Genomic DNA, 135,941 nt, shown 5'->3' with positions numbered 1-135,941 from the left:
AATCTGCCAGGTCACCAAACGCAAAGGGGCTAGGACAGAACCAAGCAGTCCCCAGAGTGGACAGTGAGAAAGAACCAGTCATCAGCAGAAGCCGAACCTCTGAGAAGCATGTGCGAGAGTCGGTCCATGGCGACGGCTGCTCTGGGAACAGGGACATTCCTGCGCGGGGATGCCTAAGGCCTAGGCTACACAAAGGGCGTCTGAGGGACATTCCTGATGGACATTTTACAAAATTTGGCTCTTAGAATAACTGAGAAATAGCCTGAAAAGATCTTCCCTGAAACCGTAATAAAGAAAGTGTCTTATCTAACTGGTAAAACTGACAGTTCAGTGAGCTATTTTTGCTGTCATCCTACCATAAGAAAAAAGCAGAAATACATTCGTCTCAGCAATCTGTGAAAAGCAGGGAACCGCATCGTAAAAGCGTAGAAAGAGTCTGTAAATGGGAGAGTCCCAGAAAAAGCTCTCTCCAAAATGTCCACAAGGATACACATGCCCGTTAGAAGAAAAAGTAAGAATATACACATCATCAATCACATCCGAGAATAAAAAAGTTAGGATTGACATATTTAGATCGAATGACTACTCTAAAGTAGGGCAGCTTATTTGCATCATTTCTCAGATTCCTTGGGCAAGTCATGTGCATTCCGAAGGGATCAGCACCTGCAAATTCCTTGCCCTGGATCATGGGTTCCGCTCCCAGAGGAGAGAAGAACAAGCCTGGCCTGTGAGGCCTTTACTTTCTAACAGAAAAAACAACCAGACCAGACCCGCCAGGTCATCTTGCTACAGGTGCGCCTGGTTAGCCTTCCCCTTGATTAACACGGAAACACACACATCCCTGCCCCAAGGGCTGAGTCTTTCCTCCTAAAAGACATTCCTACCATACATCATATTTGCAAAGCAGTTTAAACACACTGCCTGCTATCAGCACTGTTTGTTTGTTTGTTTTTAATAAAAGGGATGCATATCTGCGTGTAAGAACTGAAAGATTCTCCCCAGAGTTTAAAGCAGCGGTTCTCAACCTGTGGGTTGTGACCCCTTTGGGGGTCGAAGGACCCTTTCACAGGGGTCGCCTAAGACCATCGGAAAACACATAGATAATTACATATTTGTGATTAATCACTATGCTTTAATTATGTTCAGTTTGTAATAATGAAAATACATCCTGCAGATCAGACATTTACATGACGATTCATAACAGTAGCAAAATTACAGTTATGAAGTAGCAAGGAATATAATTTTATGGTTGGAGGGTCACCTCAACATGAGGAACTGTATTAAAGGGTCGCAGCATTAGGAAGGTTGAGAACCACTGGTTTAAAGGATTAATAAGATGCTGGTTCAAGTTCTTGAAGATGGAAATGGAAGGCAAATGGCGTCCTCAGAGGCTGGGAACTGGTTACAAACAGCAGGGTGTCCCCTGAGCTGGGCGGCGGCTGAGCACCACCCCTGCCCATGTGAAAGCGCCTTGCAGCGCTGGTCCTGAGTCCTAACAGGGCTTTACTTTAGATCGCCGATCACTGCCCGTTTTCCTTGTATTTTACTATCAAGAAGTTCGGCCACTCAGCTTAAAAAAAAAAAAAAAAAAAAAAGAAGTCCAAACTGTTTCCATTCTGAGGCCAAATTATGATGTGATGCTAATTTACATAAAGCGTTTGCCTCTCCATGGGTCCTGCTGAAATCTAGGGTCCATCCCCAGGAAAAACCTCATACATCTGTCTAATTGCAGCAGAAGCGGGCGAGTGTGGCTCTGAATGACCATTTTCAAAAGGGAGGACAGCAAATGAAAATTTACTGTACTTCCTAAATTAGACTTTGGAGAAAGAAGCACGAAACCTACTTGTCTGAGCAAGGCTAACCTTTACAACTACGTTTGAATTATTCTGTAACATCAGAATCTTTTGAATTCAAAAGAAGCTACAGAACGCATCCAAAGTTGAGTGGTGTTATTCTTTACTCCAGGATTTAGTGTCTTGGCTGAATACAAACATTCAGTGATTACTCAATAGGTCCCAAAGCTCAGGAGTTGAGAGAGATGGGGCTCAGCTTTTGCTGAAACACAATTTGATCTCAACTACTGTTACAAGTGAGAGAAGAAGGTTATATTATTATAATTGTGAACTTGCTGTTTTTTAACTAAAGTAGACGTTACTAATAACTTAATTAGCAAAAAGATGGCACATTTTAAAAATGACGTTTTAAAGCTAATTATCTTTTTCAGGCTGAAAATACAATTAAAGGTGAATATACTAATACTGTCAGGGAGCATCTCCTAAACCGTGTTCTGGAGAATCAGCCCTCCTATTCCAGACACTGAGAATGTACCTTGGACAACCCCATGGGAGCCAGGAAGCTGGACAGAATATGCATTCTCTCTCTTAAATAAGCTTAGAGTTTTCATCTTAGGGTGTTTTTAAGGTTCATCTCCCATGGCAGGCTATGGGGAAACTAATAAATACTTTTTATCATCATAACACTGTTCATGGTTGTTTAAGTATAAACCTGTCTATGGCTATGTTTCCAAAAATTACTTCTTTCACTTTTTTCTTTTGTTATATATCTCCTATATATTAGAGAGGAATATGCAAATTGACTGTCACCACCACAGAGATGACTGCAGCCACAATGGAAGCCGAGTTCCCTTAAAGAGCCTTAACGAGCAATCAGCAGGGACCTGAGGCTGCGAACCCCGCCCGCCTGCCCCGGTGGAACTTGGCAGGGGACCTCAAGGCATGCCCCCTGCTCCAGCCTGGGCTGGGGAACCTCAGGCTTCACCCCTCGCCCCGGTGCCAGGCAGGGTACCTGAGGCTGCACCCTCTGCCCAGCAGGGCTTGACCAGGGTGGGACTGGCAGGGTCTGGACCAAGCCCAATGTGGGGGGGGGTGGGGGGCGGGCAGCCGGGTCTGGATCTCACACAATTTTGAGGTGCACGTGGGTGGGTAGGGACTTGACTCTGGGTCCCGTGGTGTGCCCCTGACTCTGACAGGAGGAAGATTTTCATATACATTTTAATAATTTTCTTTCATCTCTGACACTTCTATTATAGAGAAAGGGCAAATAGCAATATTAAAATATTTCCTCTAATTAATCTCCATTTAATGTGCACGAATTTCGTGCACCAGGCTACAAGATGCAGTGTCTTGAAGATGTATTTATATATATGTATACATATATAATTAAATTTCATATATCTATTAAATTAAAACTTCAGTTGAAGAAATTTTACCTACAAAGGAATTAGCTTGAAAAGTTGTTCCTTAAAGACTGATGTGATACATCCCACTTTGGGGGTAGGAAGGAAAAGTAAATTTTAATACAGACATAGTGTAGAAAAATGTATGATGGGAAAATCTGACAAAATCCAATTAACTTGTAATGCAGGCACACTCTGGTGCCAGTGGGGGAGAAGCTATTCCTTCTTGCAAGAATAGCTTCCAAAGTGCTGTGCACTGTTTTAGGCCTATGTCCCATAAAGAAATACATTTTAATAGAAACACCCAATAAAAAGCACTTCTCCTTTCCATTATGGTAAAAAAATGCCTTAAAAACAGAAAAAAATACACGATATTTTGGGGGGATTTCATATATTTGCTAATGGGTTTTCCCTTCTTGCATCCACTCTACTGGTTACATGGAAATTGAAATTTCATATTTAGGCCCTTGAAATGAATAAATAATAGACACCAGTTTCTTAACCTGGTTACTGAGAAGGACCACAAAGTGGCTGAAACTATGGATCAGTAGGATGCTCTCAGCAGAAGGGGGTCTGTCACTCAGCCTGCGGCCACCTAGTGGTACTCACGACTGGATGGTGGTTTTAAAGTCCGGCTGCCTGATGGTATCGTCAGAGGGAAACACTGTGGGACACGACCCATATCCTTTAGTGAGGCGCCCTGGACATTCCTGACGTAGAGGGAAAGAGAGGCAAATGTCACCGTGCGTCTGCTGAACCTATGAAAGTGTCTGTTCTTTCTCTTGGTTAAAATGTCAAACAATTAAGCATTAAGGGTTTTCTTACAGCCCATGAACTGCTTGAGTGTGAGATCATGTGCGGCTCTATGTAAACCCAACAGATAATCTAACTTCTACAGACGAGATTTGAGGAATGGCTTATAAAGTATTCCCTCTTATAAGTACCTGTCATCAAACCTGCCCAACCCCTATTAAAAACGCCCTTTATAATAGTGTAAAACGTTTAGAATTAGACTTCAGTGTTTTTCTTCCTTAAGAGAGCAAACCTAGCTAAGGTTTCCTATTTCTCTTGTTCATTTATTGCACTTAAATGCAATGCATTAAATAATAAAAATTCACGACCATTTTATTACAGTAAATGAAAGCCAACAATGAATATTAATTCAAAGAGACAAACAAACATGTTTGGTCAGAGGTGTGTGTGTGTGTCAGGGCTGCCCATTTGCTAACAAGCTGGGGGCCACAGGTCTCTCTGAGCCTCACTTTCCCCAAAACCAGATAAAACAACTTTCAGAATTCAACTCTCACTTCATGTTTAAGGAAGACTATCATTACATTTCTCAAGCGAGAACCCCAGAGAATGGTTTCCATTCATTTCTAAATGTTGTTCATTCTGTTCTCTTGGCCATCTGACACTCCCCCCCATCCTGCCTCTCAGGCTGCTCTCTCTGCTTCCAAGGAGGCCTCTTCTTCCTTGTCCAGCAGCTCCACTCCTCCCCACCTACCTCCAGGACACCCTCCCCAGCAGCACACCACCCAGCTTCTCTCCTGCACACGCCCACATCTGAGTGACCACTTGTCACACGGCATCAACTGCCTCCAGGGTGTCCCCCTCATAGGAACCTACGCTTCTCTAGGGAAGGGAAGACTCTGACTTCTCTCCTGCCTCCAGTTGCTGAGCATAGAACCTGGACAGATTAGCAGTTCAAGTACTTGACAAGTTTTTTTTTTTAAATATTTTTTATTTATTTCAGAGAGGAAAATAGAGGAATAGAGAGATAGAAATACCAATAATGAGTGAGAATCTTTGATTGGCTGCCTCCTGCAAACCCCTCACTGGGATTGAGCCTGCAACCCTAGCATGTGCCCTTGGCCGGAATCAAACCTGGGACCCCTCAGTCTGCAGGCTGATGCTGTATCCACTGAGCCAAACCAGCTAGGGCAACAAGTTCTTTAAATCATTTACATCTGGGAGATAAATCTTACTGCAGATACAATTTAGAATTTATCTGCAGTGGTACTGGAGAGGTGACAATAAAATGTTTGAGAACCTTTAGAGAAAACACTATCCTTAACACACTTTAGCAGTACCCATTGATTTGACAAGTATCCATTGATTTGCAGAGCCCAACAATTCAGCAATAATCAAATACTGACATAGCCTAAACTATGTTTTGACAATTCTCTTCCTTAAAATAAGGCCAATAACTAAGCATTGTAAATAGTTGAGAATAACAGTAGCATTTTTGAATATCAGGAAATACTAATAACTTTAATATGCTTGGTTTTGTTGTTTTTAAAAACTAATGCAGATGAGCCATCCTTCCTCATTTCATAGAAAATAGCTTTCTTCATGCTGTCATACTTTCCCATCAGCATCCCCCACAAATGCACAAGAGATCGGGCAGGGCAATAATCTACTTGATGCCTTTTAAAACACAGAGCATTTTAACAATGCCAGTAGCCTATAATCAGAAAGATCCATAGATTGTATAAAACACCATTTTGCTTGTTTTAATGGTTTCACTGCAAAGCCACTTTTTCCTTATCAATCAGAAGTTCCAGACCATATATTTCTTGAAAAGTATCACTATTTGAAGGAATAAATTATCCTTCAATCTAGAATAATTAGGAAAATAGAGGAGCTTGAGAACACCTACAAATGAGGTCCATGCTATTGGTATTGGTCCATTATAGTTGTTAGGAATCACAGCAGACAACTTTTATATCAAACTATTAATTTCTTACTTAACTCTTCAACTGTTTACTTACATCATTGTTCTTCCTCTTGTCTTGCTCTAAGAAAAAACAAATGAACTGATCAATTCTGATACAAATGCCATTCAAAATAATAGTGGCTGATTATCTGAGAAACTACCACATACAAAATGAGACAAAATTTTCTTCCATTTTAAATACTTTACAACAAAATTTATAATTTGGAATACCTGGAAAGATGAGCACCCCAAAGTAAAATCTAAAAACTTAACGTTACTTTTTGACCTAACGTATCACCTATATTAGGCACAAATGAAAGGCTCTCCATGTACAGAAGAAAAGGGCAAATCAATTCCGACCAGGTGAGAAACGAAGCTGATGAAGAAGTTTACCTGTAGCAGATCTGAACCTCTACCCAGTAGTGGCGCCTGATTGTACATTTATACCCAACTCACTTGAATCACCAGGATCTAAGAGTTGACGCTCTGAGAACCAGTTTCTGGCCAGGCACCAGTCTCCAGGCTCATGAACTTCCCTGGAAATGTCCAGAACCACTTATTGGCAATCAACTAAAATACCTCACTAAAAACCAATGGGTCTTTACTCAATTAGAAAGTAACCTGTTTAAATGTACATTTTAAAATGAGTGCTGCCTTAGTAGCCCTGGCTGGTGTGGCACAGTTTGTTGGGCATCGTCCCCTGCACCAAAAGGTCGCCAGTTTCATTCGTGGTCAAGGGGACATGCCTGTGTTTTGGGCTCAGTCCCTGCTGGGGGGGGGCGGGGGGGCGGGCAGGACGCAGCAGATCGATGCTACTCTCTCACATCAATGTTTTCTCTCTCTCCCTCTCCCTCTCTCTCCCAAAATCAATAAACTATTTTTTTTCTTTCTTTTTTTAAATCCTCACCCGAGGATATTTTCCCCATTGCTTTTTAGGGAGAGTGGGAGAGAGGGAAAGACAGAGAGAAACATCAATGTGAGGGAAACACATCAAATGGTTGTCTCCTGCACAAGCCCTGACCAGGGCCCAGGCTGGGGGAAGCCTGCAACCGAGGGATGTGCCCTTGACTGGAATTGGACCCAGGACCCTTAAGTGCAGGCCAATGCTCTATCCACTGAGCCAAACCAGTTAGGTTTTAATAAACTATTTTTAAAAATATTTTTAGAACGAAAATGAGCATGGTAACCTTCATTGCACATGGCTACAGCACCCAGCGTCATTTTGCTCTCACAAAGGCCAGGAGAAGACTGAAAGCTCTGAATAGGGTCTTGGCTGTGCTGTTTCCCACACTGCCTCCTATGGTGTGGGATGGGCACCACAGAAACAGTCCCTTCTGAGTGAAGAGAGGGCCAGGGCGTAGCTTTTCCTTTACTGTCTCCACTCTACTGTGAGGCACCCATGGCTCTGGAAGGAACTGACAAACACAGCCATCCTAACCAAAAGCGATTAGTTTAAAACAAGAAAAACACACACACAGGACACCCCATGCTTTATTGGGCGGCATTACTTCAAATACAATGGAACCCTCATTCCTTGTACTTCTGTCCTAATCAACTGAAACACCTGGTCACGTGTGCCTTTCCAGCAGGAAAACTCAATTGAACAAAGCATTGAGGAAGGTCAGCCGGCAAGCAGGAGGGTCAAAATCCGACCTTGCTGCTCAGGTAGTAAAGAGGGAAACACATCCGGCCGCAAGGGGGAAAGCAGCAGAGGTGCGGACCAGGTGCCCATCCCTAGGAAAGCTGGCTCCAGCTGGAAGGAGCCCCAGGCAGTGAGTCCCTCCCAGGGGACTCTGGGGGCAGCGGAGGACAGAGGTACCCCAAAGAGCAGAAGGGAATTGCTGCTTCTTACCTTGAGGCGTCACCGGGGCGCTGCTGTTCTTCAGGTGGTGGCGCTTGAGGGCTCCGCAAGTTGACTCAGACTTCGGGGCAGCAGGCACTGTTTCTACTGCCCCTGTGTCCCTAGCAGCCGCCTCATGAGCCTCAGACTCACGCTTTGACTTAACGCGCCTGGAGCCCCCACCCAGCTTGGGGCTGGCACTGGGACTGGGACTGGCTTTCAGGCAGCAACTCTTGGAGTTGCCCATGGTTCACCTCCTCTCCTCCCTGGTGTTGCTGATTCGCTCACACCCCGCTCCCCGCCTCCCCCCACCCACAGCCCTCAGCAGTCCCTCCCCCCAAGGAAGGCTAGGCCTGCAGGCAGCCCCAAGGCTTCACCTCACAAGCAGGTAGGGCTCACCCACTGTTTGCTTGGCCTCTGGGCTGCCTGGCCCTAGGTGGGGCTCAGGGCCCAGCCACCCCCCGAAACTGCACCTCTCTGGATGACTCGTTTGTGAGGACAGCAACCAACACGACTTGTTGAAAATGGATCGGGATCCGACAAGCGCTGAGAGCTACAACCACAGTGGGAAGAGAGCACAGCCAAAGCTGCTTCTCCTGCCACAGTTGCTTCTCAACTGAAGTCTGTTGTCCTGGCTGCTGCCAGCCAATCAGAACAAGTTCCGCAGTTACCTGGTTACAAGGGACCAATCACACCCAGAGTTCCAGCATGGTAAATGCTGGAACCCACAAAGAAGTCAGGGATTTACAATCCTTCCTCTTGACTTGGGTTTCCATTCATTGCATGCATCCTGGACCTCTCCACTCCTGAGGGAAGTGCAAGCAGGCCAGAGTCATTAGCTCCTGGGTTTCACCAGGTCTGACAGCCGATTCATTGATGCATTGCTCTTTGGACTTATTTACACCTTCATCGTTGACCATTTTTGTAACGAAATTCTCCTTCTCTATCTACATGTTAGCTTTTGCCTGCACCTTGCCCTGGTCCTCCTCTCCGTAAAGAGCTATGACTGTGTGTCTTAAATGGGACTCAAGGAAACATCACCCCTCTCCTTCCTCATAAGTAAAATAGGAGCCAATTCATCCATCCCAGCTCAGCAACACAGGGCTTCACCAGTTTGCTTTCCTACCTCTGGCTTTCCCTCTCATGGCAGGAGTTTCCTGATTGCCCCCCCCTCACCCCCCCCTCGCCCCAATAACAATGGTTAAAACTCAACTGTCACATACACAATTGAGAACCACAAAGAGGGGTTCCACAATCCTAATTTGATGAAGATGATGGTAATGATAGTTAACATTTGCCCAACCCCATTTCAAGAGAGGTATTCATTTTAATGTCCAAACACAATCCTCAGTTTACAGATTTTACCAAAGAAATTGAGACACAGCAATAAAGCCACACTTTCAAGTTCACACAATTATTCAAGGACAAGGCCAGGATTTAATCCCACATCCCGTGGATCCCCAAAGACACTTCCTCATGTTTATCAGAAAATAATGGCAGAAGTACAACATGGGAGGTAGTGACCTTATATCAGGAAATTGGTAAGGAAGAACAATTATTTTGTTGTTGTGAATTTTAAATATATTTTCCTTCATTCAACATTAAGTCTCCTCAATGTGCCAGACACTATGTGTGAAACTCATCTGCCCTCACTGAGGCCGGAGGGAAGACACGTTTTTCATGGACAGAAAGAGAGAACAATTCCACAGGAATTGTCCTGTGCAGTTGGATATTAGCTCCCTTCTAGGAGAACTTTCTTGAACTTAAAAGCTAACCCAACCTGGCAGGGGCTGAGTGGCGTGAGTGAGCTCCCTGTGTCTCAAGGAAACCAAGTAGATCTGAGACTGTCATTGGTCAAGGAGGCTGCAGAGGCTGATGGGGTGTTGGGGCTGAGTCCGTCTGGGCTGTCTCTGAGGAAGACCGATTTTCTGTGTCCTCATCCCCTGCAGGCTGTTTCACAAGGATGTTTGCCTCCATCTCACCTTGGTCCACTGGAGTTTCCTCTGTGGGCACAGGAAGGTTCAGCCCAGCCCTCGCTATGTCTTCTCTAAAGAAACTTGAGCAGCATAACTAGCTACTTCGCCATCTGCCCCTGGGTTCCTGTGGATGCATGGGGTTTAGTGGTTAGGAGGAGCTCAGTCCAAGCCACAGGGAGGAGGGACCCGGCAGGGACACTCACCCTGTCCCTTCTCTATGTGACGTGACCTTCAGACCATACACTGTATTATTCCTGGTGCATTTTCTGATTTTGACTTGGGCTTGGAGGACTCCTGTGCTAAGTTCCCTGCATTTACAGTCCAGCTGGCCCCGGTTCAGTCATCTCTAGGCTGGGTCACAGTGGGTTTCCCTGGGCCTGGGGTAAAAAAAGAGCAGAAGACGGCCTGAACCAAGAGACATATGAAAACATGCTCAACGTCACTAATTATCTGAGAGATGCAAATCAAAGCAACAATGTGGTACCACCTCACACCTGTCAGAATGGCTACCATCAACAAATCAACAAACGACAAATGCTGGTGAGGATGCGGAGAAAAAGGAACCCCCATGCACTGCTGGTGGGAATGCAGACTGGTGCAGCCACTGTGCAAACAGTATGGAGTTTCCTCAAAAAACTAAAAATGGAACTCCCATTTGACCCAGTGATCCCACTTCTAGGAATATATCCCAAGAAAACAGAAACACCAATCAGAAAGGATATATGCACCCCTATGTTCATAGCAGCACAATTTACAATAGCTAAGATTTGGAAACAGCCTAAGAACCCATCAGCAGATGAGTGGATTAAAAAACAGTGGTACATCCACACAATGGAATACTTCTCTGCAGTAAAAAAAAAGAAATTCTTACCATTTGCAACAGCATGGATGGAACTGGAGACCATTATGCTAAGTGAAATAAGCCAGTCAGGGAAAGATAAATATCACATGATCTCACTCATTTATGGAATATAATGAACAACATAACGTAATGAAAAAAACAGATCCAGAGACAGAGAAGCATAGATCAGACCAACGAAACTCAGAGGGAAGGTAGGGGAGGGAAGGGGTAAGTGGGAGATATCAACCAAAGAACTTGTATGCATGCATATAAGCCTAACCAATGGACACTGACAACAGGGGGTGAGGGCATGAGCAGGGGGGTCAGGAGGGCAATGGGGGGATAAGGACACATATGTAATACTTTAATCAAAAAAGAAATTAAAAATAAAAAGACGGCCTGAAATATGAACTCCAGAATCCAGGGAGGCCCCTGTGGCCCCAGTCTGTAGCTGAGCTGAGGTGCTGGGGCCAAGGTGGAGGCCTCACTGTGGAAGAAAGGGCCCTGTAGTTGTCTGTATCCGACCCCAGCCCCATTCTAGACCAAACAACCGAGCTAACTATTCACCCCAGGCCTTCAGCACTCACTGAGTTTCCTGCTGGGTGAGAACCAAATCATCTTATTCCCAAGCATCCCTCCTAGTCGCCTGACTTCTGTTGCACAAATCTGAGAGGCATTTCCATGTAATATAGGACACAAGGATTAGCCCAGAGAGGGAGACTCCCACCTTGGCCTGATTCAGAAGTAACTTGTTGGGAGTGGGTCAAGAAATGGTGGTCTGGACCCCTCCAGGGTCAGTTCCAGGTCTTGGAGGAGAGCCCAGGAGTTAACTAAGGGGGCAGGACCTTTAGTTTCTTAGCTATGCAGTGCTTTCCAGAGCAGGCATCAGAGGCTGAGCTAAACTTGGCCTGGAACGTGCTTGGAGCCAGACACTGAGTTGAATGCCTCACAGCTCAGGGCCAAGCTTAGGGAGCACAGAGCGTCACATAGAGGGATAGATGGAGAACCTTGCCAAGTCAGCGCTTGTGTCCTGTTGCTGGCCTTTCTCATGTTCCAGCTCTTAGTCTGCAGTGGGGCTCCACAGCGCCCGAGTGCCTGGGCAGGGGAACTGGGCCAGCTGTGCCTCTGCACCTCTGGGCACACAGAGCTCCCAGTGCAGACCTCCTCTCCACAGACCTCGCTTCCACAAGCTGGCATGGGGTTGGGGCCTGGCCAAGCAAAGGGCCCTCTCATCTTGAAATGCATTGACTGGAGAGTACACACTGGGGCTCTGTGCCGTGCCAGCACAGCCAAGGGTAAACTTGAAGAAGGGCAGTGAAGGATTTAGAAAAGACAGACAAAGAGAAAGAATACAGCTGGGGCTCAGTGGATCTTCCATGCCTGGATGAGGACACAGAAAAATGATGCCTGTAAGCTTAGCCTTTATTTTATAGTCAGAGACAAACAAGGTTGTGGTCAACATAGTTACAATGTTCTTTTGAGTTTTACTTGTTTTGTCAGCACTTGCTGCACCTCCCACAGCCCCTTAGCTACCTAGGAACGATCTAGGGAGTGTCATGAGGTCAAGCTTAATTATGCTAACAGAGCTCTGCCCTCTTAGCTGGGACTTGTTTGTGGCTCTGTCACAGGTCAATCTGAGGCTTAACCCTATAGCCGCTCCCTACAGGGCTCAGTGTGTTTTTACACCTTAATTCCTTGGGCACCCTGGAGTTAGGGACTCCCTTATTTGCTGCCCACATGCTTCCTACAGCACTGCAGGCCCAGCTCTTCTTGTACTTCCTAACATGGCCCTTTCCCAAATGGGTTCCCCTGATTCTTGGGTCTGCTGCTGCACCTCCTGCCTGCTGGACACGTTGGGAATTGGCAGTTCTGGGGCCCAATGGCCCTGCTGTCTTGCAGGGTTTAGTGTGTGCTGTGTGAAATTGAGCCATGATTATTGTTGGCAGGTCAGGAGATGGGACTGACCCTCAGGCTGACTGGTTGTGAGGACTGGCTGTGACTACAGTGGATGGGCTGTTGTGGGAGGGCTAACACCAAGGAGTGGGATTCACCTTAGTGGGGCTCTGGTGCCAGCCTAGTCCACCCTTGTATGTGTCACTGTGGTGCTAAATGGCTGGTGCTCTGGAGTGCTCTACGCTGGCCACCAGGTGTGTTGGTATTTGGGCCTCTTGGGAAGGCCTCTGGTGAAAGCCAAGGTCAGCGGATTCCTGTACTGGCCTGGGGCTACATGGTGGGAGCTAAAAAGTAATCTACAGTTGATAGCTGCCTGTGCTGCGGTTTGATTTGCCTGGGCGAGGCTCTGGTGCAAATCGATGCCAGCTGCCACTTGTGCCCCAAGCTTGGGACCACTTAGCAGCACATACAGTGCACTCTGAGGCCAGCAGCTGCTTGTTTGGGCTTTATGACCTTTCAGAGGTTTTAGGAAAGCCCACAGCACAGGCAGAGGCCAGCTGTGTGTGAGGAAGAGCTGGTGAAGAAGGTTCTGGTCTGTGTGAGTAGCATGGAGCCCAGTCTCATGGAATCACCAGGTGAGGCAAGTGGTGTGACCAGGTTGATGGAGACTCAGACTTGGCACTGCCTGTGCCTGCAGGCAGGGTGGGGAGAGAGCTCAACAAAGAAACCATGGCCTCGACCAGCACTTCTGTCCCAGACAGAGCCGTCTGTCCAGCTCTCACTCTGAAGCCAGACAATTCAGTTCCTCCGTGTTTGTCTCAGATGCTCTTTTCAATCTACTGTCTCCTTGCTGCTGCTTAGGGTAGGGGTTGGGAGCCAGTGAGACTGTGCTCTGGCCCTTTAAGAGGACACCTGAGTCTCTAGCAGCCTCCACCTCATCCACACAGAATCTCCATTGATTTTCACAGCAGGAGGTTGTGGGGGCTCCTCTTCCTGGCACTGGTGCTCCAGGATGGGAAACCTATTGTGGGGCTGGGACCCCTCAACAGGAAAGACCTCCAAAGCAGATTCCCCAGCACCACATGTGGTTGTGGGACCAGCCTGGTTCATGTCCCTGCCCCTCCTACCAGTCTCCACATGGCTTCTTCTGCATTTCCTTAGTTACAGGACTTCTGTTTAGGAAGCCTTCAGGATCTTTCAAGGGTGGTTGTTCCATAATATAGGTGTAATTTTGATGTTATGGGAGGAGGCAAGCACAATGCATACTCTGCCATCTTGTACACAAATCTCCTTACCTACTATTCTCTGACAGGTTTGTCAGTTTCTGAGAGTGATGTGTTACACAATAACTGAGTGCCTATGGCATTTCTCTATTCCCTAACATTAGGTACTTTTCATTGAACCTTTCTCCTCTTTGTTTCATCTAACTAACCATCTTGAATTTTGGTAGAATGTGTATTTAATATCTTTTTTTTCAAATGAATACTAATTTTCATATACTTTGTTTTTATCCTTCTCATGACCACTATTATGATTTTCTGGGTTCACATTTCTTATTCCTGGTGCACATTCTTTATTGGTTCTCTCAATAAAGGCCTAATGGAGGTCAACTTTGAGACTGTCTATATGTTAGAAAATGTCTTTATCTCTTTCTTTGATGGGTAGCTTGGGTAGGTGTTTAGTTTCTTAGCAATTATTTTTCCTTCCTTACTTTTTAATAATTCTTAGCCTCCATATATTTATGGGAACAACATGGAATTAAAGCCCCACGGATGGTAGTATAACTGAGACAATGCATAATGAACTTGTCAATCATGTTGCTTAGCAGATATGAAGTTGTCAATAATGGTAGCTCTTATTATCATTATTATAATCTATGGAAGTACATTCTCAGAGGATGACTGCTATAAGACTGAGGAGCAGAAGTTCACACCAAAACATACATACATACGTACACACATACATACATACATAAATGGAATGGTTGGCATTAGTTGGACATTAATTTTTAGCCCGTTGGTATCTTCAGCTGCGGTCATCTGCAAAAGGTGTAGAGATCACACAATCTGTTTCTACAAATGCAGAACAGGACGACACAGGTGGCCCCATGCCTGCATTGCTTTGAGCTGCTTATTGGGGGCAGGGTGGGGGTGGGGTGGGAGAGGCTCCTGCTATATCTGTCTTGTTGAATTCTGTGCAGAGAAATATGAAAAAGACTCATTCTCTCATATTTTCCCCCCTGAGTTTTATTCACCTGTACATCCAAAGTAGACACCATCTTTCTACTACTAGAGTGTTACTCTAAATTCAGTCTTCCTAGAAATCTCGTCATCTCAGGTTCCAATTCCCAGGGCTGAATGCAGAGTCATGTCTAGGCCATTCCTTCCATCTGGCTTATTTTCCATCTTGGAGAACCATGAGGAAAGGGGTTCCAGAGAGGCAGGTTGATCTGTAAGTCCTGGTGAGTCTGAACTTCAGAGAATGAAGTGGAGCAAAGGGCACTTGAGATGCCTGGGCTTTGGGGGTGGGAAAATGGAGGCACAGAGATAAGTGTGGTTGCTGACACAGGTCAGGGGAGGTGTGCTGCAAAGTTTCCTAAGAATGGAAACCTCGCGCTGAAGAGCATGCAGTTTTATACTGTGGAAATTTCTGCTCCAGTTTAGCCAACTCTGGAGTTCCTTAGGGATAAAGGATTAGGAAACCACAAGATAAGCCGGAACTAGCAGTTGCCTTCAGGACTTAATGAAGGGGAAGAATTTTATCTTAGTTTCCTGTGAACCAGACAGGGGCCATGTTAAGAAGGGCCCAGAGAATGTGACAGATCAGTGTGGCTGATTTCTGGTCCAGCCAAGCTCCTTTGGGCCCTGGATGGGAACCGGGGCCTCAGGCAGATCTAGTCATTGCAGCTTCCTCAGGTCCAGGTGTGGCAGGTACTGGGCATCACTGCTGAATCTCAAAATCTCCCTCCTTCCGCAGGCACACGGTGACCTGTGAAGGTGAGGATGGGGACTCAGAATGGACTGTCTGGCTGTCCAAGTATGAGAGAATAGTAGGGAAGAAGATGGCCACAGCTACAGAGAGCAGATGTGTTCCTCTGCTTTAAACTTTTTTTAAAAAATTGATTTCAGGGAGAGGGAGAGAGAGCCAGTGATAGAAACATCAATGATGAGAGAGCATCATTGATCTGCTGCCTCATGCACAACCCCTACCGGGAACCGAGCGTGCAACTGAGGCATGTGCCCTGATAGGATTCAAACCATGACCTCCTGGTTCATAGGTTGAAGCTCACCCATTAAGCCACACCAGCCAGGCTTCTTCTCCTTTTTAAATTTAATTTTCTCCATCAGCCTTTTTTCCCTTTCCCTTTCTCCTCTTTTAACTCTTCTCTCTTTCTCTCCCCCTTTTAACTCTCATTTGTTCTACCATTTCCCCCTAGTATCCATTTATAATCCTCCTCCTTCCCTTTCTCCTTCTCCCAACACTGTAGCTTAATTGTTATAATTGATATACAATAAGCTGCATACATTTAATGTGAATGATTTGATAATTTTAAATTATAACTTATTGAATTGTCACTACAATCAAGATAAGGAATGCCCATCACCCCCAAAGTGTCCTCAGGCTCCTGTGTAATTCCTCCTTACCTGCCATTTGCAGACACATTCTTATTCCCAGGCAACTGATGACCTGATTTCTGTCCCTATAGAATAGCTAGTATTTCTAAAGGTTGTTTATAAATGGGACCATGCAGTCTGTTCTTTACCTAACTGCCTTCACTCAGCATAGTTTGAGATTTACATGTCATTGCGTGTATTATTAATTCTTTCCTTCTTATTGCCGAGGAAGATCACATTGTGGGATGTGTCACGGTTTGCGTATCCTTCACCCGTTGGTGGACATCTTGGTCGTTTTCCATTTGGGGACTAGTACATACAAATCTCTAATGGGCATCTGTGTACAAGGCTCTTTGCCTAGATGTATGTTTTATTTCCCTTGGATAAATTGCTAGGAGTGGAATGGCTGTAGGTGTATGTAACTTACAGAAGCAACAGCACTAAGCTACTTTTTATAAGCACTACATGAGAGTTCCAGCTGCTGCACATACTCACCACCACTTGCTACAGCCAGTCTATATAATATTTTAGCCAGTCTCACATGTAGTGGTAACTCTACCACCATGATAAACTCAAGACTTTCAGTTCCATTTTCCTAAGGACTGCTGTTGTTAAGAAAAGAAATAGGCAAGCCACACACAGACTGGGAAAAATATTTGCATAATGTGTGTCTATGAGAGGACTTGTATTTCTCATATAGTCATACAGCAAGTAACACAAGGGTATGGCCTGAGAAAGGTGCCCATAGGGGATTGCCCGTACAGCATGTTACTGTATAAAACAACACACAATGAAATCAAGCACAAGCAAAATGATGAAATCAAGAGATGTAGTAAACGTGAGATGTATGAGGCTGCTGCCGGTGTAACACACCATACTGCTTTACAGCCAACATTTTTATAAGTAGAAAAGTTCACTCTAAAATAGTAATAAATCCCTGGCTGGTTTGGCTCAGTGGATAGAGCATCAGCCTGTGGACTGAAGGGTCCCAGGTTAGATTCCAGTCAAGGCCATGTACGTTGGTAGCAGGCACATCCCCAATAGGGGGTGTGCAGGAGGCAGCTGATCAATGTTTCTCTCTCATGGATGTTTCTAACTCTCTATCCCTCTCCCTTCCTCGCTGTAAAAAAAAAAATCAATAAAATATATTAAAAAATAAAAATAAAATAGTAATAAAAAGTATGGTATAGTAAATACCTGACCAGTAACATAGTCCTTTATCATCATTATCAAGTATTATGGCCTATAAACAATTTATACTTTGATACAATTGGAAATGCAGTAGGTGTGTTTGCCTTAAACACTTGAGTAATGTGTTTTGCCAGAACCTTATTAAGGCTATGATGTCACTAGGTGGTAGGAATTTTTCAGCTTAATTACAATCTTATGGAACCACCATCATATATGGGGCCCATCCTTGACCAAAATGTTGCTATGTGATGCATGACTGTATATAAAACACGCTTACAACCCAATAGCAAGAAGACAAGCATCATTTCCTCGCTTACCAGGAAACAGCAGATCAGGCACGTGGTGATTACCAAGAGTCCCGCCAAGCAGAAGAGGCTGATGGCCCAAAAAGGGAAATCTGGGGGGACAAGTGCTGGGCTGAGCCGCCTTCTCTCATTCCCCAGGGATCTTGCTTTCTCCCCCCTGTGCCTCAAAGTCCGTGACATGGGTTGGCCAACTGTCGTTATCATACAAGCTCCTGTGTGCAGGTTTCTCTGGGATGAGGCACAGCATCAAGACATTCCCTCCCCGCCTGGGGCTGCCTTGACGCTTAAAGAATTCCCAGTCAGGGTCTCAGGTCCACTTGGAGAATAGCCTGGAAGGGAACTGGGGTTGAATGGGGCTGGTAAGTCCTGGGTTTCCAAGGCCCAAGAACCAGGAGCTCTGAAGTCTGAAAGCAAGAGAAAGGAATGTCCCAGCTCAAGAAGAGAGAGCCAAGTACTTGCCCTCCCTCTTCCTTTGTATTCTATTCAGATTCTCAATGGATTGGAGGATGCCCACCCACATTTCTGGGGGAGGGCCTTCTTCACTTATTTTATCAAATTAAAGCTAATATTTTTCTGAGACACCCTCACAGACACGGCTAGAAATAATGTTTTACCAGCCACCTGGTTATCCCTTGACATAGGCAAGTTGACATATAAAATTAACCATCACATGATCCATTTGAGGAATTCATAGCCATCTGTCAGTCATTAAAAGTAAACTACTTTTTTTTGTTTGAAGATTGCCTCAGTATAGAGATTTTTAAAGGTTCAAATGCCAGGAGAAACACCATTTGAAGGGTGTTCAGTGTCTTCTCTCTTGATCTCATCATCATTTTCAACTTTTTTTTTAATGCTTCTCATCTCTCTACACTGTCTACTCAAAATTGTTATGAGGTTTCTGAATAAGAAACAATTAGCCCCAAACTCTAAATTTCCTACTTTTTATCACAACAATCAATGTCCTGCCTCAATCAATGCTTTTATTTTAAAAGAGATGGGGTGGCGGATTTAAAACAGTTTTATTACAGTTGTTAAGTGCTGCAAATCAATTAACAATCCCACTCACAATTAATTTTTCTGCCAAGTGCAGTTGTTCTCCCCTTGAGTCTATCCCAGATCATCTCTACCAGCTTTACATGCCAGCCTCTCCTCGGTGGTATGACCCTGGAGAGGTCTAGTTTCATGTTCTCTTTGGACTGATGTGGTACCACTGTTTGTGTGCTGGGGTGTGGGGTGGAGTCAAAGTCTAATCCTCTCTGCTCTGGCCACCCTGTTGCTGCCACAAGTACTTTCCTCTTTGTGTCATAGCCTTTTGCTCACGCCTGTCCCCTTAGCTTTCATCTCCTTGCTGTTCCCTGCTCTTCACACACAGAAGTGTGATCCTGGACAGAGCCTTCTCTTTGGGCTGGAGAAATAGGAAGACACCTTGTTGCTGTTAATTACCCAGCTAACCTTTTGACTTATCCATGTAACTTTATAGAGTTACGGGGCAAAATCAAAACTCAAGCAAAGTTTTGACCTAAAATACTAACAAAATTAGGACATCTAATTTAGGAAGCAGCTCGATGTCCAAATTTTTTAAATGTACTCTCAAACAACTCTGAGGATCCACTGAAGTGCCATGGCTCTAGGGTACGTTTGTGATCAAATAAACCACAACTCCAAATCCGCCAGTCAGAGCAGAGCATGCCCTTTCCAGTTGTTACAGACATAGGAAGCAGGAAATGACAGGGACTAACATGCAGTAAAGCTGCTTTAGACTGTGAGAAAAGCCCCACATGTTAGTGGTTATATTATAGCTATTCCAATGTAATAATTTCAGATGCCTTTTATATGTTACTTTCCCATCACAACTGATATACCAAGTCTTGTTTGTCTTTCTAAAGATTTGTCACAGTCTGCATGCATCACACTGGTTTATCTGTTATGACTTAAAAGATAGTGGCCACAACACAAGCCAACACAAGCCAAAGTAATAAATGTGCGGTTGGCTCATGTGAAACCCAGGTAGACTCATTTTGTGAATTACAAGGAGAAGATTTATGGTAATAATGTAACTGAAAGTCACCTGCAGCTGCCTGCCACCTTGAAAGCCATACTCGTCAGACAGATATTGATGAAAAAGAAAAGTGGTTTATTCAAGTGCCAGACACTTGAGAAGATGGGGGACTCTTGTTGCAAAGCCCATCTTAACATCTCAGTGCAGGCAGGGATTTTTATAAGGAGGGAGAAGGCAAACAGGACAAAGGTATCAAAGTGAGGGGGTTGAAAAGTTCTCTATGTGCAGGCCATTCCGATAAGGATCTTGAAACTGGTCAAGTGATGAGCTGGTATGTGTCATCCTGGTCTTGGTCATCTTGGTTCAACATCATCCTGTTCTATGGTTGAAGACCAACAAATCTCCTGGAACTGGGATGACTGAAGGTCATGGTCTGTATCTTCTGAAGTTAGCTCCTAGGATTCTCACACAAACATGCTGTTTATCTAAAAACTACATATTAGTCAGAGTCAGCATTTATAGAAACAATGTCAAAAGAATGGTGGGATGAATTACAATTCACCACTTATAAATTTTCTTTCATTTCCATGGATGTTAGAGTGTTGTATCCAAAATATTTCAGAACACCAGAAAAATGTAGGATCTAGTCTAGGTTTTAAGCAAAAAAATAATGTTTTACTGACAATTAACTGAATTAGAGTCTAATATCTATAATTGTGTATTATAGATTTTTTTAAAAATATATTTTATTGATTTTTTACAGAAAGGAAGGGAGAGGGATAGAAAGTTAGAAACATCAATGAGAGAGAAACATCGATCAGCTGCCTCCTGCACACTCCCCACTGGGGATGTGCCTGCAACCAAGGTACATGCCCTTGACTGGGATCGAACCTGGGACCCCTGAGTCTGCAGGCTGACACTCTATCCACTGAGCCAAACCGGTTAGGGCAATGTGTTATAGATTTTATTGAAACTTATTTTTTAAACAATTCTTTTTTTTTACTTTTAATTTCTTTATTGATTAAGGTATTACATAGGTGTCCTTATCCCATTACCCCCCACTCCCCACCCATGTCCTCACCCCCCTGGTGTCAGTGTCCATTGGTTAGGCTTATATGCATGCATACAAGTCCTTTGGTTGATCTCTCCCCCTTACCCCCACCCTCCCCTACCTTCCCTCTGAGGTTTGACATTCTGATCGATGATTCTATGTCTCTGGATCTGTTTTTGTTCATCAGTTTATGTTATTTTCATTAAACAGTCAAATTAAAACCAATTCATTTAGTGTATTAAGTCCTGTTTCAATTTACCCTTATTATCTGCATAAACGCAATAGGAAGAGCAATTTATTATTTAGGCTTTTAAAAATCTGTTTTGCTAGAATTTTACAAGAAATTTTCAGATTGAATTTTAAATAGCCCCTCAGGGCAAAAAGCCAAGCCACACAGTTACCATCAGGCTTTGCCTATGGATTACTTACAGGTTTGCATAAACTCATGTTTTTAAGTTCACCAAACTGTCTTTAGGTTCTTTCCTTGTCATTTCCCAGTAAAGTTACCAGGACATTTTTCCAAGTGACTTTTCTTGGCTTTAAAGTAAGTCTTTACTCTTTTTTTTTTTATGTTTCACAGGTATTTATCTTTTTTTTATTGCTTAAAGTATTAGAAAGAGTATTACATATGTCTCCTTTTTTTTCTCTCCCCTTGGCCTTCCCCTGGCCTCCCCTAACCACCAGTGTCTTGTGTCCTTTGGTTATGCTTATATGCATGCATATAAGTCCTTTGGTTGATCTCTTACCCCCGACCCCGCCAACCCTCCCTGGACTTTCGCTGTAGTTTGACAGTCTGTTCGATGTTGCTTTGCCTCTGTATTTATTTTTGTTCATCAGTTTATAGTGGTCTTTATTATCCAGAAATGAGTGAGATCATGTGGTATTTTTCTTTCATTGACTGGCTTATTTCACTTAGCATAATGCTCTCCAGTTACATCCATGCTGTTGCAAATGGTAAGAATTCCTTTTTTACAGCAGCATAGTATTCCATTGTGTAGATGTACCACAGTTTTCTAATCCATTCATCTACTGATGGGCACTTAGGCTGTTTCCAGATCTTAGCTATGATAAATTGTGCTGCTATGAACATAGGGGTGCATATATCCTTTCTGATTGGTGTTTCTGTTTTCTTGGGATATATTTCTAGAAGTGGATCACTGGGTCAAATAGGAGTTCCATTTTTAACTTTTTGAGGAATCTCCATACTGTCTTCTATAGTGGCTGCACCAGTCTGCATTCCCATCAGCAGTGCATGAGGGTTCTTTTTTCTCTGCATCCTCTCCAGCACTTGTCATTTGTTGATGATAGCCACTCTGACAGGTGTGAGATGGTACCTCATTGTTGTTTTGATTTGCATTTCTCGGATGATTAGTGACTTAGAGCATGTTTTCATATGTCTCTTGGCTTTCTGAATGTCCTCCTTTGAAAAGTGTCTATTTAGGTCCTTTGCCCATTTTTTGATTGGATTGTTTATCTTCCTTTTGTTAAGTTGTATGAGTTCCCTATAAATGTTGGAGATTAAACTCTTATCAGTGATAACATTGGCAAATATGTTCTCCCATGTAGTGGGCTTTCTTGTTGTTTTGTTGATTTTTTTTTTTTTTTTTTTTTTTTTTTTGCTGTGCAGCAGCTTTTTATTTTGACGTAGTCCCATTTGTTTATTTTCTCTTTAGTTTCCAATGCCCTTCGAGCTATATCGGTGAAGAAATTGCTTCGGCATATGTCTGAGATTTTGTTGCCTTTGGATTCCTCTAGTATTTTTATGGTTTCCCATCTTACATTTAAGTCCTTTATCTATTTTGAGTTTATTTTTGTGTATGGTATAAGTTGGTGGTCTAGTTTCATTTTTTTGCATGTATCTGTCCAATTTTCCAAACACCATTTATTGAAGAGACTGTCTTGACTCCATTGTATGTTCTTGCCTCCTTTGTTGAATATTACTTGAGCATAGTGGTTCAGGTCGATTTCTGGGTTTCCTATTCTATTCCATTGATCTATATGTCTGTTCTGCCAGTACCAGGCAGTTTTGAAAACAGTGGCTTTATAATACAGCTTGATATCTGGTATTGAGCTATTGCGATTAGACAAGAAGAAGAAATAAAAGGCATCCAAATTGGAAAAGAAGAAGTAAAACTGTCCTTATTTGCAGATGACATGATATTATACTTAAAAAACCCTAAAGACTCCATCAATAAACTATTAGACTTAATAAAAGAATTCGGCAATGTAGCAGGATACAAAATTAACGCCATGAAATCTATGGCATTTCTATACACCAATAGTGAATGTGCAGAAAGAGAGACTAAAAAAGCAATCCCATTTACCATCGCACCAAAAACATTAAGCTACCTAGGAATAAACTTAACTAAAGAGGTAAAAGACCTCTTCTCAGAAAACTACAGGAAGTTCAAAAAAGAGATAGAGGAAGACATAAACAGATGAACATACCATGTTCATGGATTGGCAGAATCAACATCATTAAAATGTCCATACTACCCAAAGCAATCTATAAATTCAATGCACTCCCCATTAAATACCAATGACATATTTCACAGACCTAGAACGAACTCTCCAAAAATTCATCGGGAATTAAAAAAAAGACCGCAAATAGCTGCAGTGATCCTGAGAAAGTCTTTATTCTTTAAAGTGTTTTGCTGACATTTAGAGTCTAGGCATGACTTTTGCAAACATAAAATTCCAGTCAAAGTATTGGTTAATAAAACTACAATTGTAGTTTATGTGTTCCATGAGATGAAAATGGTTTTAAATCGCTGCTGTATATTTTAATTGAAATTCCAGTTTGGTCCTGGGAAGAGGTGAGTGTAACTTCCACCGACTGGGCCATCACTTTGGATCTCCACTTCAGAGAACTATTTTTAAAAGAGGAGGACATTTCTATAAAAATGCAAGGTACAAAGTCTTAGTACAATTTAAGCTTTGGCTCTTGTAGAAGTATAAATGTTACTGATTTACAAAACATCATTTGAAAGTTTAAATTTCTTTTAAACTTATTTAATTTGATAAATTTTAAATATTAAGCTTTTAATTTTAATTGTTTATTTCAGACCCCTCTTGATGCAAATATTGGCTGAAACAAAATAGTTTACTATTAAAATCTTAATACTTTTTGGTCAATTGTGGCTGAAACAAAACATTTAATACTTAAAACGTGGGGTTTTTGTTTGTTTGTTTGTTTCAGCCATGGAGGGATGAATCATAAAGGTTCAATATGTTTAATATTTAAATATTAAGCTATTTTGTTTCATCCAATGATGGCTGAAACAAATAGAGTGCTTAATATTTAAATATTAAACTTCTTTGTGTAAGCCAGTCTTTGCTATCTTCAAGAGGGGGCTGAAATGGAAAATTAAAAGCTTATTATTTACAACTTACAAAACTAAATAAGTTTAAGAGAAGTGTAATTAAATTTTATTTTTAAAAATCTTTTTTGTTGAGAGTATTACAGATGTCCCCCTCCCCCATTCATGGCCCCTGTCCACCTGATTCCGACCCTGCCCCAGGCCTTCACCACCCTATTGTCAGTGTCCATAGGTCAGCGGTTCTCAACCTGTGGGTCGCGACCCCTTTGGCAGTCGAACGACCCTTTCACAGGGGTCGCCTAAGACCATCCTGCATATCACATATTTACATTATGATTCATAACAGTAGCAACATTACAGTTATGAAGTAGCAACGAAAATAATTTTATGGTTCGGTCACAACATGAGGAACTGTATTTAAAGGGCCAGAAGGTTGAGAACCACTGCCCTAGGTAACGGATATAGGCATGTAAGATCTTTGGTTCATCTCTTCCCACCTCCACGTTCCCCTTGCCTCTGAGATTCTTCAGTGTGTTCCATGTTTCCATTCTTCTGGTTCTATTTTATTCATTGGTTTATTTTGTTCATTGGACTCCTTTTTCTTTTATTTTTACTTTTATATTTAATTGTGGGTAGATATTAAATCTATATTTAAATTATATACAATTTTGATATAATTGTATGAGTCGGCAATTACCCATGTTTTCCTACACAGCCATCTTGGATCTTTCCCATAAAGTTTTCTAATTAAATTTTAAATGGTGTTTTATAAATCTGTAGCATTTATACTTCTGCAGGGGTGCCTTGGATGCCCAAGCACACAATAGCAAAGTTTAAAATTGCTCTAAGATTTGAGGTAAACCTCTTGTTTATTTATGTATTTTTTTCCCTTCTAATCCTCACCCTAGGATATTTTTTTCCAATGATTTATAGAGACAGGGGAAGGGAGGGATAGGAAGAGAGAAGGAGGGCAGAGGGAGGGAGAGAGAGAGAAAAAAACATTTATGTGAGAAAGGCATTAACTGTTGCCTCTTACATGGGCCCCAACTGGGGCCAGGGATCAAACCTGCAGCCCAGTTACACACTCTTGGCTGGGAATCAAACCCAGGACCCTGAGGTGAGTGGGCTGATGCTCTAACTACTGAGGCAAGCTGGCCAGGGACCTCCTTTATCTCTCTCTCTTTTTTTTAAAATTAAATCTTTATTGTTCAGATTATTACATTTGTTCCTCTTTTTCCCCCATAACTCCCCTCCACCCAGTTCCCATACCACCCTCTGCCCTCACTCCCCACCCACTGTCCTCATCCACAGATGCACGATTTTTGTCCAGTCTCTACCCGCATCTCCCACACCTTCCCCCCCCCCCAAGAATAGTCAGTCCATTCCCTTTCTATGCCCCTGATTCTATTATAATCACCAGTTCATTCTGTTCATCAGATTCTTTATTCACTTGATTTGTAGATTCACTTGTTGATAGATGTGTATTTGTTGTTCATAATTTGTATCTTTACCTTTTTCTTCTTCTTCCTCTTCTTAAAGGATACCTTTCAGCATTTCATATAATACTGGTTTGGTGGTGATGAACTCCTTTAGCTTTTTCTTATCTGTGAAGCTCTTTATCTGACCTTCAGTTCTGAATGATAGCTTTGCTGGATAAAGTAATCTTGGTTGTAGGCTCTTGGAATTCATCGTTTTGAATATTTCTTGCCACTCCCTTCTGGCCTGCATGGTTTCTGTTGAGAAATCAGCTGACAGTCGTATGGGTACTCCCTTGTAGGTAACTGCCTTTCTTTCTCTTGCTGCTTTTAAGATTCTCTTTTTGTCTTTTGCTCTTGGCATTTTAATGATGATGTGTCTTGGTGTGGTCCTCTTTGGGTTCTTTTTGTTTGGGGTTCTCTGCGCTTCCTGGACTTGGAAGTCTATTTCTTTCACCAGGTAGGGGAAGTTTTCTGTCATTATTTCTTTAAATAGGTTTTCAATATCTTGCTCGCTCTCTTCTCCTGGCACCCCTATAATTCAGATGTTGGTATGCTTGAAGCTGTCCCAGAGGCTCCTTACACTATCTTCGTATTTTTGGATTCTTTTTTCATTTTGCTTTTCCATTTGGGTGTTCTTTGCTTCTTTGTATTTCAAATCTTTGACTTGATTCTTGCGATCCTCTGGTCTGCTGTTGGGAGTCTGTATAATATCCTCTATTTCAGTCAGTGTATGCTTAATTTCCAGTTGGTCCTTTATCATAATCTCTAGGGTCTGACTAGATTTCTTGAGGATCTCACTACATTTATCGGCGGTCTCACCAGTCTTTTCGAGGGTCTTACTAAATTTATCGGCGGCTTCTAGAAAGTTCTTGAAAAACCTTAATAGTGTGGTTTTGAACTCTATATCCAGTAGTCTGCTTTCCTCCATTTCTGTCATTTGTATCCTGTTCCTTTGTCTCTGCATTTTTTTATGCTTCCCTGTATTGATAAAGTGGTTTTCTGTGCTAAGTGTCCTCTAGGGCCCAGTGGTTCAGCCTCCCCAATTACCTGAGGAGGACACTCTTGGTGCACCCCCTTGTGGTCTTTGTGCACAGTCTTGTTGTAGTTAAGCCTTGATTGTTGTAAGTATCACTGGGAAGAATTGACCTCCAGGCCAATTGGCTGTGAGAATCAGCTGTGTCTGCAGTGGGGGAACTTCTGTGCTAGAGACACCCCTCCAGGGCAAGACTTGCTTCAATGGGGCTTTGGTGCTCACTGAGTCTGCCCCTTGAGTGTGTCCTTTAAGGGTCTGAGGAGGTGCAAACTGGAGGGTCCCACTCTGACCACTGGGCACACTTGCTCCTGGTTCTCTAGGGAGGTGCTAATCTAGCCTTTGCCTGAGGCTACCCAGCAAAAGCCTCTGTGCAGGGCTCGGGTGGGGCAGGTCTCCTGGGATCAACAGGGCGGGGCTAGCAGTTATGGCTGCTCTCAGTCCTGCCCTGAGAGGCTCCACTTCTCAATGTCCCGGTAATCGCTGCAAGCACCTCTGAGAGAAAGCTGCCCTCGAGTTCCGACCAATGCCAGACAGTCCCGCTTCTCCCGTATGAGTCCGGGTCCCCAAAGACTTGCTCAGAACTGGAGCTCAGAGCCTGAGACTCCCTCCGGATTGCAAAAGACAACCACGCCCTCAGCCGCCAGCCCGCTCCGAGTGCGCCTCTGTACCTTAGTATTTTACTTCCGCACCGCTCCTCCTCTGAGTCTCGGTAAGCTTTTCTCTTTCCTTCTGGTTGTAGAATTTCCACTCAGCCAGCCTCCCTGTGGTTCTGGATGATGTCTGTTCCGTCTTTTAGTTGTATTTTTGAAGCTGTTGTGCGAGGCAGCAAACTCTGGTGTTTACCTATGCCGCCATCTTGGTTTCTCCCCTCCTTTATCTCTTTAACTGCTTGTTACCACTGCTTTTGAGTAGGAGAGGTGGCATTTCTGTAGTTTTTGTAGATGAGGGTCTCATGATGTTACAACCCCTCATTTTCTTTAGAGAGCATGGCTTTGGTGCATTGCATGCCAATAACATTGTCAGCGCTAAGAGATCTTTCTATAGCAGCTCTGCCCAGGTCTTTTTTTTGAACACCTCTGGCAATAGCCTAGGAAAGGAAACCAAATACAAAGAAAGCACAATTAAAAAATAAAAGGGTTCCAACCTTTAAAAAAAAGCATCACTGATAGCCACACATTCACACTCCTTTACATAGCACATAGTTCCTGCCCCTTTGGGTAGCTGAGGTCTATGCTGCCAGGTTCTGTGGATGCCTCTTTCTGCAAATTCACTAAAGGAAGTCCCTTGAGGGTTATAATTTGATTGCAAAAGCACAGGAATTTAGAATTATTTAAATGTTGGGTTCTCAATGATGGCAAGGAACAATATCATCTGTTGCCTGAACATTTGTTCCGTAAACATACAAACAGACACTTGGGCACAATCAGTGTTTTGTGAGCTATTCAAATTCTGCCCAATCTTCACTAGTTACTCTCTACTCCAAGCAAACTGTAATGAAGTGGTCATGTGCTGAACTTCACTGGAAGGTAGGGAAGGTCTAATGACTGAAGCATCATAAGGACTGAGTTCACTTGCACGTTAATTATGGTAGAAACACATCTTACTCTAAAGTGCCACCAAGGTACCACAGACAGTGTCCGTGTTAAAAGTGTCCATTTCAATTGTGAATAATTTTGTTGTATTCTCACCAGAATTCATAAGCCACAAATATTGCTTTATCCCATGTACTTTACCATTTCCATTAAAACACCATGTGCTCTCTACAGCCAGTATTTGAAAGACACACTATACATTCTAAATATAGGTCCCTCAGGTTAGTCACTAATATTCTGCCTAATAAACTCATGGGACTGAACTGTGAAATGAATTTGCAAACTAATTTATGAGTGGGAAGTGGATTATGTTTGTCAACATGATTAGTTATACAATTATAAGAAATATGTGGTTAAAAGAAAGGGTAGGATGCTACATGGAAAACCATTAACAGATTAATGTGATTTAAAATATTCTGAATATTCTGAATTAGGGTCACAAAAGAGATGTAGAATTTTTTAATAATGAGGGTTCTGTATAAACCATAAAGCACCAATGATATGATGCAAAAGGGTTCAGAAGCTCTTCTTTAATGTGTTAATTTTAAAAAGCTTTCCATTGTCCTAATCATCGCTTCATAGAATTTATTAACAGATGTTGGCTCAGGGAACAGAGAGAAAACCCCACTTAGTGACTCCACAGCCTTACCTCTGTGCTCTGTGCTCTTTCTTTGCAAAGATTTTTAACTAGAGCAAGTGGGTTGTTTTCATGGATTAAGTATCGAAGGTCAAAGTAATATTTGGCATAGAGACTGGCAGGAACAGTAGTATCATAGTCAATGTAACTTAAAAAATGCATTTCTATCTCATTCCTAGGGGAGGAGGAGGAGACAAAACCAACATAGAACATTTTAGTCATCTGGGCTACCTTCAAAAACATCACTCTAAGCTACGAGGATGACTCTAAATTATGTTTTGAAACAAGTAAAGGTCACCCAGCTGTACTAAGACTCTAACCATCAAACCAGGTGCAGCTCTTTGAGGTCCCTCCTGCATCTCAGCACTTGGGATTGGGAGAAGTGTGAGGAGGTGACCGCCCCCTTTTGCTCTCCTGCTGCTGACTTGGGGGCTCAGAGTCCCTTGAGTGCGGCTGTGGATTCGTGCTCCTGGCTCACTGACCAGGGCCCGCTGTAGTGTTCAGATGAAAGGAGTGATGTAGGCTGCTCCTGGGCCCTAACCAACTTGCAGGCATTTCCACCAGGCCCATCACAGGAAGGGGCTTGTAGAAGTAGAGAGGTACCAACAAACGAAGCGGGCACGTCACCACCGCCGTGAAGGGATCCATGGGAAGCCACCACTACTATCTGAGGGGGCAACACTCTTGAGGCAACCAGGATTCATTGAAAATAAATAAATAAATAAATAAATAGCCTATCTAATAGTAGACAAACATGGTAATTGACCATACCTTTGCTACGCCTCCCATGGGCTAATCAGCATGCTATGCAAATTATCCGGCAACAAAGATGGTGGCTAATTTGCATACTGCAGGCAGATCCCGCTGCCCTGCCCCGCCTGGGGCTGGCGGCAGCACGATCCTGAGCCACCAGCCACCCCAGTGCGAGATCCTTGCCTGCCATGTGGGGGACGGGGCGGGCTGGGTGGGTGGCAGCGTGGGATCCAGGCCTGCCATCTGTGACCGGGGGAGATGAGGCAGACATCGCGGGATTGGGCATGCCATCTGCCACCAGGGGAGCGGGCCTAAGCCAGCAGGTGGTTATCTCCTGAGGGGTGCCAGACTGTGAGAGGGCACAGTTTGGGCTGAGGACCCCCCTCCCCCACCAGTGCACAAATTTTTGTGCACCGGGCTTCTAGTTCTATAATAAAAGCATAATATGCAAATCAACCCATGCGATTGGTGGGGGAAGGGGGACCCACTATCGCTCCACAGAGGGAGGCCCAGGCCACCCACCGGCAGGTCGAGCAATCCAGGGGCTCCATGGTCATTCCAAAGAGGGAGGCCCAGGCCAGCGATCTGTGGGCTGCAGTGGGTGGGTGGGGCCTCCCTCTCCCAGACTGTGAGAGGGCGCAGGCTGGGCTGAGGAACCCACCTCCCGAGTGCACAAATTTTGTGCCCCAGGCCTCTACTAAATAAATAAATAAATAAATCAGTTACATTTTATGGGAAAAGAAATCCCTCCCCTACCCAGTGCATGGGACTAACAGCAGAGGACAAAAGGGAAGCTTCTGTTCACCGTAATCCTACTGACAGGACAGGCCGCACTTTTTAAACTATGAAAAGCCGAAACATGAAAGATAGATGAGCTGGCTGGACTAAGCCCCTTAGGACTTGACCTCTGACGGGCACGGAGTCAGACTCCAACTGTGTTCTCCCACGTGGCGCTGCGTCCTGCCCTGCTCAGCACCCCTGCCCCTGCCCGAGCAGAGGGGAGCCTGCACACAGGGGTGAGCTCAATAAAGTGCAAAAGGAAATTTGGGAGCAGTGCTTTGCTATGTGACAGACTCCTGTCATTTGCTGAATAAATAAATATAAAATTAGAGTAAATGTTCTACTTGCACAGCTCTCCTGTGATAGAGTTAATTCTATAAAAAATGACAAACACCAGAACAATCATGAGAGAGGCTTAAATTCTAACAAACCTGTTTTCTTAGGTTAAAGCTTTAATATGTTACCCACTGGACCGGTCGATGAAAGTGGATGTTCTCCTGTATGGAGAGCGGTCAGAATAGGAGCCGATAGGAGGTTGTTTTATTTGTTGAACTTTAAACCCAACAGAACCTATTTCCAAATTATTTTCCTATTCTTATGGCTATAAGTCTATAGACACATAAATCAGATCATGTTTTGATAATCAGCTAACCAGAACTTATTTCCAACAGAAATAAATAAAATTTACTATCCCTTCTATATTTCCTCCAGTACTATCTTTTAATTGTGTACAAACAGAGCCCCTTCATAGGATTAACAGAGGTCTATTAATAGACCTTTAATCATGGAAGAAGGCATGAGTATAGAACATACACCTTCTGTTTATTTGTATTTATTCATTCATTTAAAAACATATTTTTATTGATTTCTGAGAGGAAGGAAGAGGGAGAGAGATAAACATCAATGACGAGAGAGAATCATTGATCAGCTGCCTCCTGCACGCCCCCCACTGGGGATTGAGCCCACAACCCGGGCATGTGCCCTTGACAGGAATCGAACCTGGGACCCTTCAGTCTGCAGGCTGATGTCCTATCCACTGAGCCAAACCGGCTAACAAGGGACCACTTTGAAGCCAATCAATGATTCTCTCTCATCATTGATGTTTCTATGTCTCTCCCTTCCTCTCTGAAATCAATAAAAAAAAGAAAGAAAGCAAGCTACGAAGACAGTTACTGTACTGTTGTTCTGGTAGTTAGCTTGTAAAATGTTTGTAAAAAAAACACACAAAAAAACAGAGAAACACACTTCAAATTACTATGCACACTTTACAAAAACACATCCAGACCAACTAATTAATGACGAGGAATATGAATTGGTATATGAAAGGTGGACAGAAAGAAGTATGTAATTTTATGCCTATTTCAGCTCTCTGCACAACGTAACCTTTAAAAATATTTCTTAACATGTAAACTTTATGGGGGAATGAGGTATGGGAAAATGGTTAGGAAATTTGCCAAAAGCTTACAAACTCACATGTCCTCGACTGTAATGATGTTATTGATGAGCTGGCAGTAGGGCACATCCCACAGAGCCTGTTTGTCCCACAACTCATAGGCAACAGTAGCAGCTCCCAAAAGCATTCTTTTCCAATTAGTGGGACACACATCAATAGTTACATACTGCCTAACCCTTTCCAGGTAAATCTGCAAAAGTAGATCGCGTAAGTGCCATGATAACAACTGTTGGAAATGACAGATTTCATACTTTTTTGAAATCCCCCCCCTCCCCTTTTTTGTTACTCTTCACCTGAGGATATTTTTCCATTGATTTTTATTTTATTTTTTATTTTTTTCCATTGATTTTTAGAGGGAGTGGAAGGAAGGGAGGGGGGTGGTGGCGGAGAAAGAGAGAGAGGCAGAGGGAGAAAAACATCGGTATGAGAGAGAGACAGTGATTGGTTGGCACCGCCCTTGCCTGTCTGGGACAGGGAATAGAGCCTGCCAGCCAGGTAAGTGCCCTTGACCAGGAATGGAACCTGGGACCTGTGAGTGAGCGGGCTGGTGCTCTAACTCCTGAGCCACATAGGCCAGTGTTAAAGACCTTTTATACTTAGGTTCTACAGACACTGCTTGGCCAGCCAAAGCCAGAGGCCAAGTCATAGTTGTAAACCAGATACTTTTGTTGCCTACTTTGTCCATGTGAACTTTCAGCCCAATTTTTGGTCACAGGAATGAATAGACGTATTAGGAAAGGCCGTCCTGAAGCAATGCATGGGGCCATTATTACCTTTCCTCTTGTAAAGGGAGCATAGAGAGGCCCAGTACCGATTCGTTGTTCAACAAATACTTGAGTGCCTACAGGTGCAGTGCTTCCTGCCTGGCTTGTATTTATACGTGATCTCACATACACTGGAATATGCAAATCCCTGGTGATGCCGGAATTATGTCTATCTCTTCACAGTCACTAGCCCTTTTGGGGTACAAGCTGGAGATAAAAACTGGTGCCCCAGGTTGCCTCCCAGTGGCTGCTGTGGGGGCAGCAGGACAGGCAGTGCAAACAGATGAGCTTCAGGCTGTTCTGTGCACCTGCCCGTGTTCCTGTCTTAGTGTCTCTGTGAGGAACACGTGCAAACCAAGGACAGTCCTCCTCATGCCCCTCATGCTCACATCTCCACGATCATGGTGGGAACCATGTCTCTGTCTCACATAATCTGAGGGGCACTCCATGCTGCTGGTCTCAAGGGGGTGACAGAGCTGCCAGGCTCTGTGTCCCTGGGCTCCTCCAACCCCGCCAGGCAGCTGGGGAGGCTCATGATGCCTTAGACACGCCCTCAATGTCTCCTCTACAAAGAACTGGGCGAGGTAACAGCCCAGTAGGTTATAGAGCTAAGCTGTGATTTCTTGTTACTCAGAGCATGCCTTTCAGAAGAGTGTATGAAACAAAAAGTTCAGTTTTAAAAAGTGTGTTTACTGCCTGAAGATTTTTGACAGCAGAGATTTGCCAAACTCAACTGTGTTTTCAAAAACAAATGCTTATGGAACATGACGTGTTCTGAGGGAAATGCTGCGCCCATTCCTCAAAACTCAACATTCTCAGCTGTCCTAAGAAGGAGCTACCTGCAAGGTTCAATTCTAGTTGATGGGCATCATTAGAGGCCCTTGTTCAACACTGACCGCCTCCCAACTTCCGTCCCCTTTACTGGCAGACGCAGTATGCGCCATTACTCCTTCATTCATCCCACCTGCCCTCCCGCGTCAATGGAATTGGGATTCTCTTCTCGCCGAAGCTGACCTTCTGTCAGTGAAGTCGGTACCAGCCCACTTCTGCAGAACACTGTTCCATACTCACCTCTTCTTGAAGAATCCCCCGTGTCTGCCCAGATTCCCCCAATAGGAATGTGTTTACCTCCTGCCACGCCAAATCCCTAGAATGCTTCCTCTCATCTGGCTCAGGGTAAACGCCCTGATGCTGCTTCTCACCTCCCATTCTCTCCTTCACCCACTTTAGTCTGCCCCTGGCGCTGTCACTCCACTGAAATGGCTATTGCTAAGGGCATCGGAGCCTTCGCAGTACGAACAGAGCTCTTCATCTCACTGCCCACTCCCCAGCCATCCCTAATAGCAGAGGGGGCACGGCCACTTGTCTAGTTGCTGGGACCAAAAACCTCCACTTGAGCCAGCCTGCTCCGGTCTGCTAGCAAGTCTTGCCTCGCCTTCTCCGTGGGAACCTGACCGCTTGCCAGTGCATTGGGCACCTCTCACCTGTATGACTCTTACTGACTGCTGACTTCACTGCCTCCACTCGGACTTCCAACAAGTCTCTTCTCCCCAGGGAACCAGAGTAGCCTCTTTCCTTAAGAGCACTTCACCCCCAACTCAATGTCTGCCGAAGGTTTCCCATCAGGCAAATCTAATGTAACTTCTTCCCATGGCCTGCAAGCCTCCAGGCCCTATGAGATAGGATATTGCCCGTCTCTGACCTCATCTTCTTTCCTCATCCCACACTCTGACCACACGGCCACACCTCACTGTTCCCTGAACACACTAACCCTGTGCCCGTCTCAGAAGTGTGCCTCGGGCCCCCTGCCCACAAGGCCAGAGCTCATCTTCCTCAGCTCAGCCAGGTCACAGTTCCAATGCTTCCTCTTTAAAGAGGCTCTTCTGACCTTTCTGCCTAAAAGAGTAAATCCCTGTGATCACCTTATCTCTTCATCCTGCTTTATCTTCTTGGTGCTCACACCACCTGAAGCATTTATCTCTTTAAAAACACTCATTAAAAAACTACGTATGTCTTCCTCACTAGAATATAAGCTCTTGTCTTCATAAATTTTGTTCTACCTGTTCTCTCTTCTAACCTCAGCGCAGACCTGGAAGGACTGTGAGCACTGAAGGAACAGGTCCCCGGAAGTGGCTAGGGTGATGGGAAGCCAGGAGAGAACAACCAAAGAGAAGCCCAGACAAGGGAGGTTCAAGAGAGTGTGGGCCAACTGCCAAACGCTGCCAAGAGCTTGCTCAGCCCATCAGTATCCACGGGATCCCTGCTCTTTGCCGTTACTCTATCTCCTGCCACCTTTCATTCCCACGCTTTTTCTGCATGTGAACAGCTACTCTTACTTCCCTACCTCCAGCTCAGATTCTTGCTCTAATTCCATTCATTTAAACAATTAAGAGACACTGCCTCTCCGCTGGCTCCCAGGAGCAAAGCTTAACGTGTCCACAAAAAACTGCCCCTCGTCCAACCCCGATGCTGCTCTCCCCGCTGTGTTACTTAGCTCTCCCCACGGAAGCACCGCCCCTGCCTTTCCCCTGCAGGTGCTCAGTTCTCCAGAGGACGGCAGCTCCATGAGAAGGCCTGCGTCTCACCCAGTGCCCACTAAGGGTCTCTATTCAGAAGCACAGCTGCCTCTTCAAAGCTTTCCCTGGATGCTCAAGGGGGAGGCACTGACCTGTGTCTTTTCCCCGACCCTGCAGCTGACGCTCCCCTTCAGGCGTGCTGTGGGAGGAGTAACACATCCCCACCACCGCTCCCTAGAATAGAACCTATTTCCAGTGACAAAATATGAACAGAGGGATTCTGTATGGATGACGCAAAAGTCCTTCCGCAGCTGTAGCTTAGCAGGCAACTAGCAAAGCCTTTTCCAGTGCTACTGGCTCTATTCTCTGGGGCGGCTTCGCAGGCAGGCCCCGGAGGACAGCAGGAATGGAGTAACACCCATCATGGAGGGAACAGAGAACCTAGGGGTCTAGTTCCCAACAGGACACACTTGAGAGCTGCTTGGGGAACACAGCTGGGGACTCAGCTTAGTCCTACACTGAGTCAGTTTGTCCCAAGGCTGGATGGTTTGTTGCTGCCTCCATCCTCCCCGACAGCACACCTTGTGTGTGTGTGAGTGTGTGTGTGAGTGTGTGTGTGTGTGTGTGTGCACTGCATGCGCCTGTGTCTCCTGTGGGTCAGGAGGTGGGGTTGGGTGGGGAGTTAGGGGAAGAAACAGAAATCTCCCCTCATGTCTTTAATAGCAATTGTTTGTGATGGAAACAGCAATGGTAACACTTTCAATCCCAACGATTATTTAGCTCCACTGTGTGTGACTTACTCCCTTTCATAGCTTCTCTTAATAAAGTTCTGAGGATCATGTCAGGAATCTGCTTTGATGTGCAAAGCAGGACCACTACCTGTGCCCAGGACAGAGAAGCAGCCTTTGGAAGAGCTGTCTTACCAAGGTCACAATCGCACATTCAGCGGTGAGGTGTTCAGCACTGAAAAGAGCACAGACAAATCTGTAGACAATCTTCAGGTCAGGGTCATGCAGAAAGTGGTCCTTTGTAATTACTTCATGCTGAAAAGAGAAAAAAGGCAATATACACTGAGTGGCCAGATTATTATGACCACCCCATCAGTACTTTGTTGGGCCACCTTTTGCCTTCCATACTGCGGCGATTCTTCTTGACATTGACTTCACGAGATGTTGAAAGGTGATGCGAGGAATCTGACACCATGCCTGATGAATAGCACTGTCCAGTTCTGTGAGATTTGATGGTTGTGGAACCAGCTGCCTGATGTCTCTTTTAACTTCGTCCCACAAATGCTCAACTGGATTGAGATCTGGTGATTGTGGGGGCCACCTAAGCAAGGTAAAGTCTCCCTCATGTTCTTGAAACCACTCCTGCACAATACGAGCACCGTGGCATGGCGCATTGTCTTGTTGGAAGAAGCCATCTCCATTGGGATACGCCATCAACATGATAGGATGAACCTGATCAGCAACGATACTTAGGTATGTTGTGCTATTCAGACGTTTATAATGAGCTGGCCCTCTAGCAACTTCAGCGGGAAATTATAGCTAATTTGCCTACAAACGTCAGGTGGTCATAATCTGGCCACTCAGTGTAAGTACCCAGTGAAGGAAAATATACATAAGAACTCTCATGCTAGCAGCCTTCTACTTTGCCCACCTGTCCCTAAAATAATTTCAATTAGGTGACATATCTTTTAGTCTTTTTTAAAAATAATGACTTTTTTTTTTATTTCAGAGAGGAAGGGAGAAGGAGAGTGAGATAGAAACATCAATGATGAGAGAGAATCTTTGATCAGCTGCCTCCCGCACACCCCCTACTGGGGATGGGGCCCACAACCCAGGCATGTGCCCTTGACCAGAATTGAACCTGGGACCCTTCAGTCCGCAGGCCAGCGCTCTACCCACTGAGCCAAACCAGCTAGGGCTCTTTTAGTCTTTGAAGTATAAACAATGATCTTAAACAACACTGATTCTATACTCACCAGTTACTGAACAGAGATACAGGTACAACCTGCATACAGTTATGTATGTTTCTCCCTCCCCCCGCCCACAGAAGTCTACCGAAATGTAAACCATGTTTAGGCTCACAGGCATGTTGACCCCCATGTCACTCTTCTCTGCAACCAGCTCTGAAAACACATGTTCATGTTCCTGTGACCCCGAGACTCTGGCTGTGCCGTGCTCCCCAGGAGGCACCAGCTACATGTCGCTGCAGAGCTTCAGAGGAGGGAAGCAGGAAATCCTCTCATTTTAATTGGTTTAAAATTTAAGTAGTTGCCTCAGTTTTTTCAAAGAGTCTTAACATACCTTGTAGGTCTATTTACAGACATTTATATTGTTTGGTGCTCCTGAAATGTTTCTTTAAGAAAGATACACTTACTCATTTGGGGCACATTTACTCACTTTAGCTCCCTGACTATACAAAGCTGTGGCTCAGTTCTTACTGACGTGGCCCTCACACAAGACTCCTTTTGTAAAATCATTAGAGACAACATGCAATGGGGAGAAGACTGAAAAGAAGATGATTTTGACTTCAAGCTGGAGGGAGTCATTTTTTTCTAATAATTCATTTCAAAGCAGACCAGTATGAAATAAACACCACAGTATGGGAGACAAATAGAACGTCAATAAAACTGACACTTACTCTGAAGGGGTGCTTTCTCTCATCGAAAATAGCGGTGGTTTTATTTCCAACTCTATAAAACAAGAAACATTACTCAGGAAATGTTAGTATCTCAGCAACACATCATCTAGGAGTGGAGACAGGGTTCAGGGGGAAGCTTAACTTTCAACAAAGCAGTTTTACAAACTGTTGTCTTGGATTCTCTAAGAGGGTTTCCTGACTTCTTTTTACTCAGTACATCAAATTCTGTGGAATGTTTTCTGCAATGACCAGCGAGAGTTGCTTTCAAAACCACTGACCCTCCCTGACAGGCAATGCTGGTACACCAAATATGGTTCCATCCCTCCAGCTCACACTGGAATACACAAGAACACTTTATAAAGCAGTAGTGCTGGGCTACAATGTGTTTAGAATTTTAATTCATGTGGATATGACATTCATGTTTATTTTTTCCTGTTTTTCCACTTATTATTTTCCTGTATTATATTATTATTGTGCATTTTTTCTTGTATCTGTTAAAAGTTTGAATTAAAAAGGTGCCTTTCTATTTTAAAAGTGACCAGTCTTTTGACTGAAATGTTCTCCACACTAAAACACTCTGCTCATTGGAACAAGTGAGCTCTGCAGGCCACCGGGGTTAGGTTTCCCCCTACACCATTTTTCAGGAGGCCCATGCGGTCAACATTAGTGGAATATTGAGGCATTGCCTGAGTTGACACTGACTTTTGAAATGTTGTATAAAATCAAAGATGATCAAAACTGGTGTGTGAGCATGGATGAAGGCAGTGGTACCACACTGTGCTAGCTGTCAGTGTATTCTTCACTGCCACTTGCAGTTGGAAAACTAATTCTGCCTCACTTCAGGACATCCTTGATAAAAAGGAATAGTATTATGAAACGTGGATCCTGTTTTCACATTCTCAACAGGGGGAGAGTGTGCATTAAGCACTTCTGCACACTGAAATGTGGTTGTGTTAAGGAAAAGCGCTTGTGCCTTAGCTGTGAGCAGAACAAGCCACTTTTTCCTTAGAATTGCATCTTTACCTGAGAATACACCTGCCATTCTGTCAAAAATAAACAGTGAGCCTGTCACTTCAAGGAAAATAAATTGTATTTCTTTTCAATGACACAATTCAAGCCATATAACCTAAAAAAATCAGAATTTGGTAAAATGTGTACTGACTGTCCTTTACATTCTTTCTCTCTTTCTTTTTGTTTGAAATAAAGAAAGAGGGTGAGGAGGGGAGAGAGAGAGAGAGGGAGAGAGAGATCAATTTATTGTTCCACTTATTTTTATACATTCTTTGGTTGTTTCTTCTATGTGCCCTGACCAGGGACTGAACCCATAATTTTGACATAATGGAACAACGCTATAACCAACTGAGCTATTCGAACAGGGCAAAACTGTGTCCTTGGCTTTGTGAGCTTGGCAGCTTTTCAATACTTAAAATTTTTTCTGGGAAGATTGATGATGATACTCATAAAAGGGCGTATTGGACACTGTACAAAGAAAGTGAACCAATACTCTCCAAATGACCAACGCATAATATTATCATAACATAGTGCACAAGTGAAAGATCCATTCAGTGTACAAGATAGATCAATTAGTATTAACAGAGTACTGATGATAAGTTCATGGATATTATTTAAATTTCCATTGTAAATAATTGAAAAAACCAGCACTTATGGACTTTTGGTCCAATATCAATGAATATCCACAACTATCTGAGGCTCTGTAAATACAGCTTTTTCTAGCCAGATAGCTACATGAGGCTGGGTTTTCATACTACTGCTTCAAAGCAAAGGATTAACACGATTGAAGTAATTGCAAATGATTGAAGACAGAATGTACATGAGAATCAGGTGTCTTCTATAAGCTAGACATTAAAGAGATTTGAAAAAATGTGTTAATGACACACTGTCCACTCAAATTTTGGTGTGGAAAATAGTTCTTTTTTTACATTGTCTTGTGCATTATATCCTATCGTGGGCAAGACAATCTGCCACAACAAAGGATTATCTAGCTTAGAATTCCAGTAATGCTATAAAAACTCTTAAACATACAATGGACTTATTTCTTAAATCTCAATTTTAATTTCTAATAGAATAAACAGCAATGTAACCTACATAAAAAAAATACTCTTTGGGATCCTCAATAACTCAACTGTTATGGGTCTTAAGACATAAACAAATAATTCACTTCAATCCTATCTAATAAAGAGGGAATATGCTAATTGACCCTCACACTGTTGCAAAGATGGTGGCGCCCACAGCCAATAAGGAGGGAATATGCTAATTGACTGCCCCTCCCTCAAAGATGGTGGTGCCACAGCCACAAGGTGTTGGTACCCAGTTCCCTCAGTCCTGCTGGGGCAGCAGCCATGTGCCTGCCTCTGGAGTCCCTTAGTCCCCTCAGTCCTTAGCTGCCCAGGGCCACCCGAGGCTCAGGTAACCAGGGCCAGCCGAGGCTTGCGCTGCCAGCAGTGGCAGCAGCAGAGGGGACATTGCCTTCCCCTGATCGCCAGGTCTTCTCCCGTCCCTGAGGGCTCCCGGACTGTGAGAGGGGGTAGGCCGGGCTTAGGGACCCCCCTCCAGTGCATGAATTTTCATGCACCGGCCTCTAGTAATAGAATAAAAAGCACTCTGTAGCTTGCTCCAAAAATGTCTACAGTTACTACGTAACACTCAACTTGCTATGTTATACTAATACATTTATTAGCTAGAATAACAATACAGGTTTTAAAGCTCACCTGTACTTGATGTTGTTATATATGGCCATAGACACGCTGTGGAAGAAAAAACAATTGTAACAATTGATTTTATTATGTTAGGTTTGAGGACAATTTTTAATGGGTTAGGGGGAGTGGGAAGACCATCCCAGCTGCCCAGTGGCCTTGAAATCCTCATTCCCATCAGTATCATATGGGCACTGTGCTCCTTGTTTTAGCTATTTTGCTTTCAGCACAAATAGGCGAACCAAAATGCTAGGTAACATGCTGTTAGGAGACATGTGTCGATTGATGATTATAATACAGGGTGGGCCAAAGCAGGTGTACAGTTGTTTGTATGGAAAATGACATAGTAACTAATAAATAATAATACAAGAATCAACTTTCACATACTCGCAACTGTACACCTACTTTGGCCCCACCTTGTACATGTTAGTACACACTCCCCCATCATCTGCCCTTGTACCCATAGGACCTTTCATCCTGTACATGTTATATGTATTTGTGCACATACTTAAATTTAAGCCATACAGTAGTCTTTGTACTTTTAAAAAAGTTGTTAGGCCCTGCATTTCAGTTGACTTAGTTCACTATCCACCTATACACCCATTTTCCTGAAAGTAAATAAAATGCTCTGTACCAAAAAATTGTTTAATATCACTTTTACATAATTACTAGGAAATTGAGTGGCAAGTGTAAGAGCCCACATCAGTAGGTCTAGCTATCCTGACAAAGCAATGCTAACAATGCAGCATAATGCTTCACAGTGTAATATTAATAACATTTATTTCCTAATTAGATTACATGAAATTTTCATGGTCAGATGTAAGTCTTCAGATTCTGTGTAAGTGAATGGATTTTTAAGTTATTCACAGAAGTGGTGTAATAGGCAACAAAGGGGTCCTCGAAGTTAAGTGATAAGCTTCTTCCCTTTGCCCTCGTTTCTAAAAGGAGCTCAAATCAACTGAGAGAAGGTTAATCTGAATTTCATAACTAGGTCTGTGGAATATGAGTCGCTGTAAAAAGGCCTGTAACACCACGAGCATCCAAGAGGGATACTTCTATTGGGCTTCAAACAGCTTCACCTTCAAATTGATTTTAAAGTCACAGAATTCGAAGTACAGAAGCTGAAAGGACCACTGAACCTTATTTGACATTCAATTCAACAACCTATTTTACAGGTGAGAAAACCAAGGCTGAAACTGACATGCTCAAGGTCCTGCCCACAGCGAGGAGCCCTCTCTCCCCTCCACTCTAACCAGGCAGTGGCTCCTGAGCCTGGCTGTGCCCTGGGATCCCCTGAGGAGCTGGAGAAACTGCCTGTCTCCACCTAGAGACGTGCAGCCTTCACTGGCATTGGGAAGGCATGGGGTTGTTTATAAAGCTCCCAGGTGCTGCAATGTGCCCCAGAGTTGGGAACACGTGACTTAGGGTAAGATCAGAACCTCCCTGGGTGCTTTTGTCCATGTAATCATGCCTCACAGTTTTCCTCAGCTCGTCAAAGGTTGTGACATTGAGACTGTGTTGGGGCAGGGGGTGAAATGCATGTATTTAGAGACATTGTTTGGAAATAAATTGCATAAATGATTCTAGTAAAGACTACACCCCATTGAGAACAATGTACCATGATGAACATTTTTCAAAATCATTCCTAACATTCAATTAGCTCTATGAATTTTCTCAACAAACCCTTATTTCACCATAAGTGCATGTACTGATGATCATTTTGAAAACTTAAGGAGAGGAAATTAAAATTTACTGTACTTCCAAAATTAGATTAATTTGGAGAAAGAAGCATGAAACCTACTTGTCTGAGCAAGGCTAATCTTTAAAACTACTTTTGAATTATTCTGTAACATCAGAAATCTTTTTAATTCAAAAAAAGCTACGGACTGTATCCAAAGTTGAGAGGTGTTGTTCTTTACTCCAGGATTTAGTGTCTTGGCTGAATAAAAACATTCAGTGATTACTCAATAGGTCCCAAAGCTCAGGAGTTGAGAGAGAGAGATGGGGCTCAGTTTTTGCTGAAACACAATTTGATCTCAACTATTGTTATAAATGTGAGAAGAGAGTTATCCTATCTAATAATAGACAAAGATGCAAATTGACCATACCTTCACTATGCCCACCATGGGCTAATCAGAGTGATATGCAAATTAACCACCAACAAAGATGGCAGCTAATTTGCATATACCGGCTGGGAGCGAAGACTGAAGACACTGTAGAAGGAAGCCAAGCAATGGAGCTGAGGTAGTGGAGATGGGCGGGAGAGAAGCGGCAGAGATGGGCGGGATAGGAGGGGCAGAGAAGGGCTGGGTAGGAATGGCAGAGAAGGGCAGGGTAGGAATGGCAGAGACGGGAGCAAAGTCCTATTCTTGCAGGAGTCTTCCTGCAATGGGCCTCTAGTATTATTATAATAAAAGGCATGCAAATCAACAGAATGGCAGAATGACCAGTCGCTATGACGTGCACTGACCACCAGGGGGCAGATGCTCAATGCAGGAGCTGCCCCCTGGTGGTCAGTACACTCCCACAGGGGGAGTGCCACTGAGCCAGAAGCCCTGAGCTGGGCTGACGGCTGGCGAGTGCAGCGGTGGTGGCGGGAGCCTCTCCCGCCTCCACGGCAGCACTATGAATGTCTGACTGATGGCTTAGGCCTGCTCGGGAGCCAGCCTAAGCCGTCAGTTGAACATCCCCTGAGGGCTCCCGGACTGCAAGAGGGCGCAGGCCGGACTGAGGGACCCCCCAAGTGCACAAATTTTGTGCACCAGGCCTCTAGTATTATTATAATTATGAACTTGCTGTTTTAACTAAAGTAGAAGTTACTATTAATTTAATTAGCAAAAAGTTGGTACATTATAAAAATGACATTTTAAAGCTAATTGTGTTTTTCAGGCTGAAAAATACAATTAAAGGTGAATATATTAATACTGTCAGGAAGCATTTCCCAAACCGTGTTCTGGAGAATCAGCGCTCATATTTTAGACACTGAGAATGTACCTTGGACAACCCCATGGGAGCCAGGAAGCTTGACAGAATATGTATTTTCTCTCTTAAATAAGCTTAGAGGTTTCATCTTAGGGTTTTTTAAAGTTCATCTCCCATGGTAGACTATGGGGCAACTAATAAACACTTTTCATCATCATACCACTGTTCATGGTTGCTTAAGTATAAACCTGCCTATGGCTACGTTTCCAAAAATTACCTCTTTCATTTTTTTCTGTGGTGATTTTTATATATATGGAATGATATAGTGACTTGAAGATATATTTGTATATGTATATCTATACATATATAATTAAATTTTATATATCTATTAAATTAAAACTTCAGTTAAACAAATTTTACCCATATAGGAATTATCTTGAAAAGTTGTTCTTTTTTTAAAAAACATATTTTATTGATATTTTTTTTACAAAGAGAAAGGGAGAGGAATAGAGAGTTAGAAACATCGATGAGAGAGAAACAAAAATCTGCTGCCTCCTGCACACCCCCCACTGGGGATGTGCCTGCAACCAAGGTACATGCCCTTGACCAGAATCGAACCTGGGACCCTTCAGTCCGCAGGCTGATGCTCTATCCACTGAGCCAAGACGGTTAGGGCTAAAAAGTTGTCTTTAAGACTGATGTGATACATCCCACTTTGGGGGGTAGGAAAAGTCTATTTCCATACAGAAATAGTGTAGAAAAAATGTACGATGGGAAAAATCTGATAAAAATCCAATTAAATTTTAATGTAGATACACTCTGGTGCCAGTAGGGGACAAGCTGTTCCTTTTTCCAAGAGTAGCTTCCAAAGTGAGGTGCACTGTTCTGTGCCCATGTCTCATAAAGAAATACTTTTTATTTTTATTGTTTTTCCATACAGATTTATATATATATAGACCTTCCAAATCAAGAGGAAAATGGTGCCTCTAGTTTCTCTTCCTACTGCAAGAAATACTCTTTAATAGGAACTCCCAATAAAAAGTAGCTCCCCTTTTCATTATGGTCAACAATGTCTTAAAAACAGAAATGCATCAGGAAATATCAATACTTTGGGGGGAATTTCTTATTTGCTAACTAGCTTTTCCTTCGTCCATTCACTCTAAGAGTAAAGTGGAAATTGAAAGTTCATATTTAGGCCCTTGAAATCAATAGATAATTGACACCAGTTTCTTAACCTGGTCACTGAAAAGGACAATGAAGTGACTGTAATTAGGTATAAATAGGATGCTTCTACCAAAGTGGTCTGTCACTCAGTCCCTGGCATCCTAGTTGTACTCACGCTTGGATGATGGTGCTGAAATTCGGCTGTCTCATAGTGTCATCATAGAGAAACACTGTGGGGCAAGACCCATAGCACTTAGTAAGGCGCCCTGGAAATTCCTACCGAAGAGGGAAAGAGAAGAAAATGTCACAGTATGTACGTTAAATCTATAAAAGTGTGTTTTTTCTCTCGGTTAAAATGTCAAACAATTAAGCATTAAGGTTTTTCTTAGAGTCCATGAACTCCTTGAGTGTGATATCATGTGCGGCTCTATGGTAAACCCAGTAGATAGGTCTAACTTCCACAGTGGAGATTGGAGGAATGAGTTATAAAATGCTGCCTTTCATAAGTACCTAAAATCAAACCTGTCAAACCCCTGTTATAAATCCCCTTTATAATAGTGTAAAATGTTTAGAATTAGACTTCAGGGCTGTTGTTCTTTTTTCCTTAAGAGATGAAAAGCAGCTGAGATTTTTCTATTTCTACTGTTCATTTATTATAAATAAATGCAATGTATTAAATAATAATAAATCAAGACCATTTTATTACAGTAAATGAAAGCCAATAATGAATATTAATTCAGGAGAGAGAGAGACAAACAAGCATGTTTGGTCAGAGGTGTGTGTGTGCCAGGGCTGCCCATTTGCTAACAAGCTGGGGGCCACAGGTCTCTCTGAGCCTCAATTTCCCAAAAACCAGATAAAACAACTTTCAGAATTCAACTCTCACTTCATGTTTAAGGAAGACTATCATTACATTTCTCAAGTGAGAACCCCAGAGAATAGTTTCCATTCATTTCTAAATGTTGTTAATTCTGTTCTCTTGATCATCTGACACTCACCCCCATTCTGCCTCACTCAGGCTGTGCTCTCTGCTTACAAGGAGGCCTCTTCTTCCTTGTCCAGCAGCTCCACTCCTCCCCACCTACCTCCAGGACACCCTCCCCAGCAGCCACACCACCCAGCTTCTCTCCTGCACACGCCCACATCTGAGTCACCACTTGTCACACGGCATCAACTGCCTCCAGGGTGTCCCTCTCATAGGAACCTACGCTTCTCTAGGGGAGGGAGGACTCTGACTTCTCTCCTGCCTCCAGCTGCTGAGCATAGAACCTGGACAGATTAGCAGTTCAAGTACTTGACAAGTTTTTAAAATCATTTACATCTGGGCGGTAAATCCTACTGCAGATACAATTTAGAATTTATCTGCAGTGGTACTGGGAAGGAGACAATAAAAATTTTGAGAATCTTTAGAGAATAAACTATCCTTAACACACTTTAGAAGTATTCATTTATTTGAGAAGTATCCATTGATTTGTAAAGAGCCCAACAATTCAGCAATAACCAAATACTAAACTATGTTTTGACAATTATCTTCCTTAAATTTATGACTATAACTAGTCACTGTAAATAATTTAAAGTAATAGTAGTGTTTTTAAATATAGAAAATACGAATAACTTTAATATGCTTGGTTTTGTTGTTTTTAAAAACTAATGAAGGTGAGCCATCCTTCCTCATTTCATAGAAAATAGCTTTCTTCATGCTGTCTTACTTCCCCATCACCATCCCCCACAAATGCACAAGAGATTGGGAATAATCTACTCAATGCCTTTCAAAATACAGAGCATTTTTACATTGCCAGTAGCCTATAATCAGAAAGATCAATATATTGTATAAAACACCATTTTGCTTGTTTCAATTATTTCACTGCAAAGCCACTTTTTCCTTATTAATCAGAAGTTCCAGAGAAACCAAGATGGCGGCATAGGTTAACGCCGGAGTTTGCTGCCTCGAACAACCACTTCAAAAATACAACTAAAAGACGGAACAGCCATCATCCAGAACGACAGGGAGGCTGGCTGAGTGGAAGTTCTACAACTAAGAGGAAAGAGAATAGCATACCGAGACTCAGAGGAGGCGCAGTGCTGAAGTGAAATACTAAGGTGCAGAGTGCATGCGGAGCGGGCTGGTGGCTGAGGGTGAGGTTGTCTGTTTCAATCAGGAGGGAGTCTCAGACTCTGAGCTCCAGATGCGGGCGAGTCTCTAGGGACCCAGACTCAAACGGGAGAAGTGGGACTGTCTGGCTTCGGTTGGAACTCGAAGGCAGCTTTCTCTCTGAGGTTTGCAGCAGTTGCTGGGACTCTGAGAGGCAGAGCCCCTGGGGAGGGGATGGAGAGCAGCCATAACTGCTTGCTCCACCAGCCCTGTAGATCCCCGGGGACCCTCCCCACCCAATCCCTGCACAGAGGCATTTGCGGGATAGCCTTAGGCAAACACTAGATTAGCACCGCCCTAGAGATCCAACACAGAAGTTCTCCCACTGCAGACACAGCTGATTCCCATAGCCAGTTGGCCTGGAGGTCAAATCACCCCCAGTATTAGCGACAACAATCAAGGCTTAACTACAAGACTGCGCACAAAGACCACAAGGGGTGCACCAAGAAAGCATAAAAAATGCAGAGACAAAGAAACATGACAGAAATGGAGGATATAGAGCTCAAAACTGCACTTTTAAGGTCTTTCAATAATTTTCTAGAAACTGCCGATAAACTTAATGAGATCTACAAGAAATCTAATGAGACCCTCGATGTTGTGATAAAGAACCAACTAGAAATTAAGCATACACTGGATGAAATAAAGAATATTATACAGACACCCAACAGCAGACCAGAGGAGCGTAAGAATTAAGTCAAAGACTTGAAATACAAAGAAGCAAAAAACACCCAACCGGAAAAGCAAAATGAAAAAAGAATCCAAAAATATGAAGATAGTGTAAGGAGCCTCTGGGACAGCTTCAAGCATACCAACATCTGAATTATAGGGGTGCCAGAAGATGAAAGAGACCAAGATATTGAAAACCTATTTGAAGAAATAATTACAGAAAACTTCCCCCACCTGGTGAAAGAAATAGACTTCCAAGTCCAGGAAGCGCAGAGAACCCCAAACAAAAGGAATCCAAAGAGGACCACACCAAGACACATCATCATTAAAATGCCAAGAGCAAAAGACGAAAAGAGAATCTTAAAAGCAGCAAGAGAAAGAAACTCAGTTACCTACAAGGGAGTACCCATACGACTGTCAGCTGATTTCTCAACAGAAACTTTGCAGGCCAGAAGGGAATGGCAAGAAATATTCAAAGTGATGAACACCAAGAACCTACAACCAAGATTACTTTATCCAGCAAAGCTATCATTCAGAATTGAAGGTCAGATAAAGAGCTTCACAGATAAGGAAAAGCTAAAGGAGTTCATCACCACCAAACCAGTATTATATGAAATGCTGAAAGGTATCCTTTAAGAAGAGGAAGAAGAAGAAAAAGGTAAAGATACAAATTATGAACAACAGATACACATCTATCAACAAGTGAATCTAAGAATCAAGTGAATAAATAATCTGATGTATAGTATGAACTGGTGATTATAATAGAATCAGGGACATAGAAAGGGAATGGACTGACTATTCTTGGGGGGGAAAGGGGTGTGGGAGATGCGGGAAGAGACTGGACAAAAATCGTGCACCTATGGATGAGGACAGTGGGTGGGGAGTGAGGGCGGAGGGTGGGGCGGGAAATGGGAGGAGGAGAGTTGGGGGGGGGGGGGGAAAGAGGAACAAATGTAATAATCTGAACAATAAAGATTTAATTTAAAAAAAAGAAGTTCCAGATGGTATATTTTTGAAATGCTTCAGCATTTGGAGGATAAAATTCTTCTTCAAGCTAGAATAATTAGTATTGAGAAAACCGACAAAAAGATGTTCATGCTAATGTTATTGGTCCATTACATTTTTTAGAAATCATGGCAGACAACTTTATATCAAACTATTAATATCTTTCTTAACTTTTCAACTATTTACTTACATCATTGTTCTTCTCGTCTTGTTCTAAGAATAAAAAAAATTAACTGATCAATTCTGATACAAATGCCATAGAAAAATAACAGTAGCTGATTATCTGACAGACTACAACATACAAAATGAAACATTTTATTCCATTTTAAATACTTTACAACAAAATTTACAATTTGAAATACCTGGAAAGATGAGCCCCCTAACGTAAAATCTAAAAACTTAGTTTTCCTTTTTGACCTAACATATCACCTATATTGGGTACAAATGAAAGGCTCTCCATGTAAAGAAGAAAAGGGCAAATCAATTCAGACCAGGTGAGAAACGAAGCTGATGAAAAAGTTGACCTGTAGCATATCTGAACCTCTACCCAGTAGTGGCGTCTGATTGTACATTTATACCCACCTCACTTGAACAACCAGGATCTAAGAGCTGACACTCTGAGAACCAGTTTCTAGCCAGGCACCAGTCCCCAGGCCCATGAGCCTCCCTGGAAATGTCCAGAACCACTTATTGGTAATCAACTAAAATACCTCACTAAAAACCAATGGGTCTTTACTCAATTGAAAAGTAACCTATTTAGCCCTGACCGGTTTGCCTCAGTGGATAGAGCGTCAGCCTGCGGACTGAAGGGTCCCAGGTTCGATTCCCGGTCAAGGGCATGTACCTTGGTTGTGGGCACATCCCCAGTAGGGGGTGTGCAGGAGGCAGCTGATCGATGTTTCTAACTCTCTATCCTTCTCCCTTCCTCTCTGCAAAAAATCAATGAAATGTATTTTTTTTAAAGTTACCTATTTAAATTTATATTTTAAAATGAGTGTGCTGCCCTAGCTGTTTTAATTCAGTGGACAGAGCATCGGCCTGTGTCCTGTGTTTCTCTCACATTGGTGTTTCTCTCTGTCTCCCTGTCTCTTCCACTCTCTCTCTAAAAAAAAAACCAAACAAACAAAAATCAATGAATTAATATCCTCGGGTGAGACTCAACAACAAAAAAAGTGTGCTAACTCTAGCTTGGTCCAGGCTGGTGTTGCTCTGTTTTTTGGGCATCATCCTGTGCACCAAAAGGTTGCCAGTTCCATTTCCCAGTCAAGGGCACATGCCTGTGTTTTGGGCTTGATCCCTGGAAGGAGGAAGTGTGCAGGATGCAGCAGATCAATGTTACTCTCTCACATCAATGTTTCTCTCTTTCTCTCCCTCTCCCTCCACCTCTCTCCAAAAATCAATAAATTATTCTTTAAAAAATATCTAAAAAATAAAATGATTATGCTAACCTAATTGGACATGTCTACAGCACACAACATCATTTTGCTCTCACAAAGGCCAGGAGAAGAATAAAAGCTCTGAATAGGGTCTTCGCTGTACTGATTCCCACACTGCCTCCTATGGTGTGGGATGGGCACCACAGAAACAGTCCCTTCTGAGTGAAGAGAGGGCCAGGGCGTAGCTTTTCCTTTACTGTCTCCACTCTACTGTGAGGCACCCATGGCTCTGGAAGGAACTGAGAAACACAGCCATCCGAACCAAAAGCGATTAGCTTAAAACAAGAAAAACACACACACAGGACACCCCATGCTTTATTGGGCGGCATTACTTCAAATACAATGGAACCCTCATTCCTTGTACTTCTGTCCTAATCAACTGAAACACCTGGTCACGTGTGGCTTTTCCAGCAGGTAAACTCAATTGAACAAAGCATTGAGGAAGGTCAGCAGGCAAGCAGGAGGGTCAAAATCCGACCTTGCTGCTCAGGTAGTAAAGAGGGAAACACATCCGGCCTCAAGGGGGAAAGCAGCAGGGGTGGGGGACCAGGTGCCCATCCCTAGGAAAGCTGGCTCCAGCTGGAAGGAGCCCCAGGCAGTGAGTCCCTCCCAGGGGACGGTGGGGGCAGCGGAGGATGGAGGTACGCCAAAGAGAAGGCATTTGCTGTTTCTTACCTTGGGCCATCGCTGGGGCGCTGATATTCTTCCGGTGGTAGCCCTTGAGGGCTAAGGAATTCAACCTCTTAGACTTCGGGGCAGCAGGCACTGTTTCTACTGTCCCTGTGTCCTCGGCAGCCTCTTCATGAGCCTCAGACTTACACTTTGACTTAAAGCGCCTGGAGCCCCCATCCAGCTCGGAGCTGGGTGCGGGGGTGGGTATGGGTCCTGGAGCCCCATCCAGCTCAGAGCTTGGTGCGGGGGTAGGTCTGGGTCCTGGGGGAACCCCATCCAGCTCGGAGCTGGATACGGGGGTGGGTCTGGGTCCGGGTATGGGGATAGGGCTGAGGCTGGAACTGAGGCTGTCGCTGTCGCTGTCACTGGGCTTCAGACAGCAAGTGCGCCAGTTGCCCATGGTTCACCTCCTCTCCTCCCTGGTGTTGCTGATTCGCTTACACCCCGCTCCCCGCCTCCCCCCACCCACAACCCTCAGCAGTCCCTCCCCCCAAGGAAGGCTAGGCCTGCAGGCAGCCCCAAGGCTTCACCGCACAAGCAGGTAGGGCTCACCCACTGTTTGCTTGGCCTCTGGGCTGCCTGGCCCTAGGTGGGGCTCAGGGCCCAGCCACCCCCCGAAACTGCACCTCTCTGGATGACTCGTTTGTGAGGACAGCAACCAACACGACTTGTTGAAAACGGATCAGGATCCGACAAGCGCTGAGAGCTACAACCACAGTGGGAAGAGAGCACAGCCAAAGCTCCTTCTCCTGCCACAGTTGCTTCTTAACTGAAGTTTGTTGTCCTGGCCGCTGCCAGCCAATCAGAACAGGTTCCGCCGTTACCTGGTTACAAGGGACCAATCACACCCAGAGTTCCAGCATGGTAAATGCTGGAACCCATAAAGAAGTCAGGGATTTACAACCCCTCCCCTAGACTTGGGTTTCCATTCATTGCATGCATCCTGGACCTCTCCACTCCTGAGGGAAGTGCAAGCAGGCCAGAGTCATTAGCTCCTGGGTTTCACCAGGTCTGACAGCCGATTCATTGATGTATTGCTCTCCGGACTTAGTTACACCTTCATTGTTGACCATTTTTGTAACGAAATTCTCCTTCTCTATCTACATGTTAGCTTTTCCCTGCACCTTGCCCTGGTCCTCCTCTCCGTAAAGAGCTATGACTGTGTGTCTTAAATGGGACTCAAGGAAACATCACCCCTCTCCTTCCTCATAAGTAAAATAGGAACCAATTCATCCATCCCAGCTCAGCAACACAGGGCTTCTCCAGTTTGCTTTCCTACCTCTGGTTTTCCCTCTCATGGCAGGAGTTTCCAGATTTTCCTTTTCCCCAACAACAATGCTTAAAGCACAACTGTCACATATACAATTGAGAGCCACAAAGAAGGGTACCACAATCCTAGTTTGGTGAAGATGATGGTAATGATAGCTAACATTTGACAAGCACTTACGATATGCCCAACCCCTTTTCAAGGGAGATATGTATTCATTCAAATGTCCAAAAACAATCCTCAGTTTACAGATTTTATAGAAGAAATTGAGATACAGCAATAAAGCCACACTTTCAAGTAAACATGATTAGTCAAAGACAAGGCCAGGATTTAATCCCACATCCCGTGGATCCCTGCAGACACTTCCTCATGTTTATCAGAAAATAATGACAGAAGTAAAACATGGGAGGTAGTGACATTATGTCAGGAAATTGTTAAGGAAGAACAATTTTTGTTGTTGTGGATTTTTAATATATTTTCCTTCATTCAATATTAAGTCTCTTCACTATGCCAGGCTCTGTATGTATGAAATACTCATGCCCTCACTGAGGCCGGAGGGAGGATACGTTTTTCATGGACACAAAGAGAGAACCAATTCCACAGGAATTGTCCTGTGCAGTTGGATATTAGCTCCCTTCCAGGAGAACTTTCTTGACCTTAAAAGCTCACCCAACCTTGCAGGGGCTGACTGGCATGAGTGAGCTCCCTGTGACTCAAGGGAACCCAGCAGAGCTGAGATTGTCATTGGTCAAGGAGACTGCAGAGGCTGATGGGGGTGTTGGGGCTGAGTCCATCTGGACTGTCTCTGAGGAAGACCGATTTTCTGTGTCCTCATCCCCTGCTGACTGTTTCACAAGGATTTTTGCCCCCATCTCACCTTGGAGCTTCCTCTGTGGGCACAGGAAGGTTCAGCCCAGACCTCTCTATGTCTTCTCTAAAGAAACTCGAGCAGCAGAACCTGCATCACCTGCTCCTAGGTTCCTATGGATGCATGGGGAGTAGTGGTTAGGAGGAACTCAGGCCAAGCCACAGAGAGGAGGGACCTGGGCAGGGACACTCAGCCTGTCCCTTCTCTCTCTGACCTTCAGACCACATTTGGTATTATTCCTGGTGCATTTTCTGATTTTCTCTTGGACTTGAAGGACTCTTGGGCTGAGTTCCTTGCATTACAGCTCAGAGGGCCCCTGGTTCAGTCATCTCTAGGCTGGGTCACAGTGGGTTTTCCTAGGCCTGGGGTAAAAAGAGAGCAAAAGACGGCCTGAAATATGAACTCCAGAATCCAGGGAGGCTCCTGTAGCCCTAATCTGTAGCTGAGGTGAGGTGTTGGGCCAAGGTGGAGGCCTCACTGTGGAAGAAAGGGCCTTGTAAGTGGTCTGTACCCAACCCCAGCCCCATTCTAGACCAAACACTTGAGCTAACTATTTACCCCAGGCCTTCAGCGCTCACTGAGTTTCCTGCTGCATGGGAACCGAATCACCTTGTTCCCAAGCATCCCTCCTGGTCACCTGATTTCTGTTGCTCAAATCTGAGAGGCATTTCCATGTAATATAGGACACAAGGATGAGCCCAGAGAGGGAGAACCCTGTGTTGGCCTGACTCAGAAGCAACTTGTTGGGAGTGGGTTAAGAATGGTGGTCTGGACCCCTCCAGGGTCAGTTCCAGGTCTTGGAGGAGAGCCCAGGAGTAAACTAAGGGGGCAGGACTTTTAGTTTCTTAGCTATGTAGTGCTTTCCCGAGCAGGCATCAGAGGCTGAGCTAAACTTGGCCTGGAACGTGCTTGAGCCAGACACTGAGTGAATGCCTCACAGCACAGTGCCTAGCTTAGGGAGCACAGAGAGGCACATAGAGGGATAGATGGAGACCCTGGCCAGGTCAGCGCTTGTGTCCTATAGCTGCTGGCCTTTTCCACGTTCCAGCTCTTGGTCTGCAGTGGGGCTACACGGGGCCCGAGGGCCTGGGCAGGGGAACTGGGCCAGCTGTGCCTCTGCACCTCTGGGCACACAGAGCTCCCAGTGCAGACCTCCTCTCCAGAGACCTAGCTTCCACAAGCTGGCATGGGGTTGGGGCCTGGCCAAGCAAAGGGCTCTTTCATCTTGAAATGCATAGACTGGAGAGTACACACTGGGGCTCAATGTGGTTTTACACCTCAATCCCATGGGAGCCCTGGAGTTAGGGACCCCTTACTTGTTGCCCACCACCATGCTTCCTACAGTACTGCAGGCCCAGGTGTGTTGGTATTTGGGCCTCTTGGGAAGGCCTCTGGTGAAAGCCAAGGTCAGTGGATTCCTGTACCGGGCCTGGGGCTACACTGTGGGAGCTAAAAAGCAATCTACAGTTGGTAGCTGCCTGTGCTGGGCTCGGAGTTGCCTGGGCAAGGCTCTGCTGCAAATAGAGCGCAGCTGCCACTTGTGCCCCAAGCTTGAGACCACTTAGCAGGACATACAGTGCACTCTGAGGCCAGCAGCTGCTTGTTTGGGCTTTATGACCTTTCAGAGGTTTTAGGAAAGCCCACAGCACAGGCAGGGGCCAGCTGCGTGTGAGGAAGAGCTGGCGAAGGAGGTTCTGGCCTGTGTGAGTTGCATGGAGCCCAGTCTCATGGAATCACCAGGTGAGGCAAGTGGTGTTACCAGGTTGATGGAGACTCAGACTTGGCACTGCCTGTGCCTGCAGGCAGGGTGGGGAGAGAGCTCAACAAGGAAACCATGGCCTCCATCAGCACTCTTTCCCCGGCAGAGCCGTCCCTCCAGCTCTCACTCTGAAGCCAGACAATTCAGTTCCTCCCTGTTTGTCCCTGATGCTCTTTTCAATCTACTGTCCCCTTGATGCTGTTTAGGGCTTGGGGTGGGAGCTAGTGAGACTGTGCTCTGGCCCTAGGAGGACACCTGAATCTCTATCAGCCTCCACCTCATCCACACAGAATCCCTGCTGATTTTCACAGCAGGATGTTGTGGGGACTCCTCTTTCTGGCACTGGTGCTCCAGGATGGGGAGCCTATTGTGGAGAATTGAACCACGACCTCCTGGTTCATAGGTCAATGCTCAACCACTGAGCCAGACAGGCCAGGCAACAACTTGGGAGATTTTAAAAAGAAACCTTCTCAACCTGATAAACAACATCTAAAAAACAACTACCCCCCCCCCCCCCCCCCCCCCCCGCCCCAGCAGATATTACAATGGTAGTCAGTGGTAAAAGTCAGAAAAATTTCTCTAAAACCAAGGACAAGATAATGATGTTTGCTCTCATCTCATATGCTAATTGTACTAGGGGTTCTAATGAGAGCATTAGGCAAGAAAAAGAAATAAAAGGCAGCTAGATTGGAAAAGAAGATGTAAAGCTATTTATTTTTGTAGATGACGTGAACCTGTATATGGAAAATTCCGAGAAACAAATTCACTTAATAGTATGTGAATGATATCTCAATAGGTGTATAAAATGTTAACTGCCACATGGGGTTACTGGCCACTCTACTGGACAACACGATTAGACAGCTGGATTTTAAGTCATCTTATGATAGTCCCTGTCTTGTGTGGATTGTGGATTCAGGAACTGGCTGCTTAAGACATGTTTTCTACTACCCATATCTCATGGACTCCAGAACCAGTCATCTCCATCTCTACTGAGGCTATTTTTCTTTAAAGTAATAGTTCTATATTCCTAGGGCTCTCTTTTGTAACGGCACATTAATTGGTTGCCTCCTGAACTCACCCCCACTGGGGTGGGGATGGAACCTACAACCCAGGTACATGCCCTTGACCAGGAATCAAACCCATGACCCTTTGGTGGGCAGGCTGATGCTCTAACCACTGAGTCACACCAACCAGGGGCAATAAGATATTTTGAGAGAGAGAAATACCACATTCACATAACTTATTATAGTATACTAGAGGCCTGGTGCACAAAATTCATGCACGGGTAGGGTCCCTAGGCCTGACGGGTGACCAGGGCTGATCTGTGGGGTGACCAGTGGGGTGATTGGGGCCCCCCGCTGGCACCCGCCTTGGCCAGCCTGGTGCCGCCTGCTCGCCAGCCCCACCCCCTGCCAACACTGCTGGTCGCCTCCCTGTGTGGGGTGACCGGCGGGGCCACCGCTGGCACCCACCTTGGCTGGCCTGGGGCCTGAGGGCTCAGGACAGATGCTCCTGGCATCGACCTATGAACCAGGAGGTTGGGGTTCAAGTCCCCACAATAGGCTCCCCATCCTGGAGCACCAGTGCCAGAAAGAGGAGTCCCCATAACCTCCTGATGTGAAAATGAGCAGGAATTCTGTGTGGTCAGTGCACATCCATAAAGGTCCATAAAACACTGTGTGGTCAGTGTGCGTCATAGCAACCAGTTGTTCTGCTGTTCGGTCGATTTGCATATTAGGCTTTTATTATATAGGATTGTTATAATTATTTTATTTTATTATAAGTTAACTAGAGGCCTGGTGCACAAATTTGTGCATGGGTCGGGTCCGGCTGGCTCACTCCAATGGGGGCCGGTTGGGGGCAGGGCTTGCTGTGGGCAGTTGGCCGTGATCTGGCCTGGCCAGGGTGGCTGGGGGGAGGGGCTGCCCCCCAATTGGGATGGTTGGCCAGCTGCAGTGCATGTCATAGTGACTGGTCTGATGGTCACTTGGCATATATATATATATATATATATATATATATATATATATATATATATTGTGGTTAATCTCTTACTGTGCCTAATTTATAAATTACACTTTATTATGGCATATATATATATAAAATAGTATATATAGGGTTTGGTGCTATTCATAGTTACAGGCATCTATTGCAGGTCTCGGAACATATCCCCTGTGGATTAGGGGGGAACCACTATATTCCATCGTATAGCTATAGCACAGTGTATTATCCAGTCACTGATGATGAATATTTGTTTTTAAATATACACCTTTTCTTTTTGGTTAAAAATAAACCTGATGTGGAAAATGATACATGCTTGCAAAGATGTTGAACATTACAAAGAGTGAACCTCTTTCTAATCCCAGGCCCCAGAGGGAGTCATTGTGGAAAGTTTGGTGTACAATCTAGAACTTTGTCTACTATTGAAACTTGGGAGAAAATCAGTGACATATCTTAATTTCCCTCCCAAGTTTAAGACCAGTCACAGGAATCACAGATGATTTAATCAGCTTTATGACTGATAAAAGCAGGAACAGAGCATGTGACTTCAACATGAGGCTCCAGAGGGCTTTCTGATGATTTTACTCCTGAATTTGCTAAACCTGCTTGGGCATGGCACAGCTGGTCAGCCACAGGCTCCTCGGGGTGATGACTGCCTGGCCTCAGCTGATCAAAATACCCTCTCTCTGGGCTCCAACAGACTCCCAAAGGGAGAGGAAAAGGGTGTGAACCAAAGAAGCTCCTTTCCTTTTTTCAAGCCCACTAGTCAGATAAAGTATGTGGTTGTGTATGTGCAGAGCGCTCAGGACTGTCACTTCAGTTGAAATTCCCAATACTTGGATGCAGGAAGCCAGAGAAATGGCGTTTCCTCCCTAACTCAGGCTAAAGCAGATTGCAGCCCTGTTTTGTGTAGTTTTCAGCCTACTGATAGTGATGTTGTTGGCTACAACCACTTAGGATACTCCCGTGGCCCCCTACAACTTGTGGTGAGATCCCCCAGACATTCCCCTTGACCAAAAGCCAATATTGTGCCTCCACCTGCCGTTGTAGTTCCTATTATGATTGCAAGAAACACCCTAGCAACAACTGTCAGTGAACTTTGAAAAGGCAAGGTTTATTACTCACAGGTCCTGGAGCAGCGGTTCTCAACCTGTGGGTCGCGACCCCTTTGGCAGTCGAATGACCCTTTCACAGGGGTCGCCTAAGACCATCCTGCATATCAGATATTTACATTATGATTCATAACAATAGCAACATTACAGTTATGAAGTAGCAACGAAAATAATTTTAAGGTTGGGTCACAACAGGAGGAACTGTATTTAAAGGGCCAGAAGGTTTTGGGGTCAAGGGTGCGGGCCTAGGGTTTCGAGGGTTGACTCTTTGTTGGTGAATTTAGCTAGTAAGTGATTCATGCAGTGGCAATATGTTTATTTAAGATGGGTGTCTTTGAAATGGATGCCTCAGCGATCAAAAGCTTAATGTCAGGCACCCACACTGCACCTGCTTAAACACAGACATTCACTGAGCTTTGCTTACTCCTCTCTACAAAAGAATTTTTTCCTGCCTGCCTTTTTAGATGCATGCAGAATCTTATGGTCTCCTCACTGCAGTAGGCTTTTCTTCCTGTTGCAATAATCTTTTAAATGAAGTCTCTCTTTATTAATGTCCAGAATCATTTTTGACAGTGGAAAACAATCAATCCTTGGAGTCATTCTTGATTCCTTGCCTCAAACTACACATCAAAGTCATCAGCAGATACCCATCTGCTCTGCCTTAATAACCCCAGTCCCATTCCTTCCATTTTCCCCTCCACCCTCGTCCAGCCACCTCCATCTTTCCTCCTTGATTTGATCTTTACCTCCTTAGAGACCCACAAAAGACAAAGATATCTTTAAAACATATATATCATATATATATATATCTCCTATATAATAAAAGGATAATATGCAGCCAGATGCTGCCATATTTGTGATGGTGTGATGGTCAATTTGCATATTCAGTCTTTATTTTAAAAATATATATAGATATATTTTCAGCATTATCCTATATAATAAAAGGGTAATATGCAATAATATATATTCAGATAATGCTGTTTCTGGAGTTCAAAACCCTTCATGGGCTCCCCATTTCACTCAGAGACAAACCCCAAATTCTTATAATTGTCCAGGCGGCCACTATAATTTGATTGTTACTTTTTTTTACTTCATTTACTTCTAGTCTCCATCCTACCCAACTCACTTCAACCATTTCAGACACCAGGCTTCTGCTATTGGTTAAAGAGGCCAAACACTCAGGGCCTTTGCACTTGCTGCTCACTCTCTCCCCAGAAATCTGCAGACATTCCCTAAATTCCTTCAGCCTAGTTGCTGGGGATGAAGTGTGAGAAATTCTGTGTCCAGATGACGCTGGGCCTCAGTTCTTTCATCTGTCAAATTGTCACTCCTCTCCTACCACCGCTCCTTTCCGCCCAGGCCAAACACTAGGCAAATGTTATAACCCAAAGGTATAGTGGGACTGTAAGGTGCTTTATTTAATTTTTAAATTTTATTTTTGAAAAACGCTTTTAAAAAATAGGACCTTTCCAATAAGGAAGGAAAGTGGACTGGTTTCAAGAACAGCTGCTTGAGATAGCATGTAATACCCGTAATTGCCAGAAGAGGGCAGCTCTTTACTAGATTTGCATGTAAGTTATGTTTTCATAACACAGGAATTGAGAAATTTCTAACATTTGTAGACCTTTTCACCCTTCAGACGCGGGACAGCATCTGCTGTATCAGCTGGATGCTCTGATTTATATTTGTGATTTAAGTCAGAGCATGGCCCTCATCTCTCAGAACTCCCCAACAATGATAAAATGGGAAATGAAACGAAAAACTAAATATACATAAATATATATGTATATATAGGGTCTAGGAGTTAACCTAGCTGAAAGATACAATCTACTGAAGAAAATGAAAACTTTCTTCAAAGAGCCTAAAGAAGGAATGGGATGAATGGAGAGGCGACCCACTCTGTGGGCTGGCTGATACCTTTGTAGGCCTGGTGCTCTCCTGTACAGTCTCGGGATGTAGAGAAGAAGAGCAAGAACAGCCCTTCTGGGCATCCCGGGGGCTGGGCAACTAGAAGCGAGGTCCCGCCCAAGCCCCGCCCTCGCACCGGCCCCGCCCCCGGGTCCCGCCCTCTGATCGCTGAGCCGCTGTAGCCCCACCCCCGGGTAAGGTAGTTTGCTTCTTCCTTTCCAACCTCTGGGGCACCGCCCTTTCTGCACTCAAAACCGGAAGTGGGCGTGTACCTCAGCCGGAAGACAGCCGAGGGCGGTGTCCCCCTCAGTGGGCCCCGCCCAGCTACAGTGTACACAGAAATATGCATCCATCTCAGAGTGTTCAGTGAAATAAACTAAATTAAAAAAAACCCTGCATGAGTCCATAAAACTCAAAAAGAGACGAAATTACGCTGCGGTGTTAGGAATGAACACTCAGGTGGTAAAACATAAAGTAATTACCACAAAAGGCAGGATATTGCTCCTTTTCCGGCGGGGAGCGGGGTTTGTGATACAGAAGGGACACAGGATGGATAAGGCCGTGGATTTTAAAAGTATTCGTCGCACTACAAATCCGTTTCCTGTCCTCTGTGGGCGTTCTAGTTTTTTTTTTTTGTTTTTTTTTAATATATTTTATTGAACCTTTACAGAGAGGAAGGGAGAGAGACAGAGAGCTAGAAACATCGATGAGAGAGAAGCATCGATCAGCTGCCTCCCGCACATCTCCCACTGGGGACGTGCCCGCAACCCAGGCACATGCCCCTGACCGGAATCGAACCCGGGACCCCTCAGTCCGCAGGCCGACGCTCCATCCACTGAGCCAAACCGGCTCTGGCTGCGTTCTAGTTTTTGAAAAGGCTTTAAAGAGAAATGATTGAATCCTCACAGAATGAAGCTCGGAAATGGACTAGAAATAATCGGATGTGGCATTGCACGGCGTTTTCTTGAGTATTTCCCCCACCACCTGTCCTCTTCCCGATTGAAATAAAAGTTCTGTGAAGGCAAGGTTCAAGGATTTGTTGAACGAATAAAAGGAAAAGCATGAAATCCTTTTACTTTTTATTTTCTCTAAAGAGGGATTGGAAGGGAGAGAGAGGAACATTGACGTGAGAAATGTCCACTGGTTGCCTCCGGTGTCCGGGGACCAAGCCCACACCCGGGCCTGTGCCCGAGCCCTCGGCCCGGGCGCCAAGGCAGGTGGAGCGGAGCTCCCTCTATCCGGCGGGTCCGCATCCCAGCCCGTCCTCTCCCCGGTTCTGCCCTCAAGGTCCCTAGAGGAGCCTGCAGGCCCGGCGCTGCCCCGCACTCGCGGGGGGGGGGGGGGGGGGAATGGGCGGGTGCGGGGGGGGGGCTCTGGGATGCGCCGGAGTTAAGGCCCCACCGGTCTCCCCGCTGCCCCCCCCCCCCAACAGCCCCACCGGCCGCGGTTCCCCCTGTAACGGCCCCACTGGCCTTCGTTCCCCGTGTAACGACCCCACCGGGCGCCACCCAGCCCCCCTGTAACGGCGCCACCGGCCGCAGTCCCCCCTGTAACGGCGCCACCGGCCGCAGTCCCCCCTGTAACGGCGCCACCGGCCGCAGTCCCCCCTGTAACGGCCCCACCGGCCGCAGTCCCCCCTGTAATGGCCCCATCGCTTCGGAGGTGGGAGGCGAGCTGACCGCCGTCCGGCCTCCGGCCCTGTGACCTGGGACAGCGCGGGTTTGGGGGTGAGGAGGCGCAGGTGAGATGGACCCCAAGGAGCTCCCTCGCTGCCTCCGTTTGAAGGAGACGTTCGCCTGGGACTTGCTTTTTGCAGGGGCATGACAGTGAGATCGCATAACGTTTTCTCAGCTATTTTTGCCTGACGAGTTCATTGGGGAGAATGCTTCCTCGGGGTTCTAGGGTGAGTGTAAACAAATAAGTGTAATAAAGAAAAGAAAATGAAGTAGAATAAGGGGAAATGAAAAGAACAGGCTTACCATTAAAGGAGGATTACCCAGCTCCGCACGCCTCGGGTCAGCCCGCCTCCTCCGGAGGCTATGGTCCCTGCAGAATGGTAACTTTCATATTTTGACTTGATTTTATTATTTATTAAAAATACTTTATTGACGAGAGAAAGCAACATCCATTTATGTATGCATCCCCGCCTGTGCCCTGACCAGGGATTTGAACCCGAAACCTTGGCTTATCTGTGCGATGCTCCGCCGCTGAGCTGGACCCCCGGACACGCCCCGCCCCCCCGCCCTCCCCTCCCCCCCGCCCCGCGGAATTTCACTCCAGGGCTTGTCTGATGCCGGTATTATTATATTAAAGTGGATTTTGGTGGTATATGCTTGTGCCCAAAGCCTAACAGAAGCCTAAAGCATCAGAGAAATGGTTTATATCAGAAATATAGGGCTTCCCACGGGCAGGGAGGAGCCCTAAGAATGTTGGCAGCAGAAAATGGACTTTAACCCTCAGAGAGAGGTTGTTTTTCTCAGGGAGGTTAAAAACTCAGGTGAGACATTGGAGGAAAAATAATTTGAGGAAATCCAGCAGCACAGGTTACTTGTTTCTAAAAATATTTCTCACACGTTGCCCTTGTCTTTTTCTTTTATATCCTCACCCTAGGATATGTTGCTGTTGTTTTTCATTGATTTTTTTTTTTTTTTTGAGAGGAGAGAGGGAGAGACAGAGAGACAAACATCGGTGTGGAGAGAAACCCTGGATCCAACCCACAGCCCAGGCAGGTGCGGTTCCAGGGAACTGAACCAGCTACCTTCAGGTGCACTGGATGGCGCTCAACCCACTGAGCCGCACGGGCCAGGCAGGAGTGACACGTTCTTAGTATAACAAGGGAAGGTGAGAACAATAGGTGGGGTGGGATGAGGGGCGGGGTGTGAAAGGGGAAACTGGCTATGGGTCCTGCCCACCACGGTCCTTGGAACAATTCTTTGATTAGATCTGTGGGAGCGCTCACCCAAGTCTCCATCCCAGTTGGCCATTTACTGGGGTGGGGGCCAAGTGCGGTGGGAAGAAGGAAGCATCGCAGGCAAAGTAACCGATGTCTATGGAAAGATGGGGTGGAGGAGGGCGATGAACGTGCACCACTGCGGTAATTGCACGGTCCAGAAAAGAAGGTGAGTAATTAGAGACTCGGTGGCCCCGTGACAGAAAATACATTCCTCATGAGAATCCTCCAGGGAGAGGTGTCAGCTGTCTGGAGTGTGTGTGTTTAAAGGGTCAGGTCTAGGGGTGATTTTGCAGCCACCCCACGGCCCCTCCTGAGCCCCCAGCCAGACAGCCCCTCCACCCCGCCCAGTGCTCCGGAGGGTGTCCTGTGCAAATGGACCGGCAGGGCTGAGTTTCTCCTCCATCTCCAACCCGGGGAACCCCCACCCAACCTGCGGAATCCACACCCAACCCAGGGAACCCCCACCCAACCTGGGGAATCACACCCAACCGGGGAACCCCCACCCAACCTGGGGAACCCCCACCCAACCCGGGGAATCCCCACCCAACCCGGGGAACCCCCACCCAACCCGGGGAATCCCCACCCAACACGATTTGGCCCGAAGGGCTCCAGTGTTCCTTCCACATCTCCTCAGCAGCTGGGCTTGACCTAATGATGCAAATTGGGTCCCTAATGGAGGGAAAGCAGAGAACCTTTGGGTGGAGAAGGTCAGGTGGCTCGGAGAACATGTCGTCAGGCCTCCTGGAGTTTTGCATTGACAAAGGATAGCTTAGGGTGGCGTTCCAGGGGAAGACCCCAGAGCCCCACTCCCTGCCAGAAACCAGCTCCTTCCCCCAATCCCCTTTTCCCTGGAGGCTGAAGAGCCAGGGATTAGGGATGATTTTGGTGCCTGATAGTCTGGAAAGGGTCTCACAGGCAACAGCCATGCTAATGATCTGTGAATGATCTTGGCTGCTCTGCCTTGTGATTCCACCCTTGCTGTTACATGAACCTGCCTTCAGCTGCAGGGAGGACACTGGGTGTTGAGGTTGGGAGTTGGGCTTTTTGCCGTATCCTATAGGAGGCATTCTAGAAATTCGTAAGCAGGGAAGGGGCATAATCCGTTCTGTAGACTTTTTTCCTCCCCAAGAGAATTCTGTGGACCTCATGGAGCATTAACTATTAGGCACAGAGATGCAAGGAGGCCAAGGAACCAGTCTGGAAAACAATGGCATCTGCCAGGACGAGGTGACAATGAAACCAAGTGTCCTGATTTAATGTATGATTTTGGTTTAATATGTAGCCCCAGAGCTCTATTCAGTTTCTTCACTGCATGGGCTGTAATAGCTCTTTCTCTTACTAGTCATTAACCCCCCGAGCACAGCTAGAAACAATGGCCATGCCTTAACTCAACCCCAAGGTGTGCGTTTCTGTTAAGCTAAAGACAACATCATGGCCTAAGTTGAGTTTTAGCTCCCGAGGCCTAAAGCAGAACAACTCCTGGCCATATCCCCCATAAAACTGGACAGAGGGACTCTGAAGCTGACCTAAGACCTCAAATTAAGATTTACTAAAAAAATAAAAATAAATTTATTTCCTTACCTCACTCTTGACCGATCAGCAAGACACACGTCCCCAACACCCTCACTTAAGAGGACTCATAATTTTGTTCTATAAAACCCCTTGTCTGTAAACCATGGAGGAGTTCAGGATTTTGAGCATTAGTTTCCCGTTCTCTTGGATGGCACCATTCATAATAAAATAGTCCATATATGCCTACCGCAATTTTTGGTGTCTGGCTCTGCTACCACCAGTGGACAAACTCTTTCTGTTTGGTAACAATAAAAGCCACAATAACTTGGGCACATTACATATAACTTACAATAATATATGTGTCACATGACTTCTAAAGATAATGTATATGGGCACATTTCATAGGACTATAGATGTTTGATTTAAGAAGCTCTTCTTTTGGTTGGAAAGGTGGAAAGTAAATGAAATATGAATCTGCACTCAGGTCTGGAGTATGTTGTCACCAGGGCTCCAAGTGGAAGGCACTTGGGGTGTGCACACACCCATGCATGTGTGTGTGTGTGTGTGTGTGTGTGTGTGTGATGGCAAAAGTCATATTTTAAAAAAAAGTTTTATTGACATTTGTTTTTTCTTAGAGGAAGAGAGAGAGAGAAACATTGATGTGAGAGAGAAACATCCGAACCTGAAACCTGGGCATGTGCCCTGACCAGGAATTGAACTTGTGACCTTTTGGTGCATGAGGGGATGCTCAACCAATTGAGCCACACCAGCCAGAGCATAAAAGTCATCTTGATCAGTGAGATTAACCATGTGTAGAGGTGAGGCTTCAGCTATATACATTATTTTTGTTTTGTTATAAGACCAAATTGGGGGGTGGAGGTAGGCAAAAGGGGTCAATGGTAGGAAAAGGGGACATATGTAATACTTTCAACAATAAATATTTTAAAAAATAAAATTGAACAAGTAAATTTGAAGATCTAATTTGGCTTAATTAAGTGATTCATGAATCAGGCTGCATCCCATATAACAAGTAAGGGTGCTAAGAGGGTGGGGAAGGGAGCTATTAACAAAAGAAAATAAAAGATTATATTTGGGCCTGGACATCTTTTCTATAAGGGAAGCGAAGGGTATTGATATAAGAAATGTCCAAAAGTGTAGAGAATTTTTGAGAGTTTGAGCCAAACTGAGGACATATGCCAAGGTGCAATATCTCAAATGCCCAGGAGAATAAAATTTGCAGGTGTTGTTTTTCTTGATCAACTTTTAAAATTTTATTTTTAAATCATATATTATTTTTCAATTACAGTTGACATACATTATTATATTAGTTTCACACCCCAGTGATTAGACATTACATAACTTACTAAGTGATGGTCCTGATAAATCTCACACCCTCACACCCATCTGACACCATACATAGTTATGAGAATATTACTGACTATATTCCCTATGCTGTACTTTACATTCCCATGACTATCCTGTAATAACTAATTTGTACGCCTTAATTCCTTCACCTTTTCCACCTATCCCACCAACCCCCCTCCTATAAGGCAATTATCAAAATGTTCTTTGTATCTGAGTCTGTTTCTGTTCTGCTTGTTCATTTGTGGGTGTGTGCTTTTTAGATTCAATTGTTGATATGTATTTATTTCCATTTATTGTTCATATATTTTTTTATGTAGGTGATCCTTTTAAAAAATGTTTTAATTGATTTTGGAGAGGAAGGGAGAGAGAGATAGAGAGATAGAAATATCAATAATGAGAGTTATCGACTGGCTACCTCCTGCACACTCCTTACTGGGGATTGAGCCCACAATCTAGGTATTTGCCCTGACTGGGAATAGAACCATCACCTCCTGGTTTATGGGTCAACACTCAACAACTGACCCACACTGGTTGGGCTTGTTCATATTTTAAAATATTATTTCTTCCTCTTCTTCTTCTTCTTCTTCTTCTTCTTCTTCTTCTTCTTCTTCTTCTTCTTCTTCTTCTTCTTCTTCTTCTTCTTCCTCAAGAAGACCTTTGAACATTTCATATAATACTGGTTTGGTGGTGATGAACTCTAGCTTTTCCTTGTCTTGGAAGTTCTTTATCTGTTCTTCAATGCTAAATTAGCTTTGCTGCGTAACATAACCTTGTTTGTAGGTCCTGCTTTTCATCACTTTGAGAATTTCTTGCTAATTCCTTCTAGCCTACAAAGTTTGTGTTGAGAAATCAGCTGACAGTCTTATGGGAGCCCCCTTGTAAGTAACTACTTTTCTCTTGCTGCTTTTAAGATTCTCTCTTTGTCTTTAGTCTCTTGCATTTTAATTGTGATGTGTCTTGTTGGCCTCTTTGGGTTCATCTTGTTTGGGACTCTGTGCTTCCTGAACTTGTATATCTATTTTCTTCACCAAAACTTAGGGAAGTTTTCTGTCATTATTTTTCAAATAGGTTTTCAAATCTTGCTCTCTCTTCTCCTTCCAGCACACCCATGATGAAAATGTTGGTACACTTGAAGTTGTCCCAGAGGCTCCTTACACTGTCTTCATATTTTTATATTCATTTTGCTGTTCTGATTTGGTGTTTTTTGCTTCCTTATATTACAAATTGCAGATTTGATTCTCTGCTTCATCTACTCTACTGTTGATTCCCAGGCATGTGCCCTTGACTGGAATCGAATCTGGGACCCTTTGGTCTGCAGGCCAACACTCTATCTACTGAGCCAAACTGTCCAGGGCCATAGTAAATCTTTTACTAAAAAGTTACTGGCATGGGGCATGACTACTCACCATGATCTGCCCAGTTAGGAATTTATGATCAGCTCACCCTGTGAGGTTACTTTCTGTGAAATCCCTTTTTGTTCACAGTACTTGACAGTTTAATACATTCATATACTTTTTGTTGTTGTTGTTGTTTAACATTTAAATAATTAGGGAAACTATAGATTAAAAATATCACAGTTTCCCCTCACATCACGCTGCCAAATGTGCATAAAACACAATGTCTTGCCTAGCTGGTATGGTTGAGCATCAACCCAAGAACTAGGAGGTCACAGTTTGATTTCTGGTTAAGACACATGCCTGGGTTGTGGGCTTGATCCCCAGTGGGGGGCATGCAGGAAGCAGCTGATGGATAATTCTAATCATTGATGTTTCTCTCTCTCCCTTCCTCTCTCTGAAGTCAATGTAAACATATTTTAAAAACAACAACAAAAACAGTGTTTTGCTTTTCTCCAGAGACCTTTGTGTTACCAATGGCGGTATGGCCTTGAAGCCATTTTTGTGTGTGTGTGTGGCAAAATACACATAACATAAAAATTACCTTTTAACCTTTTCTGAGGGCACTTTTCAGTGGTATTAAGTACATTAACATTGCTGTGTAACCATTACCACTACCCATCTCCAGAATTTTTTAATTGAAACCGTACCCATTAAACAAAAACTCCCCCAAACCCTAATTTCCTGTTCGTGTTAACCTCTATTCTACTTTATTTCTCTATGAATTTGATAGTTGTAGGTACCTCACATAAGTAGAATCACACAATATTTATCCTTTTGTGTGTAGCTTATTTCACTTAACATAATATTTTCAAAGTTCATCCATGCTGGAGAATTAGAATTTATGTCTATAAGAATGTTAGCTACTTCTGTATCTTCAATCAGCAACTCACAGGATTGTAGCCAAGAGTAACCCTTGTACCTGTGCAGATAGATGATGGATAGATTGATGGGCAGGTCATGGTGAATAGTCACACCCCAGACCTATAACATTTTAGTAAAAGGGTTATCTTTGCTTTATGCAAGCCCTATCCATTGTTTCTGTGCATGTAGATTAACATAGTTTTGAAATAAGACATAATCACCCTGAAGAAAGCACATAATGTTAACTATCTGTATAGCAATTCCTGCCTTGCTTTCCCCACTCCATGTAATCTTCCTCACAGACCTTCCTTTATTTTACATTTCCTAAAAGAAGCTGTAAAACTGTTATTCTGTGGAGCATTTGAGATCTTGTTCCCTGGCATGTATTGTCAGTTTGGCTCAGATAAAGTCTTACAAAAGTCCCCTACAGGTTAAGAGGGTCTTTGCATCAAGAGAGTTATATACATTCTGTTTATCCATTCATCTGTTGATAGGCACTGCTCAGAAAATGCCCAACAGATGTCATGCTGGAGAACTATAGGAGCTTCGCCGCAGTGGGTAAGGCCAGCCTTATGTCTTCATTGATAGATTTTTGCTGCAAATATGTCTTAAGTACCTGACATGTTCCAGGAATGATTCTTGGTCTTGGGAAGAGAATGGTGAATAAAGATATGTGGCTCACACTTTGAGGAGTGACAGTGTAGAGCAGGGCCAGGTACACTTTTCCTTAAAGAGCCAGAGAAGAAATATTTTTGTTTGGTGGCCCATAGGGTCTCTGTTGCAACTACTTAACACTGCCAATGTAGTGCCAAAGCAGCCACAGATGGCACTTCCAGAAATAGAGAGGGGTGAGTTCTAATAAAACTTTATTTATAAAAATCGGTGGCTCACCTTTGGGCTGTAGTCTCCAACCCCTAGTCTAATGCTTTCTCTTGAGAAGGAAGATTCCTCCATTATGATGACTTTATTCTCTTCGTGATAAGAAGCTTAGTTCTCCTGAAGAGTGTGTCTGTGTTTGGATCCAAGGGTCCCCTTTTTCTGTAGGGTATGACATTAGCTAGTTTGAGTTTTGGGTCCTGGGTACCATCAAGCACTGCTCATGGGGTCACACATGCCCGTCTCCTGAAAATGTTGGCTCTGGGGGGAGTTCCCCGTTCACACCTTCACATTCCTCCTACATGTGCAGGGTATAATTTCTCTAAGTTCAATGTGCTTACCCAGGCGGAGCAGGAGTTGTGGAGGAACAAGAATTCTCCAACACCCCAGTGCAGGCGAGCCCTGGGTGAAAGGAGCCCCTTCCGGGAATTTCTCACATGTTATTTTGTCTGAGAGAGAATCTCAGCCTCAGATGAGAAGCTGGAAGCCTCAGGTTTCCTTGCTCTCCTCCTCTCTTTTCTCTCCTGCTGTTCTTTTGCTCAGTGAAAGCTTTGTCCTGTTTCCAGGACATGTCCACTTTTGTAAATGAAGTGTTACTTGAATATAGCCTTGCCTACTTGTTTGTCCATTTCCCCCCATTCCCAAACCTAGCTTGCCTGATAGTACCCTCTACCAGACTATTATCTCCCATCTCATTTTTGACAAAATTATTTCTTAGGAAGTCACCTGCCATTTTCCACCCCTTGTTCCTGTCATTGTCAAATTCTTCACATTGCTAAAATCCTTGAAGTCTGCCTTTAACTGCTTGTCTATTCTTCCCTGTCATATTGACTTCTCATGCTTAGGGTCAATATCTGAAAAAAAAATTAGCATGGACCCAGTTATTTCTTTTAAAAATATTTTTATTGATTTCAGAGAGGAAGGGAGAGAGAGGGAGGGAGGGAGGGAGAGAGAGAGAGAAAAAGAGAGAGAGAGAGAGAGAGAGAGAGAGAGAGAGAGAGAGAGACATCAATGATGAGAGAGAAACATTGATCGGCTGCCTCCTGCATGCCCCCCATTGGGGATCAAGCCTATAGCCCAGGTATGTGCCCTGACTGGGAATCTAACTGTGACCTCCTGGTTCATAGGTTGATACTCAACCACTGAGCCTGCCAGTAGGGCTAGCTTATTTTAAAAATTACCTCTATCGCATTTATTTCTTCAAGAACTTGGTTTTTTTTCCTATTAATTTCAGACTAGAAGTCTTAACTTAGATTTAAAACCAAAGAGACTACTGCAAAGCAGAATAGAGTTTGGGGAAACCCATGTACTAGCAGGAAAAGGGTAAGGCTGTCCATGGCTCATTTCTGGTTTTCTGCAGGGAAGTCTGGGATTGCCTTGAAGTAGAAGAACAGTACAGCCACAAGGAGAGAAAGTTGGGGCCAGTCACCGTCACCCAAGAGAAGTAATTCCTTAAAAGTGTCTCTGAGTTATGAGTTTAGGGAACATTCTATACCAATTTCAATATTTTTTCGTAGGGAATTCTCACAAGTAAGCATATCCACAAATATGACTCAGATAGTGAATAGTAACATGTAATTCAGTTTTTGTTTAAATATCAGAAAAAAGTCTGTACATAATAAGCTGTATGCATGTCATGATTGTGATAGAACCTTGTGGCAGAGTATTCACCTTAATTTGAAAGAATTCAAAGAGGGTGGAAGCAGTAGGCATGCTCTGAAAATGGTACCAACTTCTAATTGGGATTTTTCTTTCTTGACATATCAGACTTTCTCTGGGGAAGAATCCTGTGAGTGGAATGGAAGTGAGAAAGCCTTTATTTACCACTATCCCTTAACTAACAGGCATCAACTCAACCTGGAGAGAAACTCCATGAATGTACTCTATGTGGAAAAGGCATCAGAAGAAATGGACATTTTTTTTCCCCAAGAGAAATTACACAAGAGAGAAATGCAATGAATGTAAAGAATGTTGTTACCCTTCATCCCTTAAAATCTGTGCTCAATATCATGCTGGTGAGAAACCATATAACTGTTTTCAGTATGGGAAAGCTTCATCCTTTAGGACACACTTGGGAACTCATACTGTAGGGAAACTGTAGGAGTATTAACCAGTGTGGGAAATTCTTCAGATCTAGCTCAAGCTGTCATACACCAGAGGGTACACACACTTGGGAGACACTGTATGAATGCTGTGACTGCAGAAAGGCCTTCACCAGGAGCAGTGACCAGGCTGGGGAGACACTATCGGTGCAGTGACTGCAGTTCCATCTCATGGCACACATGAGAACCCATACTGGGGAGAAGCTCTACCAATGCTGTGACTATGGAAAAACTTCAATAGGAACTCTAACCTGACTGCCCACAAAAGGGTTCATATAGGGGAGAAGATGTACCACAGATGACTGTGGGAAACTTCAGTAGTCACTCATGCCATAGGAACATGTGAAAACTCACAGTGAAGAGAAGCCCAAGAATGTAGTATGTGGGAAAGCCCTGTTGATCTCACATGCGAGTATCTTCAGCCTGGGGAAGACTTCTGCTGGGACTTCACCTTTGCACAAGGAAATTCAGAGTGGGAGAGAGAGAAATTTTATAAATGTTGCAAATGTGGGATTGCATTTTTTTTAAGTTCTTAAAAAACTTTTCTGAGGCAGGAATCACCAAGTTTTCTCACGGAGCAGAATATCTACTGGGTACAAAACTCTTAGCATTTCCAAACAAAAGGTGTCTCCAGGACTGGCCTCGCATTAGGAGTGCTGAGTAAAGATTTGTTCTGGTGCTTCTGCAGGAAAAGTTTGCTTCTGACCTCTGCTAGCCTCTCGTTAGTCTCAGGTAGTTTATTTCTAATGACTTTCTACATTTTGATACTTCTATGTAGAGTTGCTTATATTTTTCCAATTTACCGTCTTGAGTTGTCATGTTGGAGTTCAGATTCCAGCTCTTTAATTCTGAGTTCAAACTACTACTTATTAAAGCATTATGGTTCTCTTAATTGCTCTGGAGCTTCTTGAGATAATGCTGTGTCTTCTGTTTTAACATATTAGTCTGAATTCCATTTCAATTATATTTGATTTTAAATCTCCAGGGAAACTCAGCTTTTCATTTTCACATTCATTTAACTTCCTTTTTGTAATTTTTAAGAGTTCCTTAAATCTGGTCATCTCTTTTTCTAATTCACCATTTTTCTTCATTTCTTGATGCAAGCTATATTGCAGAGATAAGTTAACTCAATATATCTCAACTGTTCCTTGTCATGCTGAGATTCTGGGTCCCAGCAGAGGCAGCGAAGAGGGCAGAGCAGGACGTCCAGGTGGCCCAGCAGCTCCCCACGCACGGTGGCTACCACAGTGCCTTCCACCCCATTGTTTTGGATTGCTTATTTTTCAATCAAGTGTCTTACCTTAAGCTAGAAATCACATTAATTTTCAGTTTGTGGTTTTTAATATAAGCATTTAAGGCCATAGATAGCCCTTTAAATACTTCTTTAGCAACATTACATGGTGATAAAAAATAATTTTTATTTATTTTTTGGTACCTCCTTTCCATATTTATAAGTGCTCTAGACACACAGGCACAGAGTGAGAATGGCTTATATTACATTTTCCAGATTTTTATAAAATACTTTTTAAAAATAAATTTTAGAGAGAGAAGAAGGAAGAGGGAGAAGGGAGAGAGATAGAAATCCATTGGACACCTCCTACACGCCCTCTATTGGGGATCCATCCCACAATTGGGGCATGTGCCCTGACCAGGAATCAAACCAGTGACCTCTTGGTGGGTGGGTTGACGTTCAACCATTGAGTCACCTGATGGGGCTCCAATGTGTTCTCTGATATTTTTAATTTTTTGAGTACTTGATGCCTCAAGCTGCCCCCAGGGAGTTATTGAGTTTGCCCAGGTGGAGCTGATACATGGCGGCATTGTTGGCCACCGCATTTGTTGGTTCAATCCTTAAAATTTCTGTGAAGAATCTGTGAGCTTCTGCAAAGTTATTCTGACTGTGGTGAAGGAAAGCTCTGGTGTTTTTGTTTTTTTTTTTGGTTTTTAAACCATTATCTTCCCCTACAGTCCATCTAGTTTCTGTGTTACTTTCCCATGTCTTGATAATACTTTTCAGCCGTGTTTAGGTCTCTAGTATGAAGGAAAATTCAGGGATTCACTGAAAAGCTTCTTCTTGGGGTGGTCCTGAGTGACATAAATTTGGGGTTAGGATCATGCTGAAAGTATCCTCTGGAATCATTTCTTGTGTGAAGGATGTGTTCTTTCATCAAATATATCCACCAGCACATAGTCCCAGGGAGTGCACGCCTCACCCGGCTCGCACAGCTGACCTGAAACTGAGGTCTGTCCCCCAGTGGAATAGGTCCCTAAGTGGAATAAGTAGTTCCTCCCGTCACGGAGGCTACCCGATGTGCCTCTGGTGCTTATTTCGGCCTGAAGTTCTTTCTGCTTCCACCTTCTAAGTAGCAATGAGTATTGCACTTTCTCTAACACTTCCTTCTTCAGACGCAGGCAGTTTGCCATTGAGCACCTAACCGGGCCCAGGTGGGACCTCCGCAGATTGACAGAGGTGTACTCTGACCTGCCTGCTTACTGAATGTACTTCCATGGCCAGGACTCATGGTCAGTTTTGAGATGATGATCACCAAGAAATTATGCTTGTTCTTGGAGTGATTAACTCCTGGGATTATCTGGTGCAGGCATGTCTTCTCCACCAGGCTTTGTTTTGTAGGCAAAATGTATGTCTCTATCTGTAATTATGTCCTTGAGGACCTGGCAGTAGTTCACCTTCCATATAGCCCGATTGTCCCAAACCTTGTAGGCAAGAATAATGGCTCCCAAAGGAATCCTTTTCCAGATAGTGGGACAAACGTCAATCTTGGCATAACTCAAATGCCTTTCCAAGTAAATCAGTCTATTGCACAGTTAGCTGTTAGCTGTGTGGCTCTGAAAACAATATGAAAATATTCTGTATATAAATTTGGGTTTAGGATTATGCTTAAATGATCCTCTGGAATCATTTCTTGTATGAATGGGTGTGTTCTTTCATCAAATATATCCGATGATCTACTTCCAGCTCTGTTCTTTTCTTTTCTTCTTTTTTGTTCCCGAGGGGTTGCACCATTCCTGGCCAGGTGGATGCACAGCATGGATGGACCAAGCTCCGATTCCATCTCCCCCCTCCCAAAATCTATTCAAATAGAGAATGGATCAGATGTTAAACTGATAAGAACAGATATCGATGCTTGATCTTAGGCAAAAGGCCAAAAAGCGATCCATTTCTGTTTTTTATGAGGGAATATATTTCTAAGGCCACACATTGGACTATGGTTCTAAAATTAGGCTGGCTGACTGTGCTGTCATGTAGGAATATTGTTGAGCATGAGCTAGCTATACTTTTTAGTAAGACGCACTGGACATAACACGATTTAAGTAGTTCCTTTTTTCTTGCTCATCCATTTCAGATTTGTTCAGAAAAATTGTGCTTGCCTTTGGGTGGTCAGAAGGGTTTGATTCTAAAGGTAACTCTTGCATCTCATGGTTGTTCAGATACCAAGTAGTGGCCCCAGAAGGCTCCCAAACCTAACTTGGCAGGCTCCAGGGCAGCTGGGGCTGGTAGAACTGCCACTGAGTCCTGGTCTCCACCTCATAGACCTCAGATTCATTGTCAGACTTCACTCACTCAGAGTGTGGGCCCAGATTGGGGCTGGCATTGGACTTCAGACAACAAGTCAGTTTGTTCCCCATGAGGTGCCTCTGCTCCTCTCTGCTGTCATGACCTTCGCTCAGCAGTTTCCCCCTCTCCCAACAAAGCTTTATGCTGCACTGGGACCCTTGAACTGTAGGCCCTGGTCAGGGATTAAGGCCCAGCTGTACCCCTCTGCAACACTGCTACTGTTTCCCTTGAGGTGACTAGTCTGTAGTTAATTATTTTTTCATTAATCCTCACCCGAGGATATTTTTCACCTGAGAGTATTTTTCCATTGACATTTAGGGAGAGTAGAAAGGACGGAGTGGTGGGTGTGGGGTGGAGAGAGAGAGAGAAACATCTATGTGAGAGACAAATCAATTGGTTGCCTTTTGCATGAGTCCCTAGAGGGCTGGCGATCAAACCTGCAAACCAGATATGTGCCCTTGACCAATCAGGAATTGAACCCACAACCCTTCGGTGGGTGGGCCAACACTCTAACCATTGAGCACCACTGGCCAGGGCTGTGCCCTTTATTTCTTTATATGCATTTAACAGTAAGCTTGCAGAGGTCCACAAAAAATCATTCTGGTATATCTGGAATTTAATTGATCAGTACTGATAGTCAACATCTTTATGTTACTAAATCTTTCAGGCCATCAACTCAGTATCTGCATTTATTTAGGCATTCTTTAATGTATCTCAGTATGAAAGTTTTATATATTTTTCTATGAAGGTTTGGCACATTTATTGTCAGATATCTTCCTAGGAATGCCATATTCATGTTTTTCCTAAAATTATTTTTTTCTAAATGCTATACAACTGAACAATGTGGATGTTAGTAGCACTGACACCCATCTTGCAAGTTCAAAATCTAGGTCAAGATTGCCTGATACATTTCTTATAACTGTGGACTCCTCAAACACTTAACTCCGGTTGTACCTCAGCATCTGGAGGAGATTGGTTCCAGGACTCCCACTAGATAACCAAAGTCCATAGATGCATAAGTCTGTATATAAATTGGCAAAGATCAGTGCATACAGTTGGCCCATGGATTGAGAATGGTGTTTTGGTTGAATCTACAGATGTGGAATGGGGATATAGAGAGCTGACTATATATTTATTGAAAAACTATTGAAATGTTCAAACGCAGAAGCAGAGGATACAATAGAAGGTTTCCAGAGGTTGGCCATTTGGAGAGTTATTGTTCAATGGGTATTAAGTTTAGTTATGTTAGATGAGTAATTTCTAGAGCTCTGCTGTACAACATAGTGCCTATAGTTTACAATATAGGGTTGTCCATTTCAAAATTTAAGAGGGTAAATCTCATGTTAAGTGGTCTTCTCCCCCCGACACAAAAGAGACACGAGAAAACTTTGGGAGGTGTTGGATATGTCTATTACCTTGATTATGGTAATAGTTTCATGGGTGTTTTCATATGTCCAAACCTATCAAATTGTATACCCTAAATATTTGCAATTTTTTCTATATTATATTTCAATAAAGTTATCTTTAAAAATATTTGTGTGTAAGTGGACTCATGCAGTTCAACTGTATATTAAAATATAAATTACTTTGTATACATATATTCTTTTTTAAAAATATATTTTTAATTGATTTCAGAGAGGAAGGGAGAGGGAGAGATAGAAACATCAATGATGAGAGAGAACCATTGATCGGCTGCCTCCTACACTCCTCACACTAGGGATTGAGCCCACTGTCTGGGCATGTGTCCCACCTGGGAATTGAACTGTGTCCTCCTGGTTCATAGATGCTCAACCATTGAGCCACAAATTGGACAACCCAGAAAAAAAGCTTAAATTTTTAGAAGCATACAGCCTACCAAGACTTAATCATGAAGAAATAGAAATTCTGAACAGATCAACAATATGCAGATTGAATGAGTAATCAAAAACCTCCCAACAGCCTGGCTGGTATGGCTCAGTGGTTGAGCATTGACCCATGAACCAGGAGGTCATGGTATGATTCAAGTCAGGGCACATGCCCGGGTTGCAGGTTCGATCCCTAATAGGGGGTATGCAGGAAGCAGCCGGTAAATGATTCTCATCATTGATGTTTCTATCTCTCCTCTCCCCTCCTCTCTGAAATCAATAAAAATATATTAAAAACAAAGCAAAAAGAAAAACAAAAAATCTCCCAACAAAGAAAAGCTCAGGGCCAGATGGCTTCACAGGTGAACTCTACCAAACATTTAAAGAAGAATTAACAGCAGACCTTCTCAAACTCTCAAGAATTAAAGAGGAAAGAACACAAATTCATATTATAAAGCTAGCATTATCTGATACCAAAGTCAAACAGCACATAGTAGAGGTGAAAGTGCAATTGCTCCAGCAGGCAATGGTGTCTTCCAAGCCTTCTATGACATCTAGTGAATCCAGTTAGCAAACCAAGAGCAGCCCAGTAGCATCTTTCTCATTTGGGGCCAAACAATCCTGCTCACTCTCCCAGTTATTTTTAGTTTTCTGTTAATCCTCACTGGAGAATATTTTTTCATTGATTTTTAGAGAGAGGAAGAGAGGGAGGGAGGGAAAAGGGAGAACGTGGTGGGGGGTGGGGGAGGGAGAGAGACATTGATGTGAGAGAGATAAATGGATTGATTTCCTCACACATGTGCCTGGACCAGGGCAGGGATGGAACCTGCAACCCAGATATGTGCCAGGGCTGTTCGTTATTTTAATTACTTTGGGTGAGGTATGGTGAAGCCAGTTTTAGATCAAGATAGAAACCAGAGCTAGACCAGTGTGGCTCAGTTGGTTAAACATCCTCCATGAACTTCTGTTCAATTCCTGGTCAGGGCACATGCCCTGGTTGTGGGGTCCATCCCCAGTGGGGGGCGTGATGGTGGCAGCCAATTGATGATTCTCATCATTGATGTTTCTATCTTTCTCTCCCTCTCCCTTCTCTCTGAAATAAAAAACATACTTTTAAAAAATCATAGGCAACAAAATAAGATAAACTAAACCTTATTAAAATTACACACTTTTGTGCATCACAACACAATAATAGAGTAAAAATACAACCCACAAAATGGGGGAAATATTTGCAAATCATATATCTGATAAGGTATTAATACCCAGAATCTTTATGGAACTCTCAGAGCTCAACAACATAACCCAATTAAAAAATGGGCAAAGGACTTGAATACAGTAGGCATGTCTTCAAAGAAGATATACAGATGGCCAATAACAGTGGTCGGCAAACCGTGGCTCGTGAGCCACATGTGGCTCTTTGGCCCGTTGAGTGTGGCTCTTCCACAAAATACCACGTGGGGGTGCGCACGTACAGTGCGATTGAAGCTTCGTGGCCCATGCACAGAAGTCAGTTTTCGGCCTGGGCGAGTCTATTTTGAAGAAGTGGTGTTAGAAGAATTGGGGGGTGTTGGTCGGTTGGGCGACAGGAGATGTGGCGCAGGCGGGCCGCAGGATACGAAGCGCAGGGGGAGGTACATTGTTTTGAGGCACGTTCGCTGAGGTCGACCCCTTCCAACTCTCCCATCCACACTTGTCTATCTGAAACAAGTATACAAGACGAGTGTGGATCTCTATTTTCTTGTTACATCTGTATTTATACCATTTGATTTTAATTCTATCCATTCTATTCCAAAGGTTAGAACGTTTGTTATCTCCATTCCAAGGTCACTACTCTATTGTTCTGTTAAGCTACAAGGAAGTAACTAAAGGAGATTATCCTAAGTAAAGATTATGTAGTTTAAGCGTGATTGTTCATAGTTAAAGTGATTAACTACCCGCCTGGCACTTAGTTAAGGGGTTTTACTGATTTATTCCCTTCCTTAGTCCTGTTAATCCCTAACTCCAGAGAAAAATCCCCACCTGGGGAAACAACCTTTCTCAGAGAGGTGACCTTGGTTAAAACACATAGCGCTAAGAAGGGGAGCAAAAATATTAAGAACAGTATGCCATATATGCCAGGTCCCTTGAAACATATGCTGTGCAGATGTTTCTTCCCTGCAGCGACTGTGTCAAGCAGCAGGGATGGACCAGCTTCCAGCACTGGAACTCTAGTACATTGTTGGTGGGAATGTGAAATGGTGTGACTACTATGGAAAATTGTTCTTCAAATAATTACATGGAGAATCAGCATATAATTCAGCAATTCCACTTTGGGGTATGTATCAAACTGAAAGCACGGACTCAAATAGACATTTTTCCCCTTTGTACGGAGGGCCAGCTTTCAATAGATCACAATGAGGGAGCTGCTCTAGAAACGCGAGCCCAGAAGCATGTCATCTAGGAATGGTTTAGCACCAGGTTCCCACCAATGTGCGTTGTGCGGTGGGAGAGGGGGCAGCCCCCTCAATAGACATTTGCACACCAATGTGCATGGCAGAATTATTCAGAGTAGTGTACCAGTGCCAAACTCACAATTTTACACATTTGTTTTAAACGTAGCCAAAACATGAATATTTTATAGCATTAATCACAATGGCCAAAAAGTGGAAACAACCCAAATGACCATCAACTGATATCACATAAAAGTAATAAAATACTAATTCACACTACAACATAGATGAACCTTGAAAAATTTATGCTACGTGAAAGAACCAGTCACAGAAGGCCATGTAGTATTTGTTCCTTTAACTTATATGAACTGCTCAGAATAAACAAACCCATAGAGTTAATAACTAGATTAGTAGCAGTTTAGGGCTGAGATGAGGAGTAGAGGGTAATGAAATTGTTCTAAAATTTATTGTAGTGATGGTTGCACAACTCTGTGTATAGAAGCACTGAATATTTTATTTTTTCAAACTGTTAATGTAAGAAACATTCAAACCTGTAAAAAATTTTTGTGAGTTTATTTGAGCCAAACTGTGGGTCAAATGCAGAGAGATCTCTACAGAGACGTGATACTGGAGAATTATAAGAATCTCATTACTCTAGGTAAGGCTGGCATTGTTTCTTTACTGAGTCCTTTATGAAGTGAAAGTTTCTTAAGTACCTTTACTGTCAAATGGGAATACTGTGATTAAAAAGACAGACATAGTCCCTGGCTTCATGGGCCTGCAGTCTGAAGGGTCACAGGCTCAATTCCTGGCCAAAGGCACATACCTTGGTTGCATGTTCCCCAACCTTGGTCGGGGCGCATGCAGGAGGCAACCAATCAATGTGTCTCAAGTCATGTTTTTCTCTCTCTCCCCTTCCTCCCTTTGCTCTCCCTAGAAATCATTGGAAAAAATATCCTCAGGTGAGGATTTAAAAAAAACCCAAAATACGTGGAGAGATGCCCTTTATATGGACATCTGGGAAAGCCTTCAGAGATTTCTGAACGCTTTAGTGTGCAAGAAGTCTCACATATGTAAGAAATATTAAAAATTGTCTAGTTGTTAATGAGTAAGTCATAATATGCAGTGAAGGGAAACCTTATGAAGGTAGTATATGTGGGAAAGTTTTGTTTTTGTCTTATCTATAATAATAAAAGGGTAATATGCTAATTAGACTGGACGTCCTTCTGGACGACCTTCTGGATGAAGCCAGGGCTGTGAGGGAAGCCCAGGTCCCAGGTGCCAGAGGGAAGCCAGTGCCGGCTGCCGGGGGAAGGAAGGCCTACTCTTGCATGAATTTTGTGCATCAGGCCTCTAGTATGTTAATATTCTTTGGTAATCTCACAGAGGCAGAAAATGTTATGAATGTTAGAATATAGGAAGAACTTTGTGTGTATGTGTGAGTGTAGGTGTGTTGGCTTTCAACCTTTAGTAATATGATAATTCACTCTAGAGAGAAATTGTGATTGTTTGGTACATGGGAAATGGTGTATCTATTTTACACTACATGTGAGAATGTACCCCGGAAAGAAGCTACATGAATATGAAAGTGTGGAAATGTCTTTTAGTACATACACATCCCTTTGCAGTGGTTCTCAACCTTCTGGCCCTTTAAATACAGTTCCTCATGTTGTGACCCAACCATAAAATTATTTTCGTTGCTACTTCATAACTGTAATGTTGCTACTGTTATGAATCGTCATGTAAATATCTGATATGCAGGATGGTCTTAGGCGACCCCTGTGAAAAGGTTGTTCGACCGCCAAAGGGGTCGCGCCCCACAGGTTGAGAACCGCTGCTTTAGAAACTTGTAAAATACTCCTTGGAGGGATAAGCTATGAATGTGAGGAATTTTAGGAAGCTCTCAGGTACCATTCATATTGTACACAAGAGAAATCTTCCTGGAGGAGAAGTTGAAATAAATGACATAAAAATGAGATTGTTGCCAGGCTGGTGTGGCTCAGTAGTTGATAGTTGACTCATGAATCAGGATGTCACGGTTTGATTCCAAGTAAGGGCATATGCCCAGGTTGCAGGACCGATCTCCAGTTTGGGGTATGCAGGAGGCAGCTGATCAATGATTCTCATCATTGATGTTTTTACCTCTCTCTCCCTCTCCCTTACTCTCTGAAATCAATAAAAATCTATTAAAAAAGAAAAGAAAATGAGACTGTCTTTCTGTGTGTCTGATTCTCAAGGAAAGCACCCAGTTCCTTAATTCTCTGGTGGTTTTGTATTTAAAGTTTAATTGCTTTTAAAAAACACTCTTAAGTAGAATGTCTGCTATATTATACTCATTTCGTATACTGTACTGGTGTTTCCATTATGGTATAACTTTTAGGGACTTCCTCATTTATAGTATGTCTTCATTGAACTATGAAATATTTGGACATTTAATTGGTGATGTAGGGGCATTTTATAATTTTTGGGGGGTACTTCTTTCTAATGTATTTGCAAGTGAGTCATAAAATGAACTATCTATGATATTCTTTGTTGTTTATAGGAAACTTATCTCTGGCTTTGAATGGCAATTAGTATCTAGTTGTTCTTTGGTACCTTATAAATAGAATCCAGATTATCTTTAGGAAGTTAAAAAACATCCTACTTCTCAGGTTTTCTTGGATTTATAGGAGTCTGTATTTCATAGTTATGGCTAATGAGAAGTAGGGAGAAGTCATTAGTGTGGATCCTGGAGAAGCTGTTAAAAAGGAGACCATCTCATGCAGCTATTTGTCCTTAATTATTGTCCTTTACCCAACTCCATTCTACTGCGAAATCGGATACATTCTGGAGTTTGGATGGTGAATTTTGGGCTATAGGGATAGAAACCACAGACAAATTGGTTTGGTTAAAAAACACAGGGTCGGAGTTGGGGGATGGGGGGACAATGGGGGGCTAAGAACACATTTGTAATACCTTAATCAATAAAGGAAAAAACCAATAAAACACACACACACACACACACACACACACACACACACACACACACACCCCAGGGTCACCTTCCCTGCAATGGTATCTGCTCAAGCGATTGGATTGCCTGTTTCTAGACTTCTTGGTACATGAGAAAAACCAGCTCCTTATCAGGCTGAGCACTTCCATTCGAGAGTCTTCAGTGTATAGATGGCATTTAAAACCATTAGATGATTTCACTTGAGGATTGCAAGCCCCAGGGAAATTCTAATATTAGCAGGTGGGGTCATGGGAGGAAGTCGCAAATGGATTGAGAAGTAGTGGCCTGTGAAATAGGAATAGAATTAAAGTTGGTGCCCATGACTGGGATTTGATCATGAATGTCACTGGGGACATTTTCAAAAGCTAACTGTGTGGAACAGAGTGTGCAAAGCTCTCACTAAACATCACAGTAAAGATAGCTACCCCTCTCTGACCTTAAAGTCTTTACCCCAATATTCTAGCTTTACATTGAGTAATGGATGTCTATTGCTGCTTTAATAAATTTCTGCAAAGTTAATGACATAAAAGAAGAATGCCAGAAGCCAATTCCAGCATGACAGCAGGGCTGAATTTGGAGTGGCTGAGGGCATTTCCCCAAACCTGAAAAGGAAATGTCTGGCAGGATTGCTTGCTGGAGACAGTTTAGGGCATCTTAATCTACATGTTATTGCCTCCTACAGGCCAAACACCTGAACAGCCGAAGGCAAATTCTCCCATTCTGACAATGCTTCTATATAGGAAACCTGACCCTTTGAGGTGTATATCTCTGCCTTGCCTCAGGACAATTTGTGTTAATAAAAAGCATGGGGTCCTGAGATGAGATCTTAGTTTCTTTAGCGAGGCTCATCTGACCCCCAAATGCCTTTCAAAATTATGCTTCATCTCTGGACTCTTTATTAAATTACACACAACCCCTTCTCTAGATTGAACCCTTCTTAATGCCAGAACAAGAACCCTGGCAGAAGAAAACTTACTATCTTGTAATTTTGGACACCAGAAGTCTAAAAAAGGTCTCACTGAGCTAAAATCAAGATGTCAATAGGACTATGTTTAGGGGAAACTGCTTACTTGCTTTTTCCAGCTCCTTGATCCCTCTTGTCTCATTCATATTTTTATCGTCAAGGCCAGTAACATCAATCAAAGTCCTTCCCATACTGCCATGTCAACCTTCTTCTACTTTTAAGGACCCTTGAAACTGCATTGGGCCTCGCTACATAATCCAGGATACTCTCCCTGTTTTAAAGTCAGCTGTTATACAACCTTAATTTCCCTTTGCCATGTAAACTGGTATTGTTTTAAGGGGTCCTGGGATTTGTCTTAATCAGGTGTGATAAAGCAAACACACCTGGAAATGACTGCCATGAAGGAAGAAGTTTATCGTACGGTTCCATAGAAACAGGAGGCACAGTGGGCCATGCAGTGGGGTCTCCGTAGGGAAGCAGTGGGGCTGGTCTGGAGGCTGTCTGAGCAAGGAAGGGCAGGTGGCCATAGAAGGAATAGGTGAGGCAGGGTAAGCAGGTTTAGGATTCTCTAGTTCAAGTCATTTCAACAGGCTCTTGGGCACGGGGGCTGTCCCTGAATGGTCCCTGACTCTGGGATGATTAATGCAGGTCAATGCTTGGAGTTTGGGAGCCCCGAAAAGGAAGGGGGTTGGGTTATTGGCTCTGGATTGTTTGGTTTGCATGTTCAAGGGGGTGTTCTTGGGTGAGTTTTCTGTAACTGTCTCTAAGAGTTGGTTAACCCTCCAATGTCAGCAAGTCACCAATTTATCAAAGCATCAGAATAGAGAAAATTAAAGATGTGGTTAATACACCTTTACAGGCCCCAGAATCAGACCGTAGATACTCTTTGGAGACCATTGTTCTGTCGACCACACATCATTCAATATTATTTTTTACTAGTTTCGTTTCCAACTTTTTTGCTTTAGTTACTTTGATCATGAACATTTTAACAGGATTTAAAAGTCCAATCTGGAACATCAGCTACAGGTTAAATGATTCTATTACAAAGGCAGTGCTTTTGTTTCTGCTCCCCTATTTCTATGCTGCTGTTCTGTGAGTTTTCTCATCTTAAAGATTTATAATTAACAGCATACATACAGAAAATAGTGTGAAAGTCCATGTGTACCAATTATAACAGAATAACAAGCCCCTAGGTACCCACTTTCCAGACCAAAAAATGGAAGGCTGCCTTACCCCAGGCAGTGTGGGAGAGCCTCCCTTGCTAGAGGCTATATCTGACAGGGATGTGGATGTCCTGTGGGGAAGTGCTTGGTATAATCAAAAACAATGAAGGGAGAGCGCACTCATGAGATAAAAATTGGCTGCCTCCTCCAGGGGACACAGCAGTGGAGACTGCATGATTGCCTCGCTGTGAACAAAACGTAGTAATGATGGTGGCACGCGTGCTCTCCCACTATTCTCCAGCTTTGCCTGCATCATATAGACTTCACATTGTCCTATTCCACCCACATGAGTTTTATCTTGCCTCCCTCAGCCTCCAGTAGTGCCATCCATTGAAGGTGCCTTGGGAATTGTCCCTTGGTCTTTTGGTGGCGACTGCAGTCAGTGCAGCTCGGCCCTTTCTTCACTCTCAGACCAAACCTGCCTGTCTCACAGGCCATTCTTCCCACCTTTTCTCTTTCCTTGACTCCTCTGCTACTTCTCACATAAGTGGGTCCCTGGGAAGGGGGACTTTACAAAGGAAATTGCTGCTACTAAGCAGTGTGTCTTTCCACAGGATATAACAGCTGAAAGGCTTCCCTTTAGGAGAAGAGCCTTGAGGCAGGACAAAATTTTGTTCATTAGAGGTGAGGAGAGCAGGCTCAGCTTTTGTATTTGTGTTCAATCATGGAGGACATACTCTTCACGTTGAACTTGTGCACCAGGTAACTTTGATCCACTGGCACATATCTCCTTTTACCATTACCCATGGATTGAGACCTGTCCCGTCCAGTCAGAACTACACCAATTGTATCCTCATTTGCATCTATACCAACCAATCAAAGCATGATTTTGACCAACCAGAACTGTACAATTTGTAAACTTTCCTGACATAAAATTGGGAACACGGGCAGGAACTTTCTCTATGAAAGACAGCCTCCTCTTTGTTTTGGTGGAGCACAATTTCAGTTACTAAATCAGTGCCTCCTGGGCTACAACTCCTTTGGCTCAAATAAATGCTTTTATTTTTATTACAGTCTGATATTAACTTGGTTTATAATATACAGAAATATGCCATTGGCACCTAAGAAAGTATTTGATCTTTCTACTTGTATATAAAAAAATAAAGACCAGGTAAAGGTAAAGCCAAATTTTCAGATGACAGTATTCTGAAATGAGAACTTTCTTATGCAGACAAAGTAGAGGCTGCGATCAGTTTCCCCTCTATGTACAGCAGAACTCCCTCCAGGTCCATGAGAACTGGTGGCCTGGGGGGTGAGCAGTGTGCCTCACACAGTGGACATTCTTTTCCTTCTGGAGAGAACTCACAAAGGTGACTAAAGGTTTCTGCATAGGGAAGCCCAGAGGATGAAAACACCTCACAGACACATCCTTACTCTACTTCCCAACCCAACTCAGCATGGGAGACTGAGAGACTGGCTGTCTACAAGTGGAGGGGACGGGGGGTAGGGGCAGGCCTCTGGAAGACTGAGACCAAACCTGTCCTTCAATGCCCTCCTGTGCCCCAGGGCACCCCCTTTCTGCAGGCCTCACTCAGGATGGGCTCAACCACAGGGGAACCAACATGAATGCTCTCCAAGCGGCTGATTCTACTTCCAATCCTTGATTCCTAGACCCAGGATTTCTATAAACTGAAGCTACAGCACATGTGAGAGGGCAAGGGATACGCCCTCCATCTTACCCCGGATCTTCCATATTTGGGCAGCGGCCATTAGCCATGTGCTCAGCAAGGAGCTTCTTCCCGGAAGCCCAAGCCTCTGCTCTTTAAACTAACCAATGACAATCAAGGGAAGTGCGCGCCATAGACACAACCACATCCTGTGTAACAAGACCCTGACTTGCACCTGGCCAATCGGCAGGGCCCACAGTCCTCTCTCCTCCCCTTACTCCAACCCCCCTATAAAACCCCTCCTCCCACAGGGCTAGCTCTCTCTCAGCCGCTTGCTGCTGCGTCGGCGAGTGTGGTTGGGGAGCTGAGCTAGCTTGAATAAAGACTCTATCTGCTTTTGCTTCAGACACGGCGCTCCCTGTGGTCTTTTGGGGATCTTGAAATCTGGGCTTAACACATGATCATTGTCATCGATTGAGGGTGAATGCTTTATCCTGAATTATGTGGCCAGACTTCCTGTGTATTCTAATACCTGCACTAAATATGATCTTCTGCCTTGAAATTACATATTGATATGGTCCCATATTGTCTATTAAAACTTTTTAACTCTCCCACACTTCATACTTCCTTTAGGCTGTGTTTTACCTCTGTTCTTCCCTTTGCTGACAAATTGTATAGGTGATTTATGTTTGGAACCTATATTTCCCCAATACTCACTGTTCCACCCACTTCAGCTGAGTTATTTCTGCCCCTACTCCTGGATGTAGAGGTAATAAATGGGGCTTCCCCCTCCCCCCCCAATATCATCAACGGCTTCCATGTCACTAGCAAATGTTAAGGGAAGTTTTTCAGGCCCCATTTTGTTAGTCCTTTCCACAGAACCCAATGTGAAAGGGTTCTTTTGATTGTAATGTATAAAACAAGGTGAAAATTGCCGTTCTCTAAACTATTAACCACTTTTCAGAAAGGACCTCTTTCTCTGCACGACACTGTGAACACCAAGTGGCTTTTAAAATCTCTGATTCTTCAAGGCAAGAACATCATAGAAAGTTGGTTCCTGAGGAAATTAAACATTCCTTAGGGGACACCTTGTCACTTTTAAGTTGAACCAAGAAAAAGAAAATCCCTCCTGGAGAAAATACCATCTGTCCCCACTGTTGCCTCAGCAGACACAATACTGGCTGAAATTTTTCCATTCTGCTATCTTTGTGCCCCAATGGAGCTATGTTGTTTGGAGAAAGTAAAGTCAATAGAATAATTTTTTTAATAAGGAGCTCTGAGAATTCAACCCTTGAGATGATAATAACATGTCCCTGTGGCCCATCTCCTATAATTACTTGACCCAGCCTATGTGAAAACCCCAATTGACTTCCCTGGGACAGACCTCAGAGAACAGAGAGCTTCAGTGATACCCTTAGAGAGGGTCCTCGTGTCCAAGTGAGGGCTGCTGAGTCAGAAGTAAAAGAGGAGAGAGAGTGAGTATTGGGCTTTACTCAAGAATAATGAGACTAGGAAAGTCTACGAAGGTGAAGTCCCTGTAGCTTTAAGGTACTTTAGTTTCTACTGAAACTAGTCTTTTCCAGCTCTTATTCTGTTTCCTTCTCTCTCTCTTTTGGAATCTAGAGCTTCTCTCCAATAAGAGTTATTTCCCAGAGGATCTCCAACTCTTTCCCATCATTGTAGGCTCTTCTTGGATATTCTGTGTCCAATTATTTATTTATTAACTATTCATGGAGATCTGCTGTGCACGAGGTATTGTTTGTGCTGTTCCTCATGTGATTGGATTTTTCTCTTATAGTCCCCAACTTCTTTTGCAGCAGAGTGGACTTACTCATAGCACTTAATAGTTTTTATTCTCATTGTTTAGTGCCCACAATAGTTTCTCTAAATGATGTAGTTGTTTCTGACCTTCAGTCCTCAGACTAATTTATTTTCCTTGTTTTACCTATCTCTTGGAATATTCAGGAGACCATTGACATTGGAATGGTTGATGTTGGAGACTAATGATTCAGGAGTGGTTGATGCTGGAGGAGACTGCCTTGGTCTGAGTTAAATTCATGAATTTAACTCAAATATTTTAGTGTTTTTCTGTAGAATATATTGTTTGCTGCAGTTTAAGAACAATTATTCTTTACTGGGCTAAGAAATTGTCCTCAGTTTCCTCTCGTTGTGAGAGGCTCTGTCCTGGCTGCTAACACAGTAATGGCTGTTATGTTTTCTCAAATGCATTTTCTATTGCCATTATGGTTATGATTCCTCTTTACTGTGTCAAGTGGTTTATCTTTGGGGGAGGGTACTCTCTGGAGGTGCCATCAGGAATAGTAGTTACACGTTGTGAACTGTTGAGAAGAGTGACAGAATTGTGTTTGCAGTGAAGGGTGAAGTAGTAAGATCTGTTAAAATTGGTCAGCACTGCTCCCATGTTTTCTGAGATCCTCTCAGTATTGGCATTGCATACCAGCCTGACTGCCATGGTCAGCACCAGGTGGAACTTACTTTTCCCAATATATGGTGGCAGAAGTGACAGGGAATCATTACCCCAGGGACAGGATAGGATTATCCTACTGTGTTCCATTATAAGGGCTATTCCAAGGTCACTATTCTACAGCTCTACAGATAAGCTACAAGGAAGTGACTAAAGGAGATTATCCTACCCAGTAAAGGTTATGTCTTCCCAGCCCCGCTGCTTGCTTTCCCTGGGACTGCCCTGTGTCGGTGGGTCTCCAGGGGTATAGGCTTCGGTGCTTTCCCTGGTGGGCAGACTCCTGGGAATGTGGGCCCAACAAGTCCCAAATTTATTGCCAACAGTCTTAGTCCTTGTTCTTTATAAGTAGTACATGGTATTTCTGTAACACTAGGGGGTTTTACTGATTCATTCCCTTCCTTAGTCCCGTTAATTCCTAACTCCAGGGAAATATCCCCACCTGGGGAAACAACCTTTCTCAGGGAGGTGGCCCTGGTTAGAACACATAGCGCTAAGAAGGGGAGCAAACATATTAAGAACAGTATGCCATATACGCCAGGTCCCTTGAAACATATGCTGTGCAGATGTTTCTTCCCTGCAGCGACTGTGTCAAGCAACAAGGATGGACAGGTTTCCAGCAAAATATAAACCTGATGTAAAATCTCTGTCATCAGTGATGCAGCAGCAAAAGTCCCACTGATAATATCAAACGGAGTCCTAAATTTTTCTGTCGGACTATCAGTGTACATGTATACATTAAAAAATAAATGTATTTTTCATCATCATATACTGTGTTTTTGTCACTCGAATGAATTTTATTATTTCTTCAAGGTTCTTCACATACGTACACCTTAAGAGATATCAAGTAGGTGTAACATATTCTCAAAAAATTAGAGTTGTCACGCAGAAGAATTTTGAGTCAGAGATTTTGCTGGTTTTGGCACGCACTCACAAAAAGGTTTCCCACCCCTGGGCTAAACGATTACATTTAAAATGAAAATGGCTACCGTTTGTCTGAATGAATCATAGTCATTAGAAGGATGTCCTCACAAAGGTGGAATCTAAAGGTGACCACTAGCTGATGTTCCAGTTGGTAGTTCTCTAAACATTTATTTGGCCTCTTTCTCCAGCAGACACACCAGCTACATGGAAGCAGAAAACTACACAGAAATATCAGAATTTCTGCTCCTGGGTCTCTCAGAGGATCCTGAACTACAGTCCTTCCTCTTTGGTGTGTTACTGTCCATGTACCTGGTCACTATACTTGGGAACCTTCTCATCATCCTGGCTATCAGCTCTGACTCCCACCTGCACACGCCCATGTACTTCTTCCTCTCCAACCTGTCCTCTATTGACATCTGTTTCACCTCCACCATTATCCCAAAGATGCTGCTGAACATCCAGACACAGAGCAAAGCCATCTCCTATATCGGATGCTTCATTCAGGTGTATTTTTTCATGATTTTTGCTGGGTTGGATGGTTTCCTTCTGACTGTGATGGCCTATGATCGGTATGTGGCCATCTGCCACCCCCTGCATTACCTGGTCATCATGAACCCCTGGCTCTGTGGCTTCCTGGTTCTGTTGTGTTGGTTCATCATTTTCTGGGTCTCCCTCACTCATATTCTACTGATGAGGCAGTTGTCCTTCTGTGTAGGTACTGAAATTCCACATTTCTTCTGTGAACTGACTCAGATTCTCAAGGTGGCCTGCTCTGACACCCTCATCAATGACATTTTCTTGTATGTGACTACTGCCTTACTGGGCGTGTTTCCTTTTACTGGAATTCTCTTTTCTTACTCTAAGATTGCCTCCTCTTTAATGAGAATGTCCTCTGCAGAGGGAAAATATAAAGCATTTTCCACCTGTGGGTCTCACCTCTCTGTGGTCTCCTTGTACTATGGGACAAGCCTGGGGGTCTACCTCAGTTCTGCTGTGACCCATTCTACCCATTACAACTCAGTTGCCTCAGTCATGTACACCATAGTCACCCCCATGCTGAACCCCTTTATCTACAGCCTGAGGAACAAGGATGTGAAGGGGGCCTTGGGTAGGCTCCTTAGGCAAGGAGCCCCTTATCTGTGATGGGTCACTTGCCTCAGAACTAAGTAAACACTGAAGTCCCCAAAGGCCAATGTCATGGATTTAAATCTGATTCTTTTCCTTTCCTGAAACACATGCTTCATTTCTTCTATTCTCAAAGCTCCGATGACTTTCTTTTTCTTTTCTTTTTAAATTTAATTTTTAATTACAGTTTACATCAGTATTATTTTGTATTAGTTTCAGGTATACAGCATAGCAGTTAGGCAATTATATACTTTACAAAGTGTTTTCCCCCAATATTTCTAGTACGCACCTGGCACCACATATATTTATTGCAATGTTATTGACTATATTCCCTATGCTGTAGTTTATATTCCATGAGTACTTTGTAACTATTAATTTGTATTCTTAATCCCTTCACCTTTTTCACCCAGTCCCCCAACTCCCTCTCTCCTGACAAGCACTAGTCTGTTCTCTGAGTCTGTTTCTATTTTGTTGATTTGTTTATTTTGTTTTTGTTTCCTTCAGTAACTCTTTTTGTCTTTTTTTCTCTATTTGCAGCCCATTGAGTTTTTATCTTTCTTACAGCCATTCCTGAGATTCTAACATTAGATTTAAAGCCCTTATATGAAGTGCTGACATGGTCCCCTCCCCCAAATTATCCTCTCAAATGTTGATATTCTTCACTTTAGTTTGGTTGTGTGTTTATTTTTCTCTGGAAGAAATGGAACAAAAATCACACACTAATCATAAAAATTGCTTACCATATCAAGACTCTGCTTGTTGCTTTACATCTGTGATTTTCAACTGCAAAAATTTTTAAAACTTGCAGTACCTGACTATTTAGTCAGACGCACTGACCTCTTTTCCCTTAGGTTGTCAAATTTAAAAAATGACAACAGCCCGACTGGCGTGCTCAGTGGTTGAGCATTGACCTATGAACCAGGAGGTCACAGTTCAATTCCCAGTCAGGGCACATGCCCAGGTTGTGGGCTCAATCCCCGGTGGGGGTGTGTAGGAGGCAGCCAATCAATGATTATCTCGCATCATTAGTGTTTCTGTCTGTCTGTCTGTCTGTCTGTCTGTCTGTCTGTCTGTCTGTCTCTCTCTCTGAAATAAAAGGATATATTAAAAAAGATGACAACAGCCAAAACCAACAATGCTGTCCTGTGTGAATGAATAGAAATTATACCTATTTTTTTTGACAGAACAGCAAGAAATACATTTTTGGTGTGCCACAGAATTTTAGTAATTTATGTGCCATAAGATGAAAAAGGTTGAAAATCACTGCTTTACCTGTATAATTTTATGTGGTTATGACAACATTTCTTTGAGCTATTTTACCTCATTTACTCCATTTTTCAGAGAAAGAGGTTGAGATTGAGAGGGACTCTAACCTGACACTGAACCCACAGTCCTGAGCTAGCACAACTTTCCTGTAACAGTGCTGAGATTTTCAACTTCAAGAATAGGAAGCTAGATTTGAAAGCCAGTTTGTTCAGGTGATTCATTTTAATATATTACATAGATAACTCTTAGATGTTGCTCCAGTCTTTGCCTTTTTTCTTCCTTCCTTTTTTTCCCCTTTCTTCCTTTCTTCTTCACTCTCTTTTACTGTATCTTTATTTCACATCATTGTAGTTTTAAGATACCCCAAGATCCTAAAAAAGGTAATAATGAATACACTAGAATAAGACTTGAGTCAAGTGGTTTATCTTTGGGGGAGGTTTATCTCTGGAGGTGCCATCAGGAATAGTAGTTACATGTTGTGGACTGTAGAGAAGAGTGTTGACAGAATTGTGTTTGCAGTGAAGGGTGAAGTAGTAAGATCTGTTAAAATTGGTCAGCACTGCTCCCATGTTTTCTGAGACCCTCTCCGTATTGGCATCGCACACCAGCCTGACTGCCATGGTCAGCACCAGGTGGAACTTACTTTTCCCAATACATGGTGGCAGAGGTGACAGGGACTCATGCCCCCAGGGACAGCTCTTGATGGAGAGACGTGGGGTATAACATTATCCTTCACACCTTAGCTGAGATAATTCTGAAGTTTGAATCTTGTGCCACTTTCCAGAATTTCCTTTCAGGATGAAAACTCAGCTTACTCGCTGTGGGAAATGACACACGGTAAATTTTATTGGCTGTATTTTCTACCCTGTATCACATCTCCTCTGCCTAACTCATGTTCCATGTTCCTTGCTTCTTCCAATAAAGTTGCTTGTGCATGAATCCTTGGCTCAGCTGTGCACTGGCACAACGGCACATAGGGGCTCAAACACTGCGAGGATTTCCTTTCAGATGATCAGCTTTATTTTCTTAGACTGGGGAACCGCTGCTCTCACTACTGGTAGCTTCACTACTTAATAGAAACTAGATTTATTTAAGCTCCTATGTGTAAAAAAAAAAAAATTCTGATCAGCACAGGCATGTCTTCTTTCCACGTTGGGCAATCTGTGATGAGGAGTCAATGTTACTGGCAGCCGCTTCAGAACCACATTTTTATTCAACTTATCTAACCTATTTTTACTGATTATTTACTATCTGTCAGTCATTACTTTAGGCTCAACTGCTACAGGATCAAGAGAATCAGGGGTATGAGAAGGAGCAGGCTGCCATATTAAAACCAATGGTCTTCATAAACCTCATTGAGAAAGTTACATTTGTGAAGATGGTGAATGATTCAGGTGAACGCACATCTGGAGAAACAGTGCCCCAGGCAGAGGGCAAGGTTAATACCAAGACCCTGAGGTGGGAGGTTGTCTGAGGCAATGTGGCTGCAGCAGAGCCATTGGGGTGCATAGCAGCTAAGAGGAAGGCAGGCATCTGAGTGACTGAGGACTCATTGCAGGGGTTTATTTAGTTTTTGTTAATCCTCGCCTGAGAATATTTTTTCCTTGATTTTTAGAGAGTGGAAGGGAGAGAGGGAGGGAGTGAGGGAGAGAGAGGAAAAAGAGAGAAAATCATTGATGTGAGGGAGATACATCAATTGGTTGCCTCCTGCACACACCCTACTGGGGCCAGGATTGCACCTGCAACCCTGGTACCTGCGTTTGTCTCAGAATTGAACCCAAGACCCTTCGGTGTGCGGACCAACAGTGTGGTTTGGGCAGACACATGACATGATCTAACCTAGGATTTTAAAAATAATTATGGCTGCTGGGTTGAGCATGGATTGTAGGGTGTGAGGCAGCCCACTTGGAGCTGACATACTATCCTGGTGTGATGCAGGTAGCTAGGGCCAAGGGGGGGATAATAGTGTAAGGGTTGGGAAGCAGTCAGTTAGGCTACATTTTAAAGGTAGAAGCAGGAGGATGTGGATGTGAGAGAAAGAGAGAAACCAAGAATGTCTCTAGGGTTGGAGGCCTGAACAACTGAGGAATGTAATTGCATCCATTGAGACAGAGAGGGCGATGAGTGGAGCAAATTTGGAAGGAAAGGAAACATTAGAAGTTCAGGTTTTGAAATGTTCAAATTGAGACATTCCAAATTGAGAAATATAAGGTTCCACTTACATTAGATAACTACAGCAGTCAAATTCATTAGACAGAGAAGTTAACATAGATTACCAGGAGATGGGAGGAAGGAGAATGGGGAGTTAGTATTTAATAGGTACCAATTTTTGTTTGGGGAAGATGAAAAATATCTGGAGATGGATGGTCATGATGGTTGCACAACAATGTAAATGTACTTAAAGCATGGAACCGTACACTTAAAAATAGTTAAAATGGTAAATTTTAGGTTATGTATATTGTACCACAGTGAAAAGTATGGAGATGTTTGTTTGAAATTTCAGTAGAGTCTGCAGTTTGTGGTCTGTACTGAAGGTAAAAATTGAAAGGTTATAGACATATTTAGCTTTGAGGCCTGGAAGATGGCTGAGATCCTCAAAGGAACAAGTGTGAATATGCAAGACCATGGACAGGACACGGGGGCACCCTGGGAGAGGAGGAACTTGCAAGAGAGACTGGGCAGGAGAGCCCAGTGACTCAGCAGGAAGGTTGCCCTGAAATCTAAGTGGAGAGAGTTTATCAGTGAAGATGCTAGCAAATCTTTTCAGGAAGAAAAGGTGTGAACTCTTTACGAGGCATGTGTCCTTCCACACAGAGCCAGAGTCGTGCACTGCAAACATAGAGACCATTTGGTCAGAGGAACCTTAGGTTTTGTTGAACATGTTTTACTCCCAATGCCATGGAAGTCTGGCAGAGGTCCAGGTGTTATAAAAAAGCTTCCATGAACATTTTATAAGGCAACCTTTAGATTATTTCCCTAGTCTCTTCCAGTGACTACCACCTTTCCATAACTAGGAAGGAAACAGACACATAGGTGACAGCCCAGGTGATCTTTGCCAGAGACCAATTCCAACATGTCATAATTTTAAGAGTTTCATCAAAAGGTTGATGAGACTTGGGGACTCAACAGGGTTGAGTCACACATGTAGTCACCTGTTGGGAATGGCTAAAGGCATTTCCCCAAACCTGAATAGGAAACTGATTGTGGCTGCCAGACAGTTAAAGGGCATCTTAATCTACATGTTATTGCCTCCTACTGGCCAAGAACTTGAACAGCCGTAGGCTAATTCCCCCATTCTGACAATGCTTCTGTACCCTTTGAAACCTTACCCTTTGAAGTGTGTTATCTCCACCTTGCCTTAGGACAAATTGTGTTAATAAAAGCAAGGGTCCTAGACAGGGAGGGAGTATTCAGTTCCTTTAGCTGAAGGTCCTCTGACCCCTAATGCCTTTCAAAATTGTATCTCGTCTCCGGACTCTTTATTAGTCTCTGGATTCCTATGTCATCTACGCACAGCCCCTTTCCCAGATTCCTGAACCCTTCTTGATGCTGGGACATGAACCCTGGCATAGATCTTGTCTTTGTTTCTTATCTACTCTCATATGGAATGATTTATGCAAACCCCAGAAGTTCTGGATTTATTACTTGTCTAGTTATCTAAAATTTAGCTATCAGTGGGGCTGCTTCATAGTGAGTGATATTTGGGTAAAAAAATCACTGTCCTTGAAAAACACGGGTTTGAAGTATGGGTGTCCATCCTATCTAATAAAAGAGAAACATGGTAATTGGTGTACAACCGCTACCCTTCCCATTGGCTAATCAGCGAGATATGCAAATTAACTGCCAGACAAGATGGCGGCCGGCAGCCAGGCAGCTTGAAACTAACATGAGGCTTGCTTGCTTCAGTGACGGAGGACTCCAACGTTCCCGCCTGCGCTGCAGGCCTCTGACCTGCAACTCTAAGCTACTATGTAACAAATATAGAAGCTAAACAAAACCTCAGAAACCTCCTTTAGTTGCCGGGCAGGATCGCAACATTGTAAACAAAGGCCAGAAACCACTTTCAGCAGTGGAGGCCTAAGAGCTGGAGCCAAGCCTCAAAGCTAAAGCTGGCCCAGAATAAAAAAGAAAAAAAGAAAAAAAGGAGCAGTTGGGAGCTTCCGTCACCCACCAGCCTGAAAACAGCCCTCAGCCCCTCACCCAGGCTGGCCAGGCACCCCAGTGGGGACCCCCACCCTGATCCAGGACACCCTTCAGGGCAAACCAGCCAGCCCCACCCATGCACCAGGCCTCTACCCTATATAGTAAAAGGGTAATATGCCTCCCAGCACCGGGATCAGTGGAGCCGCGAGGCCTCCCGGCCCCGGGATCAGTGTGACAGGGGGCAGCGCCCAAACCTCGATCGCCCTGCGGCTGTGTGTGTGACAGGGTGCGGCGCCCCAACTGCCCTCCCACCCCCCATGGGCCCTGCTCTGTGTGTGACGGGGTAGAGCCATAACCTCCCCATCGGCCCTGCCCTGAGTGTGAGAGTGGTGGTGCCCCAACCCTCTGATCGGCCCTGCTCTGTGGGTGATAGAGGGCGGTGCCCCAACCCCTTGATGGGCCCTGCTCTGTGTGTGACAGGGTACAGAGCCCCAACCCCCTGATTGGCCCTGCTCTGTGCATGATGGGGTGGCGCCGCAACCTCCCCATCAACCCTGCCTTGAGTGTGACAGGGGACGGTGCCCCAACCTCCCAGTCGGCCCTACCCTGAGCATGACTGAGGGTGGCATCGCAACCTCCTGATCCGCCCTGCTCTGTGCATGACAGGGGGCGGTGCCCCAACTCCCCAATCGGCCCTGCTCTGAGCCCGACCAGGGGCTGCACCTAGGGATTGGGCCTGCCCTCTGCCACCCGGGAGCAGGCCTAAGCCAGCAGGTCATTATCTCCCGAGGGGTCCCAGACTGTGAGAGGGCACAGGCCGGGCTGAGGAACCCCCCTCCCCCCGAGTGCACAAATTTTTGTGCACCGGGCCTCTAGTTTATATATAATACCTGTACTGTTTTCAGTTTTTGGTTAGGAGTCTGTGGATGTGAAGAGCTGACTGTATGCACTGATCTATACCATTTTATATAGGGAACTTGAGCATCCACAGAGTTTTGACTGCACAGAGGGTTGGTGCCTATAACCCCTGCATTGTTCAAGGGTCAACTGTAATTATATAACATAGACTTTTTAGAAGACTGATCCTTTTATTTTATACAATAAATATATACTGAGAACCTACAATGTTTTAGGGACTAGAAACATGGTTGTGAAGTAGTCTCTGTTGTCATATAGGTTACTCTCCAGTGAAGAGTAAAATAAAGAGGTGAATCAATAAATACAGTTTAATTGTGAAAGAAGCTATGGAAACAAAGTAATGTAAGGCAGGGAATCAAACAGATATTTCTATGAACACTCATGTTTACAGCAGCAATACTGACAATAAATAAAAAGTGTAAGTAACCCAAGTACCCATCAGTGGGTGAATGGATAAACAAAATGTGGTATGAACATAAAACAGAATATTATTCAGCCTTAAAAATGAAATTCTTACACATGTATAATGTGGATGAAAATATGTTAAATAAAATGGGACCGTCCCAAAACAACAAATATTGTATAATTCCACTTATATGAGGTACCAATAGTAGTAAAATTCATGGAGATAAGAAATAGAGTGGTGATTGGCAGGGACTAGAAGAAGGGAGGAACTGGGGAGCTCATGTTTAATGGGTAGAGTTTCAATTGGGAAGAGGAAAAAATTCTGGAGATGGATGGTGGTGATGGTTGTACAACAAAGTGAATGTTCTTTAAAAAAAAAAGTATGTTTTTACTAAGTTCAGAGAGAGAAAGGGAGAGATAGAAACGTGGATAGGCTGTGTCCTGCACGCCCTCTACTGGGAATCAAGCCCACAACCTGGGCTATGTGCCCTGACTGGGAATCAAACCAGCAACCTCCTGGTTCATGGGTCAATGCTCAACCACTGAACCTCATTGGCTGGGCTGAATGTTCTTGATGTCAAATCAATAGAACTGTATGCCTGAAAATGGTTAAAATAGTGTATTTTACTAGTATGTTATGTATATTTAGCCACAATAAAAAAGATGCAATAGAACAACAGAGCAAGACTGTGAGATTTCTTTCAGATAATATTTTTAATATCATTATAAAATAGTAGACGATGGCTGGGATTTTTTAGAAAAAAATTTTAGCATTAGTTCTCAAGAGTCTATTAGCATTTCTAATCCATGACAATATTGACATTCTGGTCTATATAATTATTTGTGAGTAGCTGTCTCATGTTCTGTGAGATTTTTAAGAGGTTCCTGTGGACTACCCACTAGATGCCAACTCTGTACTGTTACAACCAGAAACATCTCCAGACATTGCCAATTGTCCTGTAGGGGCAAACTCAGCCTCATTGAGAACCACTGGAAACAAATGCATGGGTGCCAGAGTTAATGGTGTAGCTTTTACAGTGATGGTAATAAAAGGAAAAGCAACATTTTAGGGAGGAAAAATGTCAGTTTAATTTTGAGTTGAGGGGTCTACAGGACCTATTATCTCAGAGGTCAATTATATTGGTCTGGTGTCCATCCGTCTGCATGGGTGGCAGTGTAAATAAAGTAATTGTATAGAATGAGAAGAAGTTGCTGCTTCGGGAATTGGCAGTTCGACAAGCTGATGCTTGGCTGAATCTCACCCAGGATTCTTCAGTTCTCAGTTATAGGGCCTCATTGGAAACTATATGCTCTCATTGGAAACTATGCCATCACAACATTAACCACCACTGTCATTCAATAATTATTTGTATAATTATTCCATCTCTTCTGAATGTTCCAGGGAATTTACACTATCACTTTTTCCTTCCTTATCCAGTTTTTCCCCAAAGTTTGCATGCAATATGATCATGTCTAATGTCATAGGAATCTTCTACATCCTCCTATCTTTCAATGAAAATGAAACATTTTTCTTTGGGTACTGTTCCAAATTTTTTGATATTGCGGCTATTAATGAGAAAACCACAGTCCTAAAATGGGGTCACTTGTGTTAAGACCTTGATAGTTAGACTTTGCAGTTCCCTTCTCCCAAAAGAAGATGGCTTGGCTTAAAATACCTCCCCCCTTTTTTGCTAATGACTCATTTGCCTCACCCTTTCCCCTAATAAAACCTCCACTTGCACAACCCTTCTGGTTGTTGGATGGGATGCTGGCTGATTCCTTTATCACTCAATAAAGCCTATTAGTTCTTCAAATTTACTTGGTGGATTTAAAAAAAAATAGGTCTATACTTTCCATTTCCACTCTCTTCAACTCATCTGGCATCTTTCTGCCTCCATCACATTTGTTCTCGTTGAGGTCAGCAGTGACATCATGTACCCAAGAAATACTAAGGGATATTTTCAAAATGCTTGATTCTACAGTAGCAATGTCACTAATGAAATTGCAATGTCTCTTTCTAGAAATAGGGACCTCTCTCATTCACTTCATTTTTTTTTTTTCCTATCTGATTCTGAGGACTAGGGTCCTTGTAACATTTAACACATCCCTCAGGAAGAAATTCCTAACTCTGAAACCAACAAGAAAAAAATTGAGATGCTCTAAATTAAATTACAACACCAGAGAATGAGAGAAAAAGACAAAATAGTTAGCCTGTTAATAGCTCTGGGCCAGCTCTGACAAAAGGCTGCCCCCATTCCTGTCTGTCTGTTGGAACTTTAGATTAACTTCCACATGGCTATTTCCACTACTAAACAAATGAGAGAATATCCAGGCACCATTGAACCCCAGGAGCTTCCACTTATCTATGCATGCACTTTCCAATCTGTTGCCCACAGCCAATCCACAGGAGTGCACACTTCCTTGCTGATTCTGTGCCTATCCCACAACTGGCCCAGGACTATAAAGTAGATTTATCCATTTTAGCATTTTATGTGTTGGTTCCCTCTCTAAAGACATACATTTTTTGGTGAACTACTTGAGGGTAAGTTGTGTGGACCCTAAGAAAGAAGATACCTACTAAGAAGGGCTCCTGGTGGCTTAACTGGGCTTAATTTTTTAAACAGAGCCTAGCAGCCATTTCTATACAGAGTCTTCTCACACAAACCACACTTTAGGGAGAAGCCTACATTAAGCTGCCTGCCTCTGCACTGGACTGCCTTCCTGCGCTGTGTTTCTGCAAGCCAGTCCTCACAGAGGAATTCCTGGAGTCCTATTTCAACCAATAAGACTGAGGTTTTCCCATCCAATAGGAGCTGTGCAGCCATATTCATCAACATCTTCACTGACCAATCAGAATAGCTCCCTTGGGACCAGTCAGGGCAGTGCTTTTTAGACCAGTCAAACTGCAAGGATTTGGAGTCCTCCTTTGCATGAGGGCGGATTAATCAAGGACCAGGGACAGGGACTTCTGTCTATGTAAGTCAAGTCCTCTCTGCCTCTGGGAGGACACTTCCCCATTCCCCTGAAGACAAGACTTGCGATGTTTCTCTCATCGATGTTTCTAACTCTCTGTCCCTCTCCCTTCCTCTCTGTAAAAAACCAATAAAATAATTTTTTTAAAAAAATGACAAGACTTGCTGGAGCTAAAACTTGGAAAGTGTCTCACTGGAGCAGAGCTGAGCATACCAGCACAGGGGCTGAGTGAGGTAGAACAGAGCAGGACAGAGCTGCCTAGCCAGAGCAGGGCCTTGCCCCAGGGCCACCTAGCCCCAGAGCCTCTAAACAGCCATGCTGTCCTGCTGCTTCATAATTGAGGTATAACAGTAGTAAGGTATTCCACAGCTGTGCTATTTCACAATGGAGCTGTTTTGTACTAAATAAATTTTCCTTCTTTGCTATACCCCAAACTGGGAATTCCTATTGGCATAATGGTATCAGCAACCATTGGTTGACCAGGAGATAAGGTTTGTAACGATACAGATTTAATAAACAGAGTAAGGTTTATCTATCAGATAAATCTATTATACCTGATGATTACAGAATATACATTGTTTTCAACTATACTTGAAGGATTCATAAAACCTGGCCACATATGAGATCTATCAATTGAGAGTGAAATCTGTTGTAACAGAATCTTCCCACAAGAGTGGTTTAAACCAGTTTGGAGCTTTTGTTTTGTTTTTTTTTTCATGTTACATGAAGTCCAGAAACAAGCAACCCAGGGTTGGTACAGCCAAATACTATTGTATTTCCTTGCTGTATAATCAGTAGCCTATGACTGCCATCCTTTTGGTTTATTTCCTAAGAAAGAAGAAGAGATAAGATAAATGGAAAATGTTATGAGAAAATACCAGATGAGATGCTCCCATTTCATGGGTTTCTTTTTAAAACCCAGGAGCAGCTCTCACTCTTTCTCATTGGCCAGGGCTGTGGGCTCATGGGCACTCATAGCTACAAGGAAAGCTAGATAATTCCTTAACAAACTGTCCACACTGCCAACCTGAACACAATTGTAGTTCTGTTACTTTAAGGAAGGGAGCAATGAATATGGAACAGCAACTGGTTCTATCTGACACATTAGGCCACAAAGCAAATCTCCAACCATTTTCTATCTGAGTATATGTAATTTAGAATCTATATCATGAAGACCATATATTGAGTGCACAATAAAATTAAATTAGAACTCTATAACTAAAAAATAATTAAAATATGCAGTTTTCACACTAAAATACATTTCTAAATCCAAGAATCTTGTATAGATCCAAGACATCTTGATGAGAATTGGACAATATTAAGTACTAAATTACAATGAAAACATTATCGATCAAAACTTCTGTGATGTAAATCAAGGGAAATTTAGAATGCTACATTACATTTAATACTCAATTAATGAGTTGTCAAACTTTAAGGATGAAACACTCACTGATAAAGACAATCACAGAACTGTAACACTTACAAGGTTGCTCCCTGTATAAGGTTAAGTCGAGAGTTGTGCCTAAAGGCTTTCACCATTGGTCACAATGAGGTTTCTCTCCAGTGTGAGTTCTAGAGTGAGGAATGAGGTGTGAAGGGCCATTTAAAGCTAGCCTGTAGTCATTTCATTCTTAAAGTTTTTGCCCGGTATGTATTCGCTTGTGCATTATAAGGTTAGTGCTGGTGCTGAATGCTTTTCCACAGTGAATACATTTATAGGGCTTTTCTCCTGTGTGAGTTCTCACATGTACCCTCAGGCAAGAGGAATTCCTAAAGGCCTTCCCACATTCTCTACATTCATAGGTTTTCTCTCCAGTGTGCATTCTCTTGTGCACAATAAGATAAGAGCCCGTGCTGAAGGATTTTCCACATTGATCACACTCATAAGGTTTCTCTCCAGTGTGAGAGCGTTGATGTTTCTTAAGGGATGACTGATCAATAAAGGCTTTCCCACAGTCGCTGCATTCATAGGGCTTCTCTCCAGTGTGGGTTCTCATATGTTTTTGGAGGGAGGAAGGAACAGTGAAAGCCTTGCCACATTCCTTACAGTCATAGGGTTTCTCTCCAGTGTGAGTTCTTTTGTGCACATTAAGATGAGAGCTCTGGCTGAAGAATTTTCCACAATGATTACATTCATAAGGCTTCTCTCCAGTGTGTGATCTCACATGTTTCTTAAGGGAAGAGTGAAAAATGAATATTTTCCCACAGTCACTACATTCATAAGGTTTCTCTGCAGTGTGAAGTCTCTCACATTTCTGAAGGGACAAGGGGCCAGTAAAAACCTTCCCATGTTTATCACATTTTAAGCTTCCCTTCTCAGTACACGAGTTTTTGTGCACTCTAAGGGAAGGTCTTTGTCCATAGTCACTGCATTCACAGAGTTTCTCTCCAATAGGGTTTTGCACATGTCCTGAAAAGGAAGAGTGTAAGCTGAAGGACAGAAGACATTGATTACACTCAGATTTCTCTCCTGTGAGAGTTCTTGAGTGTTCCCTACAGGATGACTCTAGATTGAAAACTCTGCCACAGTCAATAAATTCAGAAATGTTGTCTTCAGAGTGAGTACTCATATGACTCCTAAGAGTTAAGAAATGGTCAAAATCTTTCCTGTATTCTTTATATTTGTAGCATTTCTGTCCCTTCCAATATCTTGTACAAATAAGGTGACAGTTCTTTCTGAAGAATTTTCCATAGTGATCAAATTCCAAAGGTTTCTCACCAGGGTGAGTTGGTGCCTGTTGAATAAGGATTAAAAGGTGACCTAAAGCTTTCTTACTTTCATTACACTTATGAGAATTCGTTTCCATGTGGATTCTGCCACATATAAGAAGTCCATTATTATGACTGACATTTTTACCAATTCTATGGCATATGTACGATTTTTGCCCTAGTAATTCCTTCAATTTGAATGAGCTGAATGCTTCCCAAGCCTCACTGTATTCATTCCAATCAAAGGGCATCCTAAATACAGAGTTTCTATAATGGTGAGTAAGGAATAAATGACTTATGTATTAAATAATTAAAAACAAATCACATTTAAGTAAATGTTTATTCTTTGGTATTCTCTTTGAAGCTGCTTACTGTGAGGCAGCAAGTGTTGAGGTAGGATTGGAGATTTCTCAAATTCTGTGAGATTCATAGTCTTCCCTGAGACAGCTCTCCGCCACTTGCTTCAACTGCCTCTCCTTGTATGGGTGCTGCTGCTGTTTTAATTTACTGAAATTTACAGACTTCTCATAATATAAAAAGCCATCCCTAGTAAATCTTACCATTTTTATGCCGTTAGAAGTTTTTTCCTCAGGAACATTCTGCATAGCAATTGAATGTTTTGATTTAAGTTGAGTAGCCCAGCCTGAAACTGAAGGAGGAAAATTTTTATAACTATTGGGAGAAAAAAGTAGGGATGAAAGAAAAAATAAGGTAAATACTCTGTGGATTTGTTTTCAAATAATAACACTAAATATAGAAAGAAAAATGTGAAAGAGAAGATGAAACCAATGACCAGAGTAACTGACAGGAACAAGCAATGGAAATGGGAGGTATTTTACTTAGAAAGGATTCTGGAGGTTTGAGACAATAAGAGAGGGTATTACCTGGAAAGCAAAGTAGGGAGGACTGAACAGAAATTATTCAAGGAAATGTGAAATTGAAAGAGAAATTAAGCCCGGCTAGCAAGGCTCAATGGTTGAGTGTGGACCTATGAAGCAGGAGGTCAAGGTTCTCAGGGCATATGCCTGTGTTGGGAGCTCAATCCCCAGTGTGGGGTGTGCAGGAGGCAGCTGATCAATGATTCTTTCTCATCATCATTAGTTTCTATCTCTCTCTCCCTTTCCCTTCCTCTCTGAAATACATAAAAAAAATTTTTTTTTTTTAAAAGAAAGAGGAATTAAAAGTCTTTCTGAGATCAAATCAGAACAGGAATGAATGGAAATATGTTGAAAGAAGGAAAGCCCACAGAATCGCCTCAGCATCCTTTTCCCATACTGACATTCCGAAATGCACCACCAGTTATGGCTGCTCCACACAATGACTCCCTTCTGCTTGGGGCTCACCTGAACAGGCCCCTTGGAGAATTCTTTTCTTCCCTGGCCTCAGTTCTTACTGATCCACCTCAGTGATAAGACTGTATTTGCAGAGATGATACCCTGCTAATGAAAAAGATGTGATTTTGGAGCACTGAGAAGGAGGCAAGAAATCTTTCCATAAAACTGATTCCAATACTCTGGTCTGAAGTGGCAAGTGCAACTTTAGGAGCAGCAAAACAGATCAGATCAGAGAGCTTTCACAGGGCCCCAAAACAAATACCATATTCCATGTCTCTTATGGGACTGACCCTTGAAATCCAAGGCGAAGATCAGATATACAATGCAAATTACCTTATCTTTTAATGATAGAGAAAATCAATTCAGTGCATTTTCATGGGAAGCCATGAGACTGCCCCATAAGGGCAGGAACCACCCATTTGGGGTTCACCACATATTGTTATTCTTTTCTTATTTTAAAAAAAGATTTTTTAAATTGAGTTTTAGAGAGAGAGGGAGAGAGAGAGAAACATGGATGTGAAAGCAAAACATTGATCAGCTACCTCCTACTGGGGACCAAACCTAAAACCCAGGAATCAAACCGGCAACCTTTGGTGCATGGGAGGACACTCAAGCAACTGAGCCACACCTGGCAGAACTTGTTATTCTTTTCACAGATCCTGGAACATGATATATGATAAACTATTTGCTGTATGTAGAGATGAATAAATGAGGCCAATCTTACCCACAGAGGCCAGGTTCCTAAAGTTCTCCATCATCACATCTCTGTACAGGATTTTCTGAGCAGAGTTCAGGAGTGCCCACTCCTCCTGAGAGAAGTCCACCGCTACTTCCTCAAAGGTCACCAAGTCCTGAAACGTCACACACATTCGGCCTTAGCCAACCATTCGTCATCCACTGAGCCACAAGAATGGTGAGAGAGGCTTCCAGGACTGGGGAAGGAGGCTCAGTGCGTTGGAAGCTCAGACATGCTTTGGAAGCCTCTCATGGTCTGCCCCAGAGCTCAGTTCTTGGAACTCTCCTCTCTCACTCTCACTCCCTGGACCATCTCATTCAAGCTCATGGTTTGACCAGCTTTTCTAACACACAGTTGACTTGATATTTCCACACTTAGATTCTGAGGACTCTCAAAATCTTATTCAAGATCTAGTACAGACTGAGTGTACAACAGGATGAGAAAACATATTTGGAAAATGAACAAATGTTTCCTCTAGTGAAAAATCTCTCTTTTCCTTCATAGCACCCCACAGTATATAAAACATACTCAATCTGGAGGACTATCTGGAAAAACATTAACAAATGTTGTAGTAATAGAAGCCTTTCGTAAGGCATTTGCTCTCCCATTCTAAGAAGCCCAGAGAACTGAGGAAGCCTGAGGCCGGCCCAGTAGGACTGGGAAGCTGTGGGTCATGGGCAAGAGATGTGTTCTTTGGGGACAGCAATGTTTTGGTTTTTTTTTTTTTTTTTTTGGAAAGAGTATAATTTCCCACATACCTGTGACCAAGATGTCAGCAATCCTGCACCCATTCTTCCCTTTCTGTGTCTCCCTCCTCACCTGGCAGAGTTCTGAGCAAGCAGAGCTAGAGAAAAAGAAAGAAACCATGAGAGTCTAGGCCTGACAGTCAACAGTTACAGACCTGCAACTTCCTCACACCAGCTGCAGAGTACCCACACACACAGGCACATATACATACACACAGTTTGCTCTTAAGATTTATATCTCCCTATCCAAGAACAATTAGGAATTGGGAATATAGTATATATTTATTATTTATTTTTTTTAAACCTTTTCCTAAACTGAACCATGAAAAAATGCCTGGAGTCAGTAACAACTCAAGAGCAATGAACCCCTCTAGTGTCAAAATGCTTCTAAATGCCATTTGCCTATGAGAGAAACCAGGACTCATTTTGGAAATAGCTGAGTCCAATGTAAAACAGGAGATGTTCACGATGATCCTGGAACATCTTATACCAGAAAGCAAGGAGCCTCTCAAAGATTGATGGGGTTACCCCTTTTCCCTTTTGCAATTAATAAAGATATTATTAACTAGGGGATAATTTAAGACTACATAAATAAGCTGAAGAACTTTATAAATGAAGGACTGAGCTGACACCAGAATCAACTGATAAATCTTAACATCACAAAAGAGGCATCTGGATATCATGTGAGTTCTGACATGATGCAACAAGAAACAGCAACAACTATAGAATATTTTTGCCCCCAAAAAACACAATCTGAAAAATCCTTTAACCTAATTAACAGTTTATGGGAAAGGGGAAGAGGAGAAACCCAGGGACATGTTAAATGACATCTGAGGAAACAATTAGCCAACCCATTTTGGGGTAGAAAGAGGACAGGTGAACTGTTACTGATAAAGACACATAAACATTCACTGCAACATGTGTACCTTAAATCTTGATTCCAACAACGCCAACTGTAAAAACACATTTTGAGACATTTGGAGTGAACTGAACACAAATAGGATACATGGTATTGGTAAAGAGAAAAGCAGCCCCTGACATTCAGGATTTAACAACAGCAACAGAGACAGGGCCACTCTGTAATCACGTCTGAGCACAGACAAAACATAAACATTATCCAGGCCTCAAAAAGGATCTTGCCTTGGCCAATTTTGGTCAGTAATTAGAGTGTTGCCCCGGGGACCAAATGGGTTTGATTCCCTGTTAAGGGCACATACCTGGGTTGTGGGTTCCATCCCGGCTGTGGTGGGGGGCGAGAGCAGGAGGCAACTCTCTCTCTCTCTCTCTCTCTCTCTCTCCGCCAACTCCTCCCTTCCTTCCACTCTGTCTGAAAATCAGTGGGGAAAAAAAAATCCCCTGGTGAGGATTAAAAAAAAAATTCTTGGGGTACACTCGTTGAAAATTGCTGCTCTCTCTATATAAACTGAATAGCCCTAAAATAATTTTAAAAAATGAACAAGATGGTGATGGTTGCATGATATTGTGAATATAATTAATGCCACTGAATTGTGTGTTTTAAAATGGTTATAATGACAAATTTTATGTTATAGATTTATCATAATAAAAATGTAAAAAATTAAATAATCTAGACTGTGCTGAACCCTTCAGAGAGGCTCCAGGTCTCTCCAGCCCCAAATAACTCACTGCCCAAAGAGAAAACACCAGAAACTGAGGTTTTAAAAGTCAGTTCTGCTATTCAAAAAGAGAATTCCAATCTGACTCCAAATATTCCAGGTATTGGACACACTTATGAAGATTCTGGCTACTTACACTATACTTCAATATACTTGGTTTCCTATGATTGCCTATTACTAATATTAGTAGAGGCAATAATATCTTATACAATTTACAAGGCAATAATTAGGTAATTGCTCAATTAATACTTGACAAAGGAGGCAAGAGCATATAATGGAATAAAGACAGTCTCTTCAATAAATGGTGTTTGGAAAATTGGACAGGTACATGCAAAAAAATGAAACTAGACCACCAACTTACACCATATACAAGAATAAACTCAAAATTGATAAAAGACTTAAATGTAAGTTGTGAAACCATAAAAATCTTAGAAGAAACCATAGGCAGCAAAATCTCAGACATCTCTCGTAGCAATATCTTTACCAATACATTTCCTAGGGCAGTGGTCGGCAAACTGTGGCTCGCGATTCACATGCGGGTCTTTGGCCCCTTGAGTGTGGCTCTTTCACAAAATGCCACGTGTGGGAGCGCACGTACAGTGCGATTGAAACTTCGAGGCCCATGCGCAGAAGTCGGTTTTTGGCCTGGGCGAGGCTATTTTGAAGAAGTACTGTTGATATTTGGCTCTGTTGACTAATGAGTTTGCTGACCACTGTCCTAGGGCAAAGGAAAATAAGAAGAAAATAAACAAATGGATTGCATAAAAATAAAAAGCTTCTGCACAGAAAAAGAAACCATCAACAAAATGAAAGAGCATGGGAGAACATATTTGCCAATGATATATCCGATAAGGAGTTAATTTCCAAAATATATAAGGGAATTCATACAACTTAACAAAAGGAAGACAAACAATCCAATAAAAAAAATGGGCAAAGGATCTAAATAGACACTTCTCCAAAGTGGACATTTAGAATGCCAAGAGACATATGAAAAAATGCTCAGTCACTGATTATCCAAGAGATGCAAATTAAAACGACAATGAGGCATCACCTCACACCTGTCAGAATGGCTATCATCAACAAATCAACAAATGACAAGTGTTAGGGAGGATGTGGGAAAAAGGGAACCCTAGTACGTGTTGTGTTGGTGGGAATGCAGACTGGTGCAGCCACTGTGGAAAACAATATGGAGTTTCCTCAAAAAATTAAACATGGAAGTGAAATAAGCCAGTCAGAGAAAGATAAGTATAATATGATCTCACTCAAAAGTGGAATCCAGTGAATAAAATAAACTGATGAACAAAATAGATTCATAGACACAGAAGGATGGAACAGACTGTCAAATCTGAGGGAAGGCAGGGAGGGTGTGTGTGTGCGTGAAGAGATCAACCAAAGAACTTGTATGCATATATGCATAACCCATGGACACAGACAATAGGGTGTTGAAGGCCTGGGGCTGGGGTCGGGGGTGGGCTAGAAGAGGTCAATAGGGGAAAAAAGGGGACATATGTAATACTTTTAACAATAAAGATAAAAAAAAAAAAGAATCACATATGCCTTTTCCCTCACTTTGAAGAACTTTTCCCCACTGTCTTCAGCACTTCTCTTTGTTCCACCTGAAAGATCAGACCAGGTGTGCGTAGTTGATGTCTTCCTCTCACTGAAAGATCCTTCATGTTAAGAACATGGAAAGGGATAGCAAATACTTTCATAAATCACGGGCCAAGATTCTGCTCTTCAGGGATATCAAATACTGTTGGTTATAACTTGAGAAACAACAAAATTTTCATGTAACTCTACCATACCAGTAAACTTCCAAATGACACTAAAACTTTCAAAAGCAAACACATACTCTCTCTCTCTCAATATACTTAAAAAGGGTTGCTGGTATTTACCCAGGCTCAAACTTGTATATACATTTTTGAGGTCTTAAGCCTTTTATCCATAGAGAAAATAAAACTAGTACAATGAACAAATCTTCATTTTCATGAGAAAGCCGCTTGAGAGTAAGGTCTGTAAGAGCAGAAACAATGCCTTCTCTGTCTACCGGGGCATTCCCATTAATCAGCAGAGTGCCTGTAATAGAGTCACTTAAGAAATATTTGTTCCAGAAAAAATTTAAATGAAGAAATGGTACCAGTCCTACCTACTGCAACCAGATTCTCATAGTTCCCCAGCACCACATCTCTGTATAGATTTCTCTGAGTTTAAACTAGCAAAGTCCATTCCTCCTGGTTGAATTCCAAAGCTACATCCTCAAAGGTCACTGTCACAAATGTTCTAGCATCAGGCAATTGCCTCGATCAACATTCACTGGAGAAAGAGGGAGACCCTATGCCTGACAGGGTTCCATGTTTTCCCATCATCATCTCCCCCATGGCTCAATGGTCCTCATGTCCCTTCTCTCTACTTGGACATATTCACTAGTAATCTCATTCAGTCACACAGCTTTAAGAGCATTTCTTTCACCTGAATGAATGTAATTATCTCCCACAACTAGACTGTGACCCCTTCTGGTCTTATTTTTCTCTATTGACAGGATTTAGCATAGTCCTGAACATACATCTTTCCTTTGTGTGTCCTCAGAATCACAAATTCTGAGTAGGCATGTCCACTCTCTGTGTATCATAACAAAATTAGAGCACACACTTAGAGCACAGAATCAGACTAAACTAGTAAATACTGGGATAACAGTATCATTTCCCTATGTAATCTGTCAACCACATGAGAAGCCCTGAGACCTGAGAAAATTAAACTGGGGACTCAGTCCCTTAGCAGGTCCTATTTGTATTAAGAAGCTCCATTCTAGCCCTAGCTGGTTTGACTGAGTGGATAGAGCGTTGGCCTGTGGACTGACGGGTCCTGGGTTCAATTCCAGTCAAGGGCACATGCTCAGGTTACAGGCTTGATCCCTAGTAGGGGGCGTGCAGTAGGCAGCCAATCAATGATTCTCTCTCATCACTGATATTTCTCTCTCTCTCCCCCTCTCTCTTCCATCCTGAAATCAATAAAAAAATATATATTTTTAAAAAGAAGCTCCATCCCACTAGAAGGAAACATGTCTACCTAGTAGGAAGAAGTATGTGTTTTAATAAAGGAATACATTTCCTATTTACCTGAGAATAATGTGTCAGGCATCCAGTGATAATCTTTTTCCCCTTGCGCTTCTCTTAATGAAGACAGAAAAAGTCTGAAAAAAGACAACCTTGAGAAGAAATGAAATCTGAAAACTTAGGCTGCCCCCCGATTGATGTTTCTCTCTCATCAATGTTTCTATCTTCTATCCCCACCCCTTCCTCTCTTTCTAAAAAAAAATCAGTAAAAATATAAAAACAAACAAACTTAGATTGCCTAGTTTCCACATTCACAAACCTGGAAGCACCATTTCACACTAATTCTAAATGGATGGACACACACATACACATTTGGATGGATGGATAGACAAACACATACACATACACATACAGCTCCCATAAAATGCCCAAGCAGCCCATCTTATCTGAAATCAGAAAAGTAGTTTTGGATTTAATAAATAAGAGGAAGAATTTAATAATCCCATTTTACAGATAAAGAAATTAAAATCCAGGGAGGCAGAGTTGTTTGCCAACAATGATAAAACTCATCAAATGATTAAGCAGAACCTCTCTTATAAAAATACTAGAGGCCTGGTGCACCAATTCGTGCACGGGTGTGGTCCCTCAGTCTGGCCAGTGATTGGGGCCGATCAGGGCTGATCGGGGCCAGTGGGGGCCGGCTGGGTTGGGGAGGACCACGGGAGGTTGGCCAGCGGGGGAAGGTTGGCTGTGGGAGTGCACTGACCACCAGGGGGCAGCTCCTGCATTGAGCGTCTGCCCCCTGGTGGTTGGTGCATGTCATAGCGACCAGTCATTCGGTCAATGGGTCGTAATGGCCACTTAGGCTTTTATATATACAGATACATACATACCCATCCTTCTCAAATCCCAGGATTTAGGCATTCTTATCTACTTAATCCCCCTCTCCTAGAAAGCCTAGAAGCAGGACTGCTTAGACCAGGGGTGGGCAAACTTTTTGACTCGAGGGCCACAATGGGTTCTTAAACTGGACCGGAGGGCCGGAACAAAAGCATGGATGGAGTGCTTGTGTGAACTAATATAAATTCAAAGTAAACATCATTACATAAAAGGGTATGGTGTTTTTTTTTTTTTTTTCAGTTTTATTCATTTCAAATGGGCCAGATCCGGCCCGCGGGCCATAGTTTGCCCACGGTTGGCTTAGACCCTGCACAAGACAACTGTTCATGGGCTAGACTAGAGTAAGATCTCTGAAAGGAACACCAACAAGGACTTACCACAAGGAGAAAGATCAATGGCCAGCATCCTGTGAGTCTGATAGAGGAACCTGCCTGAACACTTCTTGTTCCCAAAGTCTCTTTAAGAGAGTATGTTTCAAATTCAATTCCTCTTGATTAAGTAGTAATGGGAAGTCTTGCCTCATACTTTCAATCTTTAGGCAGCAGTCATTAGTCATCTGTCATCAAGCAGAAAATGAAATGATATATGTGAAAGCCACAAGAAACTCCATACTACACCATCCGAACATAAATAATAATTGCAATTTACAGAGTACCCAACGTGTGCCAGAAACATTGATAACTCATCCAATTACCACCATTGAATAGTTGAGGCAATCTTATTCAGACAGGAGTAGTAATTAGCCTAAGATGACCAATTAGGAAGTGGTGAGCTAGAGTTTGAATACATATTACTCTGTCATAAAGATTTGAGGCTCTGGACAATATTGTATAATTTTGAATTGAGTGGCTAACGTCAGTCATGCGGGTGCTGCATGCCTACATTACAGATCCCATTAAAAACCTAAACACCAAAAGTTAGGTGCTATAGACTAAATGTTAAATGTTTGTGTCTCAACCCCCTTCCCCAATTCATATATTGAAACCTAATCTCCAGTGTGATGGTATTTGGAGGTAGGGCCTTGAGGTCATGATTAGTGGGATTACTGCCCTTATAAAAGAGATCCCAGAGAACTCCCTTGCCCCTTCTGCCATGTGAGGACACAACGAGAAGACAGCCATCTATTAACCACAAAGTGGGTCCTCACCAGACACTAAATCTGCTGACACCTTGATCTTGGTTTTCCCAGCCTCTAGAATGCCCAGAAATGTGTTGTTTATAAGCCACCAATCTACCACATTTTTGTTACAGCAGCCCAATTGACCAGACATACATCCGGCAAGATTCCTTGATTGGCAGCTATTGGCTGTAATATAGTAAATGAAAGTTCAAGAATATGTTGTGATACTACAAAAGAAAAATGTATAGAAGGGAGGGTTGGAAGGAAAGCTCCTATTCACAGAGGACTGCCAGCTAAAGAATGAAGAAGGAATGACAGAATTTGAAAAAAACACATTTGTATCCCCTAATATAAAAATAGGTTAAAAAAATAAAAACAGGTTAAGGCAAAAATCAACAACTGATGCTAAAACCACTAGGTAAAAGGCTTTGGGGAACAAAGTGTCACCCACAGATTACCACAAGGGAAAATGTGGCTTAACATCACTAATGAACAGCGGGATTTAAGTGAATTTAAGCGTCTCCCAATGAGATGAAGCACACATCACCCAGGAAACTTTCAAGTCTCTAAACCTGTGTAGTACAACTTGATAGCCACAGGCTAGCTCAGCCGTGGGCAAAATACGGCCCGCGGGTCGGATCCGGCCCGTTTGAAATGAATAAAACTAAAAAAAAAAAGACCGTACCCTTTTATGTAATGATGTTTACTTTGAATTTATATTAGTTCACACAAACACTCCATCCATGCTTTTGTTCCGGCCCTCCGGTCCAGTTTAAGAACCCATTGTGGCCCTCGAGTCAAAAAGTTTGCCCACCCCTGGGCTAGCTAATGCAACTGAGGAACTGAATTTTTAACTTTATTCACTTTTAATTCCGTTTAGAAATAAAATTGATTCCTTTACTAAAAAACTTTTCAGTATGTCTGAAACATCTGAGTTTGTAAACTTATTTTTTTCAACAGTAAATTTTATAAAATCTAAATACAGATTAAGAATTTCCAATGAAAATTTAGCATCCACATGAGATGTGCTGTAAATGTAAAATACACGCTAGATTTCAATCAGTTAGTAAAAAACAAAATGTGAAAGTTCTTAAAAGCTCTATTAGCCCTGCTGGTTGAGCACCCACCCACCAACCAAGAGGTCACCAACCAAGGGGTCACGGGTTGGATTCCCAGTCAGGGCACATGCCTGGGTTTTGGGCTTGATCCCCAGGCGGGGGCGTGCAGGAGGCAGCCCATCGAGGTTTCTCTCTCATCAATGTTTCTCTTTCTCCATCCCTCTCCCTTCCTCTCTCTCTCAAATCAATAAAAACATATTTAAAAATAAATAAGAGTTCTAGTAATACTTTTATATTGACTACATTAGTTATTAATTTCACTAATCATTTTCTATTGATAACTGAGTATGCTGGGTTAAATAAATTATTGAAAATAAAGTCACATGTATTTTTAATTTTTCTAACTTGGCTTGTAAACATTTTTTAAATTACATGCATACCTTGCATTGTATTTGTATTACAGAATACTGCTCCGGATCCGACATGTACTTCACAAGAACTCCAAGAGGCAGACAAGTCAAACAAAATCACAGGAAACAGCATTGCATCAGAACGCAGACATCTTACAATACAGGGGTTGGCAAAAACAGCTTTACAGTTTCAGTACGGAAAGAGACGCGAATGTTATGATTATTACAACAGCTTTACTGACTCAAAAGAACGCCGCGGACAGCTGTAAGCCTACTTTTGACAACCCCTGTATAGCTCTCCTGGAATCTTCAACAATCAAAATTAAATTTTGAGAAATGCAGGGAAATGTTTTGGGCGTAATAAAGAGATTGGAAAACAACATGCAACGTGTGGTCTTGTGCGGATCGATGCTAGCTCCAAAAAAAAACCCCTGATTCTTCCCTCATAGATACTTTTCTGGGGAACTGGAGGAATCTGATTTTCTCGGGTGGACAATGGAGTTTCTTTCTGTTTTGGAAGGAGACAGCCCTCGTTCTTAGGAGGCGCATGTTTAAGGGGTGAAGTGAGTGTCTGCAATCTGCCCCTCACTGGCTCATCATCACAAGAATCGACATCCAGAACGACAAGCGAGACACATCGTGACCGTCAGTGAATGTAGATCAAGGGTGCACCTGCCGCTGCAGGCAGATTTCCTCCCGATGGGAATTTCTAAATGAGAACCACCCGCCCGTCCAAACCCACCGAACTCAGGGCTGGTTCCACCTCGACTTTTGCTCTCAGCGAAGTCAGCGCGCACCAGCTATTCCCCCGGAGACGCCCCGCTCAGCGCCGGGGGTTGCAGGGCTCTGCGAGCAGCCGACTCGAGACCCGAGGAGGCAGCCGCCGTTCCCCGCGGTCAGCGCGCGAGTCACAGTCTTTCATTCACCCGCGTGCACCCAGCCACCGGGAAAGGCTCCTCTCTCCCCCGGAACGCAACTTACCAAACTCAATCACCGACACCCCGGGGGGAAAATCCACGGAGGGCGCCCCGGACCCGACGGGAGTGCCGGCTGCGGGGACCGGGCACCCGAGGCCGCAGTCAGCGACGCGAAGGACGGTCTTTCCTTCTGAGGAAAGGGCGCAAACGGTGACTGACCTGGAGGCTTTGCTAAAGGGGAGGCGGCCGACCCGCCCGCCCGCAGCTGCTGCGGGGACCCCGCAGGCCGAGCCCCTCCGAGGAGGAGGAATCGCCCCGCAGCGCCCCCCGGAGGACCGAGGGGCCGAGTCAGAGCGCGCAGGGCCGGGCTAACGCGCGAGGCCAGCCCCGGTGACCCCGCCTCCCGCTACCTCAGACGCCCGCCGGCCCGCCCGCTCGCAGTTAACAGTGCCGTCGCGCGCGCACACGCCAACGTGCACACGCACGCTCGCTAGGTCTCCTTGAGCGACGTAAGGGGCGGAGCCTCGGAGGTTTGGACCAACCCGGGAATCGCCTGCCAGGAGATTGACATGAAAGGTGCGGCTGTGTTGCCCTGGCCAGTTTGGGTCAGTGGATAGAGCGTCAGCCTGCAGACTGAAGGGTCCGGGTTCGATTCTGGCCAAGGGCACATGCCCAGGTTGTGGGTTCGATCCCCAGTGGGGGTCATGTAGGAGGCAGCCAATCAGTGATTCTCTCTCATCATTGATGCTCCTATCTCTCTCCCTCTCCCTTCCTCTCTGAAATCAATAAAAATATATTTAAAAAGAAAAGGAAAGGTGCTGTGGCCGAGAATTGCGGTGGTTTATTTTCTTCCCTGGCCCCTGCCTCTTGCACGTCTTACGGGAAAAACAATTGTTCTGTAGACTAAAAAGTAAGATCGCTAGATGGTCATCACTAAAAATTTACTAGGGGTGACGGGAGAAGAAACGATCGAAACCCGGTGCATGCATGCCGGAGACCAATTCCAGCATGTCATAATTTCAAGAATTTTATCAAAAGGTTGATGAGACTTGGGGACTCAACCGGGTTGAGTCACACATGTAGTCACCTGTTGGGAATGGCTAAAGGCATTTCCCCAAACCTGAATAGGAAACTGATTGTGGCTGCCAGACAGTTAAAGGGCATCTTAATCTACATGTTATTGCCTCCTACTGGCCAAACAGCTGAGCAGCCATAGGCTAATTCCCCCATTCTGACAATGCTTCTGTACCCTTTGAAACCTTACCCTTTGAAGTGTATTATCTCCACCTTGCCTTAGGACAAATTGTGTTAATAAAAGCAAGGGTCCTAGACAAGGAGGCACTCTTCAGTTCCTTTAGCTGAAGGTCCTCTGACCCCCAATGCCTTTCAAAATTGTATCTAGTCTCCGGACTCTTTATTAGTCTCTGGATTCCTATGTCATCTACGCACAGCCTTTTCCAGATTCCTGAACCCTTCTTGATGCTAGGACAAGAACCCCGGCACATGCAGACATGACAAGCCATGTGGCCTGCAAGCGAAGATGGAGGGGTATTCATAGAAGGGAGATAAGAAAAGGGGAAGTTAGAGCCGCAGAACTTCATTATATAAACAGTTCTTTCTGTTGGGTTCTCCCAATGACAGTGTGAGAACTTCCATAACTCTAGCTCTTCCCAGGGACCCACCTGATTATGTTCCCTTAAAGTTCCATTTCGTCTTTATCGATGCCACATTTTGCTGCATACTTAAATGCATCTTACTCCTGTTGGCACCATTGTTGCTAAACTTTCCCCATGGAGATGATGGATACAATCACTGCATAACTACATGCCCTTTTCATTAATTCACTGTTGGTGATTCAGCTTTTCAATGTAGTTTATTTTTTTTTAACTTTGTCTTTATTGTTCATACTATTACAGATGTCCCTTTGCTTTTTTTCACCATTGACCCCCTCCATCTGGCACTGCCCCTCCCAGGCTTTCACCACACTGTTGTCTATGTCCATGGGCTGTGCATATATGCATGTTTCCCAGTTAACCCCCTTCCTCTACTACCACCACCACCTCCCCAGTCCAGCCTCCCTCTGAAATTCCTCCGTCTGTTCCATGCTTCTATGTCTCTGGATCTATTTTGTTCATCAGTTTATTTTGTTCATTAGATTCCACTATGAGTGAGATCATGTGATACTTGTCTTTCTCTGACTGGCTTATTTCCCTTAGCATAATACAATGTAGTTGTTAGGGCTGATCAAATAATTGAATCAATACCCCCTCCCCAGAATCAGGCAGAAGGGATTTTTAGAGCTTTAGCTCCTTCTCCATTCTTTGGCCAAAGAAAAAAACTTTCTGATCTGCTTTACCAAACCCAGTTTTGTTCTGTTGGTACCAGCTACACTGGGTAGAACTGCGATGCTGGGTCCCTGGCCTGCAAGGGGTGGGTGACAATTATGGCTGAGAACCGGAAGGAAGTACAAGGGCCTTTAGTGAATGCTTGTGTGTTGTTTTGCCATGTGAACGTGAAAAGGAATTGGGAAAACAGGTGGAAAGGAATACTAGAGGAGGTTGAACAGAGTCCTACTGTGAGGTGTGCTGATTTTAGAGGTAAAAGGCCAGAGCAGCATCAGGGTTGGGGGCCACAGGAAATGTGGGCACACACTACAATTTGTAGACCTTAAGTTTTTTACAAAACGATATCCACTCCCATTTTTAAAAAAGAGGACGGGAGTGTTGCAGAGGCTGGCACAGTCTAATGAAAGGACTGACTGGGGTGGAAGGGAGGTCTCGTGGGTTGGTGTAGGTTTTGTGTCTGTCCCGTTCCCCAGTTCTTGGGAGCCTGGATTGGAGGCCATACATCGCCTTTAGCCCTCATCTACCTCAGTCCCGCCCCTCGACCTGGCCCCACCGTAAGCCCCGCCTCTCGGAATATTCAACTAAGTCCCGCCCCACTGACCTGGCCCCGCCCCTCGACCTGGCCCCGCCCTTCGACCTGGCCTCACCGTAAGCCCCGCCTTTCGGAATATTCATTAAGTCCCGCCCCACAGGAGTAGCCAATTAAGTCCGCCTCACTGACCTGGTCCCGCCCCACTGACCTGGCCCCGCCCCACCGACCTGGTCCCGCCCCACCGACACCCAACCCCAACTCCTGCGCTGATCCGGTCCCAGGACCCAACCATGTCTCTTCTGGGAGGAAATTGGCAGCTCGCCGCTCACAGCTGGAAGCACCACCGCCCCCTCCCCACCCTCCCGGTCCCTCCCCATTTCCCAGCTCCTGAGCCCCCGCCTCTCCCGCTGGGCGCCGCGCAAAATCCGGAAGCAAATGTGTGCTTTTGCGCGTGCGCGCGCGAGCGGCCGGCCTCGCCTCCCCGCACAGTCCTGGCGGCCTCGGTCCATTTTCACCGGGTCCTCAGCCTCCGCGGCCTCGGTCCGGCCCGCCCCCGGGCCCCAGCGTCGGAAGCGGAGAGCTCGGCCTCGGGGAGGCCGGCGATCACAGCGTGGCTGCCGCCGGGACCCCGCGCCCGGACCTCCCCTCGCTGCGCCGTTTCCCGAGCCCGGCCCGCCCCGCTCGCGGCGGGTGTCGCGTCCCCGACTCTCGGAATCGGGAACTCGGGGCTGGGTCCAGCCGGCGGAGGGAGCGGAGGGGATCGGAGAATCACCTTCTCATTGGATTCTCCCCCAAAGCGCCCTGGGCTCTCTCCTAAAGGAACAGCGTCCCGCCATTCGGGTCCCGGGACGGAGCCTCACCTCGTCGTCTCCGCGCTGGTCGGTGGATTCCGGCGGCGAGTGCGGTGAGCGCGGCTGACATTTGCCCCCACCCGTCCCCCGCCTCCCACAAACTTGGTTTGTGATTAATATCTTTATTTTTCATTTCTTTTTTTTAGAAAATATATTTTGATTTTTTTACAGAGAGGAAGGGAGAGGGATAGAGAGCTAGAAACATTGATGAGAGAAACATCAATCAGCTGCTCTTAACCTGACCCGCCCGCGGACGCCGTCACACGTGACCCAGGTGCCTCCAGATCGAGCTCAGCGGTTCAGGCGCATCGCGGAGAACTGAGGGTTAAATACCCAGAACCTCCGCGCCGAACGCCGCTACACATTTCAATCATCTGTAGATTTTTTGAATTCCACACACAGTGTGATCAGCTGTCAGTTTCAGCCTCCCCCCCCCCCCCCCCGCAACCCTTGCACCTTGTATTTCTTTACTTTATTGTGGTGCCAGACCTCCCTCCGGTTCAATGTAAAAGAGCATGGAATTTGCAGCCTTTCGTTGTTTCTGACCCCAGAGGGGATTATTCTGCCCTTAAGTAGGGTGTTTACTGGAGGTATTTGTGGATTTTTCCCCCCAGTAAAACGTGTTCCCTTCTAGTTCTGGTGGGTTAAGTTGTTATCACCAATGAACATTCATATAGATCAGTCACTAGTTTATCTAGTAATACAAACTGTGTATGATGTTTTTCTGTTAATGTGGTGAATTCTATTAGTTGATGATTCCATTTTCAACCACATTTTATTCTTAGGATGAAACGAACTTGGTTTGTGATTAATATCTTTATTTTTCATTTCTTTTTTTTTTTGAAAATACATTTTATTGATTTTTTTTACAGAGAGGAAGGGAGAGGGATAGAGAGCTAGAAACATTGATGAAACATCAATCAGCTGCCTCCTGCACGCCCCCTACTGGGGATGTGCCCGCAACCAAGGCACATGCCCTTGACCGGAATCGAACCTGGGACCCTTCAGTCCGCAGGCCGATGCTCTAGCCACTGAGCCAAACCGGTTAGGGCTATTTTTCACTTCTTGACTATACTAATATATTATTTACACTAATGTGTATGATATCTTTTTTTTTGGTAGTATTTTTCTGGTCTTGGAAATATCTGAGAAAATAGTCCCCCCTCCCCCCCCCAAAAATGGGATTTTGAATATTTTACTTATCTGTTCGTAAAACAATTTGTAACTTTTGTTTCTTACATAGGTATGTTTTAAATTGGAGATTTTTTTTCTTTAATGACTGGATATAATCAAGTTCTGTATTTATTTTAAATCATTGATGGAAAATTGTATATCTCTCTTTCTCTCTCTCAAAATTTATTCATTACCTGTATGTTTTCATATCAATTCCCTTAGTTTTTTTGTTATAGTCTCCCTGGTAACATCTGTGATTATGACTCATTCATAACTTCCTTTATCTGTGCTCTGTTTTTAAAATTGCCATGGGTTTGTCGACTTCATTAGTTTTTAAAGGACACATTGCTACCTTTTCTGACTCTGTTTATTAGTTTTTTTAAGCATCATTAATTATGCCTTATTTTCACTTTTCTTTCTAATTCTTTATGCTATTCTTTTCCCAACCTTATAAGTCAGTAGTTAGCCCATTGATACTGATTTTTTCTCCTCTGAGAATTGATGGTATTTATAAGTATATAAATACTAGTATATATACCACACCAGCTATGGATTCCCATTGTTATCTGAAATAGTTATTTTAATTTTCTGCTTCTATCCTGCCATCTGAGTAGTCCTGACCCACTAAAGGTACGTAAGTGTGCATCTCCTTATCCCTATAATGCACTGCATTTTATATAGCATATACCACCACTTGATATTTTGTTAATTTACTGCCCTTCCTTAAAAAAGTTATGAAATCCATGTGCTTCAGTATTTTTCTGTTTTGTTCAGTGCTGCATCGCCTGTGATTTCATGTCATAGGACCAGGGGAAATATTACGTAAATAAATATGCAATGAAGGCGCAGGCAGTAGGGGCCTTCAGAGAAGCATCCTTGCTCAAGACATAGGTCTTAGTCAAGAGAAGGAGCTCAAAGATAAAACCTTTGAATGGATGACTTCATTTGTCTACTCTGCACAGTGTGTCCAACAGGGTTCTAGGCCAGGCCCTGGTAATGTTAGGGAATGAGGGCCTCACTAACAACTAGGTTGTAAGGTAGACGTTCAGAAATATACTGATTGGCCATTTGGACTTGAGATAAATAGACCTGCACACACAGCCTGAGAGATCAGGTTTCTAATTGAGTAACATTGAGTGAGTGGTTAATTGACTCTAAGATTTCTCCACTATAAATTAGTTGTAATAATACCTGATTTCCAGAGTTTATGAAATATAAATAATTTCTTTGCAAAGCTGTGGGCATTTCTTTGCAAAGTCATTCTCACATCATGGTTACTCACATGGACCATATTATTAATATAGTAAAAACTGTGGTTGACTATTCAGTTTTTATTGGCTTTAAAATACATACTTGATCCACTGCAGTGGAAGAAACAGTTGTTTTCATTATTTGAAATTTGGGCAACAGCACTGTAGATATTACTATCAGAGATGACACATTGCTAACTTCACCTAAGTATTATATTTCTGCTGCTTCTGTACAGGCAGCATTTAGCACGAGGATTATAGCATGGTAGTCTTCTCTGCTTCCTGTGTGTGGAATTTAGTTGATTCTCTCATAAACCAGGTTTCAGGGATCCTGCAGCCCATGATGGGAAGGTCCGGTGATCAGGGGCTGAGCAGTAATGCCTGTTAGCTTGCCAGGGGGTGCAGAAGTAAGGAATATTGGGAACGGAGCACCCAGAAGTCTGGTATACAGTATTAGTCAGTGCTTTCTTGGATTTGAGACAGTGTAGATTCTTAAGGTTGAAGGTATTGCCTGGAACTTTTTATGCTTTTCATTATCATGGGCAAATTGATTTCAGTATTAGCTAAGCTTTTAGAGTTCAGTTAACTTACTTGCCAAATGGGACTATTAACTGTTTTTTTTTTTTTTTTTTTAAAAAGGCCAACAAGAACCAAAGCATAGTTTCTAGCTCTACACAGTGTAAGATTGCTCTACTTTCTTACAAGATCGGCGTGTGTTTGCTTGGGTGTCTTGGGTGTATGCATGTGCATGTGTGGGTAGTGTGTGTGTGTGTGTGTGTGTGTGTGTTTTGGGGGGAATGGTAACTCATAATGTGCTGCAGCATCCAAGCTCATGAGTGTGCAAATTGTGGGGAGATCTAAATTATGATGTCTTTTTTCTCCTGCCTCAGTGGTAACTTCTCAGTAGTCTGCCTTTCTTCATGAATGGACGAAGAAAGAAGAGCTGCTGAGTTACAGAAAAACATGACACAGGTAGGTAAGAGCTAATAATTCTCCAAAAGAATATTCCCATTTCACCAGTTCATCGGTCTGATTGTTTAGAGCAGGGATTAGCAATCTGTTTCTTTGTTGGGCCACGTAGTATGTTAGGCTTTAAAGGCCTGAGTTTCTGTTGGAACTAAATTCTGTCACTGTAGTGTGATAGCAGCCATAGACATCATATAAACATGTTTTATTGTGTTCCAGTAAAACTTTACTTACACAAACAGGTGGTAGGCTGGATTTAGCCCTGGACTAAAGTCCAAGAAAATGGCCAGCTGGGGGCCTGGGTTGAAAAGTTGTGCTGTCTGCAGGCTTCTGGGCCTCTCGGGTTTATGAAAAAATGGAAAGCTCCCTTTCTCTCAGTGCATTTTTATTCATTAAAACCTCATCCGGATTTGACCCTTTGTTTCATGTTGTGCTGATTGCTATAGTGGGAGAGAAGGAAGCAGGTGAAATTGTTTCTCACTTAACATTGTTGGTAGGTTCTGCGACTTAAAGCAAAACAATGCATACAGAAGCCAGTTTCACCATAGATTGATATAGATGAGTTAAGTTCTCACAACATCTCATCATTATAACAAAATGAAGTCATTTGAGGACCTGCTGTATTTAATTTTTAGGCCAGTTATCTCATTTTTGTTTTATGCCCTGGACTGGTCTGGATCATTATAAGACTGGAATTGTTTACCATTGAACCATGGAGAGATAAATTGAGTGTTTTTGAAGTTTCATTCAGTCTGGGAGACAGGATTTGATCAGTTAGGAAGGATGTGTGGGGAGAAAGATCTGATGGCTGAGTCCAGGGGTTGATGTTAGGAGACCATAAAATCTTTAGAACTTCCCATGACTGGATTCTCAGTTCCTTTCCCCTGTATTGTCAGCATCATCCATCCTCCTGAACACATTTGGGAAGTTGATATCTTTCTGATCAGAATATGTGGGATGTTTCAGGACTCAGTGGTCTTTGAGGATGTTGCTGTGGACTTCAGCCAGGAGGAGTGGGCTTTGCTGGATCGTGCTCAGAGGAGACTCTACAGAGAGGTGATGCTGGAGAACTTCCGGAACCTGGCCTCGCTAGGTAAGAATAGCAGCATTCCTTTATTTAGTTGTTTAGAAAACAAATCTGACAACTCAACCTTATTCCTTATGCTAGGATTTGGGCTGAAGAATTGGAATACATTGGTGAATAAGACAGACATGGTCACTGACCCCAAGGAACCTGTAGTCTAGGGGCTTCACCATGAAAATAAACATCTGTGTGCTGAACTGACTTTTTATTGTGGTTGAAAGTGTGGGCATACCTAACTGGTTTGCTCAGTGGATAGAGTGTTGGCCTGCAAACTAAAGGGTCCAGGGTTTGATTCCAGTCAAAGGCACATGCCCAATGGGGGGTGTGCAGGAGGCAACCAATCAATGATTCTCTCATCATTGATGTTTCTATCTCTCTCTCCCTCTCCTTTCCTCTCTGAAATCAATTATATATGTGGCTAATATGCAAAGTGTCCCTCGGGAGTTCAACTGGGAGACTGGGAGTTTGATTGCTTGCTCTCATGTGCGCTGACCATCAGGGGGTGGCATGGAACAAAGGAAGGCCCTGACCAGCAGCTGGAAGGCCCCAACAGCCCCGATCGCTCGCCAGGCCTAGGGATCCTACCTGTGCATGAATTTTGTGCACCGGGCCTCTAATCCTATATAATAAAGCGGTAATATGCAAATTGACCATCACGCCCTTGCACAAGATGGCTGCCCCCATGTGGTCAAAGATGGTCACCCCCAGGTGGTCACAAGATGACCACCACAAGATGGCCGGCAGGGGAGGGCAGTTGTGGGGGGACCAGGCCAGCAGGGGAGGGCAGTTAGGGGTGACTGCACCAGCAGGGGAGTGCAGTTGGGGGCGACCAGGCATGCAGGGGAGGGCAGTTGGGGGGGGACTGGGCCTGCAGGGGAGGGCAGTTGGGGGCGACTGGGCCAGCAGGGGAGGGCAGTTGGGGGCAATCGGGCTGGCAGGGGAGCAGTTAGGTGTTGATCAGGCTGGCGGGAGTGGTTAGGGGGTGATCAGGCTGGCAGGCAGGTGAGTGGTTGGGAGCCAACAGCCCTGGATTGTGAGATCTGGCCTAAACCGGCAGTTGGATATCCCCCGAGGGGTCCCAGATTGGAGAGGGTATAGGCTGGGCTGAGGGACACCCCCCTCCCCCAGTGCATGAATTTCGTGCACCAGGTCTCTAATATATATATATGTGTATATATATATATATATATATTTATTTGAGGGGTCTCTTAGGGACCCAGGGAGGTTTATGGTTTGGGACCTTTTGAGAATTTGCTGCCATCAATGCTCTTTACTAAAAGACCACCAGCAACATACCTGACGTAAAACAAGTTGGGTTAATTACTCAGTGCAGCAAGGGAGAATACATAACATAAGGAGCTGTGGGATGTCATAGTAAGAGGGTTTTAGAAAGTACATATGATAGGATTTGAACTTTGAGTGATTTGGGGATGGGTCTATGCAAGTAGGCTGTATTAGTTTACTGGGCCTTTTGTAACAAAATACTACAAACTGGATGACTAAAAACAAAAGAAACCTATTCTTTCACATTTCTGGATCTGGAGGTCCAAAATCAAGGTGTCTTGCTCCTTCTGAAAGCTTTTTGGAAAAAATCCTGCCTGTCTCTTCCTGGCTTCTGGTGGTGGCGAGAAATAAATCCTTGGTGTTCTTGACTTGCAGATACATTTCTCTAATCTCTGCCTCTGTCTTCTCTCTGTCTCTAAGTCCCTCCCTTTGTATAAGGACACTAGTTATTTGATTTAGGGCCCACCCTACTCCAGTATAATTTTCAGCTTAACGTGATTATATCTGCAATGACCCTATTTCCAAATAAGGAAGCATTCTGAGGTTCAGCACATGAATTAAAAAACAAACAAAACCCAAACATTTATTTATTTTTAGAGCAGTTTTAGGCTCACAGCAAAATTGAACAGAAGGTATAGAGATTTCCCATATACTCCTTACCCTTACACATGCACAACATCCCCCATCAGAGTGGGTTATTTGTTACAATTGATGAACCTGCATTGACATATCCTCACCTGAGTCCATAGTTTACATCAGGCTTCACTCTTGGTGTTGTACCTTCTATGGTTTGGACAAACATATAATGACATACCCACTGTCATAATATCATACAGAGTAGTTTTACTGGCCTAAATCCTCTGCCCCATCGATTCATCCCTCCTTCCCTTTTAAACCCTGGCAAGTATGGATGTTTTTACTATGTCTATAGTTTTTTCTTTTTGAGAAGGTCATGTATTTGGAATTATACAGTATGTGTATGTAGCATTTTCACATTGGCTTTTTTCAGTTAGTAACATGCATTTAAAGTTCTTTTATGTCTTAACAGTTCATTTCTTCTTAGCACTGAATATAATATTCCATTGTCTTGATGTACCACCATCTATTTATCCATTCACCTACAGAAGGGCATCTTTACTGCTTCCAACTTTTGGCAATTATGAATAAAGCTTCTGTAAATGTGTGTGCAAGTTTTGTTTGCACATGTTTTCAACTCATTTGGGTAAATTCAAAAGAGCAGGATTGTCTGTTCTATGGGAATGTTATGTTTAGTTTTATTAAAAAACCCCAGCCTGTCTTCCAAGGTGGCTGCACCATATTGCATTCTCACCAGCAATGAATGAGAATTCCTGATGCTCCCCATCCTAATCATCATTTGGTGTTGTCAGTGTTCCAGATTTTGGCCATTCTCATAGGTGTATGGTGGTATCGCATTGCTTTTTTTTTTTTTTTTTAACTATTTTTTAAAAGAATATATTTTTATTGATTTCAGAGAGGAAGGAAAAGGGAGAGAGAGAAATAGAAACATCAATGATGAGAGAGTATCATTGATCGGCTGCCTCCTGCATGCCCCCTACTAGAGATTGAGCCTACAACCTGGGTATGTGCCCTTACCAATTCTTCCTTTTGTAGATGATGCCTTTGGTATTGTATCTAGCAAGTCATTGCCAAGCCCTAGGTCATCTAGATTTTTCTCCTGTTATCTTTTAAGAGTTTTATAGTTTTACATTGTAAATTTAGGTCTGTAAAATCAAATTTTGTGAAGAGTATAAGGTTTGTGTCTAGATTCATTTTTTTGGATGTTAATATCTAGTTCTAGTCTTTGTTAAAAAGAATATTTTTTTTCTCCATTGTGTTGCCTTTGTTCCTTTTTTAAAAAATGAGTTGACTATTTTTATGGACCTATTTTTGAACTCTATTCTGTTTCATTAATCTATTTAGACATGGATTAAAAATAAATTTTTTTTGGTTAATTTTCACATGAGGATATTTTTTTCATTGCTTTTTTTCAGAGAGAGTGGAAGGACGGGAGGAAGTGGGAGAGAGATAGATAGAGACTGAGAGAGAGAGCGAGTGAGAGAGAGCGCAGAGACAGGTTGGGAAGCTGCGAGAGTGGAAAAGACTCAGAGACAGAGAGAGAGAGAGAGAGAGAGAGAGAGAGAGAGAGAGAATGAGAATGAGAATGTAAGAGAGACACATTGACTGGTTGCTTCCCATATGGGGTGGGGTGGGGAGCGAACTTGAAACCCAGGTACGTGCCCTTGACCAGGAATTGAACCCATGACCCTTTGATGCGTGGGCTGATGCTCCAACTGCTGAGCCACACAGGCCAGGGCTGGATGTGGATTTTGGGTGGACACTCTTCAACCCACTTGGATTGAACTCACTTGGGTAGATTGGATGCTAATAGAAAGTGGGGAAAATTCTATTATTGGGTATTTTGTTGGTGGCATAGTGCCTGTCCTTAGACTAAATTTTTTCCTGTCCTTAGACTAAATTTTAAAATGGTCTTATTTCATTTTACAATGGTATCAGAGTAACCTTGTCTAAGATTGGTATTCTGTGAGATTATCTGTGTTCAGCAGGAGAACAAAATGTCCTGGCTGTAAGTATCAGACCAACTTCTAGTAATACTGAGGATTAGATATGAAAGATCAGTTCTAGACATCAGAAGCTATGTTACAACTCCTCCTCCCCTTAAAAATTTTTTTGGACAAACATTTTGTTGCAATTAAATTCACACTTGCCCCATCTTTATAGTATCAGAAGACCAAAGTTTTGCTTTGTCTCATGGAAATGTTTATGGTTCCTCATTGTTTTCTTTCATATGATATGCCTTTCTGCATCAATAGGGTATCCACTACATACACCCTGTCTGATCTTCCAGTGGAAACAAGAGGAGGACCTGGAGATAACAAAGAGAGGGACTATCCATGGGGAGCACCAGGAGGGCAAGAATTCTTGTGAGAAATTGTCCTGTTTGGGGGATATTACATTTGGAAACATAAAATAAAAGCAAAATGAAACTTTTGTCTGAGAGGCAGATTTTTCACAGATACCATTGATTACTGTTATGACATTTTATTAGTCCTCTCACACTTTCTTTGTTTTTGGAAAAGACTTTCCTCTTTGTAAGTTAGTATTTGGTCATGTACATTTTATCCAGTTCCTTTTTGTTTTATTCTAATAATACCCTATTCATGTTACCATCAGTCTCAATCTTCATGGAATTATTTCTTAGTCAGTTGTTTAACATATTGACCCTTGTGCTTATTACCAAAGTCTTGAAACAGCCTTAGTGCCAAAAGCCCTTTGCTCATAGGTACCTTTACCTTTTGTTTCAGGTTTGGAGACTCAACTTAAAAGTAATGAATCAGTCACTTCGCAAGATATTTATGGAGAAAAAGCATCCAATCAACAGAGAAAAGAAAAATTGAAAAAGGATGATTCCTGGTCATCCATTTTATACAAAAACTGGGAATACCATTGCATTGGTTATAAAAACAAAAACCCCAAGAGACATTTGAGGTGAGTGCCATTCATATAAAAGAAAGTGGTACCTCAGACGAGAATCTTAAAACATCATGACATTTAAAAACCATGTACATAAAACTTGGTCAGAAATTGTGATTGCAGAAAGAATTTTCACAAGATATTTCCCCCCCCCCCCCCCACAAATGAGACAGATCTTCAACGTTTGACAGTTGTAAGCGATTATGAGAAAAATCCGATTAGTGAAAAATTCAGTGATAGATATTTGCTATTGTAGAGCCCTTTGTGAGAACTTTCATCTTATAACTTGACAGGGCAAAAAACACATAGTCACTGAAAATGGTAAAAATGTATTTATTATTAATAATGTGCTTTTTATTTTTGAAAGAAGTAATGTGGTGGAAGACATCTATGAACATAACGAAGAAAATCAATCTGGACAAACCTTCAGCCAAATTTCAAATCTTAGTATGCCCAAAAGAATTACTGAGATAAAATCCTATGAATGCCATGAATGTAAAAAGGTCTTCACGGATCATTTATCCCTTAAGAATCACATTGGCTCTCACACTGGAAGCAAACCCTATCAGTGTAAGGAATGTGGGAAAGCTTTCCATTTTCTCGCTTGTTTCAAGAAGCATATGAAAACTCCCACAGAAGAGAAACCCTATGAATGTAAGGAGTGTACCAAAGCCTTCGGCTGTTCTTCATTCTTTAGGGCACATATGAAGATTCACACTGGAAAGACAAACTATGAATGTGAGGAATGTGGAAAAAACTTTAGCTGTTCTTCATCCCTCACAGAACACAAAAGAATCCATAGTGGAGATAAGCCTTATGAATGTAAGGAATGTGGGAAGGCCTTTAGTTGCTCCTCCTCACTCTCCAAACACAAAAGAATCCATAGTGGAGATAAGCCATATGAATGTAAGGAATGTGGGAAGGCCTTTAGTTCTTCCTCTCACCTTATAATACATATAAGAATTCATACTGGAGAGAAGCCTTACGAATGTAAAGAGTGTGGAAAGGCCTTCAGTGAGTCCTCAAAACTCACTGTACATGTCAGAACACATACAGGAGAGAAACCCTATAAATGTAAGGAATGTGGGAAGGCCTACAATTGTCCCTCCTCCTTAAGTATCCACATGAGAAAACATACTGGAGAGAAACCCTATGAATGTCTGGAATGTGGAAAAGCCTTCTATCTTCTAACATCTCTGAATACCCATGTGAAAAATCAAAGTAGAGAGAAACCTTATGAATGTAAGGAATGTGGAAAAGCCTTTAGTTGTCCCTCATCCTTTAGAGCACATGTGAGAGATCACATAGGAAAGATACAATACGAATGTAAGGAATGTGGGAAGGCTTTTAGTCATTCCTCATCCCTCACGGAACACTTGAGAACTCACAGTGGAGAGAAGCCTTATGAATGTAAGGAATGTGGGAAAGCCTTTATTAGTTCCTCCCACCTTACAGTACATGTAAGAACTCATACTGGAGAGAAACCTTATGAATGTAAGAAATGTGGAAAAGCCTTTATTTATCCTTCAGCTCTTAGGATTCATATGAGAACGCACACTGGGGAGAAACCCTATGAATGTAAGGAATGTGGGAAAGCCTTTCGTCATTCTTCATACCTAACTGTACATGCCAGAATGCACACTGGAGAGAAACCATTTGAGTGTCTGGAATGTGGGAAAGCCTTCAGTTGTCCCTCATCCTTTCGAAGACATGTAAGAAGCCACACTGGAGAGAAACCATATGAATGTAAGGAATGTGGGAAAGCCTTTGTTTGCCCTGCCTACTTTCGAAGACATGTAAAAACTCACACTAGAGAAAACATAAATGTAAGCAGTATGGGAATGTCTGCAAAGCTTTTCAAATCTTAGGCAACATGTGAGATCTCACACTGTGGAGACATCCTCTTACTAAGAAAGGAAATTGTCACTCATCTTTATGAAGTCTTGAGAATTTACAACTGAGTGAAACCCTTTGTATGTCAACCATGTGGTAACACCTTCGTGAATATCACATTTTATTGGTCAAAATTCATAAGAAATAAGTCTATAAGAAAATTTATACTAGAAGCAAAGATCAGTGTCTTACCCTTAATGTGGAATGTTGGCTCAATGATTTCTGGTTTTTAGTTACGTAATTTAAAAAAAAATTAAATTATTGATTGATTTTAGAGAGAGGAAGGAACAGGGAAATATTGATTTGAGAGAGAGAAAGAGAGAGAGATCAATTTGTTGCTTTATTTATTTATGTATCCATTAGTTGATTCTTGTAGGTACCCTAACGGGATTGAACCCACAACCTTGAGGTATCAGGACAGTGTTCTAACCAGCTGAGCTACCTGGCCAGGGTTCTGGTTTTAATTTTCTGAAATGAATATTTAGGGTGATAAATTTCCCTCCAATACCTTTTAGCTCTAATATGTTTTATTCTGAGGTGCTTTTATTTTGGTTCAGATGTAAATGTTATTTCCATTACTAAGTCTTAAAGTGTATTTTTTCACATGCAGGCAAAAGTGGTCCTTTTTTTAAAAAAAATTAGTTTCTGATAAACTCTCATTGCTCTATAACTGTGCAGTGGTTATGGTATGGACTCTTGTATTTGTAATTTCTTTTGTACTTGGTAATTTCATTTTGATCTAGTACAACAGATACTGCAAATTGCCTACTCAATATTTTTCCCCTTTTTACTAAGAAATTACTGTTTTTGCAGTTATCAGTTTTTACTACTCAAAGCTTTTTCTGTCTAATAAGTAATTTCAGCAGAAATTAATAAGTGTGAAGGTCTTGAAAGAAGTGTCTCATCTGATATGTAGTTTTTGTGTTTTGTTCTTTGGCCTTGCTCATGGCTGGGAATTGGACCCAATGTTTTCAGAGTAAAAAGATCTTGTGACAAGAAAACTAGAAGTAAAGCTGGTTGGGCTGGCTTCTGTGTGTTAATTTGGACATGGCTGGGACTTCATTTCCAAGAATTACTTCCTTATGCAGTTCCAGGTTAGAGTTGTCGAAAATAGTTTGTTTGATCATTAGAAGGCAGAGGATAGACTCCCTTATTTTTAGTTTAGTGGGACCATGAGACAGGGAGACAGATGCATAAGTGCCTGTGGGCTCTAATTTCCAGTCATTTTCCTAATTATTGGTCTTACCAATCCATATTGGTTCAAATGGAATAGTAAGTGCTTAAGTTTCCTTACAAGCAGCAGTTCTACGAACATCTCTGTAAGTTTCTCTATCATGGCTGTATACAGTCTCTTAGATTTTTTGGCAAGTTTTAGCATTATCATTTTGCTGATTTATTACAGTCCCCCAAATGGCACATCAATTGATTATATAGAGTTGGCCCCAGTTTGGAGCAGCACTGTTATCTCTATAGTCCAGTCCCATTATGTCACTCTGCCCAAAGGGAAAGGTACGTCTATGTAAGTTCATTGTGATCTCAAAACAAGAAGAGCAACCACAATTTTGACTTTTATTACAATTTATTAGGATTGCTTATTCTTGATCTCTATAAATATGTTAAAATGCAATATGTATAGTTATGTGTTTGGCTTTTCTCAACATAATGTCTCTTTGCCTTTTAATTATTCTTTTGGCAGACTTACCCTTATTTCTCTTGGTAAATGCTTTGTACGTGAAAATAAGATTAGTAAATCAAAGGGTAGACTTCATGTTTAGTTTGGTAGGTATTCCGCTTTTTCAAATATGTTTATTCCACTTATAATTGTAAAATCAATGCATGAAAATTCCAATTGTTCCAAATATCTGGCCAGCACTTTCTAATTTTAGCCATTGAATGAAAGATATGGTAATATATTTTTTTCTTTTTAAAATTGTTGACAATATTACAGATGTCCTCCATTCCCCCCACCTGCCCTGGTTTACCCACTTCCATCCAGCCCCCACTCCCCTCCCTCTGGCCATCGCCACACTGTTCTGTGTCCATAGGTTATGCATATATATTCTTTCATCCAGTCCCCCTACCTGTTCCCTCTGACAGCTGTCAGTTTGTTCCATGTATCCATTGCCTCTGGTTCTATTTTGTTCATCAGTTTATTTTGTTCATTAGATTCCACATATAAGTGAGATCATATGGTATTTGTCTTTGCCTGGCTTATTTCACTTAGAACAATAATCTCCAGGTCCATCCATGCTATTGCAAAAAGTAAGAGTTTTCTCTTTTTTTACGGCTACATAGTATGCCATTGTGTAAATGTAACAGCTTTTTAAAAAAGATTTTTAAAAATTGATTTGTAGAGAGAGGAAGGGAGAGGGAAAAAGAGAAAGAAACATCAATGTGAGAGAGAAACATGGATCAACTGCCTCCTGCACATGCCCCCCGCCCCCTTCGCCATCAAGGATGGTGCCTACAACCTGGGCATGTGTCCTGACTAGGAATCGAACTGGCAACCCTTTGGTGCATGAGTTGATGTCCAACCAACTGAGCCAAACTGGTCAGGGATACCACAGCTTTTTTATCCACTCCTGATGGGCATTTTCCAGACCTTGGCTATTGTAAATAACACTGCTGTGAACATAGGGGTGCATATGTCTTTTCTGATTGATGTTTTAAGATTCTTAGGATCCCAGAAGTGGGATCACTGGGTTCAAAAGGCAGTTCTATTTTTAATTTTTTGAGGAAACTCTATACTGTTTCCCACAGTGGCTGTACCAGTCTGCATTCCCACTAGCAGTGTACCAGGTTTTCCTTTTCTCCACATCCTCACCAGAACTAGTTGTTTGTTGATTTATTGTTGGCAGCCATTTTGGCAGGTGTGAGGTAATACCTCATTGTAGTTTTAATTTGCTTCTCTCTGAGGATTAGGGACGATGAACATTTTTTCGTATGTCTATTGGTCATCTGTATGTCCTCTGGAGAAGTGTCCATTTAGGTTCTTTGCCCATTTTTTAATCAAATTGTTTGTCTTCTTGGTGTTGAGTTCTATAAGCTCTTTATAGATATTGGAAATTAACCCTTTATCAGATGTATTATTGGCAAATATGTTCTACCATACAGTGGGTTCCCTTTTTATTTTGTTGATAGTTTCTTTTGCTGTGCTGAAGCTTTTTAGTTTGATGTAGTCCCATTTGTTTATATTTTCCTTTGTTTCTCTTGTCCTAGTAGATGTACAGGTGAAAATACTGCTCTATGAATTGTCTGAAATTTTACTGCTTATGTTCTTCTAGGATTTTTATGGTTTTGCAACTTTTAAGTTTTCTATCCACTTTGAATTTATTCTTGTATGTGGTGTAAGTTGGTAGCCTAGTTTCATTTTTTTTTTTTTTTTTTTTTTTTTTTTTGCATATACCTGTCCAATTTTCCCAGCACCATTTATGGAAGAGACTGTGTTTACTCCATTGTATGTTCTTGCCTCCCTTGTCAAATATGAATTAACCATTGAGATGTGGGTTGATTTCTGGGCTCTGTTCTGTTCCGTTGGTCTGTATGCCTGTTCTTGTGCCAGTACCAGGCTGTTTTGATGACAGTGGCCTTGTAGTATAATATTTGGTGTTGTGATCCCTCCAGCTTTGTTCTTTCTTAAGAATGCTGATGTCATTTGGGGCTTTTTTTTTTGGTTCCATGTACATTTTTGAAATATTTGTTCTAAGTCTGTGAAATATGAGTTGGTATTTTAATAGGAATTGCATTGAATCTACAGATTGCTTTGGTAGTATGGACATTTTAATGATGTTAATTCTTCCAGTCCATGTACAGGTTTTTTTTTCTCCTTGGTTAAGTTTATTTCTGGGTACCTTACATTTTTTGTTGCAATATTAAATGGGATTGTTTTCTTAGTTTCTCATTCTGATAGTTCATTATCTGTAATAATAAAAGGGTAATATGCTAATTAGACTGGACGTCCGGAAGCTGGGGCTGGAGTGAAGCCCGGGTTTCGGGTGCCTCCTGGTGGCTATAGGGAAGCCACCCGGGTCCCGGGTGCTGGAGGGAAGCCGGTGCTGGTAGCAGGGGGAAGGAAGGCCTACTCTTGCACGAATTTTCGTGCATTGGGCCTCCAGTTGCTGTATAAAAAGGCTACTGTCCAGGTGGCTCAGTTGGTTGGAGTATTGTCCCATACACCAAAAGATATGTGTTCGATTCCTGGTCAGGGCACATGCCTAGGTTGTGGGTTCGATCCCCCTTTCGGGCACATATGGTAGGCAATTGATCGATGTTTCTCTCACATCGATATTTCTCTTTCTTCCCTTCCTCTCTCTCTAAAATCAATAAATGATTGGGTGAAGATTAAAATAAAATAAAAATGTTACCAATTTCTGAATATTAATTTTGTATCCTGCTACTTTGCTGCATTCATTTATTAGATCTAGTAGTTTTTTGGTGGAATCTTTAAGATTTTCTATGTACACTCTCATGTCATCTGCAAATAATGACAGTTTTACTTCCTCCTTTCCAATTTGGATGTCTTCTTGTCTGATTGTTGTGCCTAGGACTTCCAATACTATGTTGAATAAGAGTGGTAAAAGCAGATATCCCTGACTTGTTCCTGATATTAAGGGAAATGCTTTTAGATTTTGCCCACTGAGTATGATGGCTCTAGGTTTTTCATATATGACTTTTACTATGTTGAAGTATGATTCCTCTGTTGCCACTTTGCTGAGGATTTTTATCATAAATGGGTGCTGGTTTTTTGTTTTGGTTGTAATTTGTATTGGCATGTAATGATATTGAATACTTTTTTTATGTGCTTGTTGGCTCTTTAGATATTTTTAATGAGGGCATCTGTTGAAGCATTTATCCATTTTTTTTTTTTTATTTGAAGGTTTTCTTTCTGGTTACTTGTCCTTTATTGTATGTGTGTCTATCTCTATAGTTACATATATACTAGTATACATGCCATATATTATATATATGTTATAATATGTATATTATATATACATATATTGCAGGAAACTTTTTGTAGTCTCTGGCTTGTGTCTTCACTCTTTTCATATTTGTTAGCTATAAAGGGAATCTGTTGGTTTGATTACTGGAAAGTCCTTGGGTATAACTGGTTTCAGGCATGGCGAGATCCTGGGGCTAAAAAAATTATCTGGATGAATTTTGGTTCAGTATCTTGCTGTACATCTTCCTGTATTTGCTATTTTTCTTGTCATGCTGTCTCTCTTCATAGTGGTCCCCAGAAGATTCAAGCTGCTTTCTTTCCAGGTTGGATTCTCAGGGAGAAGAGAGTGATAGTCCTTTGGGACAATATCAATATGATTACTACAATTGAAACTTATTGTCTCACTTGCCTACTGTTATCCAATGGAATGTAAAACTCCAATTTGTTTAGACTGGCTTCTACACTCATCCAGAAGCCAGAGTAGAGTCTATACTTGCCTTCTCTAGTCATCATTTGTTTCTATATTAATTTTAGAACTTCCTTATCAGTTTTACAAATAAAACTGGGACCATGCTTGGAATTGAATTGATTTTATAGAATAACCTGAATGATTTTATGGAATAACCTGAATGAAATCCAGCTTTATAATATTAAGTCTTACAAATGATAAATGTAATATAATTGTCCATTTACCTGGATCATCTTTAAATTCTTTTAACTGTGTCTTGTAGTTTTAATTGAAGAGGTATTGAATACATTTATTTAATTTATTTATAGGTATGTAGTATGTTTTGCTTTGTAAATATTTTTATTTATTTTCTTTTTTGATTTTTCAGGCTAGCACATAGAATTGCAATTTCTTTTTGTACATTGATCTTTTATCCTGTGACATTTATAAGTTTAATTATTTATTCAAGTATTTATGGCTTATTTTAGATTTTCTGTGTATACAATCCTGTCAATAACAATAAAAAATTTTAAACTTTATCTTTTATTTTTCTTGCCTCATTGCTTTACAGTGATGAATAGATATGATGTAAACAGACATCTTTGCCTTGTTTCTGATCTTAGGGGACAGTGTTCCATATTTCACCATTAGGCATAATAACAGCTCTTGAATTTTTCATAGTTAATGGCATCTTTTAGGCAAGCACTATCTTTTCAACCATCCATATCATATGGGCTCCCTATGTTATGGAAGGAGTGTTAAAAGGAAGGAGAAAATCCAGTCAATAAAATACGAGAGACCAAGATTGCTTGTATCTTTGAGTGAAAACATAGAGTACATTGTTATTATTATATACATATTGATTGATAGTTTGATGTGACCAAAATAGCTACGGTTTATTGAGTGATTACTATGTCAGACACTATTTGAAGCACTTTATAGCTGTATTGGATTACTCTTCACAAAAAAACATTGAGATAGATGCTGTCATGATCTACATTTTACAGATGAAGAAAAAGAGGCAGAGAAACAGCTTGCCCAAGGTCTCATAGCTTGTGAGTAGCTAAATCTGCGTGCCTTCAGAATTCACATTTTACCCACTACATATTATTAAAAAGAGTAATTTGTGGACATAGTATCTGTTGCACAGCAATAAATGCTGACATTCTTTAGTTTCAATATTAACTCAAAGTACAACGTCTGAACAGTAATTTGTAATAGTTAACATTTAAAAAAATTTACCATGTGCCACATACTCATGGATCCTCTTAGTTATGTACTTTTTTTAACACAAAAACTTAAACTTTAGCCCTGGCTGGTGAAGCTCAGTTGGTTGGAGCGTCATCACACACTGAAAGTGTCACGGGTTTGACTCCCCATCATGGCACATGCCTGGGTTGTGGGTTCAGTCCCCAATTGAGGTGTATGTGAGAGGCAACCAATCAATGTTTCTCTTTCTCTCCCTTTCTCCAAAATCAATAAGTATATCCTTGGGTAAGGATTTTAAAAAAAATTAATTGCAAAATTTAATTTTACAAATTGACTGCTTCTGATTTCCAGGTGAATGTCCTCCTTCAGTAATCCTCTCATTTTGTTCTTTCACCCCCCTTGTTTTGATTTTTTATTGTGGCAAAAAATGAAACAAAACTCACCCTCCCCCAAACGTTCAAGTGTACAGTACGTGTCAATCATGTACACATTGTTGTGCAACAGATCCCCAGACTTCCTCATCCCCGTCCTTCGTGACTGAAACTATACCCAACCAACAACAACTCCCCACCACCCCTTCCTCTCAGCCTCTGGTAACCATCATTCTGCTTTCTGTTTCTATGAGTTTAACTACTTTAGATGCCTCATGTAAGTGGAAT

General features: G+C 43.0%; 3 protein-coding genes and 2 pseudogenes across 8 annotated transcripts; 2 read left to right on the top strand and 3 right to left on the bottom strand.

The window, feature by feature from the left end:
- Nucleotides 1-27,310: 27,310 nt before the first annotated feature.
- Nucleotides 27,311-73,954, bottom strand: LOC118659245 (annotated as a pseudogene).
- Nucleotides 73,318-73,482, bottom strand: LOC118659534 (annotated as a pseudogene).
- An 11,109-nt stretch (nucleotides 73,955-85,063) lies between the features above and the next one.
- LOC118658837 (olfactory receptor 7D4-like) lies at nucleotides 85,064-89,491 on the top strand. Its single transcript, XM_036314575.1, has 2 exons — nucleotides 85,064-85,086; nucleotides 88,549-89,491. Exon 2 carries the CDS (start codon nucleotides 88,553-88,555, stop codon nucleotides 89,489-89,491), a length of 939 nt encoding a protein of 312 aa, XP_036170468.1. The 5' UTR covers nucleotides 85,064-85,086; nucleotides 88,549-88,552.
- Nucleotides 89,492-96,900: 7,409 nt separating this feature from the next.
- On the bottom strand, nucleotides 96,901-113,834 carry LOC118658812 (zinc finger protein 177-like). The gene is made up of 6 exons (XM_036314531.1): nucleotides 112,909-113,834; nucleotides 110,668-110,846; nucleotides 104,716-104,801; nucleotides 103,946-104,072; nucleotides 102,448-102,536; nucleotides 96,901-101,913 (listed from the first exon to the last, which is right to left on the bottom strand). The coding sequence occupies exons 3-6, from the start codon at nucleotides 104,746-104,748 to the stop codon at nucleotides 100,810-100,812; spliced, it is 1,353 nt and encodes a 450-aa protein (XP_036170424.1). The 5' UTR covers nucleotides 104,749-104,801; nucleotides 110,668-110,846; nucleotides 112,909-113,834; the 3' UTR covers nucleotides 96,901-100,809.
- A 3,258-nt stretch (nucleotides 113,835-117,092) lies between these two features.
- ZNF266 (zinc finger protein 266) lies at nucleotides 117,093-128,688 on the top strand. 6 transcript variants are annotated; one of them, XM_036314586.1, is made up of 8 exons: nucleotides 117,096-117,576; nucleotides 119,311-119,326; nucleotides 120,586-120,625; nucleotides 120,837-120,918; nucleotides 121,879-122,005; nucleotides 126,133-126,243; nucleotides 126,625-126,808; nucleotides 127,161-128,688. In XM_036314586.1, the coding sequence occupies exons 4-8, from the start codon at nucleotides 120,871-120,873 to the stop codon at nucleotides 128,659-128,661; spliced, it is 1,971 nt and encodes a 656-aa protein (XP_036170479.1). In that variant the 5' UTR covers nucleotides 117,096-117,576; nucleotides 119,311-119,326; nucleotides 120,586-120,625; nucleotides 120,837-120,870; the 3' UTR covers nucleotides 128,662-128,688. The 6 variants fall into 6 exon arrangements, with proteins under 6 accessions (XP_036170484.1, XP_036170479.1, XP_036170480.1 ...); XM_036314587.1 differs by lacking the exon at nucleotides 119,311-119,326; XM_036314588.1 differs by lacking the exon at nucleotides 120,586-120,625.
- The last annotated feature ends 7,253 nt before the right edge of the window (nucleotides 128,689-135,941 follow it).

Source organism: Myotis myotis, unplaced genomic scaffold (assembly GCF_014108235.1).
Source record: "Myotis myotis isolate mMyoMyo1 unplaced genomic scaffold, mMyoMyo1.p scaffold_m19_p_6, whole genome shotgun sequence".
In the NCBI taxonomy this organism is placed as follows: Eukaryota; Metazoa; Chordata; class Mammalia; order Chiroptera; family Vespertilionidae; genus Myotis; species Myotis myotis.
This window is presented reverse-complemented; position numbering and strand designations above follow the sequence as displayed.

What these genes read in the sequence shown, in the direction of transcription:
- ZNF266 (XM_036314585.1), top strand. Translation starts at nt 120,871, where the DNA reads ATGGACGAAGAAAGAAGAGCTGCTGAGTTACAGAAAAACATGACACAG. An exon ending in CCGGAACCTGGCCTCGCTAG is followed by an intron (nt 122,006 to 126,132) that starts GTAAGAATAGCA and finishes CTGCATCAATAG; the next exon opens with GGTATCCACTACATACACCC. An exon ending in AACCCCAAGAGACATTTGAG is followed by an intron (nt 126,809 to 127,160) that starts GTGAGTGCCATT and finishes TATTTTTGAAAG; the next exon opens with AAGTAATGTGGTGGAAGACA.
- LOC118658812 (XM_036314531.1), bottom strand. Translation starts at nt 104,748, where the DNA reads ATGGGTGCAGGATTGCTGACATCTTGGTCACAG. An exon ending in TAGGAACCTGGCCTCTGTGG is followed by an intron (nt 102,537 to 103,945) that starts GTAAGATTGGCC and finishes TTCCTCCTTCAG; the next exon opens with TTTCAGGCTGGGCTACTCAA. An exon ending in CTTCTAACGGCATAAAAATG is followed by an intron (nt 101,914 to 102,447) that starts GTAAGATTTACT and finishes CTTATTCAACAG; the next exon opens with GCACCAACTCACCCTGGTGA.
- LOC118658837 (XM_036314575.1), top strand. Translation starts at nt 88,553, where the DNA reads ATGGAAGCAGAAAACTACACAGAAATATCAGAATTTCTGCTCCTGGGT.